The 141298-nt window shown below is 49.0% G+C and overlaps 3 protein-coding genes and 1 pseudogene across 5 annotated transcripts; 2 read left to right on the top strand and 2 right to left on the bottom strand.

Moving 5' to 3' along the window:
• Positions 1 to 9436: 9436 nt before the first annotated feature.
• On the bottom strand, positions 9437 to 30886 carry PXMP4 (peroxisomal membrane protein 4). Of its 2 annotated transcripts, none has more exons than XM_066234793.1 (4): positions 30661 to 30883; positions 24970 to 25032; positions 23073 to 23271; positions 9437 to 12322 (listed from the first exon to the last, which is right to left on the bottom strand). In XM_066234793.1, the coding sequence occupies exons 1-4, from the start codon at positions 30771 to 30773 to the stop codon at positions 12059 to 12061; spliced, it is 639 nt and encodes a 212-aa protein (XP_066090890.1). In that variant the 5' UTR covers positions 30774 to 30883; the 3' UTR covers positions 9437 to 12058. The 2 variants fall into 2 exon arrangements, with proteins under 2 accessions (XP_066090890.1, XP_066090891.1); XM_066234794.1 differs by lacking the exon at positions 9437 to 12322 and adding an exon at positions 12608 to 12867 and having other exon boundaries at positions 30661 to 30886.
• A 10057-nt stretch (positions 30887 to 40943) lies between these two features.
• Positions 40944 to 85713, top strand: ZNF341 (zinc finger protein 341). Of its 2 annotated transcripts, XM_066236508.1 has the most exons (15): positions 40944 to 41000; positions 47626 to 47736; positions 49505 to 49701; positions 51698 to 51847; positions 53290 to 53538; positions 57266 to 57461; positions 59172 to 59262; positions 61281 to 61474; positions 65449 to 65639; positions 71414 to 71622; positions 75604 to 75700; positions 78467 to 78599; positions 82051 to 82162; positions 82419 to 82489; positions 84105 to 85713. In XM_066236508.1, exons 1-15 carry the CDS (start codon positions 40970 to 40972, stop codon positions 84635 to 84637), a joined length of 2565 nt encoding a protein of 854 aa, XP_066092605.1. In that variant the 5' UTR covers positions 40944 to 40969; the 3' UTR covers positions 84638 to 85713. The 2 variants fall into 2 exon arrangements, with proteins under 2 accessions (XP_066092605.1, XP_066092606.1); XM_066236509.1 differs by lacking the exon at positions 49505 to 49701.
• On the bottom strand, positions 68414 to 71424 carry LOC136308407 (large ribosomal subunit protein eL8-like; annotated as a pseudogene).
• A 12088-nt stretch (positions 85714 to 97801) lies between the features above and the next one.
• Positions 97802 to 135426, top strand: CHMP4B (charged multivesicular body protein 4B). Its single transcript, XM_066236592.1, has 5 exons — positions 97802 to 98076; positions 130417 to 130594; positions 132457 to 132571; positions 133600 to 133726; positions 135189 to 135426. The coding sequence occupies exons 1-5, from the start codon at positions 97887 to 97889 to the stop codon at positions 135251 to 135253; spliced, it is 675 nt and encodes a 224-aa protein (XP_066092689.1). The 5' UTR covers positions 97802 to 97886; the 3' UTR covers positions 135254 to 135426.
• Positions 135427 to 141298: the final 5872 nt, after the last annotated feature.

The following is a 141298-nucleotide window of genomic DNA, read 5'->3' as shown; positions in this document are numbered from 1 at the left end:
TATAATGCGTGATTTTCAAAAGGTATTAATGCTAGATAACAGCTTAATAAGTAGGTGCTTACCCCCATCAACACTTCCACCGCCTCCTTATTCTGCAGGAGTCCAAAGCAGTGGAAGCTCCTGGACCCATGATTCTTGGCCTGAAGACATCTCTCCCGTGATTCTTTTCAAGAGGGAGGATGGTGGAGAAGTGATAGCATGAGCTTCTAAATCAGGGGAGCGTAAAATAGGAACCTTGGTCTCTATGACCGTGACGAGTCAATCCACTTCCTCTGAGCCTCGCTCATTTAGTCTACAGATATTTATTAAACAACTACTGTGTGTCAGACGTTGTGCAAGGTGCTGAGGAGACAGCTGCAAGCAAAATAGATTCATCTCTGATACCTGGAGCTCATAGTCAGTGGGAGAGTCAGAATTATTTCTATGGACTTGTTAAAAAGTTTGACAAATGACACAAATAAGTCAAAGCTATTTATTCCACATACAGCACCTCCCCTAAACATACATTCTTAGCTTAAAAAAAAAAAAAAAAAAGCCCATGGCCCTGGCCGGTTGGCTCAGCGGTAGAGCGTCGGCCTGGCGTGCAGGAGTCCCGGGTTCGATTCCCGGCCAGGGCACACAGGAGAGGCACCCATTTGCTTCTCCACTCCTTCCCCTCTCCTTCCTCTCTGTCTCTCTCTTCCCCTCCCGCAGTGAGGCTCCATTGGAGCAAGGATGGCGCGGGTGCTGGGGATGGCTCTGTGGCCTCTGCCTCAGGCGCTAGAATGGCTCTGGATGCAACAGAGCGATGCCCCAGAGGGGCAAAGCATCGCCCCCTGGTGGGCATGCCAGGTGGATCCCGGTCGGGCGCATGCGGGAGTCTGTCTGACTGCCTCCCCGTTTCCAGCTTCGGAAAAATGAAAAAAAAAAAAAAAAAAAAAGCCACCCAGCCTCGACTCAATGGCTCGGTTGGTTAGGACTTCGACCTGAAGTATGGAGGTGGGCAGTTCAATCCCTGGTCAGGGCACATACAGGAACAGATGTTCCTGTTTCTCTCCCTTTCTTTCTCTAATACCAATAAAATAAGCATTAAAAAAAAGAAGCCCTCCAGTCTGACCTGTGGTGGTGCAGTGGATAAAGCGTCGACCTGGAAATGCTGAGGTCGCCAGTTCGAAACCCTGGGCTTGCCTGGTCAAGGCACATATGGGAGTTGATGCTTCCAGCTCCTCCCCACCCTTCTCTCTCTCTGTCTCTCCCTCTCCTCTCTAAAAAAATTAATTAATTAATTAATTAATTAACAAAAAAAAGAAGCCCTCCAAACATGAACACCCATCCCATCATTATAAGGAGTACATAATTGGGAGAAATGATTCTGCAGGGACTTAACTTTATTAAGGGCACAGAGACATCCATTGTTGAGTTCTGGCAGAGGGAGGGGGGAGTCTTATGTCTGCAACATCACATTTGTCCTGAATGATCCCTTGTTGCTCCACTGAGTTCTCTGTTTGACTGACAGTTTACTGTCTCTGGACATGTTCTGTCACGGTGCCAGTTCGGGCTGTGTCTGAACACAAACCACTTTCTCTACCAAGAGGCCGTCTATCATAGGATCAAACCTTGGGAGTCATATAGATCCCAACTGTGTGGCTTGGCTAAATGACCTTGAGTAAGTGAATGAACCTCTTGAAGAGCTTAGCTTGCTCCATCAGCAGAACAAGGTTCAAAGTCTCTTTTATAGGCTAAGTGTCAGGGTTAAATGCGAAAACGACAAGCAGAGCTTGCAAACTGGTGAACAGGTGTGATTTAATTTGCCTACAAAGTACTTATTCTGAATTAGTTTAAAAATTTTAAATTATTTTGTTATTGATTTTAGAGAGAGAGAGGAAGGGGGAGAGAGAGAGACAGAGAAACATCAATTCGTTGTCGCATCTATCCATGCATTTATTGGTTGATTCTTGTATGTGCCCAGACCAGGGATCAAACCCAAAACCTTTGCACATCAGGACGATGCTCTAACCCACTGAACTACCTAGCCAGGGTTCGTTTAAAATTTTTAAAAATTGGGAAATGCTATATGAAAATGCAAACAGCTGGCTTTCTTTGAAAACAATAGGATCTGGGAATACTAGCCAGGCCATCATGGTACTGAGCAGTTGCTGTCCCCTATTGAACCAGAGCCTTGACCCTCCAGACCACCATAGTCCCTGCCTGGCTTGCCTCACTCAGTTACCTTCCTTGCCATTCCAGCTATCTGAATTTGCCTGGGCCTGGCATAGAGTAAACACCCAATAAATGTTAACCATTGTTACTGCCACGGAATTGACCGCCACCAGCACAGCTCCTCTGCCTTGCAAGTAACTAAAGAGATGTGGGCATGAAGAGTAGGAAAAGTGGCCATTCAGGGTGAAACAGGAGAGGTGGGGCTTAGCGCCAGCTGACAGCTGCCCAGCTGTGTGGCCTTGGGCAAGCGCTTGGACATTAGTTCGGTCCACATGTTCAGTGGGGTGTAGGCCAGAGGGCCCAAGGTCCAGTGGAAGCACATAGGTCGTATGTCCTTAAGCAAGCCTACCTTCCCCAAACTCTCATTAATCCCCGAGCTCACGCTCTGGGGACCTCTCTCCTCTCCAAGGCTCACCCAGTGTCACTTCCTTTCTTTGCATCACCCCAGCTTGTGAGGAGGGGTAGTGCTTTTCCCAGGAGAGGGGGGAAAGCAGACATAGTAGCTGCTCCTGCCCCAATCAGGGGTGCAGGAACTCGGTAGGGGGCCCTCCGGGCCGAGGCGCTCTGCTTTTTCATCTATAAAATGAGGATGATAATAAGTGTCTGGTTAGCTTTGATAGGGGTGTTGGAACATTAAAGTGCTTAGGACAGGACCTGGCACATAGAGAGTACTCAATAAATGTCAGCTGTTATTAAGAATGAAAGACAAGCCTGACCTGTGGTGGAGCAGTGGATAAAGCGTTGACCTGGAAATGCTGAGGTCGCCGGTTTGAAACCCTGGGCTTGCCTGGTCAAGGCACATATGGGAGTTGATGCTTCCGGCTCCTCCCCTCTTCTCTCTCTCTCTCTGTCTCTTCCTCTCCTCTCTAAAAAAAAATGAATAAATTAAAAATAATAATAATAAAAAAAAAGAATGAAAGACAAGGCGCTGGCTGGGTGGCTCCGTGGACAGAGCACTGGCATTGTCCCCACACGCCGAGGGTGCAGTTCCATCTCTAGTCAGGGCACATAGGAGAAGCAACCAGTGAGCGCAAAACTAAGTGGAATAATGAATTGATACTTCCCTCTCCTCTCTCTCTCTCTCTCAAATCAATGGAAAAAAAACCAAACAAACGTTTTTTAATGATTGAAAGGCAAATAACTGAAGCAGCTGGCCTACATCTGTTGGTTTTTCCAAAGCAGACATGGCCAAACGGTTCCTGTCAGGCTGCAGCACAGGAGAGCTCTCCTGCAGCCGTTCTGCGCTGCCTCCCAAACTCCGCCAGGCAGAGACAAGGAACCAAATCCCCCGAAGAGCAAGGACGTGGGCAGGTGACACAATCCCACGTCCCACTGATTCTAAGACTTTCTTTCCGCATTTGAACATCTCTGATTTGAGGTGCCTCATGCAATCAAGGGCATGCTCATTTTTGCTCAGTAGCTCTTTTCTTTCTTAGGGTTTCAAAATAATGTCATGCCTCATCTTTTCTTTTTGGACCTCACCTTTGATGGTCTCTTAGAAGTAACGAGATAATGGTGTACAAGAGGTTGCTGGGCACAGTGCCTGCCCTGTCACAGCCGCGGGATTATTCTCATGATCTTCAGCACCGCCAGCACGTTCGCGGTTGGCCGTGGCGGAGCGAGCGGCTTTTCTTTCTTTTCCTCATTTTCTCCCTGACACCTGCTGACCAGCATTTAGTCCCTGGGTTGACAGGCACATGGCAAATGCGGTCAGGAAGGGGCCCAGGGAGGGCTCAAGATGGGAACAGAAAGCCTTTTTATAATATATTAAGATTCAGAAAGGAGGAGGCAGAGATTTTTTTTTTTTAACAACAACAAAAAAAATCGCTGCTGCAAGCCAGAGTTCTATATATGCCAAGCAGGCCAGGAAACCCTGCAGGCCTCATGGAGCTGGCAATGAACCGAAACAGGGGCCTTGTGTCCAGGCCACTGGCTGGCTGAGGGGGCATTGTTAGGGCCTGGCCGTGTCTGGGGAGAAGGGGGTGGAGGGGGCAGGGGGAGTGTATTCCCATGGCTCCCTGCAGAGTGACAACAATCAGGGCCAGCTGGGCAGCCCGAATGCCCGGGCCTGGTGGGCGGGTGGCAGGCCCCGGGGGGCCATTAAGGGCTGCAGGGGGCTGAGGAGGTAAGGCAGGGACAAGGTGGGGGGGCAGGCCTCAGGAGGGGGAACATGAGGATCATTCACTACACCCCCCCCTCCCTCAGCCCCATAGCTCTGAGCGGCTGAGTGTCTCTACATTATACCCCAGCTCTGCCCACTTCTCTCCACCTCGTGGCCCCATCCTGGTCCCGGCTGCCACGGTCTCTCACCTGGACCCCTGCGTGGCTTCCTCAGTAGGGCTTTGCGGCCAGCCTACACTCTTCTGCACACAGAGCTAGAAGGGTCTTTCTAAAATGTAAATCACTCCCCCGCTTAAACCTGCCAAAGGCACACTTAGAAGGAAAACCCAAACCCCTTACTCTGGCCCACAAAGCCTGCCTGTGGGCCCTCCAGCCCCTTGTCTCCGAGGCTCCAACGAGCCCCACCCTGCACTGTGTCCCAGCCCCGCCAGCCTCCTGCCAGGCCCTGGAACGCTCTCGACTCCTTCAGGCCTGTGCACTTCGCACATCCTATACTGTAAACGACTCTGGGTGCTTTCACTGTAGCATATTTGTGGCAAGCATTTCTGCCACAAACATTTTTGATGCATAACTCATTGACCATAAAGCAATTTTGCTGTAAAAAAATTAATAAATAAAGCCGTGACAAATAAGAGGAACATTAAAAAGTACATAATGAGCCCTGGCCGGTTGGCTCAGTGGTAGAGCGTCGGTCTGGCGTGTAGAGGTCCCGGGTTCGATTCCCGGCCAGGGCACACAGGAGAAGCGCCCATCTGCTTCTCCACCCCTCTCCCTCTCCTTCCTCTCTGTCTCTCTCTTCCCCTCCCGCAGCCAAGGCTCCATTGGAGCAAAGATGGCCCGGGCGCTGGGGATGGCTCCTTGGCCTCTGCCCCTGGCGCTAGAGTGGCTCTGGTCTCGACAGAGCGACGCCCGGGAGGGGCAGAGCATCGCCCCTGGTGGGCGTGCCAGGTGGATCCCGGTCGGGCGCATGCGGGAGTCTGTCTGACTGTCTCTCCCCGTTTTCAGCTTCAGAAAAATACAAAAAAAAAAAAAAAAAAAAAAAAAAAAAGGACATAATAGGACATAATGAGCCCGACCTGTGGTGGTGCAGTGGATAAAGCATCAACCTGGAATGCTACGGTCCGCAGTTCGAAACCCAGGGCTTGCCCAGTCAAGGTAAGTGAAGCAACTATAGTCTCAGTCTCCCTAAAATCAATCAAAATCTTAAGCCTGGCCTGTGGCGGCGCAGTGGATAAAGCATCGACCTGGAATGCCGAGGCTGTTGGTTTGAATCCCCCGGCTTTTCCGGTCAAGGCACAGACGAGAAGCAACTACAACAAGTTGATGCTTCCTAGGCCTCCCCTAGGCCTTTCTCTCTCTCTGTCTCTCTAAAATAAAGAAATAAAATCTTTAAAAAATAAAATAAAAAGGACATAATGAAACATGAAGAAACGAGCAACAATATTAAAAGGACTTTATTTAAAATGTGTGTAGACACAGAGGTGGGATATACAACTGAGACTCACAGACCGAGACAAAGCTGATGTCGGACACGCTCTCTCCCTAAGAATCTGGAACTAGACAAGGGGAGGGGGAAGTAATGACATTTCTTTTAATAAATACTCTCTCATTCGTTTAAGAAAGCCACCTCTCTGAAGTCACAGACAGGGGCTATAAGTCACAGAGTGTGTTCCAGGAGGAGGAGCACAGCACAGTGTTCCGGTTTAGGATTAAACCTGATTCTTTTTTTTTTTTTTTTTAATTTATTCATTTTAGAGAGGAGATAGAGAGTGAGAGAGAGAGAGAAAGGGGGGAGGAGCAGGAAGCTTCAACTCCCATATGTGCCTTAGACCAGGCAAGTGCAGGGTATTGAACCGGGAACCTCAGCATTCCAGATAGATGCTTTATCCACTGCGCCACCACAGGTCAGGCTAAACCTGATTCTTATTGTTGTTGTTGTTATGTTTTTCTTTACTGATTTCATTGGGGCACAGGTTCAGGCGTGCAACTCAGTTAAGCATCATCTATCTGCACACTGCATCGTGCGCCCATTGCCTCCGGCAGCCTCCTGCACCCCCACCCCCACCCCGCTTCTCCCTGGCTCTCACCACCGTGTTGTCTGTGTCTATGTGTTTTATATATGTATATGTATGTATATATATTTTCTAAATCCCTTCATCTTCTATCCAGTCCCTCAACACCCTGACAGCTGTCAGTCTGTTCCATTTTCTTTTTTTTTTATTTATTTTTATTTTTTTATTTATTTTTTCTTCTTTATTCATTTTTAGAGAGGAGAGAGAGAGGGAGAGAGAGAGAGAGAGACAGAGAGAGAGAAGGGGGGAGGAGCTGGAAGCATCAACTCCCATATGTGCCTTGACCAGGCAAGCCCAGGGTTTTGAACCAGCACCCTCAGTGTTCCAGGTCGACGCTTTACCCACTGCGCCACCACAGGTCAGGCCAACCTAATTCTTATAAGCCCACAATGTACTCACGGGGGAGAAGTGACCAATGTAGAAAGAAACCCCACCCTCAGGGTCCCCTCTGGAGCCAGCAGAAGGCAGGAGCCGCGGGGATCAGGAGGGCTTTCTTGGCATCTCAGCCTGGGAATCATTGCTCTCACGTGGGCTCACTGAACAGTCTCTAATTTGGAAGCAATGCAGCAGAAGGGTCCCAAAGTCACTTCGGTTTTGTCCTTCCCCGTTCCCTTGGATTCCCATGGGCCTGGGTGTTGGGCATCTTCTGTGATAAGGCTCAGGATATCCAGGGTGGTGGTTCATCTTCACGTTCATCACAAGAATCTGCCCAACATGTTTGGGGGGCAGGGGGTGCAATTAGGGGAGCCAGCTCAAAGAAAGGACTCATATATCAGATTATTTTTATTAATTTCAGAGAGAAGCATCAACTCGTTGTTCCACCTAGTTGTGCCACTGATTGCTTCTCATATATATATGCCTTGACCGGGGCTGGAACCAGCAAGGGTTGAGCCCTGACCTTGGGATCGGCGACCCTGAGCTCTAGCTGGTGACCCTGGATTTAAGCTGGCGGGCCTAGCCTCAAGCCAGCGACCTCACAATAGAGCCAGAGACCCTGGGCTCAAACTGGCACCCTCTGAGCTCCAGGGTGGTTCTCTATCCACTACACTATCGGCCAGGGCTACATACCAGATTATTAATCAAAGAGAAACTAAATATGCTGAGGACAGAGAGAAAATGCCAGAGCTGTTGAGATGCCAGTGTAATGTAAAAGGTTCTTCTAAGATAGCACCTGACTTGCCTGACCATGCGGTGGCGCAGTGGATAGAGCGTCGGACTGGGATGCGGAGGACCCAGGTTCGAGACCCCGAGGTTGCCAGCTTGAGCGCGGGCTCATCTGGCTTGAGCAAAAAAAAAAGCTCACCAGCTTGGACTCAAGGTTGCTGGCTCGAGCAAGGGGTTACTCGGTCTGCTGAAGGCCCACAGTCAAGGCACATATGAGAAAGCAATCAATGAACAACTAAGGTGTTGCAACGAAAAACTAATGATTGACACTTCTCATCTCTCTTTGTTCCTGTCTATCCCTCTCTCTGACTCTCTGTCTCTGTAAAGAAAAAAGAAAAAAAAAAAAGATCTTAAGATAGTACCTGACTGGTGGTGGTGCACTGGATAAAGTGTTGACCTGGTTCCAGATTGAAAACCCTGAGGTCCCCAGCCTGAGTGCAGGGTTGCTGGCTTGAAGCCCAAGGTCGCTGGCTTGAGCAAGGGGTCACTGGCTTGGCTAGAGCCCCCCGGTCAAGGCACATATGAGAAGCAATCAATGAACAACTAAAGTGCTGCAACTATGAGTTGATGCATCTCATCTCTCCCTTCCTGTCTCCGTCTCTGTCTAAAAAAAAGACAAAGATAGGTGCATAGAACAGCTCTGGAAGCCTGTATTATTGAAAAGTGCATATAGCGAGTGTCCCTGGCTAGGGAGGGGTCAGAGGTAGAGCTTGGGTGTAAGAGGAGTTCTGTACTATGTGTACGCATTATTAATTTAAAAGTTATTGTTCACAGCCTGACCTGTGGTGGCACGGTGGATAAAGTGTTGACCTAGAAAGTTGAGGTCACTGGTCCAAAACCCTGGGTTTGCCCAGTCAAGGCATATATGAGAAGTAACTATGAGTTGATGCTTCCTACTGCCCCCCACTACCGCCTTCCCCCCCCCTAAAATCAATAAACTCTTAAAAAAAAGGTTCTTGTTTACAGTCTTGCATGTCAGAAGGCTTTGTAGGAATGTAGCAGGTGCTTAATAAACAAACGTATTAAACCACTGTGCTATTTAAGGAACTAGCATTTATGGACTGCCTACTGTGTGCCAAGGGTCCTTTGGCAATGCCTGTTTCACTGATCTTAGAAAACGGAGGCTCATCAGCGGTAGAGCGTCGCCCTAGCGTGCGGAGGACCAGGGTTCGATTCCCGGCCAGGGCACATAGGAGAAGCGCCCATTTGCTTCTCCACCCCTCCGCCGCGCTTTCCTCTCTGTCTCTCTCTTCCCCTCCCGCAGCTAAGGCTCCATTGGAGCAAAGATGGCCCGGGCGCTGGGGATGGCTCTGTGGCCTCTGCCTCAGGCGCTAGAGTGGCTCTGGTCGCAACATGGCGACGCCCCGGAGGGGCAGAGCATCGCCCCCTGGTGGGCAGAGCGTCGGGTGGATCCCGGTCGGGCGCATGCAGGAGTCTGTCTGACTGTCTCTTCCTGTTTCCAGCTTCAGAAAAATGAAAAAAAAAAAAAGAAAGAAAGAATAGAAAACGGAGGCTCAGCCGAGTGGGGACTCCTTCCCGGTCTGCTGGAGGCCAGCACTCTGCTCCTCGGCAGACCACACTGCCTTCCTCCCTGGGGTGAGCAGTTGGAGGCACCAGATGCTCTGGCAGGATCCAGAGAGATGCCATCTGCAGGGAAACCTATTCTTAGAGAGCAGAGACAGTCGGTGGTAGAGCTGGCCAACCCACAGCGGCAGTGCGGCCGGGAGGCGGGGAGGCGAGGGGGAGGGGGGGGGCCGGCAGCCAAGGCTTTACCTTCAGCTGGGGGAGGGCGGGGAGGGCAGACTGAAAGCAAGGTATACTCACTTCTCAGGACCACGCTTTCTTCTACATTCGGACGCTATTAGAAATAACAGCGAACATTTACTGAGTGCTCACTTCACGTGTCTTATCATTTAATCCTCCAAACCAACCGCAGAGAAGGCCTACTTTACAGAAGATGAAACAGAGGCATAGCATGGTTAAGTCACTAGTCCTAGGAAACAGCAGCACCAGAGCTGAGCCCCGACACCGGCTACAAAGCCTGTGTCCCCAACCACCGCGTTATACTGTCTCTCAACCTGCTATACAGCAGAGGCCACCTTCAGTCTGGGTTTTCCCATCAGCAGACGCCCCCCAGACCAGGATGAGTTCCAGGGGGTTTACACAGGAAGTGGTCCCAGGAAGCACGGGCAGGGGCATGAGGAAGGGTCACAAGGAAGCGGGTATTATCAAGCAAGTGATCACTGTGGGCAATCAGAGCTCAGTCCTGCTGGGGCCCCGTGGGAGCCGGAGTGGAGTGGAGCAGCCACAGGGCAAAGAGTCCGCGAGTGGGGTTCTTCATCAGTCACTGGTTGAGAGCTGCTCCCTGGATGTGTTAGTCCTCCAGCACGGCAGGTCAGCTACAGGGTGGCAAAGCTGGTGTGTGTGTGTGTGGGGGGGGAACGGGACGACAAGGGAGAGCCCCCGGGCAGAAAGACACAGAGGTGGCAGTTGGAAAAGTTGGCTGGCGTCCGCTATCGTGGTCAGCTAGAGGGGATCTGGGTAGGGCACCCCCGGCATCTGCTATAAAAGCCGCTTGCTGCTGGCCACCTCCTCTCCCCACAACCTTGGGATCTAATGCCCTCATTCAGCCTCCACTGAGTGAACTAAGGGACCTTCCAGATCTCTTTCTCCAAGTCTGCAGTACAACAGCGTGGCTAAGAACACAGCTGTTAGAATCAGAACTAACCCCTCCTCTGTTGCCTAACAGCTCTGTTTAATTCAGCTTCCTCATTCGTCACATGGGATACCGGTTGGCCCCACATCATCCCCTACCACCTTGTTATTCAAGAGATGGCTCAGGCCACCAGCAGCAGCAGCAGCAGCAGGGCGTCTGTGAGACATGCAGAATACTCAGGCCACACCTCAAACCCACTCAGTCAGAATCTGCATTTTAATAAGCTCTCCAGTGACTCATATGCACCTTTCTACTATTGACTTCTGCCATATAAGAAGAGACTGAAACATTCCTATTAGGTTAAGGGACTCCAATTGGTGAACCATGGACCAAATCTTCCTGGAGACCTGATTGATTTGTCCAGCTTGGTTTTAAAAAATCAGACTGGCACAGGCGTCTCCAGTTCGCCAGACGCCATCAGTCACTACTGCATAGCACCCGGAACATGACCATTTATGCCCCGGCCCGGCCCCTGCAGGCAGTTGAGCTTGTGCCCCCACCCCGGGAACAGACCCTATAACTAGCTAACATTGGCATAGCTTAACTTAGGTCTCTAAATTTAAAAGGAAGGCACTGAAAAACACAGTCTTTGAAGTCAGAGAGATCTGGGTTCAAACCCTGATAGGGCCACCATACGAGCTGTCTGTATACCTTGGGCAAGTCACTTCCTTTCTCTGAGTCTCAGTCTCCCGTCTGTAGAACGAAAGTAAAAATACAGACCTGCGAGGAGCTTGTGTGGATGAAAAATAATACATGCAAAGCACCCAAGAGGAAGCAGGGGCTCACGAGGTGGAAGGGATCAGCTGTAGTTACACAACTTCAAATCCAACTATTACAATTATCCTCATTTGATAAGACACGGAGGCGCTGGGAGGTCGAGAACCTCCCCCCAAATTACACAGTGGTAGAATGGGAACTCAAACCCACATCTTCAAGCTCTCTACGTGCACTGTCCACTAGAATTTTCTGTGATGACAGATGTGTTCTATATCTGTATATTCTAATATGGTCACCACGAGCCACACATGGCTACTTACTAAACCCCTGAAATGGGACGGGTCCAAATTGAGCCAGCTGTAAGTGTAAGACACACACCTGATTTTGAAGACCCAGTATAAGAAAAAGGAATGTGAAAGGTTGCCTTTTCATACTAATTCCATGTTGAAATGATAATACTTTAGAAACGTGGGCTAACGTATAGAATTAAGGTTAATCTCATCTGTTTCTTTCCACCTTTTTTTTTTTAATGTGGCTACCAAAATTTTCAATTACATAAATGAGTGTCATTGTGTTTCTACTGGACAGTGGAATTCCAGAGCGTCTCCAATAGAACATCGGAGACAAGGGATTTAGTACTTTGTAAAGAACGTATTTACAACCCCACTCACTGCCTGCCAGCATAAGAACAGTCCAAGGACCTACCCACCAGAAAGAGATTTCAGGGCTGTCCTTAGAGTTCCATGCCCCTTGAGGCCTGGGGCGAGGGGGGGACTTTCCCTGATCTCATAGAAGTGAGCAGCACAGCTGGGACCGTGCTCACGGCTCCTCAGCCTGATTTGGCCACTTGTCCCATCATTCAAGAGTACCTAATGGGACCCGACTATTGGTGTTTTTGCTTTGGGCAGTGCAACCCTGGGATAATAAAAGCTGGAGCCTGAAGGCCACGGTCACGAGAAAGCAGGATCCAGCAGGAGGTTTCACGGGTGGAGCCAATCTCACGCCCCAGCTGGGTCCCGCCTAGAGCAGCCCACTCAGGCAGAAGCTCCCCGAGCACCTCCAGGCCGTGTTACTCCGCGGGACGCCTCTTGTTGTAGAGGAGGAAGTCTGAGACGTCGTGCCACACGTTGCTGTCCTCGTACAGGTAGGTCATGGAGGACTGCAGCGAGGGCTGCAGCGTGGGCCGGTGGTGCTCAAAGAGCCACAGCACCAGGCCCCACACGAGCGCGGTGAACAGCGGGAACGGGTCCCACGTGGGTTTGGGGATGTAGCCCTTCTCCACGCCCAGGCGGCAAAGGGCGAACAGGACACGCGACAGCAGGTACATGTTGATCTGCAGGGAGGGAGGGACAGGGGTCACGGACGTGCGCAGCCCCTGGGAACCTTCCGCCCACACCCACGCACGGAGCAGTGTTTTTCACATTGGTGTGCAGGATGACTTGAAGTGGTGTCAGACATTTGAATATTACTATTTTGCATCTTCATTATTTTTTATTAAAATATTTTTTAGGCCCTGGCCGGTTGGCTCAGCGGTAGAGCGTCGGCCTGGCGTGCGGGGGACCGGGTTCGATTCCCAGCCAGGGCACATAGGAGAAGCGCCCATTTGCTTCTCCACCCCCCCCCCCCTCCTTCCTCTCTGCCTCTCTCTTCCCCTTCTGCAGCCAAGGCTCCATTGGAGCAAAGATGGCCCGGGCGCTGGGGATGGCTCCTTGGCCTCTGCCCCAGGCGCTAGAGTGGCTCTGGTCTCGGCAGAGCGACGCCCCAGAGGGGCAGAGCATTGCCCCCTGGTGGGCAGAGCGTCGCCCCTGGTGGGCGTGCTGGGTGGATCCCGGTCGGGCGCATGCGGGAGTCTGTCTGACTGTCTCTCCCGGTTTCCAGCTTCAGAAAAAAAATACAAAAAAATATATATATATTTAAATTAATCTAGTTAATGGTTCAAAGCGATAAAGTAACTTGACACACACACAAAAATCCGTAGGAAGAAATTATTATAAACTGGATCTACTCAAAAATTAAAATTCAAAATTTTAAATTTATCTTCTATTTAAAATTTTTTCCCATTGATTTAAAGGGGTGGGGAAAGGAGAGACAGAAAGAGAGAGGGAAATGGAGAGAGAGAGAGAAGCATCAACTTATTGTTTCACTTAGTTGTTCCATTTATTGTGTACTCATTGATGGCTTCTCATATGTGCCCTGACTTGGGATCTAACTGGTGACCTTGGTGTGCCACCTGAGCAGGGCCTATTTTTATTTTATTTTATTTTTAAAAACTGTATTTTAATAAAAAATTTTTGGTTGTGAAAGCTCATATAAAAAGGCTGAAAATGCCGGACCAGGAGGTAGCGCAGTGGATGGAGCGTCGGACTGGGATGTGGAGGACCCAGGTTTGAGACCCCGAGGTCGCCAGCTTGAGCTCGGGCTCATCTGGTTTGAGCAAAGCTCACCAGCTTGGACCCCCAAGGTCGCTGGCTTGAGCAAGGGGTTACTTGGTCTGCTGAAGGCCCATGGTCAAGGCACATATGAGAAAACAGACGGTGAACAACTAAGGTGTCGCAATGAAAAATTGATGATTGATGCTTCTCATCTCTCTCTGTTCTTATCTGTCTGTCCTTATCTGTCCCTCTCTCTGACTCTCTCTCTGTCTCTGTAAAAAGAAAAAAGAAAAAAAAAGCTGCACACTGGGAGAAATATTTACAAAAATAATCTGACGAAGACTAGTATCTGGAATATATATATATATATATTATTTTGAACATTTATTTATTGATTTTTAGCAAGAGAGGACAGGGGAGAGAGAGAGAGAAGAACATCGATCTATTCCTATATGTACCCTGATCAGGGATCGAACCAGCAATCTTTGTGCTTCGGGACGATAGTATACTACCTGAGCTATCAGGCCAGGCATTTAAAAAAAACTCAAAGCTCACCTGACCTGTGGTGGCTGGCGCAGTGGACAGAGCTTCAACCTGGAATGCTGAGGTCACAGGTTCGAAACCCTGGGCTTGCCCAGTCAAGGCACACATGAGAAACAGCTACAAGTTGATGCTTCCCACTCATACTCCCTTTCTCTGTCACCCCTCTCTAAAAATCAATAAATAAAATCTTTAAAAAAACCCTCAAACTGCCAAACCAGACGATGGCGCAGTGGATAGACCGTTGGACTGAGGACCCAGGTTTGAAACCCCGAGGTCTCTGGCTTGAGTGTGGAATCATAAACATGACCCCATGGTTGCTGGCCTGAAGCCCAAGGTCACTGGCTTGGCTGGAGCCCCCTGGTCAAGGCAGATATGAGAAAGCAATCAATAAACAACTAAGATGCTGCAACTATGAGTTGGTGCTTCTCATCTCTCTCCCTTCCTGTCTGTCTTGTCTCTCTCTCTCTCTAAAAAAACCAAAAAAACCAAAAACCTCAAAACTAGGCCATGGCTGGGTAGTTCAGTGGATAGAACACTGTCTCTGAGCACCAAGGTTGTGGGTTTGTGTTGGGGACCGAATAAATAAACACGGTATTTTTGCAATCTGGACAGAGGTGCTGGGCCCAAACCCCACCTAAACTGCCTAGTTAACAAAGAGCTACACCTGATTCTCATTTGTCTCACCCATGTTCTCCGGAGGAGGCTGGAAGCTAGTTTCTTATTAGTGTAAAGTAGATTTGGATGGTATGGTGGGGGTTGTCTTTGAGTTGCCTTGGAAACTTAATTGAATTGCTGATGGACCACATTTTTTCTGTGGTTTTTTTTATTTTTATAGGGACAGAGAGAGAGTCAGATAGAGGGATAGAAAGGGAAAGGGACAGACAGACAGGAATGGAGAGAGATGAGAAGCATCAATCATCAGTTTTTCATTGCGACACCCTAGTTGTTCATTGATTGCTTTCTCATATCTTTCTCATATGTGCCATGACCGCAGGCCTTCAGCAGGCTGAGTAACCCCCCACTCGAGCCAGTGACCTTGGGTCCAAGCTGGTGAGCTTTTTGCTCAAACCAGATAAGCCCACGCTCAAGCTGGTGACCTCGGGGTCTCGAACCTGGGTCCTTTCGCATCCCAGTCTGACATTCTATCCACTGCGCCACCGCCTGGTCAGGCCACATTTTTTCTATGAATAAAAGTGGATGTGGCCTGACCTGTGGTGGCGCAGTGGATAAAGCTTCGACCTGGAAATGCTGAGGTCGCCAGTTCGAAACCCTGGGCTTGCCTGGTCAAGGCACATATGGGAGTTGATGCTTCCTGCTCCTCCCCCCTTCTCTCTCTCTGTCTCTCCTCTCTCTCCCTCTCTGTCTCTCTCTCCTCTCTAAAAATAAATAAATAAAATAAAATAAATAATAAAAAAGTGGATGTGTTTCTAGGAGCAGGCACGTTACAGCTAAGGAACAGTATAGACTGTTTGCTGTGGCGTCCTCCTGAACCCATCTGTGTGTGTGTGTGTGTGTGTGTGTGTGTGTATATGATATATCATATATCATATCATATATATATATATCATATATATAAGGTCTACCGGAAAGTTCTGTCTGTTTCTATCACAACAAGTTTCGACACATAAGCACGTTTATTTGGCGCATGTGTGCCTCTCTATTTTTATCACTTAATGTATACATACTGATGTAGCAAATTAACTAAAAGAAAGTTGATTCATATTAGTCTTATGTGTGAAGCAATAGTGTACCCATGGCTACTGATAAAGTTCATTTACGGCGCTACTGTAATTTTTACGAATTTCAACAAGGAAGAAATGCTACAGAAGCATGTCTGTCACATCCACCATATTCCCCGGACTTAGCACCCTCTGACTATCACTTATTTTTGTCCTTACAAAATTTTTTGAAGGGCTAAAAATTCAAAAATGAAGAAGATATCAAACAAGCACTGGTTCAATTTTTCGCATCAAAAGATAAAACATTTTTCAAAAATGGGATATACAAATTGCCCTCATGCTGGCAAGAAATTATTAATAATAATGGCAATTATATTATTTAATAAAGATTATTGACAGTAAGAAAAATTTGTATTTTGTTTTATCCCCAAAACGAACAGAACTTTCTGGTAGACCTTATATATCTTTAAGTCCCTGTCTATCATTTATTTCAATTCCATATCTTTTCCTGTTCGAGACCCCGTAATAGACTCGTCGTGGCTGGACCAGGACAGGTTTGACCCACGGTCAGGGCGGTATGAGAAGCAATCAATGAGTACACAACTAAATGGAACAACTAAATGGAATGATGAGTTGATGCCTCTTTCTCTGTCTCTCTCTCCCCCTCTCTTTCCTCTCTCTCTCTCTCAAATCAATGGGGGAAAAAAACCCGCCTCAAAAGTAAAAAAAAAAAAATCCAATTAGAAAATGGCAAAAGACATGAACAGATATTTCACTAAAGAGGTTTATACAGATGGAAAATAAGCTGTTCAACATCATTAGCCATCAGGAAAATGCAAATTTAAAACCACAGTGAGATGGCACAACACACCTATAAAATGGCTAAAGTAAAATTTAGCCCTGGCCGGTTGGCTCAGCGGTAGAGCGTCGGCCTGGCGTGCGGGAGACCCGGGTTCAATTCCCGGCCAGGGCACATAGAAGAAGCGCCCATCTGCTTCTCCACCCCCACCCCCCCCTCCTTCCTCTCTGTCTCTCTCTTCCCCTCCCGCAGCCAAGGCTCCATTGGAGCAAAGATGGCCTGGGCGCTGGGGATGGCTCCTTGGCCTCTGCCCCAGGCGCTAGAGTGGCTCTGGTCGCGGCAGAGCGACGCCCCGGAGGGGCAGAGCATCGCCCCCTGGTGGGCGTGCCGGGTGGATCCCGGTCGGGCGCATGCGGGAGTCTGTCTGACTGTCTCTCCCCGTTTCCAGCTTCAGAAAAATACAAAAAAAAAAAAAAAAAAGTAAAATTTAAAGAAGGTGCCCTGGCCGGTTGTCTCAGTGGTAGAGCGTCGGCCTGGCGTGCAGAAGTCCCGGGTTTGATTCCTGGCCAGGGCACACGGGAGAGGCGCCCATCTGCTTCTCCACCTCTCCCCCTCTCTTTCCTCTCTGTCTCTCTCTTCCCCTCCCGCAGCCGAGGCTCCATTGGAGCAAAGATGGCCCAGCCTGACCTGTGGTGGCGCAGTGGATAAAGCGTTGACCTGGAAATGCTGAGGTTGCCGGTTCGAAACCCTGGGCTTGCCTGGTCAAGGCACATATGGGAGTTGATGCTTCCAGCTCCTCCCCCCTGTCTCTCTCTCCCCCTCTCTCTCCTCTCTAAAATGAATAAATAAAATTAAAAAAAAATTAAAAAAAAAAAAAAAAGATGGCCCAGGCGCTGGGGATGGCTCCTTGGCCTCTGCCCCAGGCGCTAGAGTGGCTCTGGTCGCGGCAGAGCGACGCCCCGGAGGGGCAGAGCATCGCCCCCTGGTGGGCAGAGCGTCACCCCCTGGTGGGCGTGCTGGGTGGATCCCGGTCAGGCGCATGCGGGAGTCTGTCTGTCTCTCCCCGTTTCCAGTTTCAGAAAAATACAAAAAATAATAATAATAATAAATAAATAAAATAAAAAATTTAAAGAAGGTGATGAAGCAAACACCGGCTAGCACGTGGAAGAACTGGCTCACCTATGCATACCCCGATGGGAATGGAAAAGAGTGCTGTCAATGTGGAAAACAGTTTGCCAGCTTCTTCAGAAACTAAACATGGCCCTGGCCAGGCAGCTCAGTTGGTTAGAGCATTGTCCCAACACGCCAAGGTTGCGGCTTTGATCCCGGGTCAGGGCACACACAAGAATCAACCAATTGCCTGACCAGGCGGTGGTGCAGTGGATAGAGTATCAGACTGGGACATAGAGGACCCAGGTTTGAAACACCAATGCTGCCATCTTGAGCGCGGGCTCACCAGCTTGAGCACGCGGTTGCTGGCTTGAGTTTGGGATCATAGTCATGACCCCATGGTGGCTGGCCTGGGCCTAAGGTCACTGGCTTGAGCAAGGGGTCACTCGCTCTGCTGCAGCCCCCCCCCATCAAGGCACATATGAGAAAGCAATCAATGAACAACTAAGGTGCCGCAATGAAGAATTGATGTTTCTCATCTCTCTCCCTTCCTGTCTGCCTGTCCCTCTCTCTGTCTCTTTTTCTGCCTCTGTCACCAAAAAATAAAATAAAATAAACCAATGAATGCATAAATACGTGGAACAACAAATTGATGTTTCTCTCTGTCTATTTCTTTCTCCCTTCCTCTCTCTCTCTAAAAATTCAATAAAGAAAATTTTAAATTATAAAATAAAACTAAACATGCATGTTCCATTTGACCCAGCAATTGCACTTGGGCATTTAGCCCAGAGAAATAAGAACTAATGTTCACTCAATGTACAAGAATGTTCTTAGCAATTGTATTCCTAATAGCCAAAATCTGGAAATCACTCAGATGTCCTCCCAGGGGTGAATGTTTAAATAAACTGGCCCATCCATGCAATGGAATGCCACTCAGCAATAAAAAGAAATGAATTATTGACCAATGCAACAACTTGGATGAATCTCTAGCAAATTATGCTGAGTGAAAAAAAGCCAGTCCCCAAAGGTTACAAACTGTAATGACTCCACTTGTATAACATTGTTAAAAAGACAAAGTTTTAGAAAGAGAGGCCAGAATAGTTGTTGCTAGGAGTCCAAGAGAGGAGGGGAGAGGGAGGAAGCGGTGCAACCAGGATTCCTAGCCTTTGAAAGTGAAATTTCTAACAAATATAAAACTGAGGAAAATTTCTCAAAATACAAAGTGCTCATATCCACAGACTGACTGCACAATCCCATACCTAGGACCTTTCAGACAGACTGACACACGTGTAAGAAGACAGCCAAACAGAGATGTAGACTGCATGTGCGTACTGGCAAAAGGCTACAGACCTCCTAAATGTCCATGCAGAGGAGACTGGTGAAATCAAGGCTGGTCCATGCACTTAGCAGTGGAGAGCTCTGACATGAAAAAGGATGAAGGACCGACAAAGGTCTCCAAGATACATTGTTCCATTAAAAAGGAAAAGTGCAGGCCCTGGCCGGTTGGCTCAGCGGTAGAGCGTCGGCCTGGTGTGCGGGGGACCCGGGTTCGATTCCCGGCCAGGGCACACAGGAGAAGCGCCCATTTGCTTCTCCACCCCCCCACCTCCTTCCTCTCTGTCTCTCTCCTCCCCTCCCGCAGCCAAGGCTCCATTGGAGCAAAGATGGCCCGGGCCCTGGGGATGGCTCCTTGGCCTCGCCCCAGGCGCTAGAGTGGCTCTGGTCGAGGCAGAGCGACACGCCCCAGAGGGGCAGAGCATCGCCTCCTGGTGGGCAGAGCTTCACCCCTGGTGGGCGTGCCGGGTGGATCCCGGTCGGGCACATGCGGGAGTCTGTCTGACTGTCTCTCCCCATTTCCAGCTTCAGAAAAATACAAAAAAAAAAAAGAAAAGAAAAGAAAAGTGCAGCCTGACCAGGCAGTGGCGCAGTGGATAGAGCGTCGAATTGGGACACAGAGGACCCAGGTTCCAGACTCTGAGGTTGCCAGCTTGAGCGCAGGCTCATCTGGTTTGAGCAAAGCTCACCAGCATGGACCCAAGGTCGCTGGCTTGAGCAAGGGGTTACTCGGTCTGCTGAAGGCCCACGGTCAAGGTACATATGAGAAAGCAATCAATGGACAACTAAGGTGTCGCAACGAAAAACTGATGATTGATACTTCTCATCTCTCTCCATTCCTGTCTGTCCCTATCTATCCCTCTCTCTGACTCTCGCTCTGTCTCTGTAAACAAAACAAAACAAAATGATGAAGGACTGACAAGAAAGGTCTCCAAGATACATTGTTCCATTAAAAAAGAAAAGTGCAGCCTGACCAGGTGGTGGCGCAGTGGATAGAGCGTTGGACTGGGATGCAGAAGGACCCAGGTTCGAGACCCTGAGGTCGCCAGCTTGAGCACGGGCTCATCTGGCTTGAGCAAAGAGCTCACCAGCTTAGACCCAAGGTCGCTGGCTCCAGCAGGGGGTTACTCGGTCTGCTGAAGGCCCACGGTCAAGGCACATGTGAGAAAGCAATCAATGAACAACTAAGAAGTCGCAACGCGCACAACGAGAAACTGATGATTGATGCTTCTCATCTCTCTCCGTTCCTGTCTGTCTGTCCCTGTCTATCTCTGCCTCTGTAAAAAAAAAAAAAAAAGAAAAAAAGAAAAGTGCAGCCTGACCAGGCAGTGGCGCAGTGGATAGAGTATCTAATTGGGACACAGAGGACCCAGGTTCGAAACCTTAAAGTTGCTGGCTTGAGCACGAGCTCACCAGCTTGAGCGTGGGATCACAGCCATGACCCCATGTTCACTGGCTTGAGTCCAAAAGTTTCTGGCTTGAAGCCCAAGGTCACTGACCTTGGGCTTCAAGGGGTCACTCGCTCTGCTATAGCCCCCTATCCCGTCAAGGCACATATGAGAAGCAATCAATGAACAATTAAGGAGCTACAACAAAGAATTGATGCTTCTCATTTCTCTTCCTTCCTGTCTGTCTGTCCCTCTCTCTGTCTCTCTCTCTCTCTCTCTCTCACACACACACACACACACACACACACACACACACACAGTGCAGGATAAGTTCACTGGTGGAAAACTCCTGATATTGACATTGACACACTTGCAGAAATTTCCGAAGGGCTACCCAGACACAGTGAAAGGGACTGTTCCTGGAGAACGGCTGGGCAACTGGAAGGGACAGGACCTTCCTGTTTCTTTTCTACTTTTAGCATCATGTATCCCGAGCACCTAGAAGTCTGCCACCAGGCACATAGAAGCTGCTTAGTATGCATTTTTTAAAATGTGAAAATAAAACTATTCCTATAATTTAGAAATATTTAATAAACTTGAGGAAGGCAAATAGAGTGGCTGCCAACTTTTCATGTTGTACAAGAAAGATTTTAAAACAACAAGTAGCATTTAGTTTCTTTGAAAGAAAAAACAAAAGAACAGAATTTGTCCTGGCTAGGTGGCTCAATGGTTAAAACACTGTCCCCGCACACTGTGATCACGGGTTCAATCCATGGTCAGGGCACATACAAGAAGAAACCAATGAATGCACAATTAAATAGAACAACCGAGTGGAACATGGTCTCTCTCTCTCTCTCTCTTTCCCACAATTCCCTTCCCCTCCCTCAAATCAATGGAAAATTTTTAGAAATAATAAATGGAGAAAAATTTTAAAAAATTAGAAAACAGAACTTTAGTCCACAAAAGGGGCAAGCTGCAGAATAAAAGGTAATTCCTCTTTTTAAGTTCTATTTTTTTATTTTTAGAGAGGAGAAGGAGGTGGGGAGAGAGAAAGAGAAGAAGGGGAAGGAGAAGGAGGAAGCATCAACTTTCATATGTGCCTTGACCAGGTAAGCCTGGGGTTTTGTACCAGTGACCTCAGCGTTGCAGGTTGACGCTTTATCTACTGCGACACCAAAGGTCAGGCAAGACAATTCTTTTTTTTTTTTTTTTTTTTTTTTTTTACAGAGGCAGAGATAGACAGGGACAGACAGACAGGAACGGAGAGAGATGAGAAGCATCAATCATCAGTTTCTCGTTGTGCGCGTTGCGACTTCTTAGTTGTTCATTGATTGCTTTCTCACATGTGCCTTGACCGTGGGCCTTCAGCAGACCGAGTAACCCCCTGCTGGAGCCAGCGACCTTGGGTCCAAGCTGGTGAGCTCTTTTGCTCAAGCCAGATGAGCCCGCGCTCAAGCTGGCGACCTCGGGGTCTCGAACCTGGGTCCTTCCGCATCCCAGTCCCACGCTCTATCCACTGCGCCACCACCTGGTCAGGCAGGCAAGACAATTCTTAAATAAAGTTTGTTTTTGCTTGACCTGTGGTGGCGCAGTGGATCGAGTCAACCTGGAACCCTGAGGTGGCCAGTTCGAAATCCCGGGCTTGCCTGGTCAAGGTACATACGAGAAGAAGCAACTACTATGAGTTGATACTTCCTGCTTCTCCCCCACTTCTCTCTTTCTCTATTTGTCCCCCTCTAAATAAAATCAATACCTAAAATCATAAAAAGAAATAAATTTTGTTTTACGAAAATCATAGTCCAGGATTACTTTTCATTTCTATCATTCCACTGCAGAGTAGTTTTCTTTAAAAATTAAAAAAAAGGCCCTGGCAGGTTGGCTCAGCGGTAGAACGTCGGCCTGGTGTGCGGGGGACCCGGGTTCGATTCCCAGCCAGGGCACACAGGAGAAGCGCCCATTTGCTTCTCCACCCCCCCTCCTTCCTCTCTGTCTCTCTCTTCCCCTCCCGCAGCCAAGGCTCCATTGGAGCAAAGATGGCCCGGGCGCTGGGGATGGCTCCTTGGCCTCTACCCCAGGCGCTAGAGTGGCTCTGGTCGCGGCAGAGGGACGCCCCGGAGGGGCAGAGCATCGCCCCCTGGTTGGCAGAGCGTCGCCCCTGGTGGGCGTGCCAGGTGGATCCCGGTCGGGCGCATGCGGGAGTCTGTCTGACTGTCTCTCCCCATTTCCAGCTTCAGAAAAATACAAAAAATAAAAATAAAAATTTAAAATTAAAAAAAAAACCTTTGCCCCAGAGAGCAGTACACACATTGATTTTGGGAACCATAAAATTCCAACAAGCTGCCTGACTGGGCGGTGGCGCAGTGGACAGAGCATCGGACTGGGATGCGAGGACCCAGGTTTGAGACCCCGAGGTCGCCAGCTTGAGCGCGGGCTCATCTGGTTTGAGCAAAGCTCACCAGCTTGGACCCAAGGTCGCTGGCTCCAGCAAGGGGTTACTCGGTCTGCTGAAGGCCCACGGTCAAGGCACATATGAGAAAGAAATCAATGAACAACTAAGGTGTCACAACGAAAAACTAATGATTGATGCTTCGCATCTCTCTCCGTTCCCGTCTGCCTGTCCCTATGTATCCCTTTCTCTGACTCTGTCTCTGTAAAAAAAAAAAAAAAAAATTCCAACAAGCTGCCTGATTTACAGATGAGGAAACTATGAGGGAAGTGACCTTCCTAAGGTCACAGGGGGACTGGTGACCTTGGAAGGGAGCCAAGAGCTCATCTTCTTTGATCCCCACCCCCAATCATACCACATCCCTCCCCAGCCCAGTCAGTTCCCACACCCACCCCTGGGGAGGATCTTTACCTGACTGTTGATGTTATTGTTATCTCTAAACACCAGCCAGCCCCCGATGCAGGCAGCCAGGAATGAGTGCATCTGGTGGGACTCGCCCTGCACGTAGGACTGCAGGGCACAGAGCCCCTTGTAGGTGAACACAAAGCAGGCCAGGTTAGAAGAGTGGGTGTATGTGGCCTGCAGGATGGCCCGAAGCTTCTCGCGGAGGCTGTACAAAGACAGAGAGCCACCATGAGTCCAGGCCCAGCCATACCAAGGGCATTCACCCACTGAGCATGCAAAACTAAACTAGACAAGCCTGACCAGGTGATAGTGCAATAGATAGAGCATTGGACTGGGATGCAGAGGACCCAGGTTTGAAACCCCGAGGTCCCCAGCTTGAGCATGGGATCATAGAAATGACCCCATGGTTGCTAGCTTGAGCCCAAAGGTCGCTGGCTTGAGCCCAAGGTCACTGGCTTGAGCAAGGGGTCACTCACTTGCTGGCTTCCCCCAGTCAAGGCACATATGAGAAAGCAATCAATGAATTACTAAGGTGCTGCAGCAAATAACTGATGCTTCTCATCTCTCTTCCTTCCTGTCTGTCTGTCTCTATCTGTCCCTCTCTCTCTCTCTCTCTCTCTGTCACACACAAAAAATAAATAAATTAAATTAAATCACTCGGGGGCAATGAGGAAAACACAGAGAGAAGGGCAGCGTGTACTCTGGGAGATTAACCCAAGTGCCCTCAAGGCTAGATGAGGACCTTGGAGTGGTTCTACCAGGACGTGAGGAAATCTGTCAGGTGAGTGGGCATCGCCAGAAGTCAGCTGGTTCTTTTCCATGAGAACATGGGCCCAGTGTTGCCAGTTTTAAGACAAGTGAGATTTTCCAGTTTTTTGTTGTTTTTTTAGTGAGAGAGAGAGAGACAGACAGACAGGAAGGAAGGGAGATGAGAAACATTAATGCTTTGTTATGGCACCTGAGTTGTTCATTGATTGCTTTCTCACATGCGCCTTGACAGAAGGGGGGGCTCCAGCCAAGCCAGTGACCCCTTGCTTAAACCAGCGACCTTGGGCTTCAAGCCAGTGACTTCTGGGCTGAAACCAGTGACCATGGGTCATGTCTATGATCCCACGCTCAAGCCAGCGACCCTGCGCTCAAGCCAGATGAGCCTTCCAAACTCAAGCCGGCGACCTCGGGGTTTGGAACCTGGGTCCTCTGCATCCCAGTCTGACACTCCATCCACTGCGCCTCCGCTTGGATCAGGCTTTTTCTTTTTAAGGTGGTAACTGCACCTTGGATTATTGGCTACAATACTGCCACTGTGCAAAGCTCGTGTGTTTATCTTCTAAGCTCCGGAAGAAACCACATACAGTAAAAACTAGAGCACAAGGTGGTTTCTGAGAATGCCTTGAAGAAAGACTTATGAGAGATCAGAGGAAGGCCAAGAAGTGTGAGCAAAGACAGGAGGCCGTGGACAGTTTTACGAGAATGTGATCCTCTGAGAACTGGTATGGGTTGCCAAAAAGGCAATAAAGGTGGGGGTAGAAGAGGAGAGGGCACTCCTGGCAGGATGTCCTGCAGGAGCAAGTGTCTGGAGGTAGAACCACACGTGGCATGTGCTTGGAATGACAGGAAGTCTTGTGTGCCGAAGGCACCCAGGGTTGAACATGGGGGAAGAGGCTGGGGATGCAGGAGGCCCGACTGCAGAGGGCCTTGAAGGCCACACCTGGAAGCTGGGCTTCTTTGGAGGGTGTGGGGTCAAGAGGACTTTTCCAGCAGGGATAACAGAATCCGAGTTGTACTTTAGGAGGTGGTGGTGGGGGCAGGCTAGAGCCAGCTAAGGAGCTGCTGCACCAGCCCTGGCACTGAGGGTGGACCACATTCTCTCCCAGTCTGAGGGGTGTGCCGAGGGGGTGGGTACCTGCCGCTCCGGAAGAGAAAGGTCATGACCAGTGCGTGAGGGGCCCGGATTTTGGCTCCATAGCTGTAGAAACAAAAGAAAAATTACTAACAGCATCAATGTATCCGTTTTTCCCCCTGGCTATCATTTTGACTCCTTGTCCCCTCTCCCTATACCTAATCCTAACATCATTTTGGGAGGAAAATAAGGCTAGTTTTTGAGGTAGGTCCAGGTTCAAAGTGGGTTGTAGAACCCTGGCCAGGTAGCTCAGCTGGTTAGAGCATCATCCTGATATGCCAAGGTTACGTGTTTGATCCCCAGTCAGGGCACATACGAGAATGAATGAATAAGCAAGTGGAACAACAAATCAATGTTTCTTTTTCTCTCCCTTCCTATAATTATAATCAATTAATAAAATTATAATCAATAAATAAAAATTTAAAAAAGTGGGTCATGAAAAGGAAATAGTATTTGGTGTCAAAGTCCAGCCAAGTTTGCTGAATAAACTTGGATAAATCACTTCACCTCTATAAGCCACGCTTTTCCCATCATTAAAAAGTATTCTCCATTTCAGAGCTGCTGCTGGTAGATAAGGACATAGCACATGTGGAAGTTCCTAGTTCAACCAATGTTAATGTCTCTCATTTTCTTCTTTTTTTTTAATATGTTTATATTTATTTATTTATTTATTTACTTTTTCTGACAGAGAGGGACAGATAGACAGGAAGTGAGAGAGATGAGAAGCATCAATTCTTCACTGCAGCACCTTAGGTGTTCACTGCTTTCTCATATGTGCCTTGATGGGGGGTGGGGAGGGGTACAGCAGAGCGAGTGACCCCTTGCTCAAGCCAGCGACCTTGGGCTCCAAGCCAGTGACTTTTGGGCTCAAGCCAGTGACCACAGGATCATGTTTATGATCCCACACTCAAGCTAGTGACCCTGTGCTCAAGCTGGAGGAGCCCGTGCTCAAGCCGGTGAGCTCGGGATTTCGAATCTGGGTCCCCTGAATAGAGGGCTAGAAACCTTGATATGTTGTTCTACTTATTTATGCATTCACTGGCTGATGAATGTTCATACAATGTCCTGTATGTGTCCTGACCGGGAATCAAACCGCAACCTTGGCACGTCAGGACAACTCTAACCAACTGAACTACCTGGCCAGATCTTGTTCCTCTTTATTGGATCCCCTTCTCCCTGCCAGGCGCTGATCTAACCAGACTACAAGGTCTAAAAATCCATGGCCGCCTCCTGGAAACGATCGTCATGAGCCATATATAGCTGTCACCTGAATATCTGTGAATGCTCACTGTACACTTGCTCGAAAGAGCAAAAGACAAAGCAAACCGGTGTCTATCTGCAGGGGGTTACTGGGTAAATAAACCATGGCCCCTCCACTCAGCAGAATACTAAACAGCAGTAAAAGAATGAGGTGGCTCTATGGCACTGCAGGGTTTTCTAGAGCAAGGTGTGCAAAATGAAAAATTGTGCAAAACAAGGAAATTCTTCTATAAATCTAAAAGTGTTTCAAAAGAAATTCATGTTTATTTTTTTTATTTTTTCTGTATTTTTCTTGAAGCTGGAAACGGGGAGAGACAGACAGACTCCCGCATGCACCCCACCGGGATCCACCCGGCATGCCCACCAGGGGGCAACGCTCTGCCCACCAGGGGGCGATGCTCTGCCCCTCCGGGGCGTTGCTCCGTTGCGACCAGAGCCACTCCAGCGCCTGGGGCAGAGGCCAAGGAGCCATCCCCAGTGCCCGGGCCATCTTTGCTCCAGTGGAGCCTCGGCTGCAGGAGGGGAAGAGAGAGACAGAGAGGAAGGAGAGGGGGAGGGGTGGAGAAGCAGATGGACGCCTCTCCTGTGTGCCCTGGCCGGGAATCGAACCCGGGACCTCTGCACGCCAGGCCGACGCTCTACCACTGAGCCAACCGGCCAGGGCCCCGATGTTTTATTTTTAAAAAATGACCAAGAAATTCTTGTTTAAAAGGTGTAGGAGGAGACTTTATGTTTGTTTTTTTTACAGAGACAGAGAGAGAGTCTGAGAGAGGGATAGACAAGGACAGACAGACATGAACGGAGAGATGAGAAGCATCAATCATTAGTTTTTCGTTGTGACACCTTAGTTGTTCATTGATTGCTTTCTCATATGTGACTTGACCGTGGGCCTTCAGCAGACCGAGTAACCCCTTGCTCGAGCCAGCGACCTTGGGTCCAAGCTGGTGAGCTTTTGTTCAAACCAGACGAGCCCGTGCTCAAGCTGGTGACCTCGGGGTCTCGAACCTGGGTCCTCCGCATCCCAGTCCGATGCTCTATCCACTGTGCCGCCGCTGGTCAGGCTTTATGTATTTTTTTATGCAGACAATATTTCTGGAGGGAGACATAAGACTGGATAAAGTGGTCACCGCCAGGGATGGGGATTACATGACAGAAGGATACAGTGGGTAGAACTTTCTAGCATTTAACTTTTTATGCCTAACTAAGAAAATATACTAACAAAATAAAAATGTGAACAAGCTAAAACTGTTGTTATTGTTGCGGTGGCCATGCTGATCTCCCTGCCTGGCAATGGGGCGGACACCCCACCTGGCCCCCGAAAGCTCTTTGCCCCACCTCCTCCAAAGTCATCTTTCTCTTCTGAACAAAGAAGCCCTCAGCCTCTTCCAGGTGACCAGGGTCAAAGGACCCTTCCTTATGCCCCAGACACAAGCAGAACAGTGTCCCCAACTCCTTACATCTGCCAGGCCCCCTTCCCAGTCTTCAAACTCGGGGGGATCTGATTACTACCGTTTGCAGGACTATCCTGTGTTCTGAAGAAAGGGAAGCCCTGGATTTAAAAGGACTTAAAAGACATGACGACAGATGCAGTGTCATGTCCTGAAGGATGACATTTGGGAGACAACTGGGACAATTGGAGTAGTGACTGGACAGGACTCAATATTATAGGATTAATATTAACTTATTAAATGTAATCATGATGCTGTGGGCAGACAGCTCAGCTGGTTAGAGCATCGTCCAGAAGCACAGAGGTTGCCAGTTTGATCCCTGGGCAGGGCCCATACAGGAACAGGTCAATGTTTCTGTCTCTCTCTCTCAAATCAATATTTTAAAATTTTAATGTAATCATGATAAGTTAGCCATATAAGAAAATGCTCTTATTTGTTGAGCTGCACACTGCTCTATTTAGGAGTGGAACATCAAAATGAGTTCAATTTGACAAAGTTCACACGTCTCCGTCATCCAGGTGCCTCCCTAAAAGGATGTCCTTTCTTCAAAAACAGCATATTCCTCCCCACCTGCAGGCCGTTGTTCAAACCATTCCTTCTACCTAGGATGCCCTTTTCTCCCTGGCACGCTCCAACTCAGCCTTCAAAATATCACCACCACCCACCTCTTCCGTACAGTTCTCCTGATTACCTGGTACTGCCACGACAGTTTAACGATCGGTCCGCACCTTGGACTCCAGATCCATAGAGATGGACATGGCGTCTCAGCACTAACCAGTCAAGGGGTCAGTGCTTAGAGAACGCCTGTATAGGTAAGTTGGTTTCGATTTTACAGAGGAGGAAACTGAGGCCAGAGGAGATGAGGGTCACTCAGCTTTCAAATGAAGGAACTGGGATGTGGACCCCAAGGGCCTGACCATATAGCAAGTACCTGCCCTGGCTGGGAAGGTTCCTGAGGTCACAGGAGGAGCTGAGAGGGAGCAGGTTTACAAAGCCAGCATTGGGCAATGCCCGCTGGCACTGGGGCCTGTCCATTCCTATTCCCTCCTGCTTCGTCTTGAGAATGACTCGGCAAAGGAAAACTGATGTTATCTCAGGGTCCACCTAGTCACACCAAGGCATGGCTGGTATGGTCTGGCTACACTTAGCAGGAATCCGCTTCTACCTGAAACTCTGGGTGCCCAGGGAAGCCAAGAGCCTGGTGTTGGGGGTCAGGCATCCTTAGGTTTAAACCTTGGCTTGGAACCTGACCAAGTAATGTAATCATGAGCAATGAGCTTACCTCTCTGAGCCACAGTCCTCTCCTCTTGGAAAATGGGGACAACGGCAATTCTTAACCTTGTACACTTATTGTTTCATTCAATACATACTATTTGAAAGCTTACTAAGTACCAGGTACTAGGAATACAGCAAAGAACAAAGCAGATAAAAAGTTCTGTTCCCATGAAGCTCACTTTCTAGTGAATGACAGTATCAAGTATAAAAACAGGATAGATGAAGGGGTGGGGGGAGGTGGAGGAGGCTATGGGGGGGACATGGGGGGGTACATGCTGATGGAAGGAGACTTGACTTGGGGTGCTGAGCACAACATTCAGTGTACAGATGGTGATGTTTTGTGGAATTGTGCGCCTGAAATCTGTATAATTTTGTTAACCAGTGTCACCCCAATAAAGTCAATAAAAAGGACAAAAAGTAGGATACATGAGTGAACTACTCAGTGTCAGGTGGTGACAAGAACTATGGAGAAAAATTAAGTAGGGAAGAAGGTGGGGAGGTCAGGGATGGCCTCACTGAGGAGGTGACACAAATAGAGGTCTGAAAAAGGTGAGGAAAGTGAGCCAGACGGAATTCACACGAATATAACAGCTAAACACATGCATCAGGCACTGTGCTAAGCATTACACGCGTACAGACTCAGTCCTCTGACAGTGTAAGTACTATTATCATCCACATTTTATAGAAATCGAGGCTCAGGGAGGCTAAACGACTTGCTCAAGATCACACAGGTAGATGGGAGCAGATTCAAACTGAGGCAGTCCACATCCTTATCACCTTGCCAGGCTGCCACTAAGATGCCAAGGCCAGGGGGACAGAGGTCTTTCTTCCAGTTGTTCCCTGCTGCCTTCCCAGTTCTGCAACAGTAGGCTCTCAATAAATGTTAGCTGTTTCCCAAGAGTTTTAAAGGAGGCTGAGCACCAGGCTCCAGGCTCCAGGCACCAGGCTGGGGAAATAACCCCAAGACCTTCTCTTCTACAGGTCTGATGGCTGGGGTGGAATCAATTTGCCCAGTAAGTACTGTATTTGCAGCTTTTTTTTTTTTAAGCATGTATTTATTTAGAGCGAGAGAGATTGAAACATCAATCTGTTTCTTATGTGCCCTGACCAGGGATCCAACTGGCAATCTGTGCATATCAGCACGACACTAACCAATGGAGCTATCCGGCCAAGGCTGTATTTGCAGCTTTTTAGAACATTCGCTATCACTCCTGAGGCTTATGCCCCTGGAGTCCCCTGTGCCACGTGAACACTTAGCGTTAGAGAGATGGGGAGTGAGAAATGGGATGCGAGCCCAAGGGCAACTTACTGGGGGGAGCACTGGCAGAGGTCTGCTAGAGGCCAGAGGCCAGCGGCCAGCTTCCTGCTGTGCAGATGGGGCCACTGGAGTCAGAGAGGGCCAAGGGCACACAGCGGAGGGGGAAGGGAAAGAAAAACTGAACCCAAAGGAGAGGATACAGAGACTAGTATGGGAGGTGGTCCAAGCTGCAAAGCACGAAGGACCCAGAAAAAGTGTAGTGGGGACCCGGTCTCAGAAGGCCCTTGGGACCCAAAATCCAGCGTCCACTGCGCAGACGGTGGACACTGAGACTTCGAGACACACTTTGGCTGAAGGGCACACAGCGCAGTGGCGCCAGGCCGGGAACCCGCGCCGCTGAACCCCAGACAGTCCCGTCACTCAGCCCCCGCCGGCCCTGACGGCCCCACTCACACTGCCCCGTTCCGGAAGCCTTTAAGCACGGCCAGCGCAGCGTGGTAGCGGCGCTTGCGCAACAGTGCGTTGACAGCCAGAAGCAGACCCCGCAGCTGCGGCGGGGCGGCCATCGCGAGGGTACCGCGGGGAGCAGGAACACCGATTCCGACCTACACTGACAGCCCGGGGTTCCGCCTGCCCAGCCCTGAGGGCCAGGCAGCAACAAGCCTCACGACCGCACCTTTGAGACCATAGGCTGTGACTTCTGTCACCCAGACACGAAACACCAATCACAGGACATATCCGCCTGACAAGAGGAATGCGACGCACTCACGCGCTCGAGGAGAGTTCTCATTGGACGAGAAGGAGAGTCTGTAGCCAATCACAGTGGGCTCCGCGCAACTCTACCTAAGTAAAGTTAAAAACTCACACCTGGATTTGTCCATTTGGGTTTGGAAGGAGGTAGTTTCCAAAGTTTTCTGAAAAAGGGGCTGAGCTATCTAGAGTTGGGGCGGTGACACCGGAGGAACACCTGACAGTTCTGATTGGGTAACGGTCATGGCGATCCTCTCTGAGCATAAGTCACTTGGCAGCATCAGTGTTTTCCTTTCTTTTTTTTTTTTGGACTTTATCGACTTGAGAGAGAGAGAGAGAGAGAGAGAGAGAGAGAGAGAGAGAGAGAGAGAGAGATGGGAGTGTGTAGGGGGGAAGTGTCAACTCCTAGTAGTAGTTGCTTCTGGTATGTGCCTTGACCACGTAAGCATGGAGTTTTGAACTGGCGACCTCAGCATTCTGGGTAGAGGCTTTATCCACTGTGCCACCACAGATCAAGCTGTTTTTCATTTATTCTTTTTTTTTCCTCTCTTTTTTTTTTTTGTATTTTTCCGAAGTGAGAAGCGGGAGTGGGGGGGAGGGTGCGAGGGCGGCAGACAGACTCCTGCATGCGCCCAACTCGGTATCCACCCAGCTTGCCCACTGAGGGGTGATGCTCGGCCCTTCTGGGGCCTTGCTCCGCTGCAATTGGAGCCATAATAGCGCCTGAGGCGGAGGTCATGGAGCCATCCTCAGTGCCCGGGCTAACTTTGTTCCAATGGAGCCTCGGCTGCGGGAGGGGAAGAGAGAGACAGAGAAGAAGGAGAGGGGGAGGGGTGGAGAAGCAGATGGGCGCTTCTCCTGTGTGCCCTGGTCGGGAATCGAACTTGGAACTTCCACACGCCCGGCCGACGCTCTACTGCTGAGTCAATTGGCCAGGGCTCCATTTATTCTTAAAATCCAAACTCCTCCCCACAGTCCACAAGATTCTGTATAATCTGGCTCTTACTCCCTACTTCCCTATCTAAACTCATGTCGAGTCACTTGCCCATCCACCCCCCTTTCATTTCTCTCCAGCGAAACTGGCCTCCTTGCTGTTCCTTGAGCATTCCAAGAATGCTCCAGCCTCAGAACCTTTGCACTTGCTATTTCCCTGCCTGTAATGCATTGCTCCCAGTTCTCCCCATGGCTAGCTCTTTGTAAACCTTCAGGATTCGGGTCAACTGCCACCTCCTCAAAGAGGTCTTCCAAAAGGCAGGCTCTCTCTCTCTCTCTCTTGTTCTCTCTCTCAAACTAAGTAAGTATATAAATAAATAAGTAAACTATCCTCTGAGCCCTGGCTGGATAGCTCGGTTGGTTAGCATCATCCCCGGTCAGGGTACATGCCGGAGCAGATCAATGTTCCTGTCTATCTCCCCTCAGGTGTTGTAATTCACAGACACAGGTTTTTAAAAATTGTGCACACACGATTTAAAGCTAGAAAATAGCTACAGGGAACAACAAAAAAAAATATAAAAATATGGAAAAGTTAAAAAGGAACCACACAGAACCTCTGGAAATGTCACTTAATACTCCCATGAAAAAGCACTCACCAAGCCCTGACAAATGGCCCAGTATCAGGAGAGGGTGTTTGGAAACTGTTTGGATCAGCAAGTTCTTCCAGGATGCTATCTTTGCTAAGCTATTTCTCATGGAGATAAGGTTCTGCCCTGAAGGAGCTGAGGGTAAAGAGTTGCCACATGGGAACACTAATCCCCTGAGGACCCTTTTTAATTGTACCTAACTGAATTCTTCAGGGCAGAGCTTTTTTATTAACCTTACACAAGTAATCAAATTTTCTTATTTAACAAACACCTATAGAGTACTGGCTGTATTCCAGAAACTGTTTGCTAAGTACTTTCTTTTTTTTCTTTTTTTTTTTTTTGTATTTTTCTGAAGTTGGAAAGGGGAAGGCAGTCAGACAGACTCCTGCATGCGCCCTACCGGGATCCACCCGGCATGCCCACCAGGGGGTGATGCTCTGCCCATCTGGGACGTTGCTCTGTTGCAACCGGAGCCATTCTAGTGCCTGAGGCAGAGGACATGGAGCCATTGTAGAGCCAGGAGCCACGGCCAGGGCCACTATCACAGCAGCCCAGCCCATGCAGGTTTGCATTGGATTCAGACAGTCGGTAAAGAAACAACGGAGCCAAGAACTGATGGGCCTTCATCTTTAATTCTAGCTTGCACCCGGCGGGCAAGTAAAAACACACACTGGGCTCCAAAACCTACTCACATTCAGTGCTCACAAAGCCACTGAATTATCCGAGTTTCCTAGAATCAAAGGTTTCTAGCTCACCAGCCTTATTCTCCTCAGTTCCCCATCTCCTTCCTTATCCCAGATACAAACTCTACACAAACTGGCATCTCACTCAGCACTCTGCCATCTTGGCTGCTTTTCCTGGCCTACTCCACATGGCCTCCTTCTGCTCTCTGCTCTGCTCTCTCCTCTAATGATAATCTCAGGAACCAAGAGCACAAGCTCCCGCTCCATCCCCACTTTATAGTGTAGATTCAAACCCTTTAATCCAATATACAAAATAGGGAAGTCTCTAATACAAAGTCACTTCTCTGGGGCATGATTGGATTGTACCACCCCACATCAAGACGGGTGGGAGAGGCTTAATCCCAAAACCAAGCCCCAGGCTACAATGATCCTGCCTACCCCCAACACACATTAATATCACCTGGGCAACGGCATCTTTAACAAAGTGAGCATAATACATTTTATCCGCCCAACAGCCATCCTCAGTGCCGAGCCAACTTTTTGCTCCAATGGAGCCTGGAATGCAAGAGGGGAAGAGAGAGACAGAGAGGAAGGAGAGGGGGAGGGGTGGAGAAGCAGATGAGTGCTTCTCCTGTGTGCCCTGTCCAGGAATTGAACCCAGGACTCCTGCACGCCAGGCCGATGCTCTACCACTGAGCCAACTGGCCAGGGCCAACTTTCTTAAACATTTCATTCTTGCAGCAACCCTATGAGGTAGGAACTATAATCATGCCTACTTAATGATTGGAGAACTGAGATGCAGAGATGCAAAGTCACTTGTCCAACATGACATAGTTAATAAGTCATAGTCAGAATCCAGATTCCTGGTTCCAGAGTCTTTTTTTAAAGATTGATTTCAGAGAGAAGAAGAGATAGGGGGAGTGGGAAGCATCAGCTCACAGTAGTTGTTTCTCATATGTGCCTTGACCGGGCAAGCCCAGGGTTTTGAACCGGCGACCTCCGCATTCCAGATCTGTGCTTGATCCACTGCGCCACCACAGGTCAGCCTCTAGAGTCTTTGATCTTTATCATTGTATTAGTTTGCTAGGGCTTCCATAACAGAGTACCATGGACTGGGTGGCATAAACAACAGAAATTTATTTTCTCACAATAAAGCTAGACACCCAAGATCAGAGTGTCTGTAGGTTTGATTTCTTTTGAGGCCTCTCTTCTTCACTTTCAGATGGTCAGCTTCTCACCATGTCTTCACATGGTCGCCGCTCTGTCTATGCAGTCAAATCTCCTCTTCTTAAAAGGACACCAGTCACATTGGATTAGGGCCCACCTATATGACCTCATTTAATTTTTTTAAATTTTTATTGATTTTAGAGTGAGGAGAGAGAAAGGGGGAGAGGGGAGCAGGAAGCATCAACTTGTAGTAGTTGCTTCTGGGGTGTGCCTTGACTGGGCAAGCTAGGGGTTTGAACCAGTGACCTCAGCATTCCAGGTTGATGCTCTATCCCAGTGGTCCCCAGCCCCTGGGCCGCGGACTGGTACCGTTCTGTGGGCCATTTGGTACCAGTCCGCAGAGAAAGAATAAATAAATTACATTATTTCTGTTTTATTTACATATATTTAAGTCTGAACGATGTTTTATTATATTTTATTTATTTTTTTAAAGACTTTATTCAATTTTCGGAGAGGAGAGAGAGGGAAAGAAGGAGAGAAAGAGAGAAGGGGGAGGAGCAGGAAGCATCAACTCCCATAATGTGCCTTGACCAGGTAAGCCTGGGGTTTCGAACCGGCAACCTCAGTCTATGCTTTATCCCACTGCGCCACCACAGGTCAGGCGATGTTTTATTTTTAAAAAATGACCAGATTCCCTGTTATATCCGTCTAAGACTCACTCTTGACGCTTGTCTTGGTCACATGACACATTTATCCGTCCCACCCTAAAGGCCAGTCCGTGAAAATATTTTCTGACATTAAACCGGTCCGTGGCCCAAAAAAGGTTGGGGACCACTGCTCTATCCACTGTGCCATCACAGGTCAGGTACCTCGTTTAATATTAAGTATGTCTTTAAAGGCCTATCACCAAATACAGTCACATTCTGAGGTGCTAGGGTGTCGACATATACGATGTCAATGTATGAATTCTGGGGGACATTTCATTCCATAGGAGGCTTTGCTGCCTCCTATCAGTACCAACGAATCTAACATGATGTCAGGGCCCAGCACTGCTGTGTGTATCCTTACTTTCTCCCCCTTGCAGCTGGGAATCTAGTTTAAGCTGCTCAGATTTCCCCTTTCCCCTCAGGGAAGTTTACTTTTCTGAAGTGGCCGGCGCTTCTTGTGGAGTGGGACACTGAAAGTTTCTCAAATGTCCCCTCCTTCCTGCTTGGCTCTATGCCTAATTACTACATTACTTACTCCAACAGTCTCTCAGCTGTGATTGGATTTGCTTCAGTGCCAACCAGCTGGCCCTGAGAGAATGAGACATAGGACTGCTAGATTTTGGTGGAGGAAGAAATGGTGGCAAGGAGTCGAAAGTTTAAAGCAGGAGAAGCCTGACTGAGGAACCTTCTGGAAAACCTCCCTGAAAGCTTATTCAGTTGTTCCATCAGTCATTTAGTCAGTCAGCAAGCATTTCCCAGGTACTTCAACGCCAGGTCCTGAGTTCCAACCAGCAGGGATGAAGCACCTCCCCTGCTCAGAGGGCTCCCTATTGAAGGAGTAGAGAAAAGGCAACCTTCCAAAGGCTAAAGATGATCACATGATAAGGGTAGGGTTACATTCAGGTTTCCAAGTCCCCTTACTGAAAAACCTCTACTAAGCCAGGTTAAATTTTAAGTAATCCAGAGCCAGGGCAGTTCCTGTAACTCTCCACTTGTGCAAACCTGACTGACACCTCACATCCCCTCACCCCACCCCAGAATTTCACACCAAAACTAATCTCCTGGCTAAGCCTTGCTCACTAACCCTATAAAAGCTTAAATCTTCAGACAACTCAGGGCTGACGCCACTAAGGTCACAGCCCATCTGTTCGTAGATGCATAAACAAATTTCTTATAAAACTCATCAGGCCTTCTGTGTCCCCCGCTTTGGCAATCTAACAGGTAGTAAAAGAAACTGGAATAGCTAGGGAAGGATGGGATCTCATCCAGAGAAATCAGGGAAAGCTTCTTAGAGGAGGCAAGAAGGCAAACTTCTATTGTTCCAACAAGGGTGGAAGGCTGGCATTTTGATAAAAGAGCACAGCAAGTGCAAAGGCCTGAAGGGCAGATAAAAATCAACTATTTGTGTATGTACCTGGATATATAAAAATGGGAAGCAGTCAAAGCTTGCATTGGTAGAATCTTTTACTGTCCAGTGCCCCCCCCCCCCCGTCACCCTCAGAACTAAACCCAAGCCCTGACTGGCCCAGCTCACTTCTCCGTCCTCATGACCCTGTACCCATACCGCACTCATTACTCTATTACTCCTTTCATGGTCCTTGGATTCCTGTCATTTTGACCGTAGGGCCTTTGCACTTGCCTGAGATGTTATAACTAATAAGCTCTGCCTTTCTGTTCCCTTTTTCCCATCTGATTCATTCTCATTTCTCAGGTCCACCTCCTCATAGAGGCCATCCCTAAAGCCAGCCTGTCTAAAGTCATGGAATATTTCTCTTTTTCTTGTTTACAGCCCATCTCGCCCACTGAACTATGCCTCCATGAAGCAAAGGTTTTGTTTTTTGTTTTGTTTTGTTTTGTTTTTCATTTTTCTGAAGCTGGAAACAGGGAGAGACAGTCAGACAGACTCCCGCATGCGCCCGACCGGGATCCACCCGGCACGCCCACCAGGGGCGAAGCTCTGCCCACCAGGGGGTGATGCTCTGCCTATCCTGGGCATCGCCATGTTGCGACCAGAGCCACTCTAGCGCCTGGGGCAGAGGCCACAGAGCCATCCCCAGCGCCCGGGCCATCTTTGCTCCAATGGAGCCTTGGCTGCGGGAGAGGAAGAGAGAGACAGAGAGGGAAAGCGCGGCGGAGGGGTGGAGAAGCAAATGGGCGCTTCTCCTATGTGCCCTGGCCGGGAATCGAACCCGGGTCCTCCGCACGCTAGGCTGACGCTCTACCTCTGAGCCAACCGGCCAGGGCATGAAGCAAAGGTTTTAATCTTTTTGTTCGTGGACGTGTTCCCAGCATCTAGAATAGTATCTAGCACACAATAGGTATCCAATAAATACAGTGTGTCCGTAAAGTCATGGTGCACTTTTGACCGGTCACAGGAAAGCAACAAAAGATGATAGAAATGTGAAATCTGCACCAAATAAAAGGAAAACTCTCCCAGTTTCATACCTATTCAATGAAGTTCGATGTGGGCTCACGCACAGATTTTTTAGGGCCCCTTAGGTAGCTATCCCATATAGCCTCTAGAGACTCGTCACTGACTGATGGCCCACCAGAACGGGGTTTCTCCACCAAACTGCTGGTTTCCTTCAACTGCTTATCCCACCGAGTAATGTTATTCCTATGTGGTGGCGCTTCGTTATAAACGTGCCAATATTCACGTTGCATTTTGGTCATGGATTTGAATTTAGTGAGTCACAGAACACACTGAACTTTCCTCTGTGCCGTCCACATCTCGACTGGCATGGCCATGGGCTGCTCCACTGTATACACGGTGTTACATCATCATCTGCGCATGCACACATGCCGCTACATCATCCTACAGAAACTGGGAGGGTTTTCCTTTTATTTGGTACAGATTTCACATTTCTATCGTCTTTTGATGCTTTCCTGTGACCGGTCAAAAGTGCACCATGACTTTACGGACACACTGTATTTCAACAATTAATTAAGTGAATATGAATGTGCTAATATATTACTTGAATCATTTTTTATTAAGTTTTTAAATGTACTGATTTTAGAGAGAGAGGAAGGGAAAGGAGAGAGAAAGAAACAGATTTGTTGTTCCACTTTTTTAAAAATTATTTTTATTTATTTATTCATTTTAGAGGAGAGAGAGAGAGATTGAGAGAGAGAGAGAGAGAGAAGGGGGGAGGAGCAGGAAGCTTCAACTCCCATATGTGCCTTGACCGGGCAAGCCCAGGGTTTTGAACCGACAACCTCAGCATTCCAGGTCAACGCTTTATCCACTGCACCACCACAAGTCAGGCTGTTGTTCCACTTTTTATGCATTCATTGGTCGATTCTTGCATGTACCCTGACCAAGGATCAAACTCACAACCTTGGCGAATGGCAGCAATGCTCTATCCAAATGAGCTACCTGGCCAGGGCCAATAATTTTTTTTTTTCCTGAAGTTGGAAACCGGGAGGCAGTCAGACAGACTCCCTGCTCCGTCCATCTGGGGCGTTGCTCTGTTGCAAACAGAGCCATTCTAGCACCTGAAGCAGAGGCCACAGAGCCATCCTCAGTGCCCGGGCCAACTTTGCTCTAATGGAGCCTCGGCTGTGGGAGGGGAAGAGAGAGATAGAGAGGAAGGAGAGGGGGAGGGGTGGAGAAGCAGGTGGGCGCTTCTCCTGTGTGCCCTGGCCAGGAATCGAACCCAGGACTCCTGCATGCCAGGCTGACGCTCTACCACTGAGCCAACAGGCCAGGGCCCCAATAATTAAAAAATATATATATTTTATTTATTGATTTTCAGAGAGAGGGGAGAGAGAAAGGTGGAGGGAAGGAACAGGAAGCATCAACTCATAGTTGCTTTTTGTATTTGCCTTGACTGGGCGAGCCTGGAGTCTCAACTCCAGGTCAACACCTTATCCACTGTGTCACCACAGGTCAGTCAATACTTTTTTTTTTTTTTAAAGAAAAGTTATATGTTGAAACTCTTGCAGGGGAGAGATGATGAGAGTCTGAGGCCATTGGAGCAATGGGCTGTTAAAGGAATGACAGGGAGAGGGAACACTGGCCTTACTCCTGCTAGAAAGGCAGTGGTAAAGGGGGTTCAGGGCTTGAGATGGGGCCTAGGCATCCAGGGTTCCTAAGAAAGAGGGTGGGCATGGAGTCTGGGAGGAGGGTAGGTTTTCTGTGGGGATGTTTGCTCAGGGCTCACGGTGCAGGGGGAAGGGAAAGGAGGTAGCAGTGGGGGGCACAGGGTAGTGTCAGCTCAGGATGGGGAGTTTACTGGTGGGAATAAGCCTACAGGCATGTGTACTCAGAGGGGCTGAAAGGCAACTTATCAGGAACAGTGGCTGGTCGTGTTCCAGGACAGAGAAACTTTGAACAAATATATATACTTTTTACTTTTAGGAGTTATACATTTACTTAGTGACTGTAAGAAAATAAAAATTGTGATTTTTATTATTGCTTTGAATGAGGCTAAAATACAATGAAAACATTTATAGTCAACTTCCTGGTAGCCTAGTTTTAGGAGGATTTGGCTTCTAGGAGAAATTATGATTGATGGCACCTCCCTGTTTCCCTCCCCAACACTTCCTTGTCGTCCAAGTGTACTTCTTTGAAATCACTATCACACCTTGTAATTAAATAATTCTAAAGATTCAACGTTTGTCTACTCCCACCACCCCTAACTCCTCGGGGAAGCACCACTGCAATGTAGTCCTGGAGCTATGACGAGACTTGGTGTGTAGCAAGCCCGTAGGAGCAGCTGATGAAACGGGGTCACAGATGGGTGTGTTTGACCTGGGTCTGAAGGATCTGGGCTGGGAGGATCTGCGAGAGCTGAGTAGGTTCTATGAGGCAGGCTGGAGGTTGCTGAGACCAGTATTGGGGGTTTATGTAACCGAAATGGGGTCCCTGAGAGGCAGGGATGGAGGTTTGTGTGAAGAGGTAGTGGAGATCCCCAAAAGGTGTTAAGTGGGGTGTTAAGCAATAGCCACTGGTGAATCTGAGATGATGGATTAAGGCCAGGCTGAGATGGGAGTCACAGGCGGCACCCAATAGGCAGATGGGGCTCACTGTGGGAGGGGAGAATGAGAAGTCTGTGACAAGGGACAGTACAGAGCTATTGTTGCACAGTTGGGGCGGGAGTCCTGTGCTACTGTATTTCCCCATGTATAAGACGCATTTATTTTCCCCGAAAAATTTGGGGTCTATAAACTGGGTACATCTTATACAGTGGTTGTGGCATCTCTAATGCCATAGATGGAACTGAGGACGAGGCAATATATGAAGACAGTGATTTGTCATCAGACACAGGCTAATGAATGGGAGTTTATGACAGTGATGAGGAGTTGTATGAATTTTATGATGAATAAAACTTGAGTTCAGTAATTTTATGTAATACATTTTTTTTTTCAAAGTTCGGGCCCCCAAATTAAGGTGCATCTTATACATGGGAACATCTTATACATGGGGAAATACGGTAATTGGAGGCCCTTGTGACAGAATTGGGTGGTCCAGGTGAGGTGGGAAGAGGGGTTGCAAATGTGGGGGATACTGTGTGCATTGGTAATAAGGTCCTGGTTGCAGAGTTGGGGGGTCTCACATGCAGTGGAGACGTGTGTGACAGAGTTGGGGAGTCAGGTCCAGTGTGACAGCGATAGGACGGTGTGCAAAGTTGGGGGTTCAAATGAGGGGGGAAAGGGGGCCACATAAGCTGGTGACTGTACCATAGAGGCGGATCTGGGGGGAGCCCGCTCGGGAATGCTGGGGTTCCTGCAGGCCACTGCGGGGCTTCTAGGACTGAGGGTCGGCGGCGGCTCTCGGGCGCCCCCTGGCGGCCCCGACATCGCCGCCGCCGTCGCGGCTCCCACAATGCTCGCGTAGCCCCGCTTTGGCTCCCGTGGCGGCGGCGTCTCCAAGATGGCGCAGACGATCTTCGAGGCCCTTGAGGGTGAGCGGCGGCGGTGCCGAGGGAAGCGGCTGTTCCGCGTTGCGCCCCCTCCCGCCGCGCCCTCGCAGCGCGGGGCCCAGGGCGCCCGGCGGCCGCGGGGCGGGCGGAGGACACCGGGGCTGGAACAGCCCGGGGGGAGGGGCGCGCGCGGGAACAGCCGCGGGAGCCGAGGCCTGGCGGCGGGGTGGGGGCAGCGAGACCGAACAGCGGGCTCGGGCACCGGAGCAGCAGGGACAGAGCCCTGGGAGGGAGGGAGCGGCGGGACCGGAACAGCCGGGGAGGCCGGGCCCGGTGGGAGGGGGGCCTCGGGCCGGAACAGCGCCAGCTGCGGGCGGGCGCGGGCGGGCTTTCCTGGAGGGAACAGCCGGCGAGGGTGGGCCGGCCGGGCCCGGACCGCGCAGGATGGAGGCTGGCAGTGCTGTGGGCGCTTCTGCGGCCCGGGCGGGCCCTGGCGGCCTGCGCGCTTGTCTCGAGCGCCGACTGTGTGCCCTGTGCTGTGACCCAGTCTCAAATTCACACCGAGAAAGGCGTGCAAGGCCAGGACGTGGTGCCCACAAGGCTGCACACGCTGGCGCCTATTCTGTGCATCCTCCTCCAGCGTTTTATAAACTAAGACCAAGAAGGGAAGGGTACCAAAGGTGTGCCTGGCTGGGACGGGATGCTCCCAGACCCAAACCAGCAACCACTGGGCACGGGCTGATGGTTCGGTGCTCTGCAAGACCCTGGAGTGGGAGTAGGCCTCGAGCCCAGGGGATTGCAGGGTTTGGAGACAGCGGACCCCGAGGGCCTGCTGGAAGTCGTGGAGGAAGCCTCAGCGACTTCAGGGTTAGGGCATGATGTTGGGGACATGCAGGCCCACAGACGTTTTTGGAAGGATAACATCTGTGATAGGATGAGCACACACACAGTAATTCGAGTGCAGACTGAAAGGAAGACAGACGAATGGTTTGTGGCTGGGGCCGTGAGTGCTGCAGCCCCCCAGAAGATCTCCGTCTGCCACGTGCCTTCACTTCTTAGAGAATCAGAGTCTTCACCCTGAAGTAGGGTGTACCCTTCCCCCCCATTAGAAAGGTTCTGTTTCAGGAATACTCACTGAACCAACAGTCTCTGCCCCACAGTCCGGTGGGCAACAGATAGAAATGATAGAACGAGCAGTTGCAGAATTACAGAAAAGGCAAACAAGGCAAATCACCTCAACTGCGGCATTCACTGCGATGATGGTGATAGAAGTGGAGGGCCAGGGTGGGTGGTGGGACCCTCTGGGAGGCCGATAGGATGCCGCGAGGTTTTTCTTTAAGTTACACGGGCTTCCTCAGTGTTTGAATTTTTACTGCAAGAGTGTGTCTGTGCCTGACCAGGCGGTGGCGCAGTGGATAGAGCGTCGGTCTGGGATGCCGAGAACCCAGGTTCGAGACCCCAAGGTCGCCAGCTTTTGCGCCTGCAGCTTGGACCCAAGGTCGCTGGCTCGAGCAAGGGGTTACTCGGTCTGCTGAAGGCCCGTGGTCAAGGCACGTATGAGGAAGCAAGCAATGAACAACTAAGGTGTTGCAATGTGCAACGAAAAACTAATGATTGATGCTTCTCATCTCTCTGTTCCAGTCTGTCTGTCCCTGTCCATCCCTCTCTCTGACTCTCTCTCTGTCTCTGTAAAAAAAAAAAAGAATGTGTCTGTGTATTGAGTGATGAGGAGATGAAAGGAAAAGCCCGTTCTTGGGGTAGTGTGATGCATGCTGGGGGAGGAGGAGGGCAGCAGAACAGTGGGGTCTATCTAGAGATGGCCCAGGTGGCGGGTACTATGTCTGCAAAGCAGAGAGGTCTTCTAGGGTTCACAGAGGTTCATGTGGGTGAGCAGCTAGAGATGAGGCTTCTGAACTTGATCTTGGATTCAGTGTGGAGCTAGGAAAAGGTTTTCAGCAGGGGAGCAAAACAATGTGATGTATATTTCATAAAGTTCACCCCGGCTGCTCTGAGAACACACCGGAGGAGGCCAGAGTGGCAGCAGGAAGGTGAGTGAGGTGACAGCGCTTGTCTTGCTGAGAACTGACGGTGGCATGGGCCAGGGGGGCAGCTGTGAGGATGGAGAGAAAAGGGATCTGAATGCTATTTGGGAAGCAGAATAGGCGAGATTTGCTGAAGGACTGGAAATGGAGGGAGTGAGGGGAGATAGGGTGAGGGAAGAAGCAAGGGGTGCCCCAGGGGCTGTGCTGGGTGGCCAGTGGTGCCCTGTCCTTACTGACGAGGATACTGGAAGAGGAACAAACTTAGGGTGACACATTTAGTTTAGCTCAGTTTAGATAGGCAGCATTTTTTTTTTAAGATTTTATTTTATTTTTTTTATTTTTTATTTTTTTATTTATTGATTTTTTTTTAGAGAGAGAGGAGTGAGAGAGAGAGACAGAGAGAGAGAGAAGGGGGAGGAGCAGGAAGCATCAACTCCCATATGTGCCTTGACCAGGCAAGCCCAAGGTTTCGAACCGGCGACCTCAGTGTTCCAGGTCGACGCTTTATCCCACTGCGCCACCACAGGTCAGGACAGATTTTATTTTTTTTAGAGCAGTTTTAGGTTCCTAACGGAGTTGAAAGGTAGGTGTACAGATTTACTGGATACCTCCTGACCCCACACAGGTGTAGCCTCCCCACTACTGACCCAACTCACCAGAGGTGAGCCTGTATTGACGCGTAATCACCCCAAGTTCATGCTTTACCTCAGGGTTCACTCTTGGTGTTGTGCATTCTAGTGGACAAATGTGTAATGACATGTGGCCACTATAATACCACAGACCATTTTCTGCCCTAAAACCCTCTATCTTTTTATTGTTTCCATACTTTTGACAGGCAGTATTTTTTTAAAATTAAAATATTTATTTTGAAATAATTTTTTCCTAAGGATTCACATGCACTTATAAGAAATAATAGAGTTCCCATTTACACCTTATCTATATTATATTATCAAGGTAATATCTTGAAAAACTATCCTGTCATATACAAGCTGTCAACACACAACGGTTCTTTCACAACAAGATGTTGCCCTTTTATAGCCACACCCACCTCCTTCCCTGATGCCTGCCAACCACTAGTCTGCTCTCCATTTCTAAGATTTTGTCATTTTTAGAATATGATGTAGCCCTGGTGGGTTGGCTCAGTGGTAGAGTGTTGGCCCAGCGTGTGGAAGTCCTGGGTGCGATTCTGGCCAGGGCACACAGGAGGAGCGCCCATCTGCTTCTCCACTCCTTCCCCTTCAACTTTATTTCTCTCTTCCCCTCCCGCAGCCAAGGCTCCATTGGAGCAAAGTTGGCCCGGGCGCTGAGGATGGCTCTCTGGCCTCTGCCTCAGGCGCTAGAATGGCTCTGGCTGTAACAGAGCAACACCCCAGATGGGCAGAGCATCGCCCCCTGGTGGGCATGCCGGTATATCCCGTGCGGTCTTGTGTGGGAGTATGTCTCTGCCTCCCTGCTTCTCACTTCAGAAAAATACAAAAAAAAAAAAAAAAAAAAAAGAAAGAATGTGATGTAAATGGAATCACAGTATATAACCTTTGAGATTGGCCTTTTTAAACTTACCATAATTCCATGCAGATTCATATATGTTTGTGTATATCAATAGTTTTGTTCCTTTTTATGGCTGAGTAGTATTCCCTGGGATATAAACAGTTTTTTATTTTTAAAATTGATTGGTTTAGAGAGACAGAGAGAGGAAGGGGGTTGCAGAGAGGAGAGAGAAACATTCATTTGTTATTCTACTTATTTGTGCGTTCAGTGGTCACTTCCCATATGTGCCCTGACCAGGGATGAACCTGCAGCCTTGGTGTTTTCTGGACAGTGCTCTAACTGACTGAGCTAACTGGTCAGGGCCTTTTTTTTTTTTTTTTGAGAGTATGTTGATTAAAGCTGGGGACAGCCTGACCTGTGGTGGCGAAGTGGATAAAGTGTCGACCTGGAATGCTGAGGTTGCTGGTTCAAAACCCCGGGCTTGCCTGGTCAAGGCACATATGGGAATGATGCTTCCTGCTCCTCCCTCTGTTCTCTTTATCTCTTTCCTCTCTTTCTCTCTCTCTCTCTCTCTCTCCCTCCCTCTACAATGAAAATGGATAAATAAAATCTTTTTTAAAAAAAGAGCTGGGGACAGTGAAATAAGGAAAGGCTTAGGATTGAAGCAGCAACAGGAGTGAGCAAGACGGGGCTGCTTTGGCTCCTAGAAATGTGACGGGAAAGAAGTGAACCAAGGTGGGGCTGCTGTCGCTCACTGGAGAGTCAGAGAAAAGGGGGCCTTGGGGACAGGTTCATGGTTAGCCCAGGAGGAGCTGCCACTGCCCATTGCTCCCCTGGCTGCAAGTTTCCTGGGGTCCCTTAGAGTTTAGGAGAGGCCCGCTGTGAGGGAAGAAGAGGGTGAAGGAAAAGGGGAGGCGTGTTCCTGGGAGGGACAGTGTACCTGGATATTACCAGTTTAACCATTCCTTGTTGAAGGACTTGTGAGTGGGTTCCATTCTTTTTTACTATTATAAATAATACTGCTATGAATGTTCATGTACAGAGTTGCACACAAACGCTAACATACAGTTTTGCATAAAACAGTAGATGATTTACTGAAACTCAGGAAAGCATGAACTGCGATATTAGGGAGAACTGATCTAGGGGTGAATGAGGCTGCCCAGGGAGTATAAGAGGGAAAGGAGAGAGAGTCCAGATGGAAGGAACCCTTCAAAATAGAAATATTTAGGGATGCCTGACCTGTGGTGGCGCCGTGGATAAAGCATCAACCTGGAAACGCTGAGGTCGCCGGTTCGAAACCCTGGGCTTGCCTGGTCAAGGCACATATGGGAGTTGATGCTTCCTGCTCCTCCCTCCCCCTTCTCTCTATCTCTCTCTCTCTCACACTCTCTAAAAATTAATAAAAAAATTAAATTAAATTAAATTAAAAGTAGAAATATTTAGGGGATGGACAGGAGAACCAGAGAGCAAAGGAGGCCGGGAAGGAGCGAACAGAAAGGCGGGAGAAGGCCTGGCCTGGGAAAGCCCTGGCTGAGTAGCTCAGTTGGTTAGAGCGTTGTCCCTGTTCACCAAGGCTGTGGGTTGCATCCCCGGTCAGGGCGCATACCAGAATCACCCAGTGAATGCATAAATAAGTGGAAGCAAAGAGATGTTTCTCTCTCTCTCTCTCCTTCTTCCTTTCTCGCAAATCAAATAAAAAAAGAAAAAAGTTGACCCAAGAAGGGTGGTGTCCTAGAGCCAAAGAAGGGGTGTTTCTGGAAGAAATGTCCGGTGCTGCCAGGTGGTCTTTGGTGATATTGGAGGAATGGTGGGGCTTGAGCCCCCCTGGAGTGAGTGAAGGAGGATGGGCAGGGGGAGGGTGTGAGACAGCTCTCATCAGATGCTTGATGTGTTGAGAAGAGGAGAGATGGGAACATGGGTTTGGGGGAGGGCATTCTAGAGAGACCTGAGCATGTGTCACAGCTCAGCGGGAAGTAGTGGCCCAATGTCAGCGGAGGGGCTAGCTAGTGGCGAGTGGTTTCTGAGGGAGCAGGAGGAGAGCCAGGGGAGAGCTGGCCTCAGGGGGGATACAGCCTGCATTGTGACAGGGAAAACTCTGGGTTCACTTGGGCTGCAGGAGCTATTGGCTGTAACTTGCATTGCAGTTAGATGCCCAGGGTGGGCACCTAGGTGAGAGGTGAGAGGTGGGAGGCAGAGCATTGGCTGTGGAGACAGAGAGAAGGAGGCACTCCCTGGTTCATTTGGGAGGTAGCAGTGGGCCGTGGTTCCATTTAGGTGTGACTAAGCCTGTCCTCCAGCTAGTGACGTGGCTAGAAAAGTGTACTACTCTGCACCTCAACAGTGACAACTAATTGGAAAACACGGAAGTAGTGTGCTTCTCAAGAATCCTCTGAGTACAAATCAAAACGATGCTATTTACTGAGGAACAGAAAAGACACGCGCGCCTTGGAAAACAAGGGAGGCAAGGACCCCAGAGTGCAGACGGGTTTGTGGGATTTGTGGGTGTGGATGGGGAAGACTTGGTAACGTGACTTTCAGAGGGGCTGTGTCACTTAGAATTAGATTCAGCCATGATTAAGAGAGCAGGCAGCACAACCTATCAGTGGCTTAAATAGGCTTAGACATTCACTTGTCTCCTATCGGAGTTAGGGGGAAGACAGTCCAGAGCTGTGAGCGTGACTGTGTTCCACAAGAATCTCAGAGGCTCGGGATTTTCCCACTTGTTCACCCTGTAATCTCTAGAGTATGTCCCTAGTCCTCGTGATCTGGGATGGTGGCTAGAATTACCACCATCATATTGTTGTTTTTGGAAGCAGGATGGAGGATGGGACAAAGAACAGGTCACGTGCCAGGCAGCTCTTAAGAAAACTTCCCAGAAACTGCCATGTACATCCCATTGGCTGGACCTTAGATGTTTCCTGGCTGCAGGAGTGGCTGGGAAGTGCAATCTTTCTTCTGGAACCATGTTTTCAGCCGAAGTCTTGGGTTCCATTGCAGTGGAAACAGGAAAGCATGTGTATCGGGGCATAGCCAGCTGTCATTGCCCTCGGGACCTTGCAGTGGGTCTGGCTTGTAAGGGTGAGGTCAGAGCAGGATGCTGGGCCCACCTTCCAAAGAGGCTGCATTTCTCTCCTCAGGAATGGACAATCAGACCGTCCTGGCCGTCCAGTCGTTGTTGGATGGCCAGGGAGCTGTCCCTGACCCAACGGGCCAGAGTGTCAATGCACCCCCTGCTATCCAGCCACTGGGTGAGTATCTGCTCAGGTTCACCAGTGGGAAGGGTGAGTGGCTGCTCATGAAGAATGAGCGGTACTCGTGCGGGGATGTGGGAGTGGACTGCCCACTGTGGTCCCCAGGGTGTCCTCCGGTGTCTGAACCTTCGCGCCTTCCTCCTAGCCTGGAGCCTCAGGCTAGTGCCTTTCTCTGCTTACCTCTGAAGACACCCTCTCTCAATCACTTACCGAATGTGGGGATCATGGCCCCGGGAATGGCTAGGAGCCCTGATGCTGGGCAATGCTTGTACCTTTGACCCAGAAGTCATTGCTTAGCCTTTCCTCTGTGGAAAGAACAGGCTGAGCGTGAATCTCTCCAAGCTATAGGCCGAGCCCCTGAGACACAGAGAGGGCGACGAACCTCCTTTAGAGCCCTGTGTGAGTCTTTGTGTTCAGTTCTTTATTCCGCAAACGTATCTGACTACTTTGGGAACCACGCTGGGGACAGAGGGATACACACCTAAGTTTGAATCGTTGTTTCTATAGTTCCTGGCTCTGTGATTTTTGGCCAAGTGAGTTAACCTCCCTGTGTCTTGAGTTTTCACCTCTGTAAAATGGGGACAGTTGTCCTACCTCATAGGAATCTTGTGAGGATACTCAGGAATACGTTTTTAGCTATTATAAATAAGAAATGTACGTTTCTTGTGGTTTGTACAAGATTAAAGTTTATTTTCCCTTTACAGGAAGTACTGGTGGGCATTTGGGGTGGGAATGGCGAGACTCAGACCCCTCTCTGCGGCTGTGCTGCCTTCACCACGCGGTCTCAGGTGGCTGCTCCAGCCTTTCGTTTCTGTTCCCTCATTCCAGCCAACGTGCAGGGAAGGAAGCAGTAGAAGTCCTACTCCTTCCCTTTAAGAGAAAGTTGCATAGTAGACTTCCGTCCCTTGTCCTGTTGGTTAGAGTTCAGGCACACGGCATGTCTAGCTGCAAAGAAGGCAGAGACGTAGAGTCGTTAACTAGACAGCCATGTTTCCCACTAAAATTTGTGCTGAGAGTGAATATTGAATGAGACGATTAGACGTTTCTGCCAAGTGCTTAGTACAGTGGATGGCCTGGGATAGGCCCTCAGTAATGTGGTGTTTACTGTAGCTAATCATTCATTTAGTTTTTCATTCATTCAACAAACATCCACTGAGGGCCTTCTGTGTGCCCAGGAAATACTGCAGTTATGGTAAAAAAAAAAGTAAGACATATTTCTTCCTTTAGGAGATTCACCGTCTGGTGGTGATGGGAAATGCGTCATACGAGAGGCATGCCTAGAGGAAGGAACTGTGACCACTGCTTTAGGAAGGCTTCCTGGAGGAGATGACATCTGAGCTGAACTTTGTAGAATGAGTTGGTCTGAGTAAGGCAGCGTGACGGGGAAATGGGATGCAAAGTCACAGAGGAGTGTGATCATATGGCCTATTTGGCGACTAATAAGTACATTCAGGCAGGATAAAGATTCTGAAGTTCTCAATTTTGAAGCAAACTCACGTGGCTGTTTCCTGATTCTAATTTTTGTAGACCTTCATGCACATGACTGGAAACTCCCGCATGTCCCTATGTGGTTTTGGAAGCTCCTAGGAAGCACAGAGTTGGCGCTTGACCCATGCACATAGAGTCTCAGATCCAGAAAATACTGGTAGATCTGCTGTTCTCCTTGTCCAGATGCAGGTCTCCCATTTCTCACTGTAATGCCCCCTCCTTTATTCTTGCTTTTTTTCTGTTCCCTCCTTCTGCTACTCTGCGTTGTGACCCTGAGATGATGAGGATGTCTTTCTCTGCGGGAAGTGTAAGAAGCAGTTCAACTCACTGCCGGCATTTATGACCCACAAGCGGGAACAGTGCCAGGTGAATGCCCCCCCCCTGGCCACAGTCTCACTGGCCACCAACAGTATCTATACGCCTTCAGCAGCTCCCACAGCCGTCCAGCAGGCCCCACCTCCTGCAAATCGCCAGGTATTCATTCAATTTATTAATTCACCCACTCATCAAGTCTCTTTTGAGCACTCACTTTGTGTCAGGCACTAGGGGTACAGAGATGGACACACAGACCAAGTCACTGCCCTCATGAGTTGAGCGAGGTAGTATCCAAAAAATTTGTAGATACACTTTTTTCAAAATGTTAAATGCAGAGAGATAGGGGATGCCAAGACAGGGGTGGGCGTTTTTGCCATTTTCATAAGATTCGGGGAGTGTCAGGAGTTCAGCTAGACATGTTGGATTTGAGGTGCCCATCGGACCTCTAAGTGGAGAAGGTGAGGATGCTGACAGGTACACACAGTTGGAGGTCGGGGGAGAGCACCAGGCTGGAGGTTGTCTGGAGAAGCTTCCAGATTCCTCAGTCAGGAACACAGTTCTGGAGCAAAGACACCCAGGGTAGGGTCTCTTAGGGGGAATAAAGAATCCTTATAAAGGGAGCTGGGCATGTCTCAGGATGTCAGGTCAAGGAGTCAAATTTACCTCTCACTTCCTCTTGTCTTTTTATTTTTTTATTTTTATTTTTCTGAAGTTGGAAACGGGGAGGCAGTCAGACAGACTCCCGCATGTGCCCGACCGGGATCCACCCGGCATGCCCACCAGGGGGCGATGCTCTGCCCATCTGGGGTGTTGCTCTGTTACAACCAGAGCCATTCTAGCGCCTGAGGCAGAGGCCATAGAGCCATCCTCAGTGCCCGGGCCAACTTTGCTCCAATGGAGCCTTGGCTGCAGGAGGGGAAGAGAGAGACAGAGAGGAAGGAGAGGGGGAGGGATGGAGAAGCAGATGGGCGCTTCTCCTGTGTGCCCTGGCCGGGAATCGAACCCAGGACTCTTGCACGCCAGGCCGATGCTCTACCACTGAGCCAACTGGCCAGGGCCGTCTTTTTATTTCTTTAAAACATGATCTTCATCTATTGTGTAGACATAGTCCTGTCATCATAATAAAAGAGACCCTGGCTGGGTAGCTCAGTTGATTAGAGCGTTTTCCCAACATGGCGTGGTTGCCGGTTTGATCCCAAGTCAGGGCACATACAGTAATCAACCACTGAATACATAAATAAGTGGAGCAAGAAATTGATGTCTCTCTTTTTCTTCCTTCTTCTCTCTTTAAAATCACTTAATAATAATAATAATAAAAGCAACAGGTAAACAGAACACCCTTTCCATCTACTGAGAGGAGCAGTCACTGCATATTTGACACTCTCTTGTAAGGTCTGCCTTTCATCCTCACTATTAACCTGAGAGTGTATTATTTTTATTATCCATTTGTATGTCTGCAGTGTTTGCAAGTAATACATGTTTCTCTTCTCCTTTGCAAAAGAACGTTACAAATCAAGGCCCCTTTAGCACTATTCCTCTACTGACATTAACTACTGATGGACATTCTCCTCAACCGCTTAAGATATGTCCACCTATTTAAGTAGCCACAGGAATTATACAGTAGTATTGTTTTAGATTTTTAAAGAGTATATATAATGCACATGTTATTATATAATTTGATGTTTCATTGCAATACCATTTACTTGCTAGATAGTATCTTATCCATGACTATTCAATATATTATATTTTCTAATTCGTCCCCTTATTTATGGACATCGAGGCTATAAGGAACAACACTGTGCAGAATACTCTTGTTCATGAGCTCCCTGTGAGCATGTGTGTTTCTCTGGGATAGATGTCAGGAAGTATTATTGCTGGATCATTAAATATGTGCCTTACAGGGAGGTGTGACTTATTCTTCTCATTTGATAGATGGGAAAATGGAGGTTCAGAGAGGTGGAGTGACTTGCCCAGGGTCACACAGCAGCAGGGAGCATCAGAGGTGGAAATGAAATTCAGGTCTGTGGGACTTCGGAACCCAGATCTTTTGCATCATGCCCTCTTCTTCTTTCCAGAGCCTCACACATCATTTTTTTTCCTTTCTCTCTTTCCCCCACCCTTTCTTCCTTTCCCCACCCCCACTTTTCCTCTCCAGATCTCCACATATATCACAGTGCCCCCGTCCCCGCTGATCCAGACTCTGGTGCAGGGGAACATCCTGGTGAGCGATGACGTGCTCATGTCTGCCATGTCGGCTTTCACATCCCTGGACCAGCCCATGGCCCAGGGACCCCCGCCTGTGCAGGTAAGGAGGAGACTGGCTTCCCGTGAGATCTTGACTCGAGGCCCACATGTTGACTCCTGCAGATTCAGAGTCTCGTAGAAAGCGGGCAGCTTGGCCCAGCTCTTCCCGCACAGAGGAGATGGTGAGCCTCCCTGGCCCAGCCGTGCTGTGGACGGGAAAGCTGCCGTAGGCGTGGGGACCCGGATCATGACTCCGGAGTTTCATTGTTTGTGCAGACAATCTAGACAAGTTGATAGCGTATGGTCAGTGCCCCAGGTTGGCAACAGAGCCTCATCAACACAGGGAACCTTCTACAGGGTGGGTTCACAGATGCCAATCAAGAACCAGTCCCGCCCTGGCCAGGTAGCTCAGTTGGTTGGACATTGCTCCAGTATGCCAAGGTAACGGGTTTGATCCCTCGTCAGGGCACATATGAGAATCAGCTGGTGAGTGCAGCTGATAAGTGGAACAGCAAACTGATGTCTCTTTCTCTTAAATCAATTACAATAAAAAGAAAAAAGCCTGACTAGGCAGTAGTGTAGCGGATAGAGCTTCGCCCTGGGACATTGAGGACCCAGGTTCCAAACCCCGAGGTCACCGCTTGAGCGCAGGTTCATCCAGCTTGAGTGTGGGCTCACCAGCTTGAGCGCAGGGTCGCTGGCTTGAGCGTGGGATCATAGACATGACCCCATGGTTGTGGGCTTGAGCCCAAAGGTCACTGGCTTGAAGCCCAAGGTTGCTGGCTTGAGCCCAAGGTCGCTGGCTTGAGCTAAGGGTCATTGGCTTGGCTGGAGCCCCCGGTCAAGGCACATGTGAGAAAGCAATCAATGGACAACTAAGGTGCCGCAACTATGAGTTGATGCTTCTCACCTCTCTCTCCCTGTCTGTCTGTCCCTCTCTCCCTCTGTCTCTCTCTTGTGTATGCACTAAAAAACACCCCCCAAAAACAAAGAAACCAGTCCTACAGCCAGGCCTTTCTACAGACAGCTACATTAGGCCTGCTATATGAACTTGATCCTGTGCAAACTGGGTCATTGCCGACTTTCACAGAGAAAAGGAATAGCAGCCTGACCTGTGGTGGCGCAGTGGATAAAGCGTCGACCTGGAAATGCTGAGGTCGCCGGTTCGAAACCCCGGGCTTGCCTGGTCACGGCACATATGGGAGTTGATGCCCTTCTGTCTCTCCTCTCTCTCTGTCTCTCCCTCTCCTCTCCAAAATGAATAAATAAAAAATAAAAAATTTTAAATTAAAAAAAAAAAAAAGGAATAGCAGCACCTGGCTGATGACTCCTCTAAATTCTTCCATAATTTTGTTTCAATGCCCCATCTCAGCATCGTCCTCTGAGCTGCCTTGAGAGTAGCTGTTTTCCCCAAATAGCAAAGGCAAATGTCCTTCCTCACTGATAAACAAGACAGCTGGTGTTAAGAGTCTATGACACTGTAATTTTCTCTTCTGATTTCAGAGCAGCCTGAACATGCATTCTGCGCCCAGCTACCTCCCCCAGCCTCCGCCACCCCCTCCACCCCCTCCCCCACTGCCGCCCCCCCCGCCCCCCCAACCCGCACCGCCCCCACCTCAGAGCCTGGGTCCGCTGGGGCGTCCCAGCCCCGGGAGTGGCGTGGTGGAGGTGTACAGTGCCGCGGCACCCCTGGCCGGCAGTGGGACGGTGGAGATCCAGGCGTTGGGGATGCAGCCCTACGCTCCCCTGGAGGTGAGCAGAGGCTGGGAGTTGGGTGGTGGGGGAGTAAGAATGGTCGCATCATGGGTAAGCTGGACTTTTCCTGGGCACCAACTCTGTGCCAGGCACTGTGCTGGCGATACCACGGCGGGGGGTTGCAGAATCAGGTCATGAAGTGTACCGTGTCAGCGGAGAGAGGGACTTTAACCACGCCACCGCAGCTATCATATAAGTGTAAAATGCAAACCATGTGACGTAGAGGGTGCAGCATAAATACAAGCTGCCGTGGGGAGTGCTCAGAACAGAGAACACCTGTGTTTTGGGGAGAAAATTCCAAAAATTATCTAGACATCTCATATTTATTTATCAAGGTAGGTCTAGTTGTTGGCTATGGCTCTGTAAGAAATATACACAACACTTCAGTGGTATGTAGCAAGAACTATTTCTTGTTCTCACATCTGTGGTGATTGCTGTGGCCCCTCTGCTGATCCCGGCGGGGCTCCCCCTGTCTGGAGGTTGGGGGCTGTCGGCCGCTCTAGCATGGCCCCGGGGTGGGATGAGTAGGGTGGCCCAGTTCTGCTCCACACACCTCTCATCCTCCCGCAGGCTGGCCGGGCGGGTCCTCACGGCGCTGGTGGTGGAGATGCAGAAACACAGGCGGAAGCAAACGCTCACGGCTTCTGGAGGCTTAGCTTGGAAGTGACACAGTGTCACTTGGTTAGAGCAGGTCCAAGGCTAGCTTAGGTTTAAGAAGTAAGGAAATCGGTGCCATCTCTTAATGGGAAAAGCTGCAAAGTCACACTGCAGAGGGGATGGGTGCAGGGAGAGGCAGAGGACTGAGGCTGTTATCCAGTCAGTGCACCGTACGTACCAGGCTAACTCCCTGCTGAGGAGCTGAGCTGTAAGTCGTCTCAAGCCCCGGGGTAAGAGTTCAGAATATTCCTAGACACAAGTGCTAAGGGCATGGTTGTGACCGAAAGAGCCTATGTGCATTTGAGGTCATTTTATCCCAGAATCGCCGGACATATTTCTGGCAGAGGAATTGAATGCAGTAAGTTTGGTGCTTACGAAGCTGGTGGAAGAGCTAGAGAAGCAGAAGTCAGGGTTGCTGGGCATCCCTGATGTTCAGGTTTATGGTTAATGCTTGGCTTCACCCAAAGGTGAGGACACTGTGGGGTTCTGTGCTGATGTCCCCGCTGCCCTGCATCCTTGGGGCTGGTTGTCAGGAAGGAGATGGACAGTTCAGCCAGCTGCTCCAAACTCATGACCAAATCCACCCCTCTCTCACCACGGCTGCCGGAGAACGGTTCCTACCTCCCTTCTGCCTTCCGCATCTCATGCTTCTTGTGAACAGACCCTAATCTGTGTTCAGAACCATGCTGGCAAGATAGCTGGGAATGTGATTCCAAGCCCCCCTGTGTTTCAGGGGGGAGCACAGAGGGATGTGGGAGTGGTGTCAACAGCTACTGTTGATTGAGTGTTTACTATGTGCTAGGCGCTGTTCTAAGCCCTTGTTAGCTCGTTTAATCACACAACAGCCCGATAAGAGGGTTGCTATGATTAGCCTCGTTTTACAGATGTAGGAACTGAGAGAAGTTTAAAGACTTGCCCAAAAAACTCTTAGATTTTTTTTTTTTTAACCAATGGCAGAGTCAGGATTTGAACCTAGGCAACCTGGCTCCATAGCTGCTTCTATAGCCTGTGGGGGTCAATGCAGAACATGACCTTTCCTCTTCCTAAGACACTGGATGGACGGCTTCTGGCCAGCAGCCATAAGGAGGGAGAAACACCGCATGGCCCCGGGGAAGTTCTTCCTGAAGTGTGTGTACCAAGGGAAAGGTCAGACTTTCCTGTATACAAGCCTGAGCGGTTTTGGGGTTTTTTTTTTTGCTGTTTTTCGTATTGCTTGCTCCTCCCTCCTTTGGGGTATAAGTAGGAGAGATGGAGCTGCTTAGGTGGGGTTCTTATTGGCCCGTCAGGGCTTCCTGTGTAACGTGAGTAACGGTTAAGTCCTCTGCCTCTAGTCCTTCTGGTGGTTTTTCCAGAATATCCAATTACCGGGTTGACATCTCTGGCCTGGAACCCCTGCACTACAGTTGGCGTAGTCGGCTGCTGACGTGCCGTCTGGGGGTCTGGGGGATCGCTGGGGTGGGAGGGCATGTGTTACAAGGTGGCAAACCTCTTGGACCTGTGGGTTCTACCGCAGGACTGGGAGGACGGCCCCCAAAACACTCTCAGGTATGCTGCAGACCGTGCAAAGGGTTAGCAAATTGTGGATTTGACCTAAAGAGGAAGATCTGTGCCTTGTTGCCGCAGCTGGTGGCTGGCCGTTCTGTCAGGCGCTGGCGACAGTCACTGCCAAGCAGGATGCCCTGGAAGTGTGCGCCACCAAGCCGGAGGGCACTTTGCAGTCAGAGCAGGACGGCAGGTTAACGCGTGGAGACAAGGATGTTTTCTTCAATGGCAGTTAGAGCAGAGGAGTGGACAGTTACGGAATTTAGCATGCTGCTTTGCATTTATATTTTTCTCCCTGCGTGATCCCTCCAAAACCTGGCAACTCTTTTTTTTTTTTTTTTTTTTTTTACAGAGGCAGAGATAGACAGGGACAGACAGGAACAGAGAGAGATGAGAAGCATCAATCATCAGTTTCTCGTTGCGCATTGCGACTTCCTAGTTGTTCATTGATTGCTTTCTCACATGTGCCTTGACCGTGGGCCTTCAGCAGACCGAGCAACCCCTTGCTGGAGCCAGCGACCTTGGGTCCAAGCTGGCGAGCTCTTTGCTCAAGCCAGATGAGCCCGCGCGCAACCTCGGAGTCTCGAACCTGGGTACTTCCGCATCCCAGTCCGACGCTCTATCCACTGCGCCACCGCCTGGTCAGGCCTGGCAACTCTTAATAAGTAAATATTATTGTGATGGTGATATATTTGTTTATGTAAATCAAATAAAAATCTGTTCTTTTTATAAGACACAAAACCAGTTGTTATTAACTAAGACTTTGACTGGAATGTCATGTCTAAAAAGGACGTGCCTGGACTCGGGATGTCACCAAAAAGCTTTAAGAAATTAAGACTAATTTTAAAGCCGATAAGAGTCAATAAAGCCTGACCAGGTGGTGGCGCAGTGAATAGAGCATCAAACTGGGATGCGGAGGACCCAGGTTTGAGACCCTGCGGTCGCCACCTTGGACGCGCTCATCTGGTTTGAGCAAAGCTCACACCAGCTTGGACCCAAGGTCGCTGGCTTGAGCACGGGGTTACTCGGTCTGCTGAAGGCCCGCGGTCAAGGCACATATGAGAAAGCAATCAATGAACAACTAAGGTGTCGCAACGAAAAACTGATGATTGATGCTTCTCATCTCTCTCCGTTCCTGTCTGTCTGTCCCTATCTATCCCTCTCTCTGACTCTCTCTCTGTCTCTGTAAAAAAATAAAAGTCAATAAAAAAAAGAAGGCCTCGTCCCTTGTTTACACATGGTTCATGACATTTCCAGGTAAGGAACAAAGGAGGTCCCGGTTGGGTATTTCAGAATAACCAGGTATTGGGTTGACATCCTGGCTTAGAACGGTGTTACTCCTGACTTCATGAAGTCCAGGGGGGTCATGGGAGTGAGTGGGGTGACTGAGCTATGTGGAGGAGTTAGGACGGCGCTGTAGGTGAGAGTGGTGAGACCAGCCAAGGCCGCTGTGAGGGTCCTCCTGGCTGACACGGGTTTCCCCCTCCTTCTCGGAGCTGTCTCCCTGACTCTGCTGTCCTTCTAGGTGTCAAACCAGTGTGTGGAGGCTCCAGTGTACCCCGCGCCCCCGGTGTACAGCCCCGGCAAACAGGGATTCAAACCAAAAGGGCCCAACCCCACGGCCCCCATGACCGGCACCACGGGGGGCACGGTGGCAGCCTTTGACTCCCCGCCGACGCTGAAGACCCGACGGACCAAGGGGACCAGTGGACTCCCGGAAGGTGGGCCTGCAGCCTGAGCATCTTCCCTCAGCCTCGGCCTGTCCACAGGCTGCGTATTTCTAGTCCTCCCTTTTATGAGGGTTGGGATTAGGTTTGGTTGCGTGTAATGAAAAATTCAAAATAGGAGTGACCAAAATGATAGAATTCTGTTTTTATTCCTGTGCAGAACAAGGCCAGAGGTAGGTGATCAGGAGATCGTGTGCCTACACGGTCCCCAGGAACCCACATTGTATCTGTCTTTCTGCTCTGCCATCCCTGGTGCCTGGCTGCTGTGATCAGGGTGCTTCATTGTGTAAGATGGCCACTGGGGCTCCGGCCATCGATTTCATATTCCAGGTGGCAAAGTGGATTAAAAGGGGCATCTCCCAGCATCTCATAGTTCTTTTTTTCTAATTTATTTATTGATTTTAGAGAGGAAAGTGGGGGGGGGGGAGAGAGAAAGAGTGACAGAAACATCGATCTGTTTCTGTATGTTTCCTGACTAGGGGATCAAACCTGCAACCTTTGTGTTTGGGACAGTTCTCTAACCAACCAAGCTATCCGCCCGGGCTCTAGCAGTTCCGCGTGTTGCTGTTGCTTATATCTCATTGGTTAAAACATAGTCACACAAGCATATATAGCAGCAAAGGAAGCAGGAAAGGTCTCTCTTTTTTAAATTTATTGATTTTTTTTAAAGAGAGAGAGAGAGAGAGCGAGGGAGGAGAGACAGACAGACAGTAACATCAATCTGTTCCTGTATCTGCCCTGACTGGGGATCGAACCAGCAACGTCTGGGGTTTGGGACGATGCTCTAGCCAAGCGAACTCTCTGGCCAGGACTGGGAGATTCTCCCTTAGCCAGGAATATCGATGCTCCCCTTAGGTAGAGCACTTGTGAGGAAGGAAGGGAAAATGGGTATTAGGCAGGCAAGCAGCAGGGTCTGCCGCGGCTCTGCAGATGCTATGTATGGGGTTGGGCAGGGTCAGAAAGTGCTGTGGGGGGTGGGGGGCAGAGAAATGGAGACTTTTTCAGAACCTTCTAGTCAACAACTTCCACACTGACTTTCTTCCGCAAATACGTGTCGAGTTTGGTGTCAGGCACTGGGGACCTAGCATCTTGGTCCAGGATTTCCCTGTCCTCAGTTATCATAGTTTAATGGGAAAGACAGACAGGGAATAACTATTTATGGGTTACTCTGGGGGAGGAGATGAACAGGGACCACGACGGAGAAAACTGGGGAGAGGCTGGAAAATGACGCTGTCTTTATCTGGGGACGAGAAGGAAAGAGCCTGGTGGCTATGTGAGGGACAAGCCTCCCAGCCAAGAGCAGGGTCAAGGATCTTGAGGCGGGACCGTGTCTGAAGTCCTTGAAGGTCGGCAGGGAGTCTGCTGTAGCTAGGAGAGAAGGCTGAGGCCGGCAGGAAGCGGAGAAGGCAGAGCTCTGCAGGCCACCGCACAGAGGCTGGGTTTTATCCCAGGGCAGAGGGGACACTTGGAGGGGTTCGTCCTGCTCTCCCAGCCAGAGCATGTCCCGGGCTCCCCCCCAACCCCCAGCACTGCGACAGGCTCAGCTGTGCCTCTTCCCCTGCCTGCCTGTCCGTGCGTGTAGACTCCCGGGGCCGGAGACTTCTGGCCTGAGGTCCAGGGAGTCGAGTGGCTGGAGGCTGCCCGTGGCATCCGCAGTTGTACCCCCAGCTTCACCCTCCCAACTCCTCCCACTTTGTCTTTCAGTTGCAGGGAAGCCAAAGGCTCAGAAACTCAAGTGCTCATACTGTGACAAGTCATTCACCAAAAACTTCGACCTGCAGCAGCACATCCGAAGGTACCTAGGAAATGGTGGGGCGGGGGGCTCCCGGGAAGCCCCCTGGCCTGGGTGGTGGCCAGGGCCCCGTCTGTCCTGTTGTGGTTCTTAGGACTTCAGTCCACGTCGGGATGGCTTGCCCTCCTCTCTTCCAGGATCAATGGGAGGGATCTGTGAAAGCTTTCGGGCCTGCACACTATTGTGGAGAAGGTCCGCATGGGGTGAGGGAGGGGGAGAAATGTACTTGAATCAGCGGGGGCTTTGCACGCACGAGGGGCGCCTCAGCCCTCACCCCTGCAGAAAGGGCTGGGCTCCAGGGCTGCCGTGCTCTGCTCACTCAGGACTAACCACAGCACTTCTTGTCCCAAGGACATGCAGGGAACCCCTCTGACCCTCAGGTTCTTCTTCTGTGGAGTGGAGCGGTGGGCTTGTTCATTGTTTCTCAGAGTGGGGTAGTTGGTACATGAGATGATATTTGGTGGCTTGTGGATGTGGTTTTGAAAAGTTCTGAAAGACACAGTGAGGAAATTATCCTCTTTTCAGTTTCTTTCAGTCCTTGGAGACTCAAAGGAGAAAGCTTCCATTTGGCGCTGGTCTGTCCTAATGCCTCTCACAAGCTTGCTCCCGTTTTATGAGAGAGAGAGAACACGTGCACATATCCCAGACTCCAACCCCGGCAGGCCGTCTTTCCTTTAGAGCGGGGTTTCTCCGCCTTGGCCCTATTGACGATTTAGATCACGTCATTCTCCTCCGTGGGGGTCTGACCTGTGCCTGGTGGAATGTTTTAGCAGCATTCCTGAACTGTAACCATGAAATGCCAGTGGCACTCCTCATTCCTCAGCTGTGACAACCAAAAATGTATTGTAGTACTGCCAGGTGTTCCCTGGAGGGCAAAATCAATCACAGTGGAGACGCACTGGTCTGCACTGGTGCTGTCCAGGGAACTTTGCAAAGATGGAAATACTCAAATGGCACTGTCTAGTAGTGTACCATGGCCATATACAACTACTGAGCCCTTGAAATGTGGCTAATATGATTGAGAAATTGAAAATTTTAATTTTAACGAATTAAAATTTAAATAGTCCATGTGCTCTAGATCTTAATAATATTGTTTTATACATTATTGCATTTTTGGTTACTTCATATGTATGACAAGTGGTTTTTTGTATACATAGCAAAAGGAAGCTTCATTTTAAAATATGTATATATATATATATATTTTTTTTTTGTCAGAGACAGAGAGAGTCAGAGAGAGAGACAGATAGGGACAGACAGACAGGAAAGGAGAGAGATGAGAAGCATCAATTCTTTGTTGCGGCACCTTAGTTATTCATTGATTGTGTTCTCATATGTGCCTTGACTGGGGGGCTACGGCAGAGCGAGTGACCCCTTGCTCAAGCTAGCGACCTTGGGCTCAAGCCAGTGATCTTGAGCTTTAAGCCAGCAACCTTTGGGCCCAAGCCAGTGACCATGGGGTCATCACTATGATCCTTCACTCAAGCCGGTGACCCCGCACTCAAGCCAGATGAGCCCGGGCTCAGGTCGACGACCTAGGGATCTCAAACCTGGGTCCTCCATGTCCCGGCCCGACACTCTGTCCACTGGGCCACTGCCTGGTCAGGCTCATTTTAAAATATTTTAAGTTTTAAAACACAGAATTGATGTGAAGGAAAAGGTTAAATAATGATACAAGTGCTGTGCTAGGACAGCTAGGATTTTTTTCTCCTTCAGGTAACAGAAATCCCCATTGAAATGGGCTTGCGCAGTTAGGGAATGTTTCGTCTCACACTATGAGATGGCCACAGGGAGGGTCAGCTCCAGGGCAGCCTGCTTCAGCAGCCCAGGACTGTCACCAAGTGTTTCTGTCTCAGATTTGCCTGCCTCAGTGAGAGGGCTTGTCCCTATGGTGTTAGAATGGCGGCCAGCAGCATCTGGTGGCCAGCAACATCTACATGTTCGGTGCAGCGGCCGTGAGCTCCAGGGCTGAGGCCACATCTCCGTGCCTGCACGAGGGTGCTGACGAGCCTTGTTTCCCGCAGCCACACCGGTGAGAAGCCCTTCCAGTGCATTGCGTGTGGCCGTGCCTTTGCCCAGAAGTCTAACGTCAAGAAACACATGCAGACTCACAAGGTGTGGCCTCCAGGGCGTAGTGGTGGCACCGTCTCTCGCAACTCTGTGACCGTACAGGTCATGGCCCTGAACCCCACCAGGCAGGAGGACGAGGAAAGCACAGGTGGGTCGAAGGGGGCAGTGCCACTCTCCCCACACCTCTCCTCTGCGGCTTCATGGGTTTGTTGCTTTATGACCTTGAGCAACCTCCTTGACCTCTTTGGGCTTTAATCTACTTCATTTATAGATAGAATGAGGCATAAGATAAAAGGAGGGATGCCATATATACAATATGTATGGTGTTACTCTAATGCTGTACCCATGACAGACATCACTAATCAATAGCCTATCCTTTTTTTTTAAATTTTAATTTTATTTATTCATTTTTAAAGAGGAGAGAGAGACAGAGAGGGAGAGAGAGGAGAGAGAGACAGAGAGAGAGAAGGGGGGAGGAGCCGGAAGCATCAACTCCCATATGTGCCTTGACCAGGCAAGCCCAGGGTTTCAAACTGGCGACCTCACCATTTCCAGGTCGACACTTTATCCACTGCGCCACCACAGGTCAATAGCCTATCCTTTTTGCTGAGCTTGGATGCTACCTCAGAATATATTTTCAATATATTGCTGTAGGCAGTCACTCTCAGTTAGTTGATCAGAAATTTAAATCTGTTTGGCTTCTATGAACGGATGATTTCCAGAGCTCGTTATAGTTTGTAAAATTGTCATCAAAGCCATCACTTGTCTCTGAACTAATGACCTTTTCCCTGATATTGGTTTAATTCAGTGGTTCTCAAACTTTTTGAAGTCGGGGCACATTTAAAATCTTACAAATAATTGTAGGCGCACTATATACAAATTTCTGAGAAATATGTTATAATAATTAAGTCAAATATTAAAGAAAAACATAAAGTCCAAGCATGTTTTTTTTTTTTTTTTTTTTTTTTTTCATTTTTCTGAAGCTGGAAACAGGGAGAGACAGTCAGACAGACTTCCGCATGCGCCCGACCGGGATCCACCCGGCACGCCCACCAGGGGCGGTGCTCTGCCCCCCCCAGGGGGCGATGCTCTGCCCATCCTGGACGTCGCCATATTGCGACCAGAGCCACTCTAGCGCCTGAGGCAGAGGCCACAGAGCCATGCCCAGCGCCCGGGCCATCTTTGCTCCAATGGAGCCTTGGCTGCGGGAGGGGAAGAGAGAGACAGAGAGGAAAGCGCGGCGGAGGGGTGGAGAAGCAAATGGGCGCTTCTCCTATGTGCCCTGGCCGGGAATCGAACCCGGGTCCTCCGCACGCTAGGCCGACGCTCTACCGCTGAGCCAACCGGCCAGGGCTATGGTAATTAAATGAAATAAATATGATAAAATTCTATTTATTCTGACATTAAAAAAAATTTTTTTAAGCAAAGTTTTTTTTTTAATTTTTTATTTATTCATTTTAGAGAGGAGAGAGAGAGACAGAGAGGAGAGACAGAGAGAGAAGGGAGGGAGGAGCTGGAAGCATCAACTCCCATATGTGCCTTGACCAGGCAAGCCCAGGGTTTCAAACCGGTGACCTCAGCATTTCCAGGTTGACACTTTATCCACTGCGCCACCACAGGTCAAGCTAAAAAAAAAAAAAAAAAAAAAAAAAAAAAAAAAATTTTATGTTACATTTTTTGTTATGCTTTTTAGAATTCGTAAAAAAGAGGGGTTAAAAAATTTAAAAAACGACAAAAAAGTTATCTTTTTATATATATAGATACATTCTTAGTAAAATTTAGTAAATTCAGCAGGTCCTGGTGAGAATGTATTAAGTATTTTCATTCGTACATATCGTCTTAACTTGACACCAAACAAAGGATAGAAGAAACTTGCCTCCAGTCTTTCTGGGGAACATGGGGGGTAGTGTAAACAATCCAGCTTAACAGCCTTTAGCAACCTAATCAGTCAAATGAGGTGGGGGGTTGGGCAGACTGTCAGCTTACAGCCAATTCCCCACACCTCTGTCCCCCCAAAATCTAAACTCCAAAAATCCTATTGGTTTTTGGTCCCCAACAGGCACATTTTTCTCTGGAATACTATAGGGCGCACCTGGAAGTCTTCTAGGGCGCACCAGTGCACCCTGGCGCACACTTTGAGAGCCACTGGTTTAATTGGAGCAGCACTATCCAGCAAAAATATAACATGAGCAACATATGCCACTTAATTTTTTTTTTTTTTGTTAAGTGAGAGGTGAGGAGGTGGGGAGGCAGGGAGGCAGAGAAACAGACTCCCGCATGCACCCTGATCATTAGCCACCTGGCCCTTCTGGGGCCACTGCTCTGTTGCTAGGCAACCAGCACCTGAGGCAAGTCCATGGAGCTATCCTTAGTACCCGGGCCAACTTGCTTGAACCCTTTGAACCATTCGAGCCATGGCTGTGGGAGAGGAAAAGAGAGAGAAAGGGGGAGGGAGTAGTTGGAGAAGCAGATGGTCGCTTCTCTTGTGTGCCTTGATAGAATTGAACTCAGAACTTCCACATGCTGGCCTGACACTCGACCTCTGAGCCAACCAGCCAGGGCTAAAATTTTTTAATAGCTACATAGAAATAGTAAAAAAAGAAGGTGAAGTTAATGTTAATGATATATTTTATTTAATCAATAATGTTATCATTTTAGCATGTAATAGTAAGAAAAATACTTTAACTTTTTTTATGATTTCATTTATTTATTTTAGAGAGAAGGGAGAGAGACACACACACGTACACACACAGACAGGAGAGAGAGAAGGAGGATTGGAACGGGAAGCATCAACTCGTAGTAGTTGCTTCTCGTATGTGCCTTGACCAGGCAAGCCCAAAGTTTTGAACTGGCAACCTCAGCATTCCAGATCCACGCTTTAGCCATTGCGCCACCACAGGCCAGGCATAAAGAAATTATTAATGAAATACATTCTTTTTTTATGTTAATTTTCTAAAATCCAGGATGTGTTTACATTTGTAGCACAACTGGATTTGGACCGGCCACATTTCGAATTCTCAGTTGCCACATGTGGCTCTTGGCTACGGTACTGGACAGTGTAAGGCCGGGGCTTTCCTCTGCAGCCCCCTGGATGAGCAACACCGGCCACATGCCAGCTACTGAACAGGGTGTTTTACTGCACAAACAACATGACCACTTTTATACGACCTCTACTGGAACTAGCCCTACTGTGTATTTAACCATTCTGTGTGTGCACGCTGAGTCCTTGTGAGTTTCTTGGAGAAGAAACCAGTTTTTATTTCTTTTGAAACTCTTGCAGTGCCTAGAATTAAGTGTTCAACGAACATTTAGCAGACGTTTATGGAGACCTACTACAGACCAAGCCCCTGTTCTCAGGGAATGTGAAGGACGGGCAACTAAACAAATGAGTGTAATTAGAACAAAGATGAGGGCCCTGGCTGGTGGCTCAGTGGATAGAGTGTCGGTCTGGCGTATGGACGTCCTGGGTTCGATTCCTGGTCAGGGCACACAGGAGAAACAACCATCTGCTTTAACCCCCTCACTCTCTTTCTACTCTTCTTTCTCTTTCTCTTCCCCTCCCACAGCCAGTGGCTCAATTGGTTCGAGTGTGGCCCTGGGTGCTGAGGATAGCTCTGTTGGAGTGTATCAGCCTCAAGTGCTAAGAGAAATAGCTCAGTACTGGAGCATCGGTCCCAGATGGGGTTGCCAGGTGGATCCTGGTTGGGGCGCATACGGAAGTCTATCTCCCCTCCTCTCACTAAAAAAAAAAAAAAAAAAAAAAAAAAAGAACAAGGATGAGTAGAGCTAGGAGCAGAGTTCAGGGTTTTTAGCAACCATGGAGAGGTCTGGGGTGTCTGAGGTGAAGACCAGGGAGGGGAGACTTGAGGCAATAACAATTCATCAATCAGAATGTAACTATTTCAGTATATTAGCAGCTGAAAGGGAGGTATCAGTGCACACCAGCTCAGTGTGAGTGCGGTGCCCTGAGTACAGTGTCTGACACCAAGCATGTGGCAGGTGGTGGCGTGTGCCCAGCGGAGCACACAGAAGTGTCCCATGAATCCTTCCTGAATGGGGTGGCTCTCTGTCCTGACTCTTTCTGCCTTTCACGGTGACTCCTCACTCTGACTTTCTCCATAGGGTTGGGCCAGACCCTGTCAAGTGCACCCCAGCCCCAGCCCTTGCCCACAGCAGGCGAGGACGAGGGGGACAAGCTGGAGGCCAGTCAGGTGGTGCTCATCGATAGCTCCTACCTGTGCCAGTTCTGCCCCAGCAAGTTCAGCACTTACTTCCAGCTCAAGTCCCACATGACCCAGCACAAGAATGAGCAGGTGAGTGCCTAGTGGGCAGTGGTGCGGCATTTCTGGCTCAGTCGTGAGCCTTGGCTGGTGCTGGGGCCTTGAACATGACTAGACAGGGACAGGAGTGGGCCTCCTTTGGTCTGAGCTACTGTCTAACCACTCGTGAGTGGCCAGGCTTCCCCTTGTATTCTGTCTGGGTGGGTCCAGCTGAGTGGGCTATTATGGTGCTGAGGGAGGACATTTGGATTATTTCTATTTTTTGGCTTTTGTGGGTAATGTGTTATGGACATTCACGTACAAGTTTTTGTATCATATGTTTTCAATTCTCCTGGGTATAAACCTAGAAACAAAATTGCTGGGTTATGTGGTAACACTATTCCAGTGTTTATTTTTTATAATAACCTTTTTTCTCCTTATAAAAGTATCATGTGCCCACTATAGATTTAGAAAATTCAGAAAGTCTAAAGATAGGTTGATGTGTGCCATTTATTATATGTTGGGTATCGTGCTAAATGCTTTACATTCAATATTTTATTTACTCCTCATAGAAACCTTAGAAATAGGCATTTTCAGTTTATCCAGAGGCTCAAGGGGGTGAAGTGACCCATCCAGAGTCACGCTACCAGTAAGTGACTGAGTCAGGGTTCAAAGCCAAGTTCATTTGACCCCAAACCCTATATCATTAGCCCAAGAATTCAGTACACTCTCCCAAGAATAGAGCACAAAATCAAGTATATTTTGTGGAGTTTCTGTAATTTAAAAAAGTTATAATTGGGATCTATATACATATATAATTTGTTATTGTGCTTTTTAAAAATATTTATTTTATTGATTTTAGAGAGAGGATGGGAGAGACAGGGAGAGACAGGAACATCACTCTGTTCCTATGTGTCCTGACGGGGGACCCAACCAGCAACCTCTGTGCTTTGTGATGATGCTCTAACCAACTGAGCCATCTGGCCAGGGCTGAATTGTACTTTTTTTTAAGATAGTTTTTTTTTTCCTTTAATTTTCTATTTTTTAAAAAAATACATAATCACGTGAAGCTGCAAAGATAGTGCCTTATACCTTTCAGTGAGTTTCCTCAGTGGTTATATCTCACATAACTACAGCATAATATCAGAATTAGGGAACTGACATTGGTATCAAGTGTCCCTGTAGTTCTGTGTCATGTTGCCACCCATGCAGGTTTGTGTGGCCAGCAGTGCGATCACAGTGCAGGACTGCTTTGTCAGCGTAGAGGTCTCCCTTGTGCTGCCGTTATTAGACACACCCATTCTTCTCCCTAACACACTTAGCCTCTGAGACCACTGATCAGTGCTCTATCTTTATAAATTTATCATTTTGAGAATGTTTTTTAATTTTTATTTAATTTATTTTTTTTTAAAAAAGATTTTATTTATTCATTTGAGAGAGGAGAGAGAGAGAGAGAGAGAGAGAGAGAGAGAAAGGAGGGAGGAGCAGGAAGCTTCAACTCCCATATGTGCCTTGACTGGACAAGCCCAGGGTTTTGAACCAGCAATCTCAGCGTTCCAGGTCAATGCTTTATCCACTGCACCACTGCAGGTCAGGCGAGAATGTTTTATAAATAGTTACCAGGTATGTGGCCTTTTGAGATTGTTTTTGTTTTTTGGGGGTTTTTTTGTATTTTTTCTGAAGCTGGAAACGGGGAGAGACAGTCAGACAGACTCCCGCATGCGCCCGACCGGGATCCACCCGGCACGCCCACCAAGGGGTGACGCTCTGCCCCTCCAGGGCGTCGCTGTGTTGCGACCAGAGCCACTCTAGCGCCTGGGGCAGAGGCCAAGGAGCCATCCCCAGCGCCTGGGCCATCTTTGCTCCAATGGAGCCTCGTTGCAGGAGGGGAAGAGAGAGACAGAGAGGAAGGAGAGGGGGAGGGGTGGAGAAGCAGATGGGCGTTTCTCCTGTGTGCCCTGGCCGGGAATCGAACCTGGGACTTCTGCACGCCAGGCCGACGCTCTACCACTGAGCCAACCAGCCAGGGCCGAGATTGGTTTTTTGATTCAGCATAAATTCTCTTGAGACTTGTGCTTTCTATTTTTTTTTTTTAAGATTTTATTTATTGCCTGACCTGTGGTGGTGCAGTGGATAAAGTGTTGATCTGGAAATGCTGAGGTCGCCAGTTCGAGACCCTGGGCTTGCCTGGTCAAGGCACATATGGGAGTTGATGCTTCCAGCTCCTCCCCCGTCTCTCTCTCCTCTCTCTCTCTCTCTCTCTCTCCTCTCTAAAATGAATAAATAAAATAAAATAAAAGTTAAAAAAAAAGATTTTATTTATTGATTTTAGAGAGAGGAGAGAATGAGAAAGGTAGGGGGGAGGAGCGGGAAGCAGCTCGTAGTTGCTTCCTGTATGTGGTGTGACCGGGAGAGCCCGGGGCTTCGAACCAGCGACCTCAGCATTTCAGGTCGACGCCTTATCCACTGCGCCACCACAGGTCAGGCTGTGCTTCCTATTTTTTTACCCTAATTTTATATTCTGAGTATTTTCTCATGTCACTATTTTTTTTTAAAGGCAATTTTTATTATTTTTATGTACAGAAAACTCAACAGTGCACACTCAGCCAGTTTGGTGGCCAGTTCTTTTTTTCTTTTTTTTTTTATTTATTTATTTATTTTTAGAGAGGAGAGAGAGACAGAGAGAGAGAAGGGGGGAGGAGCTGGAAGCATCAACTCCCATATGTGCCTTGACCAGGCAAGCCCAGGGCTTTGAACCGGCAACCTCAGCGTTTCCAGGTTGACGCTTTACCCGCTGCGCCACCACAGGTCAGGCGGTGGCCAGTTCTTTAGCCTTTGTCACTTCCAGCTTGGCAGTGTGAGCTACTGACTTGGATGCAGGACATGGCCTCCCCATGGTGACGGGTCTCATCCTGTCTGCCGCTGTAACTGGTACAGATAGATTCCACATGCTCAGCCAGACTTCGTCTTCCAAGTTATCGACCTGCGTGCAGGCGATGGCGGTGCCGGTCCTCCTGTGACTAGACGCCCCAGCCTGGTCTTCCCCTGGATAATGTCGCGGGAAGCCCCCACCTAACAGCCCAGGGCAGGCGGGGAGACAGTCAGCTCGACGGGGTCCACCTCTGTGCAGTCTCCACCAGCCGAGCCCTCTTGTCCTGTTGTTCTCCACCAAGGTGGTGACAGGGTTAACCTCTGCTCAAAGGACAGGCAGCCTCTTGGTGGGGACATCCTCTTGGCCGGCAGCTTTTTTCTCAGCCCGGGCCACCATTCTCTGCTTCTTCTCTTGCTCTGTCTCTGGTCTGTGCTGTGGGCCCGCTTGAGCAGTTGAGTAGCTGTCTGGTGATCCTAGGCCTGGGTGAGCTGGTTAATGGCAGGAGGCTCTTTCCGACACTTACAGAGAGGAGCCCGTTGCCACTGCAGCTGGCTGTAGGGGGCGGTTGGACAAAGCGGGTGAGTCCCTTCTGAGCTGGATGTCCTGTCCAATGCCCGAATTCTTGGGCCTTTTCTCACATGGGATTTGCCACCTTCTTGGTCTCCACTCCTTCGTGACAGCAGGGACTGACGCCATCTTCTTCCCTTTAGCTCTTCTTTCTTTTGGCATCTTGGGCAGCAGGAGGAGGAAGAAAGAAAGGAGAATTATGGGAAATCTATATCTCACATTACTATTTTAATTTAATTTTATTTTTTTCCCATTGATTTGAGAGAGAGAGAGAGAGAGAGAGAGAGAGGAAGGTGGGGAATGGGGAGAGAGAAGTAGCCACTTAGTATTCCACTTAGTTGTTCCATTTAGTTGTGCACTCATTGATTGCTTCTCCTATGTGCCCTGACCAGGGATCGAACCTGCTATCCCTGAGTGCTGGGACAATGCTCCATCCACTGAGCCACCTGGCCAGGGCTCACATCACTATTTTTAAAAACAGTTTTAATGGCTATGTTTTTTTTTAAATCTCCTATTGTTGAACATTTAGATTATTTCCTGAGTTTTACTGTTATAAACAAAACCATGATAAGATCATTGTAATCAAATCTTTGTTCACATCTCTGGTATTTTCCTTATGATAGATTCCTAGTAGGGGGTTGATGGAAGTTCATTAGCATATCCTTGGGGAAAATTACAGAAATCTTTGACTCACACTGGCTTAAACAGAAAGTTTGTCATCTCACATAACAAGAAAACCCAAGATAGGGTAGTTGCAGGCCTGAAATAGTCAGTTGACTCAACCTAGCATCAAGGACCCTGTGTCTTTCCAGCTCATCTCTACCATCTCTGCCATGTGGCCTTGTTCTCTAGTGACAGCTCACATGTGGTCCTGGGATACTTGGTACTATTTGGGTCCAGACATAGTCTTGTCCATGAGCAAAAAAGGGCTGTGTTATCTGTCTTTTTTAGGTAAACCTTTCCTTGAAGACCTCTCATTGGTGAGAGCCAGTGCGTGTGCTCTGTCCTTTAGGAACGTGTTATTCTGCTGCAGATAATGGAAGACTGGCTTACTTGTTAGGGTGTTGTTTCTCTCACATCACAGGGAGACCATGAGTAGGCAGTGTTGGGCTTGTATAACAGGTCCAGTGCATCCTCACCACGGACTCAGGAGGCTTTTTCTGGCATTCTGTTCTGCTAGCCTTCATTCTGCTAGTTCTTGGGGCTTTCATTATCAAAGTTGCAAGATGATTGCTTTAGCTCCAGCCATCACATGTGTATTCCAGGCAGGACAAATACAAAATGCAGAGATTTCTCTTAGGAAGCTTTTGCCTTTTTGTTCTGGGAATCATGCCTTCTTGAAAGACTACCACCTACCGTACATACCCTTGCTAAGAAAGGGGTCACATGGCTGACACTAGATCCAAGGGAGCCAGGGAGGGGGGATCAGATGTTTTAACTGGGCATGTTGCCACCCTGAGCAAATCGTGCTTCACTTTGTTAGGAGGAAGGAGTGTGTGGAATTGTGTGGGAAGAAGGAGTGTGTACCACTTGTCAAAGAGTAATTTTCAAAATGTTAAAAACGTAATTCTCACGTAAATAACATAGTGAACATGAGTCAGAATTTTACGTGACTCATTCATGAGGGAGCTGGAAGGTTGACAGAGTTCAAAAGAGGATGTGAGACACTCTTTATACTTACATATACCTGTTAGGGAAGAAAGGAATACTGAAATAAGATTGCTAAGTTAGATACAGACCTGGTTAATGTCCTACAGGGCAACAAAACCCATGACCTTTGGGATTATCTTTCTAACTCACAAAAATAACTTATATCAGGTCATATACTAGTTAATGTTTAACTTCAGAGTCTGGATCCTAACCAGTGGTAAACAGTCACAACCGGTGCGTATGTCCCCGACAGCGAGACGAGCCTAGGCGGGCTTGTCAGACAGCAGTCCTCAAAGTCAAGTCCCTAAGCCAGCATCACCTGGGTGCTTGTTCGGCTGCACGTGTTCAGGCCACCAGACCTGCCAGATCAGATACTCTGGGGGTTGGTGCCCAGCAATCTGTTACAGTTACGTGCACTCAAGTTGGAGAGCCACTCCTCTTAAGTATGACATTGGAAGGACACAATGTCATCTTTTCACTGTATTTTCAGATATTGGATAATTTTTCTAAAGATGCCCAGGCCACTCAGAGCCTGGGGAAAAGGTAGTGGGGTCATTGTGACTGGCCAAGAGGAGAGGACCCTCCATTCAAAATAACACCAGGGCACCAGCAGCAGGGAAGCAGGGAAACAGAGGCAGGGCCACTCCCGGGCAGTGTGCCAGGCAGAGGCCACAGGGTGGGGGGCAGCGGGGAGGCAGCTCCCCTGCCCCCCCTTACCTGCCCCACGTCTGCCATCAAGGTGTACAAGTGTGTGGTCAAAAGCTGCGCGCAGACCTTCCCAAAGCTCGACGCGTTTCTGGAGCACATCAAGAGCCACCAGGAAGAGCTGAGCTACCGCTGCCACCTCTGCGGCAAGGACTTCCCGTCGCTGTACGACCTGGGCGTGCACCAGTACTCCCACAGCCTCCTGCCGCAGCACAGCCCCAAGAAGGACAGCACGGTCTACAAGTACGTGTCCTCCCGCTGCCTGTCCCGCTGGGCGCCCGGGCTCCACAGCCGGGCTGCTTCTCGTGGCTCAGGGCCAGTGAGCCACCCCAGAGGAGAAATGTGTCTCCAGACTGGGGTCCACCCTGGGCCAGTGTGTTCTGGGCCTTGGCACTGGCGGGGGAGAAGATGCTGGCTGGCCCTCCTTATAGCATTCTTCAACTTGGCAGACATTTATCCTAAAAAAGAGTCCTAAAAAAGGGAAACCGGTCTTTCCCATTATAATGGAAATAGATTTGATTTTTTTCTATACTAAATACACCATATACTATATATTTACTTTTTCCTTTTAAAAATAAGATTTTCCCTGGCCGGTTGCCTCAGTGGTAGAGCGTCAGCCTGATGTGCAGGAGTCCCGGGTTCGATTCCTAGCCAGGGCACACAGGAGAAGCGCCCATCTGCTTCTCCACCCCTCCCCCTCTCCTTCCTCTCTGTCTCTCTCTTCCCCTCCCACAGCCAAGGCTCCATTGGAGCAAAGTTGGCCTGGGCGCTGAGGATAGCTCCATGGCCTCTGTCTCAGGCACTAGAATGGCTCTGGTTGCAACAGAGCGACACCCCAGATGGGCAGAGCATGGCCCCCTGGTGGGCATGCCGGGTGGATCCCGGTCGGGCGCATGCGGGAGTCTGTCTGACTGCCTCCCGTTTCCAGCTTCGGAAAAATACAAAAATAAATAAATAAATAAATAAAATAAAAATAAGATTCATTGATTGGTAAGTGGTGATGGACAAAGACTTGACTTGGAGTGTGAACACGCAATACAATGTACAGAGATGTGTTGTAGACTTGGACATCTGAAACCTTTATAATTAATTTTAACCAATGTCACCCCAATAAAATTCAATTAAAAAATTTTAAGCAGGTACTTAGTATTCCATTGTATGTGGATGTGTTGTAATTTATGGAACCTGTTTTTTATTGTGGGATAGTTGAATTATTTCCAGTTTGTCATTATTACAAACAACGCTACAGGGAACAGCTTTTGACGTATGTACATCTTCATGCATTTGTGAGTAGGTTTCTGACTGCGATTTTGCAGGTCAAAGAGCAAAAGGGAGTTTAAAAAGATGAATTACCTACTGCAAAAAATAATTGTTATAGGCATACAATGCAATATGTAAAAACTACAGAAGGTGCAGGGCGAAAGGGATTCCCTGTCCACCCTGACCCCCTTCCCCATTGCACACCCAGCTGCTTTCGGGAAGTGTTCTTTTGAAACTTATTTTGACATCATGTCAGATTTCCAGAGAGGTTATAAGAATAGTACAGAGAATTCCCACAGATACTCTTCACCCCCACTTCCTGAGTGGTAACTTTTTATGACATTTGCTTTATCCTCTTCTGAGCCTTTGAGAAAAATCTGCCGATATGCTGCCGCTTTACCTTTCTCCTCAGGGTGTATTTTCTGAAAACAAGGATAACCTCTTACGTAAGCATGGTGTAGTTATCAAAATTGGGAAGTTAATTTAATACGCTTCTGTAATCTATTCTGTGGACCTTACTTGAAAATTTCTGATTGTTCCAATAACATCCTTTACAGACAAAGAAAACAGTGAGGTGTTTTTTTCCCCCCTGGCCCACAATCCAATCCAGGATCACACATTTCATTCAGTTGTCATGTCTCTTGAGTCTTCCTGGAGCTGGAACAGGTCTTTGTCTACATGACCTTGTTATTTCTGAAGCGCTTTGGCCACTTATTTTGTAGAATGTTCTCAGTTTGGATTTGTCTACATCCGAGATTGGCACTTTGGGACAGGAACATGACAAAGTGACGCTGTGTCCCCAGTGCTGTGTATCAGGAGGCATATGACGTTGGCTTACCCTGTTGTTGGGGATATCATCGTGGATGACTTCATTAGGGTGGCGTGTTTAATTTTAGTGGTGATTGCTAAACTACCTCCCACACAAACCTGTGTCTCCTCGCTGCTGAAGCTGGTGCGATTCTTGTCCTCTCCCTCCCCCCAGCTTGCGAAGGTCCTGCCGTCCTGGTGGCTCTCTTCCCACCCCACCTCCTCTTCCTTCTGCCCCCTTTTTTCTGGCTTGCTGTGGAAGCAGGTAGCCTGTCTTCAGTGTGTGGTCCGAGGGCTCCCCTGGGCCCTGCCCAGGTACAGCCTGCCTGCGGCTTTTTTTTGTCATGAATCACCTACTTTCCTCACTGGTACTACACCACGCATGGATATATTTGCTGGCAAATGTTCTCATGGTGGGAAGACAATGGGGACTATTTTAGGTTTGTGGCCTGAAACTATTTCTTTTTTAATTGATTGATTTTAGAGAGATGGAGGAAGGGAGAGAGAGAGAAAAGCTTTCATTTTGTTGTTTCACTTAGTTGCGTATTCACTGGTTGCTTCCTGTTTGTGCCCTGACTGGGGATCGCACCTACAACCTTGGTGTTTCGGAGCGACACTTGAACCCACTGAAACTGCTGTTTGAAGGCATGTGAGCCACAGTGATGCAAAGGTGGTTACAGTAGAGGCCGTGTCTGCAGTGCTTGCTGTTTGTGGACTGTTTAACACAGTTGTGTCCTTTGACTCTCATGACAATCTTCAGAATGAACAAGGGACAGATCCATTTGGGATTACCCGTTTTATGGATGAGGAAATTGAGGGTTATAGATTGGAAAGAACCAGACCTGGACTCTTTTCTTTCTGACTCTTTCCTGTAACGAGTTGTCCCTGGTACTGAGAGCAGTTTGTGAAAAGAACAGATATGGTCCCTGCCTCCAGAACCCTCTTGCTGGTATAATAATAAGCAAACAAATAAAATCACTCCAGGTACTAAGTGCTGAGAAGAAAAGAAGCCTAGGTGAGATAATAGGAAGAGGGGGGGGCGGGCACATGGTGGACAGCTTGAGACAGGGTGGTCAGGGAGGGCCCCTCTGAGGAGGAGACGTTTGAGCTGAGACGTGAAAGATGAGAAGGTGCTGCCCATGGGAGGACTTGGGGAAGAGTGTTCCAGATCAGAGACACAACAAGTACAAAGGCCCTGCAGTGAGACCAGGCTGGTGTGTCTGAGGTGCATTCAGGAGGCTAGTGTGGCCCAAGGAGAGGGCAGTAGAGAAAGTCAGAGGTGGAAATAGAGCAGGCCAGAAGGGCTTTTAGACCAAGACCAAGGTGGGGACTTTTTTTTTTTTTTCCAGAGACAGAGAGAGAGTCAGAGAGAGGGATAGACAGGGACAAACAGGAACAGAGAGATGAGAAGCATCAATCATTAGTTTTTCGTCACGACACCTTAGTTGTTCATTGATTGCTTTCTCATATGTGCCTGACCGCGGGCCTTGCTCGAGCCAGCGACCTTGGGTCCAAGCTGGTGAGCTTTGCTCAAACCAGATGAGTCTATGCTCAAGCTGGTGACCTCGGGATCTTGAACCTGGGTCCTTCCGCATCCCAGTCTGACGCTGTATCCACTGCACCACCGCCCGGTCAGGCCCAAGGTGGGGACTTTTAAGCAAAGGTATGACCTGGTCTGATTTTGATTTTTCAAGGCACTGCTGGCTCCCCTGTGGGCAACAGACTTGACAGAGGGCGGGGTAGGGCAGGGAGGCCAGTGAGGAGGCCACTGCGCATGTCCTAGTGAGAGAGAACGGCAGCTGGGACTAGGATGGAGGCAGTGGCCAGCAGGAAGAATAGACTGCCTTGAGAATGAATTAAATCTAGGATCTTGCCTCCTAATGTTGGCCCTGGTGGAGGGGAGGGGCTGATCCCCGGGGCTGCTGGGCAGTTTGTGAAAAGAACAGATATGGTCCCTGCCTCCAGAACCCTCTTGCTGGTATAATAATAAGCAAACAAATAAAATCACTCCAGGTACTAAGTGCTGAGAAGAAAAGAAGCCTAGGTGAGATAATAGGAAGAGATGGGGGGGGGCACATGGTAGGCAGCTTGAGACAGGGTGGTCAGGAAGGGCCCTGACACACAGTACTCTCACTTTTCCTGCTCCTTCCCCTGTAGATGCCTGAAATGTGTCAACAAATACTCTACCCCTGAGGCCCTGGAGCACCACCTGCAGACTGCCACTCACAACTTCCCCTGCCCGCACTGCCAGAAGGTGGGTACCCTGCGACAATGGGGCTCCGAAGGTGGTGGCGTGAAAACCTCACTCTTTCCTTCTCCCCTCCTCCCCTCCTAACCCCGTGCAGGCAAAGCTTGGGGTTGTCTCCACGCTTCATCTTTGGGGAGTAAGAGCTCCACCGGGCCTTTCCCACCGGACACCGCACATGCCCGTCTGGGCTGACCCGGGCTGAAGCGTCGCCGAGGCCCAGGCCCAGCATCTCAACTGCGGCCTCCAGTCTTGATACATTCTTATGTTTATTACTGGTTCTTCTTTTTAGCAAATCTGGAAAGCGTCATTGAAGCCTGTCCCTTCATATCATCAAATATCCAGGCCGTATTCCAATTTTTAATTGCCTCAAAGACAGCATAACTTTTGTAAAGTCAACTTGTTTGAATCAGGTCTGCATGTTGCAGTTGGTTGATATGACCAAAGTTTCTTTTAATACATAGGTTCCCCACACCATTGGTCCTTTCTTCCCCTTTCCATTTATTTGTTGAAGAAACTGGGCCAATGGCCCTGTGGAGTTTCCTGACGCCTGAATTTTGCTGATTGCACCCCCCTGGTGTGTTTGACTTCTTTCTCTGGTCTACTCATTTTCTTACAACCTTGCCTGGCGGATTCTCCAGACAGCCCTGGTTTTGCTTTAGCCTCGCTGTAGGTGTTTCTAATTACATAGTCTAATTTGGAGCTTTGGAAGTTGTGGTCCGAGTAAAAGGTATCACGAATTGAGCAAGAACCTTGTGCCAGATGTTGTGCTGAGCATATTCCCTGACTCATTTAACCCTAGGAGGCAGGCACATTATTACTCTTCCATTTTACAGATGAAAGAAACCAAGGCACAGAAAGGGCACCCAGTTAGGAAATGATAGAGCTAGTGAGTAGTGTGGAAATTGAGTCTCTGCCTTTGACCACTTTGGGGTTTTTTTGTTTTTTGTTTTTTGTGACAGAGAGACAGACAGACTGGAAGGGAGAGAGATGAGAAGCATCAATTCTTTGTTGCGGCTCCTTAGTTTCTCAGTGATTCTCATATGTGCCTTGATGGGGGGGGGGCTACAGCAGACCGGGTGACCCCTTGCTCAAGCCAGCGACCTTGGGCTCAAGCTGGTGAGCTTTGCTCAAACCAGATGAGCCCATGCTCAAGCTGGAGACCTCGGGGTTTCGAACCTGAGTCCTCTTTGTCCCAATTTGTTGCTCTATCCACTGCGCCACCGCCTAGTTAGGCCCCGTTGACCACTTCTTTATACCAAATAAATGGAAAAGAAAATGAATGAATGCCTGTCTCTATCTGGCAGGAAGGAGGTTTTGGTTTCTGTGTTTTCTGGCTCTTTGTTATATTCTCTCATTTCCTTAGTTGTTTGTTCATTTTTTCATGTATTCTTTACCTTGTCCATTACTTGACTCAGGCCCTGAACTGGGGAGTGAAAGCCCCTTTCTGTCCTTGTGGAGCTCCCATGCAAGCAGAGAGTTGCAATTTGGTGCATTAAATGATGACTTTATACATTTTTAAAATTTATTTATTCATTTTAGAGAAGAGAGAAGGGGGGAGAGAGAGAGAGAGAGAGAAGGGGGAGGAGCAGGAAGCATCAACTCCCATATGTGCCTTGACCAGGCAAGCCAGGGTTTTGAACCGGCAACCTCAGTGTTTCCAGGTTGACGCTTTATCCACTGCGCCACCACAGGTCAGGCAAATGATGACTTTAAAAACATACATGGAGACCTGTGGTGGCGCAGTGGATAAAGTGTCGACCTGGAACACTGAAGTCGCCAGTTCGAAACCTTGGGCTTGCCTGGTCAAGGCACATATGGGAGTTGATGCTTCCAGCTCCTCCCCCCTTCTCTCTCTCTCTCTGTCTCTCTCTCTCACTCCTCTCTCTCTAAAAAATCAATAAATAAAATATTTTTTAAAAAAAGAAAAAACGTACATGGATATTTAAAGGCGGAATTTGCTTTGTCTGTTGTGGCACTGTGGATGGAGTCAGAGAGGGCTTCACAGAAGCAGTGACACCTGAACTGGGTCTTACAGGATAAGTAGGAGTTTGTCCGGCTAAGAGGGAAAGGCCACTGGGTAGGAAAAACAACCTGGGCAGGAGCTCACAGCAGGCTTGTTTTGACCGGGCTTATGCGTGAGTAGTGGGAGCCATGATGTTCCAAACCAGGGGTCGGGAACCTTTTTGGCTGAGAGAGCCATGAACACCACATATTTTAAAATGTAATTCCGTGAGAGCCATACAACAACCCATGTACAATACGCATTATCCGATAAAAATCTGGTGTTGTCCCAGAGGACAGCTGTGATTGGCTCCAGCCACCCTCAACCATGAACATGAGCGGTAGGAAATGAATGGATTGTAATACATGGGAATGTTTTATATTTTTAATGTTATTACTTTTTTATTAAAGATTTGTCTGCAAGCCAGATACAGCCATCAAAAGAGCCACATCTGGCTCGCGAGCCATAGGTTCCCGACCCCTGTTCTAAGGGCTATGCATGACATTATGGGTTCTCTAGCCTAGCAGTTCTCAACCTGTGGGTCAAGACCCCGACAGGGGTCGAATAAATATGTATTTTCCGATGGCTTTAGGCGACCCCTGTGTTTTGGTCGTTCGACCCCCGCCGGGGTTGTGACCCACAGGTTGAGAACCGCTGCTCTAGCCCCTGGTGAATGGGAAGGAAGTTGTTTCTATGAATAAAAGCTGGAAATGTGGGGTGCCTTGAGGGCTGGTTAGTCAGACCCGAAACCAACTTCTTTCTTCTCCCAGGTGTTTCCTTGTGAACGCTACCTGCGGCGTCACCTGCCCACGCATGGCAGTGGGGGCAGGTTCAAGTGCCAGGTGTGTAAGAAGTTCTTCCGGCGGGAACACTACCTCAAACTGCACGCTCACATTCACTCAGGTGGGTACCCAGCTCCCCTCCACCCCCAGCCTCCTCTTCCTCCTCCTTCCCATCCCGCTCTGGCTTTCCCCCCGTCTCCCTTTAGCCCCCTTCCCCATCCCCCTCCCGTCCCCTTTTCTTCCATCTCTTCCTTGGCCCCCTACTCACCTGCCCTCTCACGTGAACAGAGAGTCCCAGCAGCCCTGGAGCAGAGATCAGCCCCTGGAAGCCGGTGGGGCTTCTCTTGTCTCTGCCCCTTGGGAGTCAGTCCCCTCAGACCATTGTGAGTGCCTGGAGTTTGGGTGTGTTTCTCACCTTAAAGTTAGCACCCAGGCCTGACTTGTGGTGGCGCAGTGGATAAAGTGCATTGACCTAGTATGCTGAGGTCGCCGGTTCGAAACCCTGGGCTTGCCTGGTCAAGGCACATATGGGAGTTGATGCTTCCTCCTTCTCCCCCCTTCTCTCTCTCTCTCTCTCTCTCTCAAATGAATAAATAAAGTCTGAAAAATATTTTTAAAAAAATTATCACCCAAACCTGGACAAAACCTCTTTTTATTGGTTCCCCAGTCAAGATACATTGGCTTTTTTATTTTCATCTCTAAAATGTTTTTGTTTTTGTTTTGTTTGTTTTTTACAGAGACAGAGAGAGAGTCAGAGAGAGGGATAGACAGGGACAGACAGACAGGAACAGAGGGATGAGAACCATCAATCATTAGTTTTTCATTGCACATTGCAACTCCTTAGTTGTTCATTGATTGCTTTCTCATATGTGACTTGACCGTGGGCCTTCAGCAGACTGAGTGACCCCTTGCTCGTGCCAGCAACCTTGGGTCCAAGCTGGTGAGCTTTTGCTCAAACCAGATAAGCCCGCGCTCAAGCTGGTGACCTCAGGGTCTCGAACTTGGGTCCTTGGCATCCCAGTCTGATGCTCTATCCACTGCGCCACCACCTGGTCAGGCTAAAATGTTTTATTAGTTGAAAATTTCTGGTTTTCTTTTTTATTGAAAAGGATTAAAAGATTGAGAAAACATTAGGAGAAAATCTTTGAAAATGCAAAAGCCTGTGGCCTGACCTGTGGTGGCGCAGTGGATAAAGCGTCGACCTGGAAATGCTGGGGTCGCCGGTTCAAAACCCTGGGCTTGCCTGGTCAAGGCACATATGAGAGTTGATGCTTCCAGCTCCTCCCCCCTGTCTCTCTTCTGTCTCTCTCTCTCCCTTCTGTCTCTCTCTCTCTCTCCCTTCTGTCTCTCTCTCACTCCCTCTCTCTCCTCTCTAAATTGAAAAAAAAAAAAAAAGAAAATGCAAAAGCCTGTCTAATGCCTTGATGAGGGAGGGGCCCCAGCGGAGCCAGTGACCCCCTTGCTCAAACCAGCGACTTTGGGCTTCAAGCCAGTGAACCACGGGATCATGTTGATGATCCCACGCTCAAGCCAGTGACCCCGCACTCAAGCTGGTGAGCCCATGTTCATGCCAATGACCTCGGGGTTTTGAACCTGGGACCTCAGCGTCTCAGGTCAACGCTCTATCCACTGCGCCATGGCTGGTCATGCAGATCTTAATCTATTTAATGACTACAGAGCATTTTATTGTAAGGATTAGAATTTCCTTAATTGCTGGGTGTGTGTGTGTGTGTGGCATTTTTCAAAAGTACTTTATTCATACCAGAGGGAGAACAAGGAGGAAATAATGGCAGGAAGGTAAAACAGCCTAGTAACAACCTTTTCCTGAGAGCAGGTTGCGACCCCCTGACCCCTGTCCGGTGAGAGTGTCCCCCCCCCATGGTTCTGCAGCAGCACAGTCTGGGACTACTAAGGTGGACTCCAGATCACACTGCTGGACTAGAACCTTAACTCCCCCGAGTACTCGGTATAGACCATGAACTTCAGTTTTCTCATCTATAAAATGGGATAATAGTACTTACCTCATGGTTTGTTGCAGGAATTTAATCGGATAAGGTATAATTCCGCCTTCCCCCATGGCAGGCCTCATGTCAGTAAATGCCAGGACCACCCACCCTCTTACCTGGCCCACCTTAGTTTCATCCTGGTCTCTCTCCTTCTTCTTACGCCCCACAGCCAGCCCATTGGTAAGGGCTACCAATTCTGCATTCCAGGTGCAGACTGCGTGTGACCTCTTCCCATTTCGTATACCAGCTTCCTTCCTTTCCCCACCCTCACACCCCCTCAGCCTGTTCTCTACAGCCAGCCGGAGGGAGCGTGTGAAACTCTTCAGTCGGATGCTGTCCACCCCCTGCGCAGCTCCTCTGGTGGCTTCTCTGGCCCGTACTAAAGCCAGAGTGCTTCCTTGGCCTTCTGGGCCCTCCCCGTGGGGCCAGGAAGCCCCGCTGACCTGACCTCTTCTGCCTCGTTCTCCACCTCTCCGTTCAGTTCCAGCCACAGCGGCGTCCCTGTTGTTCCTCAGACACCCTGAGCACCCCCTCCTTTCCTTCTGTCTGGGACCCTCACTCCCTGATTGCCACCTGGCTCGCTCCTTGCTCCCTCAGGTCTCACCTCCATGTTGCCTGCCTGAGAGGCTTTCCTGACCACCCTATCTAGAATGGCTCCTTCTTGGCAAAACAGTCCTGAGGAATGGGAGTGGCTGTCCCCTCCCAGGTCCCCTCCCTAGAGGAGCTGCGGCCCTTTAGTGGAGACGCCCGTGCACCGTGTTCAGCCTCTGTCTCATGGTATCCTCATCCTCACACCGTGTTCAGCCTCTGTCTCATGGTATCCTCATCCTCACACCGTGTTCAGCCTCTGTCTCATGGTATCCTCATCCTCACACTGTGTTCAGCCTCTGTCTCATGGTATCCTCATCCTCACACTGTGTTCAGCCTCTGTCTCATGGTATCCTCATCCTCACACCGTGTTCAGCCTCTGTCTCATGGTATCCTCATCCTCACACCGTGTTCAGCCTCTGTCTCATGGTATCCTCATCCTCACACCGTGTTCAGCCTCTGTCTCATGGTATCCTCATCCTCACACCGTGTTCAGCCTCTGTCTCATGGTATCCTCATCCTCACACTGTGTTCAGCCTCTGTCTCATGGTATCCTCATCCTCACACTGTGTTCAGCCTCTGTCTCATGGTATCCTCATCCTCACACCGTGTTCAGCCTCTGTCTCATGGTATCCTCATCCTCACACCGTGTTCAGCCTCTGTCTCATGGTATCCTCATCCTCACACTGTGTTCAGCCTCTGTCTCATGGTATCCTCATCCTCACACTGTGTTCAGCCTCTGTCTCATGGTATCCTCATCCTCACACTGTGTTCAGCCTCTGTCTCATGGTATCCTCATCCTCACACCGTGTTCAGCCTCTGTCTCATGGTATCCTCATCCTCACACCGTGTTCAGCCTCTGTCTCATGGTATCCTCATCCTCACACCGTGTTCAGCCTCTGTCTCATGGTATCCTCATCCTCACACTGTGTTCAGCCTCTGTCTCATGGTATCCTCATCCTCGTTGTCCGCCTGCAGGTGAGAAACCCTACAAGTGCTCAGTGTGTGACTCCGCATTCAACCGCAAAGACAAACTGAAGAGACACCTGTTGATCCATGAGCCATTCAAGAAATACAAATGCCCCTTCTCGTGAGTAGAGACTGGCATGGAGGGGGCGCAGGCTTACCCTGTGGCGGAACAGAGGGTTTCCGGTCTGAGGACTGATGGCCTTCTCTCCTTTTATCCTGTCCTGAGCCCCACCTGCCAGTTTCATTCCTTATCTCCTTCCTCTTTGCCCAGCTGTTAGGATAGACGAGAGGGTCCTCATGCCTAGGGCTAGCAGAGGGGCCAGGAGGAGGGTCCTGACCTTGGTGAGCACCCCCTGACCTGTGGTTTGGGTTTCTAGGACACACACAGGCTGCAGTAAGGAGTTCAACCGGCCAGATAAGCTGAAGGCTCACATCCTTTCCCACTCTGGTAAGTGGCTCTTAGATCCACCCAGAAGGGTCTGGTCCAGGAGGGTCTGGTACATTCCAGCCAACAGACTATCACTTATGTGAGTCGTGAGCCAGGCCTGTGTTAGGGTCCTCAGGGTGCACAGAGGTGAGTCCGACACAGTTCCTGTCCCCTGAGGGGGACGCTGACCTGAGAGGAGATAACTGTAAGTCCGAGCGGTCCCCAGTGTGACAGTGTGGATCAGGTGTGGAGGGAGATCACATTCTGACAGGGCCCCAGATAAAGCCAGGAAGGTTCTTTGGTGCCCCTGGCAGAGCCAGGCTGCGGGGATATGGCTCAGGGGTCGCCATACCACCCCTCTGTTCCCCGGGGCTTCACAGAGCCTCCCCAGAGCAGCTTGGCTGGCTTCCCACCTACTGACTGGTCTAGAACAGGGTTTCTCGACCTTGGCACTATGGAGTTTTTGAGCCAGATAATTCATTGCCATGGGGGCAGCCCTGTGCACTGTCGGGTGTTGAGCAGCATCCCTGGCCTCTACCCGTGAGATGCCGGTGGCATCTCCCCCACATTTATGGAAACCAGAAACGTCTCTAGGAGACAAGCCAAAAGTCTACTGGGGGAAATTGCCCCTGGTTAAGAGCCACTGATTTACAGAAAGGATTTAGGGGCTGAAGAAAGTTTGAAAACTCCAGGTTGATCAGGGGCCTGGAGACAGACGGCCTGTGCTGGAGTTTGGCACTGCCACTTGCCTCAGGCACGCCACTGCCTCTCTGTAAGCCAGGGGGGCCGAGGGGGCTCTGGCTGAGGCTGAGCGAGGGTTGGAGGTGACTTCCCGTGTACCTGATGTATTCAGTGAGCCACTGTTGAGAACCCAGCCTGTGGGAGGCCCTGGGGGAATTAGACGGGCAGGACCTCACTCTGCCCTCCTGGGGAAGCGGAGATTTGGTAGCAGAGATAGAAAATGAACTTCAAACAAGTATGCAGCTGCAAAGTATACGGAGTGCAAAGGCAGAGATCAACGCGGTGACCGGGCAGAGCATGAAGAGAGGAGGTGACAGGAAGAGGCCTTCCAGGGTGAGGGAGCAGCAATGCAGTGCCTTGAGGGCAGAGACTGGGGGGACAGGGGAGGTCAGGGGAGGCCTGCAGCTCAGAGAACAGGTATGGGGAGGCGGAGACGGTGCGAGAGGCGAAGGGGGTCAGACTGCACGGGCTTCGAGGGACACTTGGGGAATCATTACAGGGTGTGGAGCGGGACTAGCATGACCCTTTATGTGTTTTACTGAGATGTCCTAGCGGCCCTGTGGGAAGTGGTCTTCAGGGGTCAGGGTGAGGCCGGCCGGCCGGAGAAGAGAGTGACGGTGGGCCGGGAAAGTTGGCTGAGGTTAGGGGCTGAACAGGGTTCCAGGCAGACAAACCAGCACGTGTGCAGCCCCAGGAGCAGAGCCAGCTTGCTGCACCGAGGAGAGAGCGTGGCTGCCCCGAGAGGCAGGGAGGGCAGGAGTGAGACGGGGCGGCGGGGCCGGGTCACACGGCGGGCGCTTGCAGGTAACGACAGACGGGGTTCCACTCCGAGTGCAGGGGCACGGTGGCAGGGTCGTGGGTCTGGGGACCTCTCTCTGACTCTCCTTCCCGCCAGGCATGAAGCTGCACAAGTGCACCCTGTGCAGCAAGTCCTTCAGCCGCCGCGCCCACCTCGCCGAGCACCAGCGCGCCCACACGGGCAACTACAAGTTCCACTGCGCCGGCTGTGCCAAGGGCTTTTCCCGCCACAAATACCTCAAGGATCACCGCTGCCGCCTCGGGCCCCAGAAGGACAAGGACCTGCAAGCCCGGCGACCCTCCCGGAGGAGGGCGGCCCCCCGCAGCAGCAGCAGCAGTGCTGGGCACAAGGGGGTGACCCCCCTGCCCGACCCCCTGGGGCTGGAGGGCTTGAAGGACACAGGGGCTGGGCCAGTGCCCGAGGCTGCCCCAGGCAAGCCGCCCTTCTCTGAGCCAGATGCTGTGCTGTCCATCGTAGTGGGTGGCACGGTGGGCAGCGAGCCTGAGCTGGTAGTGCCCGGGCATGCTGAGGGCCTGGGCCCCAACCTCGCGCTGGCAGAGCTGCAGGCAGGAGCCGATGGCCCGTGTGCCATGCTCGCTGTGCCTGTCTACATCCAGGCCTCGGAGTGATGGACCCGTGGTATTTGCTCTCATGGTCCAGCCTGATGCACCCCTTTGGGTCCACGGTCTCTGGGGACAGTCTCGAGACCCTTCCTGATGGAGCGAGCTGTCAGGGAAGAAGCTTTTGGAATGTTAATTATGAACACTGGCCCTGTGGTGGCCTCTCCTTCTGTCCCCTCTTCTTCTGGAAAGCTCTGCAGTGTCTGGGACCTGGGGCATGGCTGCCTATGGCTTCCAGACAGGGTAGGTGAGATGGCAGGCGAGATGGGTGGCCCAGGGTCTGGCTGGTCCAGGCTTGTGGTTGGGCTGCCTAACCGAGAGGGCAGACCAGCCCTGCTCACCCACTCCGGGGTCTTCGGGGGCGCTTGCTGGCGTGGTCAGAGCCCTCGTCTGCCATACCTTTTCACACGTGGCTCCTGACAGCATCCCCAGATGACTGTGGTGTAGGCAGTTAGGAGGCACTCGAGTGCTGTGGTCAGAGTACAGCTATTGGCCAGATCTGCCTTCAGATCCAAGCGCTGCCACTCACTGGCTGTGTCACCTTGGGTAAGTCACTTTACCTCTCTGAGTCCCATGGTCCTCATCTGTACAATGAGGCTTATGACCATGCTACCTCATAGGGCTGTCGCGAGAATCTGGTATGATCAAATATGCAAAGGGTTCACATAGTGAGCAGCACTTGGAAAGTGCTCAATAAAATGTTTTTTTATCAAAATATGTGTCCACATGCCTCAGGCCCTAGCTTTGGCAGTTTGCTTCTTAGTCCCTACGTGGTAGCATTCTCCCCTCCAAGGGGGTAAGAGGTCCATGGCCCCTCACGTAGGGTTGTGCTGCCCCAGGAGTCAGGAAGAGGTTTTGTGCTCCTAGAATGGCTATTTCAAAACGTAGCCCTTGGAAACATCAAGAAGAAGGAGTTTCTACTCACTTTTGAAAATGCAGGATCCTGAGCCTTGTCCCCAAGTCCTTTGGAATCAGAAACTGACTGGAGGCAGAGGTTCATCTTGAGCAGGCCTTTGGATGGCCATAGGTGCCCCTGCACCCAGCATTCCCTCCCCCTTCCCCATCCCATTCCCTTTCCCATCCCTAACCCCTTCCCCATCCCCTTTCCCGTCCCTAACCCCTTCCCCATCCCCATCTCATCCCCTTCCCCATCCCCATCCCATCCCCTTCCCCATCCCCATCCCCATCCCCATCCCATCCCCTTCCCCATCCCCTTCCCATCCCCTTCCCATCCCCTTCCCATCCCCTTCCCCATTCCCTTCCCATCCCCTTCCCCATCCCCTTCCCTATCCCCATCCCATATCCTTCCCCATCCTCTTCCCATCCCCTTCCCCTTCCCTTTCTCCATCCCTATCCCATACCTATCCCCATCCCCATCCCTACCCCCTTACCCTTACCCAACCCCTTCCCCATCCCCATCCCTTTCCCCATCCCCTTCCCATCCCCATCCCCATCCCCATCCCCTTCCTCATCCCCATTCCCTTCCCCAACCCCTTCCCCATCCCCATCCCCTTCTCATCCCCTTCCCCGTCCCCATCCCCATCCCCTTCTCATCCCCTTCTCATCCCCTTCCCCATCCCCATCCCCATAGCCTTCTCTTTCCCTGTCCCAGTCCCCATACCCTTCCACATCCCCATCCTCTTCCCCAACCCCTTCCCCATCTTCATCCTCATCCCCTTCCCCATCCCTATCCCCCCCCCCAATCCTCATCCCCAGCTAGTCCAGGGGGAAGCAGACCAGGCTCATTGGCAGGCAGAGAGAGAGAAAAGGGGCCTCAGCTGAGTTTTCTCGTTTATTGTCATAAACACCCTGCTGGGCCACATTGCCCACGTTACAGGAGAGAAAACTGAAGCTCAAGAAGGGACAGGGCCTGACCTGTGGTGGCGCAGTGGATAAAGCGTCGACCTGGAAATGCTGAGGTCGCTGGTTCGAAACCCTGGGCTTGCCTGGTCAAGGCACATATGGGAGTTGATGCTTCCAGCTCCTCCCCACCTTCTCTCTCTGTCTCTCTCTCCTCTCTCTCTCCTTCTCTGTCTCTCTCTCTTCCTTTCTCTCTCCTCTCTAAAATGAATAAATAAAATAAAATAAAAAATAAATAAAAAAATTTTAAAAAAAATACTGGTTTAAAAAAAAAAAAAAAAAAAGAAGGGACAGGGCAGGATGTAGCAAAACTGGTGGACTCAGTTTGTTAACTTAGTTTTCTTGAGGACTGGCACATCCCTCAGACATCTGTGCTGGCGCTCAGGACAAGCCCAGCATCCCCCATGTCCTCAGGAAGGTAGGACGCGGTGGGAGGGACATACGAGGCAGAGGCAGTAGAGCCCAGCTGAGGGGTGAGGGCTATACGTGTACTCAGTCCTCATAAAAGCCAGGAGAGGGACTAGTGGAGATAGGAGGTCTCTTTGGAGGGAGTAACATTTGAGCTGGGCCTTGATGCAGAGTATTTTGATGAGTGGATAGTTACAGGAAAGCAAGGTATGAGCAAAGACTTCCAGGTATGACAGTACAAGGCCTATTGTACTCCGGTGCCGGTGAGTGATCCCGGGTGACCAGCGATCTGGAGGTAGATCCTGCTAATCACTAATATGTTCAAGCCTCCACATGGACATATTATGGATACTATACTAAGCCTTCTATTTCACATCACCTCAGCCCCATTTGGTGAGAACTGTTACTGTCCTTATTTAACAGATGAGAAAACAAAGACACAGAGAGGCCAAGTTCCTTCCGTAAGCTCATACAGCTAGTAAGTGACAGAGCTGGTACTCAGGCTGGGCTGGCCTGTCTCCACGTGCTGTTGGCCACTTTGCTATATTGAAATATGGGTTGATACTGAATCAGAGATCTTGGATGTTTGGTTAAGGAATTTGAACTTTATTCTCTACATAATGGATGAATCATGGGAACCATTAAATATTTTTAAAAAATGACATTAAAGGAAATGTTAAAAATCACATTTTCATCCCAATACAACTATTTAAGTTATATTTCTGCCTCTTGTCAGTGTATACGTGTATGCACACTTATCAGAATCGTGACGATTAACGTTGACTAGGCACGTATGCTGTGCTTGGCGTCTACTGAGCACTTCGAGGTAGGTGCTGTGTTTAATCCTGTTTTATAGCTGAGACAAGGCAACAAGCATAGCGAGGTTAAGCAACCCCAAGTTATGCAGCAGTAAGTGGCAGAGCCAGGTCACAGAACTTATAAAGACCAGGTCTGCTATTTAATAGATGCAGAGTTGGACAACAGAGGAGGAAGCTATGGCAATTTTGGAATCCATCTGTGTAGGTTGGCAAATGGGGATACTGAAGCCCAAGAGGGAAAGGCCTTTAGTCAGGGGTGACTCAGGACCTCAGGGTTCCTTAGAGAGCCCTAAGGTACTGGACAGAGTATAGTGTCAAGTGGCTGTCCTGGGCATTCAGGGTCCCACAGATTTTGACATCAGGAAGAGCTGGGTTTAAATCCTGGCTCTGTCCTTTACTAGCTGTGTGACTGTGGCAAGGCATTTCACTCTCTGAATCTCCCTGTCCTCATATGTCAAATGGGGAGAACAAATAGTACCTACCCAATGAAGTTGTCACAATTCAGAGAGAGAATTTAGCTAAAGTAAAGATTACAAATTGGCAAACCATGGTTGATTCTAGCCTACAGAGAAAACTTTGCTTGGTTTTCACAGTGTTTGAAAAAATAAACCAATATTTAAAAATAATGAAATTTAAAACCTACTGCAGTGGTGAAAAGTGAGATGCATTTCCTCTGTTAGGATCAAGACAAGGATCACTTCTATCATGATACTAACATTATGTTGGAGGCCTAGCCAAAGCAATAAGGCAAGAAAAAGAAAGAAATGGTATAAGGATCAGAAAGGGTGAAATAATAGCATGGTTGCTGAAATAATAATAAGATCAATATATAAAAATGTATTGTGTTCCCATATCCAGAAGCAATTAGAAAATTTAATTAAAATTGGGAGATTTCACCTAAAAATCTGGATTTCTGACTTCTAAAACTAAAATTAGGGTACGTCACAGTGGGGCAGCAGTCAGGTGAAGCTGCTAGCCAGCCCCTTTCAGTGGGCACCCGCACTCCATATGGCCATAGCGTCCATTCTTTACTGTCGTCTTGCTGACATTGCAACTGATTAATGATAGCGATTTACTGTGCTTATGCTGATTTATCTTAGAGCAGAGAAATATTTCTAAATTTCCAGGTCTCTCAAAAGTGGGAAAATAAGATGGCTAGAGAGGATCGCATGGATTTTCATGCTCTGGGACCACTTTACTCATCCATCTATCCATCTTACTGCCTGAACTCTGTGTATATGTAACGCCAGGAGGTCTAGACCTGGAAAATCAGTCTGGTGTTGTTGCAGAATTCTGAGGAAACCACAAGGAGGACCAGATGGAGCGGACATAGCCTTTATTCTTTACATACAGGGGCAGCACTGATGGCCGCGGGTCAGGTTGATCAAAGTTCGGTGCCCCACTGAGAGGGGCCATAGTATATATTTACAGCTAAGCCCCAGGCAATTGCTTAAGAGAAACTCTGTCTACAGGCAAGCAGGGGGTAAGGGGCAAGTGTATGCACCCTTCTGTGCTTTTTCTCCTTGATAATATCTGGTGACTCAGAACTGTTGTGTTTTTTTTTGTTTTTGTTTTTAATAAATAAATTTTTATTAATTTTAATGGGGTGACATCAATAAATCAGGGTACATATATTCAAAGAAAACATGTCCAGGTTATCTTGTCATTCAATTCTGTTGCATACCCATCACCCAAAGTTAGATTGTCCTCCGTCACCTTCTTTCTAGTTTTCTTTGTGCCCCTCCCCCCTTCCCCTCTCCCTCCTTCCCTCCCCCCACCCCCCGCAACCACCACACTCTTGTCCATGTCTCTTAGTCCCATTTTTATGTCCCACCAATGTGTGGAATCCTGCAGTTCTTGTTTTTTTCTGATTTACTTATTTCACTCCATACAATGCTATCAAGATCCCACCATTTTGTTGCAAGTGATCCGATGTCATCATTTCTTATGGCTGAATAGTATACCATGATGTATATGTGCCACATCTTCTTTATCCAGTCTTCTATTTTATTTTTTTTTACAGTGATTAAAGCCTTTAAGCAATCTCTTGGCCAATACAGCAAGAAGCCATAAAAGAGTAGTGTCCTTAACAAGTTCACCAAGTCCAAGTTGGCCCCAACACTATGCCAAGTCCCTGATAAATGCAACCCAACCCCAGTTCAGTCTGTTAGGAGCTGTCCCAAGGAGCAGGAGTCCAGGAAAAGTCCACATCCAGGAAAAGTCCGCATGGCACTGGAATTGTCACCATCCTATACTTTGCAGCTCACGTCCAAGTCCCAATGACCGCTGCTTCTAGCTGGTAATGATTCAGGTAGACTGGAAAAGCCATCTGCAGCATGTGTGGAGATGGAGCATCTGTTCTCCTCTGCCTGGAGAGTTGAGACCAGGTTGCTTTTCCCTGGAGCTCTGCGACTGTGGCTTGGTAAAGAGAACCTTGGGATACACTAAGCTGGGTGGCAAAGGTAGATTCATAATAGAAGTTGGCAAAAGGGGGAAAGAGAGCTCTAAATTAGGAGTAGGTCCCAGCCTGAGATATAAGTGGGGCATTGAGGTAGGAGGGATAAAGGAAACACTACATATTAAACAAAGCAGCAGAAAATAGGACTATCAACACCCACAACAGAGATCTTCGAGGGAAGAATAAAAAACCTAACTATTAAGGCAAGACATAGTTAAGTGGCCCTTGTGCAAATGAGATCAGTTTACCTGCTTCTTGGAAGAAATACCCTAGGCTCATCCACAGTGTCGTAGATGGGGTGGGGCCGACGGCCCTAGGCACCTTCAGCCTTCAGTGGCAAATCCCAGCATTCTGGGCAAGGTTAGGTCATAGGTGGCTGGAGCAGGGCTGGAAAAGACTGAACCCTCCCTTAGAGGAGCGAGGGGGAAGCCTACCTTCCAGTGCCCCTGCTTCCTCACAGCAGAGGCATGTAAGTCTGGCAGGCTTTAGCTCAGTGACCTTCCTTTCCACTATTGAAGCAGGACCCAGATGGCATCCTATGAGACCCCTTTGGGGTGTTGGAGCCTTTAAGGGCATATCCTAAAAGCTGGTAGTTCCCCTGATCTCTATTGGGCTTTTTCTGCCTCTTGGTATCTTAAAAGCCATGCTCAGAAGATCTTGCTGAGGGGTTTGAGGATCCCCAACTGCCTATATAAATCTTTTCCATATATCTGGGGCTATTTGGAAAAAGACAAAACAGTGTTATTAGCTGGATCAAATAAAGAAGGTAGTAGTGGCCCTGGCCGGTCGGCTCAGCGGTAGAGCGTCGGCCTGGCATGTGGGGAACCCGGGTTCAATTCCCGGCCAGGGCACATAGGAGAAGCACCCATTTGCTTCTCCACCCCCCATCCCCTTCTTCCTCTCTGTCTCTCTCTTCCCCTCCCGCAGCCAAGGCTCCATTGGAGCAAAGATGGCCCAGGCGCTGGGGATGGCTCCTTGGCCTCTGCCTCAGGCGCTAGAGTGGCTCTGGTCGTGGCAGAGCGACGCCCTGGAGGGGCAGAGCATCGCCCCCTGGTGGGCAGAGCGTTGCCCCTGGTGGGCATGCCGGGTGGATCCCGGTCGGGCGCATGCGGGAGTCTGTCTAACTGTCTCTCCCTGTTTCCAGCTTCAGAAAAATACAAAAAAAAAAAGGAAAAAAAGGTAGTAGTTGGCTCAGCGGTAGAGAGTCGGCCTGGCGTGCGGGGGACCCGGGTTCGATTCCCGGCCAGGGCACATAGGAGAAGCGCCCATTTGCTTCTCCACCCCCGTCCCCCCCCCTTCCTCTCTGTCTCTCTATTCCCCTCCCGCAGCCAAGGCTCCATTGGAGCAAAGATGGCCCGGGCGCTGGGGATGGCTCCTTGGCCTCTGCCCCAGGCGCTAGAGTGGCTCTGGTCGCAGCACAGCGACACCCCGGAGGGACAGAGCATCGCCCCCTGGTGGGCAGAGCGTCGCCCCTGGTGGGAGTGCCAGGTGGATCCCGGTCGGGCGCATGCGGGAGTCTGTCTGACTGTCTCTCCCCGTTTCCAGCTTCAGAAAAATACAAAAATACAAAAAAAAAAAAAAAAAAGGTAGTAGTTTGCAGGAGAAAAAGATTTGGTGTCTCCTGTTCATCAGCATTCAAAAGAAATTTTAAAAAATTTAAGTAAAAAGTTGGCTCAGCGGTAGAGCGTCGGCCTAGCGTGCGGAGGACCCGGGTTCGATTCCCGGCCAGGGCACACAGGAGAAGCGCCCATTTGCTTCTCCACCCCTCCGCCGCGCTTTCCTCTCTGTCTCTCTCTTCCCCTCCCGCAGCCAAGGCTCCATTGGAGCAGAGATGGCCCGGGCGCTGGGCATGGCTCTGTGGCCTCTGCCTCAGGCGCTAGAGTGGCTCTGGTCGCAATATGGCGACGCCCAGGATGGGCAGAGCATCGCCCCCTCGCCCCTGGTGGGCGTGCCGGGTGGATCCCGGTCGGGCGCATGCGGGAGTCTGTCTGACTGTCTCTCCCTGTTTCCAGCTTCAGAAAAAAAAAAAAAAAAAAAAAAAAAAAAAAATTTAAGTAAAAAGCATGGTATGGTAGACCCATAAGAGTTCCAGAATATGACTCCCCCCTTTTAAGTTGACCTTAAAATATTTGCTAGGTACACTTTAATAATACCTTTAATAATACCTTGACTTTAAAGATTGTAAGAAATAGCCTGACCAGGTGGTGGTGCAGTGGATAGAGCGTCGGACTGGGATGCGGAAGGACCCAGGTTCGAGACCCCGAGGTCGCCAGCTTGAGCACTGGCTCATCTGGTTTGAGCAAAGCTCACCAGCTTGGACCCAAGGTCGCTGGCTCCAGCGAGGGGTTACTCCGTCTGCTGAAGGCCTGTGGTCAAGGCACATATGAGAAAGCAATCAATGAACAACTAAGAAGTTGCAACGAAAAACTGATGATTGATGCTTCTCATCTCTCTCCATTCCTGTCTGTCCCTGTCTATCTCTGCCTCTGTAAAAATAAATAAATAAAAATTTAAAGATTTTAAGAAATACACATAATTTGAAAGGTTTGACAAAATACAGTAAATGCTTTTGCTCCATATGCAGGAGCATTGTCAGTTTAACCAGTTTAGGAAATCCAATAATAGAACAATGCATACAGACAATGAGCCATGCTTAGCAGCCTCTCCTGTTCTGACAGAGGTTACTATAAATCCAGAATAGGTATCCACTGTAACATGGACATAGGACTGTTTGCCAAATGAAGGTATATGAGTAACATCCATTTGCCAAAGTTATCCTGGTAGGGGTCCTTGAGGGTTAACTCCAAATTAAGGGACAGATTATAGTATAGGACCCCTTGGACAGGATTTCCCAATCTGCTGTGCTGCTTCCCGAGAAAGTTGAAACTTTACACAGGGCTGCAGCGTTCTGGTGATGAATAGTATGAGACTGAATTGCTCGATCTGTCATGGTTGCTCCAGATAATTTTCTTTTGGGTAGCTTGATCAACAAGGGCATTCCCTTGTGCTAAAACTCCAGGGAGCATGGAGTGAGCTCGAGTATGTCCTATAAAACATGGAGCTCTATGTTGACATACAAGTCTTTGAAGAAGAAGGAAGTGCTGAAATATTTCATCAGCATTTGTCCCTAAGACCGCAGTCTTTATAGTGGAAACACCATAAGTAAATATTTGCTGTCTATATATAAAGGGTAATATTGCAAATGCTGAAAAGCCATGATAATGGCATATAATTCTAGACTTTGAGCTGATTTTAAGTTGACAGTTTTAGTATAAAGTTGTCCATTGATTTGCAAGAGCGATTTGCCATTTAGTGGAAGTTTCCCAGAGCCACTGTTGTTGATCCTTTGAAAAAAGGAACAACAATAATTTTGAGGCTCAAAACCTATAAGCTGTAAGGGTCGCCTATGCCCCTTGATAATCCAGGAGGCAACAAGATCAAAATATGGAAGTGTATTCCATGGGCTATTAGATGGTTCATTGTGCCCAAGCTGTAGCTGCTCTTGTACCAATTGAGCAGGTGCCTCCTGAGAAAGGGGCCATTGGTCTACCCATACAGGATTATCTGATTTCCAAGTAATTGGGTCTGCACAGTGCATTATTGAGGTAGCAGGAGCTATCAAGGCCCCTATGCTAAATTTTGATATCCTAATCCACACCTTCTGGTATTGGGTGCCACTTCTATGGGGGTGAGACTTCCTGGCTGTTCTTTCCCTAGTCCCTTGGTGGGCAAAAATCCCCGATCAAGCATCTGAGCACTGACCAAACCATCAGGACTGACAAGCAATGCTTCCATATCTTTCAAAACATCTCCACCCCACAAATTAACTGGCCATCCAGGGAGCACATAAGGCTTAAAAAATCCAGAATGACCTTCTTAATCTTCCCAATTTAGAAAACTAAAACTTTGTTGAGGGGATTTACTCTGCCCTATACCTTGTAATTCTGTGGCTGCTGCATGAGTGGGCCAGGAAGGAGGTCAATGTAGCTTAGTAATAACAGATACATCAGCTCCAGTATCTAAAAGTCCTTTAAATTTATGCTCATGTATTGTTAGTTCCATTTCAGGGCGTTCCTGACCAGTCTGGTGTGGCTTCTTCAGTGTTCCTTGGTTGAAGAGCCCTCTTAGTTTAGTCCAAAGTTGGTTTTTCCAGATGATAGTTCTTAAAATTAGTTTGTAATCCACTTTGGTTCTGGGAGGTGGATGTTGGTACGTCCGCCTACTCCAGCGCCATCTTGTCTTCCTCAGAACTGTTGTTCTTAATAAAAGGTTACATGTAGTTTTATTACTCTTTCTTCCATAGCTCGCAGCCAGGATCCATGACGGTGGTGCCAGCGAGTGGAGAGGGGGAAGGGCCATGTCCAACATCGACCCTACAGAATATATGACTTGAGGAACCCTGTTAATCCTGCTTCCTTTTCTTCCTTCCCCTTCCAGTCCTCTGTCTGCCTATAAGCTAGCTGGCCTCAGTTTCTTTATCAATAAACGTGGGCACTTGAGTTGTGGCTAACCTGACTACCTACTAAGCACCAACCCCTGCATTCTGTGCCTTATTTATCTGTCAGTGAGTCCTCAAGGCACCCCTGGAAAACAAGGCTTGGTTGTAGCAACCTGCCTAAGAACTCACTCACAGTCAGAATGTGTGAATGTGTGCACCTGGGCTTCAAACCCAGTGAGATCCGCCGTGTATGCTGAGAAATGCTGACTCAAGGCCCTGGAAGGTAATGTCTGATGGAAAGAACACTTCCATTTTAAGGGGTAGCTGAAAATATCTGGGACAAATGACAGAGGTGGTGGCTTGGAAGTCTCAGTTGACAGAGCAGGTATCCTGTGTGGGCCAGAAAAACTGGTTGGGCCAGTTTTGTCTCCTGAGGAGGAAGGCGAGGAGATGGCAACCACAGATGCTCCCAAACCCCAAGGCTGCCAGCAGATGACCCTCACGGATTCTCAAGGACCTGAAGGGTGGCAGGGAGGTTGGCAGTGAACACCACTGGATCATGATATATATAGAACCTATCAGGAAGCTCACAAACTCATTTCGCCAGGGCTATCCCCTCAGAGGTAACCGCTAATCTGACTCCTATCACCACAGATTAGTCTTGCCTGGTTTTGAATTTTGCATAAATGAAATGGTACAAGCTTCTGCGTCTGATTTCTTTCATTCAGCTAATATATGAGTTATCCAAGTTGTTGCATGTAATGCTCATTCTTTTCCCATAGCTTTTTTTTTTTTCTTTTCCCAAAGCTTTTAATGAGCTAATACCAGCCAGTCACAGTTTGAAAAGGCTGTGTATTTGTCCAACAGACCAGTAAATTGAAGGCCAGGGAAACCCAGAGCTCTCCAATATGGAGCCAGTTCATCCTGTGAATCTCTACAAAGGCAGCTGGATCCTTAGCCAGGATGGCGGCTATATTGCCCAAATGTCACCATTTCCAATCCCTAGGCAGACATCTCAGATGTATCTCAGCACATTATTACAAGGAATCCTGATGTAGCCTCTACCCAGCAATCCAAGTGGGCCCAGACCAATTGATTGGAGTTGGTAATTAAGATTAAATCTGAGTGTTCATCCCTGGCTGGATAGCTTGGTTGGTTAGAGCACCATATGGAAGCATAGAGTTTGCCGGTTCGATCCCTGGTCAGGGCACATACAGGAACAAATTGAGGTTTCTCTCTTTCTCTCCTTCTCCTTCTAAATCAATAAATTAAAAAAAATGTTTTTTTAATCTGAGTGGTCAGCCCTGGCCAGATAAGTTGGTTGGTTAGAGCATTGTCTTGAAGCACAGATGTTGTGGGTTCAATCCCTGGTCAGGACACACATACAGGAAGGAACAGACTGCCTCCCTCTTTCTCCTTTTCTCTTTCTCTAAAATAAAGGAAGATAAATAAATAAATAAAATCTGAGTGTTCTGCTATCATATCCTCAAGATGTTTTTCTGGGCTCCCAAATTTATGACAAGGGACTCTACTATCATCCTTACTCCTCGCCACGCCCCCTGCCCCCAATATAAAATTGATGGTGACAAGGCCTACAGGGTCTGCCTATTCATATATTCTTTGGGTCATGGCTCAAGCCCAGCAAGTGTTTCGTTACCTGGGTGCCTGGTTGCAGCATGACTTAGATAAGAGGGGCAGGAGCAGATTGCTTTGATGTGGGGGGGGTACCCTTAATGTGGCTTGATTGAAGTCTCCTTGTTTTTATATTTTGATAAAAACATTGCTATGTCTCAATTACAAAACAAACACAAACTAGATTTATGTTTTACAATTTATGCTGCTGTGAATTCTTGACAGTTCTAGCATGTCTCTCACATCTTGCAAAGTTGGGTGAAAGAAAGTCTCCCATTCTCTGAGAGTGGCTACCTGCCTATATATGCATGCTGGAGTTGTAGCAGATTACAACAAGAACAACAGCACCCAAGGCATGTATTCACCTATAGATCAGAGTGTAGGGAGGAGACAAGCTCATGTGTGAAATAATAGAGGAAAAGCTCAGGTCGGTGGTCATTTATCAAACTCTGTTCCCAAGCAACTTCACATATTTGAAAGATTCAGGAATGAATAAAGAAGGCCTTTGAGAAGTTAGGGTTTTGTTCATTGGCGATTGGGAGCAGCAAGTTAGAAAGGTGGGCTTGGGGAGAAAGTATTGGCTACTACTCAGAGCCTCACTGCTAATGAATGATGAAGTGATTCTCGACAGTAAAGGAGTAGGGGAAACAATTAAATGTGGACCCACATCCAGCTGGGCCTGTGTAAATGCAGGGAGAAATCCTCAATACTTCTGCTACTTTTGAAAGTTCTGGGTATCTTTCTGGTTTAATTATTGTGCATAATGATGACCCAGAATTTGTAGGGATCAATACACATTTTTGAGCACCTACTTTGGTAGGCCTATGTCAAGTAAGGAGTTTACATTCCCTAGCTTACATAATTTTAAGGTGGTCCTGTCATCGTTTCTGGTCTACAGTTTCTGCAAGGGAGATACACTGAGTAGGGGAAGCAACTTACCCAAGCAAGTATTCAGAGTGGGTTTTGAACTTTTGTAATCTAACTCCAGTCCCAAGGCTGTTATCTTCTACTAGGTTTTGAAGAACCTATTAGGTGAGTAAAAAGTAGAAAGGCACTCCAGGTAGAAAGAACAGCAAATGCAAAAACACGACTAGTAAGTCACTGGGATTTCTCCGTGATGGTTACTTACCAACAAAATGGGGACAGTATCATTTTTCATAGGCTTGTGAGAATTAAATGTGATAATGCATAAAGAACTTTTCACGATGCCTAGACCACAGCATGTACATAATGTTAATTACTGTTTTTTCCATATACTCTTAGTTCTCTCTCTGTCCTTGTTCTTCTACAGAGCGAGTTCCCAAGAACACTACATTTCCCAGCATGCCACCACGCCGTTTGACCCTAGACAGACCAAAAACTACGCACCGTCCAGCGCCTCAAGCCGGAAGACTATAGCCTCCCGGCATGCCGCGCGCCTCTTTCCAGTAGATTTAAGGCACAGTCGGCGCGTTGCGCACCGGGAGTTGTAGTAGGCGGCGCGTTGCCCTGACGCCGGCCCGGCCGGGCGTGGGGGCCTGTGGGAGGTGGCGCGGCCGGGCCCAGCTGCGGGGCGGAGGCGGCGGAGAGGCCTGCGGCGGCTGGGAGCGGGCGCCGAAGCCGAGCCGGAACCGACGGCGCAGGCCGGCGCGGCGAGCAGCAACCATGTCGGTGTTCGGGAAGCTGTTTGGGGCGGGAGGGGGAAAGTCTGGCAAGGGCGGCCCGACCCCCCAGGAGGCCATCCAGCGGCTGCGGGACACGGAGGAGATGCTAAGTAAGAAACAAGAATTCCTGGAGAAGAAGATCGAGCAGGAGCTGACGGCCGCCAAGAAGCACGGCACCAAAAACAAGCGCGGTGAGTCGGCCCGGCCTCCTCCGACGCCCCTCGCCTCCCGGGAGGCCCGGACTCCGCCTTCGGCCGCCACGCGCCAGGGTGTGCTCGGTTCCTGGGACTCTCCTCTGTCTGCCCCCCGTTCGTGCCTCTCCGGGGCCGGGGCTCCCCCCAGCCGGACTCCCTCGGTGCCTCCGCGAGCCCTGGGCTCCTCCACCATCAGACTCTCACCCCCCAGCCCTCGCCCCGGCCTGCCCCCACCCTGTTTTTACAACACACCCCCAATCTATTTTCACTTCCGCCTTTCCCTCCTCCCCCTGGCCTGCCCCCTCCCACCTTCACAGGTCCTGCCGCCTCCTCCTCCTCGAGTCCTTTCTGTCCCCCATCCTAACGCTGGTCCCACTCCTGCCCCTCTGAGGGGTCCCTGAGCTGGCCCTGGCCTCCTTCCACTCCCTGACCCAGGATTTTCCTTGAGAAGCCTCCTTGACGGAGAGAAAAGGGGGCAGGGGGAGAGGAGACCCCTGGTTCCGGCGCTGTCCACTTGCTGAGTGAACTTGAGCAAGTTACTTTTTCTCTCGTCCCGTGGTTGTCCTGTTCCCCCCCCCCCCCCCCGCCCCGCCCCGTCCACCAGCAGGTTTGACCTCCGTAAGGCCTACAGCGCCTTCGAGGCTTGATTCACTTCTTGTTGTTTCGGAGCCAGGGCTTATCGGAGTTTCCACAGGGTTTAAGCCTTCCCCCCTGTGACTCACAGCTTCCCCATCTCTCTGAACCAGAAATGAGGATTCCATCCCTCCATTGGCCCGACGCCTCCCCCTTCCCCACTGCTGTGTATTAGGGGCGGGGATATTGAACCTTGACGCGCTGTACTTTTTGTTGTTGTGTGGCTTTCTGGGTGAGGTGAATGGGAAAATACAGTAATAACTTTGAAGCAATTTAGACAAATCTGCTTTATTTATGTCAGTATGAGAGTGAACCATACATAGCATGAGACCTTCCCCATAAGAGGGGCGAAGGTGAGAGGGGTTAGGGAGCTGTACAGATAAGTTATTTGACTCAGAAGGCCGCGTAGTCCCTAGTTCTGTGACCTTGAACTGGTTAATTTACCTCTGCGAAAGGAAGATCATGCTATTACAGGGTCCAGCACAAAGTAGGGGCTAGCCCGTCTTGAGGATGCCCCTCTGTCGCTAGTCAACCAGTCCTTTGGAAATTATTTGTGCTTATTGCATGCAATGTATTCATAGGTAAACAAAACAGCTTCCACCCTAATGAGGGAGAAGACAGAGACAGGAAAACAATGAAGGAAATAGAGTCTAGTTGTGGTGTGCTGGGGAAAAAAATTCTGATGGGCAGTGATGAGGTAGGAAGGGGTGCCACTTTAGACAGAGTAGCCAGGGAAGTCCTCTTTGGAAAGGTAAGTTTATTCCTTGAGAAGAAACCAGCTCTGTAAAAATCCAGGGAAGGGGCCTTGGACTAGCATAGGAAAAGGCCCAGAGGTTGGCTTGTTTTAAGAAACAGAAGACGTCTGTTTGTGGAATGTAGTGATTGAAGTGGAGAGTGGTATGAAATAAGGGGGTAGGGAGTGGACCTTGAACTTCCTGGTAAAGAGTTTTGATTTTATTTCAAGTGGATGGGGAGCTGTTGGAGGGTGTTATCCAGGAGTGTGTTTTAATCATTGATAATAGTTTTAAAAACACCATCTGGCTGCTTTTTGTAAAATAGACCTGTGGAGAGGGGAGGACGGGAGCAGGGAGACCAGAGAGACCAGAGAGACGGCGGATGCAGTCATCTGTTTGTGGCCTGGACTCCAATTGAATGAAGCTCTGGAGATGGAGAACAGGGTCAAATTTTGCTGTCTCTGGCTTTTTCCTTGGATGACTCTTAGTCAGGATCCTCTGTTGTTCATGGTCATTACAGTCATTGTTTTCACCAGTCTGCATTTGGGAATGCTTTCCCCGTTGCAGGATGGTAGAGGAGGGCATCAGTTTACTTTATCTCCCATCGGAGGCCAATTCTCCTGTGGTCTTCTGGTCTGGAGCTAGTTGAGTTTCTGCAGTTTTAGAGGTGATTGAATGGGCTTTCAAGAGGCTTAGAGAGGGTGGTGCAGTGGATAAGGCATCAACCTGGAGTGCTGAGGATGCCGGTTTGAAACCCTAGGCTTGCAGGGTCAAGGCACATATGACAAGCAACAAGCAAGCAATGAACAACTAAACTGAAGCAACTATGACTTGACACTTCTTGTGCCCCCCCCCCAATCAATTAAAAAATGCTTTAAAATAAGAGTCTTGGAGAGAGGCTTCCGGCAGACTAGGTAGGACCAGTCTCAGTTGTAATAACTGCCGGAAGCAGTCTAACTTCGTGAGTTGGCCTAAGGGGACAGGAGCTTCTGCCGTTTTTAGCATCCTCTGGGGAAAAGGGTTTTATCTGCTTGTTGGAATGGTGCTGCAAAGTGTTATCACCACGACATGCCACTCAGGCACTTACTGACTTGATACTGTGCTGAGACCGACCCCCCAGGGACTCAGGATTGGAAGTATGTAGTTTTGTTTTATTTTGAGTTTGTGTATGTGTTTGTGTGTGTGTGTGTGTGTGTGTGAGAGAGAGAGAGAGAGAGAGGGAGAGAGAGAAGGAGGAGAAGGAGGGCAGAAGGATGGAAACACACCAGTCAGTGCTGAAACTTGAGTGTGTACTTGGAGCCAAGGCTAAAGAGAAGCTTCCTGTCGGGAGGGGAAGGACGGAGGAGGCAGCTGTGAGTTGAGGAGGCAGATGTGAGGTGAGTCAGCGTGGAGTCTGGGGAGCTGTGAGAGTGGCAGGACAGCAGAGGGTAACACAGGACTGGCCTGTAGCTGTTAGACCTTGACCTGGACATAGTGAGGAGCCACTGGCTATCTTACAGCAGAAGAGACAGATCAGCTTGAACGTTTGGAAGGACACTCCAGCAGCAGCAGAAAGGCAGTGCAGACCGACCAGGAGGGGACTGGGGCAGGGATCCAGTAGCAGATGGGGGTGGAGTCTCAGGGATGTGGGTGTGTGCTGAGCTGTCTCACTAGCGGTGTGCGCCTCGGGAGGTCACTCTGCACCTCAGACTCCTCCCCTGGAAATAGGGGTACTGGTATCTAATTTATTGGATTAAATTATGTTATGCATGCAAAACTGTTAACAGTGCCTGTCCTATGGTAAGTGATCAGCAAAGGCTTGCCATTATCATTATTTTAAGGAAACTTGTGATTATTCAAGTAGGAACAAAGTGCCTAGTGTAGAAGCATGGCAGAGTAGGTGAGAAGTGATACGTGTCAGACTTTTCTAACCCTTTGGTTAGTACGAACATTCATGTACGTCCTTGTGCCTCCTGACCGTCCAGAGTACAATCGATTTGTTTTAAAAATGTGTAAGGCAACATTAAAAAAAGGCAAATGTATGTTCTTCTTGTTTCCATAAATTGGTTATCAAACAAACATGATTTTAGGTTAATAAAACTGGAACTGGAACTAATTACTAATTTTATTTTTAAAAAAACCTTACTACTCGAAGGGCTAAAGGAGACTCAGAAGATGCTTGGTGGCAGATTAGAACTGTGGGCAGGTTGAGGGAGAGGGAGGAGTTGAGAACAATTCTTAAGTTTATAGCTTGGACAGTGGTTGGAAGGTGATGCCATTAACCAAGTTAGGGAACACTGAAGGGGAGCAATACTTCCTAGTGGTATAAGTTCTTTGAAGTTTGCAAAAGTCTTTTTTTCATATGAGTCTCACAGCATCCACTGAGGATGTTAAGTTCCATGGGGCATAATGTGATCATCGTGTTCATCACTGTCTCTAGCACCTAGCACAGTGGCTGACATGTGGTTAGTGCTTAGTAAGTATTTATTAAATGAGTGAAAACAATTTTTTTTTTTTTTTGTATTTTTCTGAAGCTGGAAACGGGGAGAGACAGTCAGACAGACTCCCGCATGCGCCCAACCGGGATCCACCCGGCACGCCCACCAGGGGCGATGCTCTGCTCATCAGGGGGCGATGCTCTGCCTCTCCGGGGGCGTTGCTTTGCTGCGACCAGAGCCACTTTAGCGCCTGGGGCAGAGGCCAAGGAGCCATCCCCAGCGCCCGGGCCATCTTTGCTCCAGTGGAGCCTTGGCTGCGGGAGGGGAAGAGAGAGGAAGGAGGAGGGGGTGGAGAAGCAAATGGGCGCTTCTCCTATGTGCCCTGGCCGGGAATCGAACCCGGGTCCCCCGTACGCCAGGCCGACGCTCTACCGCTGAGCCAACCGGCCAGGGCCTAAATGAGTGAAAACAATTTTGTCTGTTCTGTTGTTATTCCCATTGGATAGAGAGAAAACGCGGTTGGAGAGAGGACGTAATGACTCTGACCAGTTCTTCTGGTGGCTGTGGGCATCTTGTGTTCTGTTTACTCGCACGCAAGCTGAAGGCATTATCATGACCTTTGTCATTGCTCAGCTCATTAAATGCTCACCTGTGCAAGATGTGGTGATTAGCAGGAGAAAAGAAAGTAACATAGGATGCCCTGGCCGGATAGTTTGGTTGGTTAGAGTGTCATCCCGAAGCTCACAGGTGGCTGGTTTGATCCCCAGTCGGGGCACACACAGGAACAGATTGATGTTCCTTTCCCCCCCACCCCCACCTTCCTCTCTCTAAAATTAATTAAAAAAAAAAAGTGAAATAGGACCAGGCTCTACCCTGTGGAGTGGTTGGCCAAATGTTGATGCTATCGTGTGGCATACACATTGGAAAGATAAATTGTCCTTGGAAACAAACCTCCAAAACTCAAGTAGATTTGCAGTATGCAAGTGTGTTCCAGGCGTGGTTTCATTTAGGGCCTTAGAGCAAAGCTCAGAGTACATATTTTTTCCAAATTTCTTTTTCTTTCCCTTTGTCATACATTCATTCTTTTTTTTTTTTTTTTAAAGCGAGACAGAGACAGGAAAGGAGAGAGATGAGAAGCATCAACACGTAGCTTCGGCACTTTAGTTGTTCACTGATTGCTTCTCATACGTACCTTGACGCAGGTGGGGGTGGGGGTGTACTCCAGCTGAGCCAGTGATCCCTTGCTCAAGCCAGTGACCTTTGGACTCAAGTCAGCGACCAGGGGATCATTTCCATGAGCCCATGCTCAAGTTGGCGACTTCAGGGTTTTGGACCTGGGACCTCGTGTCCCAGGTCAGTGCTCCATCCACTGCACCACCACCGGTCAGGTTGTTATGCATTCATTCTTAAGCAAGTGGTAGACTCTTAAACTGTGTCTTAGGCCGCATGCTCAGTGCTAGGAGCTCAGTGCTCGGAACATAGAGACCCCACCAGACATGGTCTCTGCCACCAAGGAGACTTAACTATCACCACATCTCTATAAAGTGGAAATTCTATTCATTTCACGTGACTATATGGTAAGGATTAACTAAGATAATATATGAAAGAGTGTGGCACATTGTAGGTATTGAATAAGTATACTTTTCTGATAAAGTTATTATTGATTAGACTTCTTTGGTTTGATTGTCAAAAAGGGAAAGTTCTTTCACTGAGAACCAGATGGAACCCTGGATTGCATTATAGATAAATGACAAAAATCACCCAGATGGAGGTCTTTTATTTGTTCTTTTCTAAACAGTGTCCTATTGGTTTTCCTCCTAAGAAAGATGATCAGGTATCAGGGTTCTTTTCACCTGAAGGCACTGTAACTAGTTAGGAAATACCTACCTAGATGGTTTAGCTTTCCCTTTTGTCCTGTTGTAATAAAGATGAAAACAGTTTGTAGAAAGGACCATAATATAATTTAACAAGAGAGTTGTACGAAATTGGGAAATGGAGCCTGGGTTTCTCAAACACTCTATCTACACCGGCACATTTCTTTTGGATTTATGGGTGCAAATCAGTTCACATACAGGTTAATTTAGGTTTGGCTGAAAATGTCTGATTGATGCAGAGGCCAGGAGCTCATGGGAAATACGTCTTCATTAAGTTCTGCTTGTTGCTGTAGCCATGTGGCTCTCTCATGTTTAATAAATTTGCTGTAAAACATTAACATGTAGGAAGACATCTTTTTTTTTTAATCAATTTTATTTTTTATTTTATTTTATTTTTTACAGGGACAGAGAGAGAGAGTCAGAGAGAGGGATAGATAGGGACAGACAGGAATGGAGAGAGATGAGAAGCATCAATCATCAGCCTCTCGTTGCGACACCTTAGTTCTCCACTGATTGCTTTCTCATATGTGCCTTGACCATGGGCCTTCAGTAGACCGAGCAACCCCCTGCTCGAGCCAGCGACCTTGGGTCCAAGTTGGCGAGCTTTTTGCTCAAGCCAGATGAGCCCGCGCTCAAGCTGCGACCTCGGGGTCTCGAACCTGGGTCCTTCTGCATCCCAGTCCGACGCTCTATCCACTGCGTACCGCCTGGTCAGGCGGAAGCCATCTTAATAAGTTAAATTTATAGTGAACATGGCTTTTTGGTTCTCTGTAGTCAAGATATCTGGTTGAAAATCACATCTTAATGGTGCATATGGCAGCAGGATCTGGTCTCCCAGGGACCCTGGCATGGCAAACCTGAAACCCACCCAGGGAACTGAGCAGTGGGAATTTCTGTTGGTGGCACTTAAGTTTCTCGTTTGAAGAAATGGTGGCTAGATTGGTTTTGGTTTACATCTTAGACAGATGGAATGTCAGAGAGGCCTTATGTGTTGGCTGTCCAAACAGGCTGGCGTCTCTGATTCAAATGACAAAATCTTTTTTTTTGCCCCATTTGGCAGGGAGAGTAAATATTTTTTAGTGCTTGCCAGTAGGTTTATAATGTGATTTGAAATTGAAGATAGATTTTGTTTGGAAGTTGAGCTAAATGTGAGGATCTCTGAGCTGGACTAGTTAGCCAGGGAGATTTTGAGTTGTCCTGAGTCGGGTCTGAGTGTGGAGAATGAGGCCTGAGGATGTGTGCAGCGGACATCTCTGAGGCAGAAAGCCAGGAGCTGCTTTGTTTACAACTGGTCCGAAGCCCTGGGATGGAGCCAGGGCTGACTGGAGGAGGGGCAGAGCTCTTGGGGCCCTGAGGAGGTCCTTCGGGTAGGAAAGGTTTATGAAAGCCTGGTCCTCTTGCTCAGGATTGCCCTGTGCTGTGCCACTCACTGTCTTTTAAAAAGTGAGAGAGCCTGACCTGTGGTGGCGCAGTGGATAAAGCGTCGACCTGGAATGCTGAGGTTGCCGGTTCAAAACCCTGGGCCTGCCCGGTCAAGGCATATATGGGAGTTGATGCTTCCTGCTCCTCCCCCCTTTCTCTCTCTCTCTCTCTCTCTCCTCTAAAATGAATAAATAAAAAATTTTAAAAAAAAGTGAGAGAAAGGATATTAAAAAATAACTTTAGACTGGTCATTCTGAGGGGGGATGGCTATATTTAGAAGGAAATGGAAGCATAGTAACAGGAAAAAGCTACAGACCTAGCTGGATATAGTACTGCCCTGTTTTTAAGGTACTTGTATTTGTCTCAAGTCAGCAGGTGTTTTCTTCCAGGTGGTGTAGGCAAAGATTTCTCGATTTGAATGCTAGCTTAACCCCCCCCTCAGCAGTTCCTTGGCAGTTACTTATCCACTCTGAGTCTCAATTTTCCCGTCGATAAAAAGGGAATAACAATAATTCTTAGGGTTTTTGTGAGGCTATGGAATGAGGTAATCTATGTAAAGTGCCTATCAGAGTGTCTGGCACAGAAGAGGAACATAAATATTTCCTTGGTCTCCCATGTATAGTCTGAGGCACACTGATATAAAGTTGGCTTAAGACACTACCTTTTCTCTACGGGGGCTCACAATTCAGTGAGGATAGTAACTGATAAAAGGCAAATTGGGGTAAGTGTACAAGTGAAGTGTTGGAGGAAATTGTAGCAGGAAGAGAGTAATTCATATCGGAGGGTTGCCATGTTCACCGCACCCAGCCATTCAGCCAATGCCCAAACTCCCTTTGCAGTATTCCTCCTGCCAAGCAATTAACCTCTGATTGAACCTCTCTGCTGGCGGGATTTATATGAGGTGCTCTATCCTCCCACAGTACAGCATAGTCTGTCTTTGGACAGCTCTGCTAGAAAGTGACCTTTCTTACTTGGAGCTAAGATCTGTCTTCCTGTAGTGCTCACCTCCAGTACAGATTGGGTGGTAGCTCCTTAGGGAAGCAGCTTGGGTTGGTATAGAGAAGGTGGGATTTGGAGTTAAAAGGCATGACAGCAATCTGAGCTCTGACACAGGCAGTAAACTGTGTTTCTTCCCTTGGGAAAAGAGGGTGCTCATTCTGCTTCTGGGGGGCCTCAGAACAGGTCTAATACTCCTTCAACAAGACAGATCAAGGAAGATGGTGCTTATGTCTCAAGTCTGCGCTTTAAGACAGATCTTCTCTATTCCATGGACTGTTCTGTTGCCTGGTGTTTCTGTTCTTTCCTTGTTACCCGGGTGTGGAGTGGACAGTGGAATACGCTGAATATTCCAGCCAAGCTCTGAGTAGCACAGCCCCAGAACATTCGGGACTAGCCATTTGTTTAGATTTATTTTGGTTCTGTGTGCAGTATGGCCCTGGTAATTCCCATACCCTGGGAATTTGTTTTCTGGAAAAGTAGTTATACTTTGCTGTGGTCTTTTCTTAGTAAATAAAGGGATGAGCATCTAGCAACCCCTAAAGTTTGTTAATGGTTCTTCAAGATTCTTAGCTGAAGGATTGAAGGATTTAAGTTCTTAACAAGAGCATCTGGCTGGCTTGATTCTCCCGTAGCTGATATTTCTAGCTCAATCTCCTCCCTCTTCCCTACAGGGCAAAGCGGGCTGGAAGGCTTATTATTATTTTTTTGTATTTTTCTGAAGCTGGAAACGGGTAGAGACAGTCAGACAGACTCCCGCATGCGCCCGACCGGGATCCACCTGGCACGCCCACCAGGGGCGAAGCTCTGCCCACCAGGGGGCGATGCTCTGCCCCTCCAGGGCGTCGCTCTGTGGAGAGAGAGCCACTCTAGCGCCTGGGGCAGAGGCCAAGGAGCCATCCCCAGCGCCCCAGCCATCTTTGCTCCAATGGAGCCTTGGCTGCGGGAGGGGAAGAGAGACACAGAGAGGAAGGAGGGGGGGTGGTGGAGAAGCAAATGGGCACTTCTCCTATGTGCCCTGGCCGGGAATCAAACCCGGGTCCCCCGCACGCCAGGCCGACGCTCCTTTTTTTTTTTTTACAGTGTCAGAGGGAGGGATAGACAGGGACAGACAGACAGGAACAGAGAGAGATGAGAAGCATCAATCATCAGTTTTTCATTGCGACACCTTAGTTGTTCACTGATTGCTTTCTCGTATGTGCCTTGACCGTGGGGCTACAGCAGACCAAGTAACCCCTTGCTGGAGCCAGCGACCTTGGGTCCAAGCTGGTGAGCTTTGCTCAAACCAGATGAGCCCGTGCTCAAGCTAGCAACCTCGGGGTCTCGAACCTGGGTCCTCTGCATCTCAGTCTGATGCTCTATCCACTGCACCACCACCTGGTCAGGCAGGAAATGCTTTTTTTAAAGTTACATCTTTTTCCATCAGAAATGATTTTTTGTGTGTGTGACAGACAGAGACAGGGAGAGGGACAGATAGGGACAGACAGATAGGAAGGGAGAGAGATGAGAAACATCAATTCTTTGTTGCGGTTTCTTAGTTGTTCATTTATTGCTTTTTCATATGTGCCTTGATGGGGGAGGGAGGCTATAGCCAAGCTAGTGACCCCTTGCTCAAGCCAGCGAATTTGGGCTCAAGCCACTGACCTTGGGCTTCAAGCTAGTGACCTTTGGGTTCAAGTCAGTGACCATGGAGTCATGTCTGCGATTCTACACTCAGGCCAGTGAGCCCGCCCTCAAGCTGGTAACCTCAGGGTTTTGAACCTGGGTCCTCTGTGTCCCAGTCCGATGCTCTATCCACTGCACCACTGCCTGGTCAGGTCAGAAATGAGTTTTTTTATTTTATTTTTTTTAATTTTTAAAATTTTATTTTTTTATTTATTCATTTTTAGAGAGGAGAGAGACAGAGAGGGAGAGAGGAGAGAGAGAAGGGGGGAGGAGCTGGAAGCATCAATTCCCATATGTGCCTTGATCAGGCAAGCCCAGGGTTTCGAACCGGCGACCTCAGCATTTCCAGGTCGATGCTTTATCCACTGTGCCACCACAGGTCAGGCCAGAAATGAGTTTTTGATGAGTTCTGATTTCCTTGTTCAGTGGTTTTGTGGCTGGTTCCTATTCTGTTTATATGATATTGATGCTGTTCTGATGCAACAGTTTTTTGCATCAGGAGGGCCAGGTGTTCTCTTGATTGCCTGTTCTGTGTTAGGAGCCATCTGAGACGCCATGTGGATTTCCAGGCAGGGCAAAAACACAGCCTGGCCCAGTGGATCTTTTATATATAGTTGAACTGATCTGTGACTCTCAGAGACACAAGTTAGCACTGCTACAGAACCCACGTGTTTTCTTACTGTAGTCTTACAGTCATCGAAGTGTTTCTTCCAGGAGCTCAGGGAGCAAGTAAAACTAGGACATGCAAGTAGCTTCTCAGATAGGGGACTGGAGTTAGGTGGATGATGGAGTTAGGTGAGTGACATTCTGTCATCAGCTTTGCCCTGTTTGATTCTATAAGATGACATTTTTTCTGGATTTTGGGCTGATAGTGATTTTTTAAGCAGGTATTCCTAATTGGGTTAAAACCCAGCAAAGAGTATTGTCTTCTTTTCAGCCTTAAAGCAACTGAAACAGACAAACCCAAAACAGGTATCAAGTACCAGGTTGCTCAGGGGACGGCCTGGGCTTGGCACAGACTGCTAAGGAAATGTCCTCCCATTGACCACTCTGCGCAGTTGAATTTGCTCAGAACGAGGAGCCTCTGAGTCCCAAAGCAGGCCGAAGAATGAGGCCCTGCATACAGCCCTCTCAGGAGGCCCATACGTTTGGCTGTGTGTGTGTGTGTGTGTGTGTGTGGGGGGGGGATGCAGATAAACCTGGGATAGGAGTAGTTAAAGTTCAAAATTGGCTGTAAGAGCCACCCACAGGAGCACCCTAAATGGAGCTTGGTGGAGATTTGAAGAAGGGAGCTATTGCCACAGTTTGGGGGTAGGGTGGCAATGTGACCCTTCCTATTAGTCCTTAATGGAGTAGGCAGCTGTGGGTGGGTTGGGGGTTGGATGACATCATCTCAGATCAAGAATTACAACTGAAGTTTCAGAAGAACATTTGCTTTCATCTAGTTGTGTTGCGTAAAGAGTAGTGTATTTGAGAAAAGGAAACTAGGTGTTTTGAAACATTTGGATATTGTACATTGTTTAGGGATTGTAATGCTGAGATCCCAATATTTTTGGTCTTAGAGTTGCATAGATAGATGTTTACATTTTATTTCAGGTGGTCCATTTTAAAGAAGGTAGCTAGAAACTTGCTTCATTCACAAGTTGATTGATAAGTATACATTAACGTGAACTGTGTGTCAGATGCTGTCCTGATTTACCGGGTAAATGCAGATAAAGGCGGGTCATTGCCTCTGGGATGCTCACAGTCTAGCTAGAGGGGCAGACAAGTAAACAGACATCATCAGGATATAATGTGGTCTGTTCTAGAGGCATATTCAGAATTCAGAGTAGAGGGTGTACAGTGGAGTGTGTCTTATGGGTATTGCTTGAATCTATGTTTATTAAACAGTTATTTTGGAGAGTACTAGAATATTAGAGCAGAAGGGGACTCGGAATGCACGAGTGCTTGAAACTGAATTAATAGGAAGAATTTTTGAGAAAGAAAAATCAAGAACATTGAAATACATGCAGGACTTTTTTTTATTATTTTAGAGAGAGGAGAGAGAGAGAAAGGTGAGAGAAAGGGAAAGGAGAGGGAAGCATCAACTTCATAGTTACTTCTTGTGAATGCCCTGACCAGGCAAGCCCAGGGTTTCGAACTGGTGCAGCGCTCTAGGTCGATGCTCTATCCATTGCACTACCACAGACCAGGCAGAAATCACTTTTTTTTTTTTTTCTTTAATTTTCTGAAGCTGGAAACGGGGAGAGACAGTCAGACAGACTCCCGCATGCACCCGACCGGGATCCACCCGGCACGCCCACCAGGGGTGACGCTCTGCCCACCAGGGGCTATGCTCTGCCCACCAGGGGGCGATGCTCTGCCCCTCCAGGGTATCGCTCTGCCGCAACCAGAGCCACTCTAGCGCCTGGGGCAGAAGCCAAGGAGCCATCCCCAGCGCCCGGGCCATCTTTGCTCCAATGGAGCCTTGGCTGCGGGAGGGGAAGAGAGAGACAGAGAGGAAGGAGGGGGGTGGGTGGAGAAGCAAATGGGCGCTTCTCCTATGTGCCCTGGCTGGGAATCGAACCCGGGTCCCCCGCACGCCAGGCCGACTCTCTACCACTGAGCCAACCGGCCAGGGCCGAAATCACTTTTTCTAATACTTCTTTCGCAGTATGAACACTAGTTATTCCATAAGGAAATTCTTCACATTTGTACAGGGTTTTATGACTTCCAAAGCATTTTCACCTATATGATCTTACAGATATTGATCGACTTACAACCTATGCAACCTACAACCATTCGACTTTAGGACCACAGACCACAATCGCTAGCCACGACTGCTCTGTGTCTGGCAGCGCAAGCATTGCCCAGCTGGGTGTATGACAGTGCAGACCAGCTTCTGGCAGCACTACCATCTCCGCGTGCACCATTTCAACTGTTATCCCAGACTCGGTACAATAATGAAAGAAAATTGTGATAAAATATGACTTAAAGATTTTTATAATGTCATTTCACAGTACTGTACATATAGCTTACTCAACTTACAACCAAATTGTGTTACAAGACCCAATTGTGGCCGTAAGTCGAGCACTAGCTGTATTTTGAAACTCAGAGAAGCTTTATAAGGTTGGTAGGGCAGGGTGTGATTTTAACCCCATTTTTCAGGGAAGAAACTAAGGCTCAAAGCAACGAAGTGGTTTACTAGGGATTGTGTCAAAGCTAGAACCCTTCTTTAGGCTCCCCAGTCTAGAGCTCTCCTGCACTGTTCTGCCTCCCTCTTACTAATGCCCAATCTCAGATTCTTTTGCCAGTTTCAGTGACACTATATGGGTGTGGGTCAGATTAAGGTGGACAAGGTTGGGGGTCCTAAGGTGACTTGCTTCACCTTTTTTTTTTCAGAGATGGGGAGACAGAGACAAACAGACAGGAAGGGAGAGAGGTTGAGAAGCATCAACTCATAGTTGGTGGCACCTTAGTTGTTCATTGACTGCTTTCTCATATGTGCCTTGACCGGGGGGCAGGGGCTCCAGCCAAGCCAGTGACCCCTTGCTCAAGCCAGCGACTTTGGGTTTTAAACCAGTGACCTTTGGGCTCAAGCCAGCAATCATGGAGTCATGTCTATGATCCCATGCCCAAGCTGACGAGCCTGCACTCAAGCCAACGACCTTGGAGTTTTGAACCTGGCTCCTCAGCATCCCAGGGCTATGCTCTATCTACTGCGCCACCGTCTGCCTGGTCAGGCATGAAGGACCTTTTTCTAATTCCAAAAAATATCAGAGATGACCATGTGATAATATATAGTTGTACTTTTAGTACCCATTAGTTGAGAAGAGAAATAATTCCTTTCAACCAGTATTTATTGAATACTCACTATTTGTGTCTATATCCTAGGACTGTGTCTGACACGAATGGTAGTAGGTGGTCATGTGGAAGTTGTTTTTATTATTGTGCGATAAATATATGTCATGTAGTGCTCCGACAGTGTGCTGGGTGGCCACATTCACAGAGCAGTTGAGTGGTAACTGTGAACCTAATGGGCTAACAGCCAATAGATTGGGAACCAGTTGCCTGACCAGGTGGTGGCATAGTGGATAAAGTGTTGAACTGGGACACGGAGGACCCAGGTTCAAGACCCCGAGGTTGCCAGCTCATCTGGTTTGAGCAAGGCTCACCAGCTTGAGCCTAAGGTCGCTGGCTCAAGCAAGGGGTCACTTGTTCTGCTGTAGCCTCCTGGTCAAGGCATTTATGAGGAAGCAATCAATGAACAACTAAGATTGGGAACCAATTGATGCATTATACTATGAGATTTCAGAGAACAGCAGGCCTGAAACTCTAGGCTTTTCTTGAAACCATGAACTATCTCTACACTTGAGATGGAAGTCTCCACACTCTGTGGATATAAAAAGCCAACAGGTTACCCACAGTCCTCAGTGTAACTCTCTCAACAGCTATACACTAGGGCACTTGTAATAAAAGAAGAAGTATTTGGGCCTGACCAGGTGGTGGTGCAGTGGATAGAGCGTCGGACTGGGATGCGGAAGGACCCAGGTTCGAGACCCCGAGGTCGCCAGCTTGATTGAGCGCCGGCTCATCTGGCTTGAGCAAAGAGCTCACCAGCTTGGACCCAAGGTCGCTGGCTCCAGCAGGGGGTTACTCGGTCTGCTGAAGGCCCATGGTCAAGGCACATGTGAGAAAGCAATCAATGAACAACTAAGAAGTCGCAACGCGCAACGAGAAACTGATGATTGATGCTTCTCATCTCTCTCCGTTCCTGTCTGTCTGTCCCTGTCTATCCCTCTCTCTGACTTACTCTCTGTCTCTGTAAAATAAATAAATAAATAAAAAATACAACACAATTTAAAAAAAAAAAAAAAAAGAAGAAGTATTTGGCTAGAAACAAGCTTTACGTTCCTAGCATTAGTTGGTAAATGGTGCGTGGGTCTAAAGGGAGCTTAAAATAATGGCCTTGAACCTGAGAATTTGTGTTTCCCAAGCCTCTCATCTCAAAGCACTCAGCTTCTCTGACAAATATTATTATTCTTATTTCAGGGATAAGAGGTGGAGAAGTCAGGCCACACGAATTATCCCCAGAAGAGTGCCAGCTACTGTCAGGTTTATGAGCTGGGACTCTGGTTGGCATCCCAGGATGGGGCTGTTTGTTTCTGTCGGACGATGGTGGGAAAAAGGAAAAGGTTGTTAGATTAAGCTCCACCTGATCCAGCCAACATTTTGAGTGCCCACTGTGAAAGACCCCACGTGAAGGGACTGTATGGGGGATAGATGGTGGGACGCAGATGAGCAGGATTTGGGACAGGAAGGGGTGGGCTACTTCAGATGGGGGGCTTGTAGGAGCAAGGTTAGCATATGCTGCCTGACCAGGCGGTGGTGCAGTGGATAGAGTGTCGGACTGGGATGCAGAGGACCCAGGTTCGAGACTCCGAGCTCGCCAGCTTGAGCCCAAGGTCACTGGCTTGAGCAAGGGGTTACTCGGTCTGCTGAAAGCCCACCCACAGTCAAGGCACATATGAGAAAGCAATCAATGAACAACTAAGATGTTGCAACGCGCAATGAAAAACTAATGATTGATGCTTCTCATCTCTCTCCGTTTCTGTCCCTGTCTATCCCTCTCTCTGACTCTCTCTCTGTCTCTGTAAAAAAAAAAAATTTTTTTAAATTAAAAAAAAAAAAAGGTTAGCATATGCTGTGTGTATATGTGGGTGAGGCGTCGGGGGGGTGGATTGTGGGGTGTATGTGGGGATTGTGGGGTGTGTGTGGGGATTGTGGGGTATGGGGGGGATTGTGGGGTGTGGGGGGATTGTGGGGTGTGGGGGGGATTGTGGGGTGTGGGGGGGATTGTGGGGTGTGTGTGGGGATTGGGTGTGTGGGGGATTGTGGGGTGTATGGGGGGATTGTGGGGTGTGGGGGGGAGTGGTGGCTCAGGTGGAGTGAGCTTTGGAACGGCAGGCTGTAGCTTCTCTGAGGAGGCCCTGGATGCCAAGCTGAGGAGTCTGTGTTAGGTTGAATTTAGTGAGGCGCAGACTCAGTGGACACCTTCTGTCCCCATAGTGCAGTTTGCTGGGGTCCAGCAGCCATCTTCCTGCGCACCCTGGTGAAGTTCTCCGTTAGAAGGTTTTCTGCCCATTGCTGCCTGAGCGAATGAGGTGGGTAGAGGGGCTGCTCCCTTACCAGGAAGGACCCATGGGGTCACCGCCCTTTCTCAGTTGCTTTCTCCTGGTTCCCCTTCTGCTTGTCTGAAGCCTGAAGCCAGCACATTCTGGGCTGCTGGCTAGGGGCAGAAGAGCAGCTTTTCTCCACCTGGCAGCATCTCGGGTCACGTGCTGAGGTAAGGAGGACGTCTTCCCTGTGTAAGTTAGCTTGACCCGCCTCATTTATCAGCCAGGTTCTTGGCTGCCTCGTGTGCGCTTCACTGCCAGCGCCCGGCTGGCTCACTCGGTTAGTTGTGATCTTTGAGATGATTTCATCTTTCCTTCAGTTTATCTTTGATCTGAGAGGGAGAGCTACTTACTTCCCTTGGCTGATGACACAAAGACCTATGTTTCCGAGACAATACAGTAAGTCTGGCCTGGATTCTACCTGCAATCTTAATCATGAAAACCTGAAAATGAGCCCTTTCTTGAGATCCCAGTTTCCTGTGAGCTCTCCTATCCTCTGGGTGCCCCTGCATCACCCAGGTGGTCAGGCCGAGCTCTAGGACCTAGAGACACTGCGCCCTGCTCTGGTTCTGACTCTGTCCACCCACGTCTGTGGGCAAGTGTCTTCCCAACTCTAGGCTTTGTTTATTTGACGGTAAAATGAGAAGTATGGATTAAATGAGTGCTAAGATTCATTTCTGCTCTGACATTCTCTGAGTCAGCAAGTACCCACTGTATAGTAACCCTCCCAGAGCCAGGTGTTACTCCAGGCAGTTTTGCTGCATAAAAAAGATGGAGCACCTCAATATTTACTCTGTCTGTTAACAGCTTGGGTATATCCTTGCTCTCTGTAAAAGCTGAGAGCAGCCACAGACTTTTTTTTTTTTTTTTTGTATTTTTCTGAAGCTGGAAATGGGGAGAGACAGTCAGACAGACTCCCGCATGCGCCCGACCGGGATCCACCCGGCACGCCCACCTGGGGCAACGCTCTGCCCACCAGGGGGCGATGCTCTGCCCCTCCGGGGCGTCGCTCTGCCGCGACCAGAGCCACTCTGGCGCCTGGGGCAGAGGCCAAGGAGCCATCCCCAGCGCCCGGGCCATCTTTGTTCCAATGGAGCCTTGGCTGCGGGAGGGGAAGAGAGAGACAGAGAGGAAGGAGGGGGTGGGGGTGGAGAAGCAAATGGGCGCTTCTCCTATGTGCCCTGGTCGGGAATCGAACCCGGGACCACTTGCATGCCAGGCTGACGCTCTACTGCTGAACCAACTGGCCAGGGCCTAGCCACAGACTTTTGTAGATGGTGCTGGACATTTTCTATTTTGATTCCCCAGTTCAGAGGCCAGGGCTGAAGAAGGGTTTCTGGCTGCTCCCCTGAGCCTTTGTCTGGGCGAGCAACGCAGATGCTGGAGGGCATCTGTCCTGGCATCCGAGCCTTGTTTGGGTCAGTAGCCTGCCTCTCACTTGACTGCTGGACTTTGGCAAATCAGAGCTACAGATTTCTGCTGAGACTGAGCCGGCTCAAGCTGTGCTGGACAAACACCCAGTGACCAGTTAAGCGTACAGGGGGTACTTCCTTGTGGCAGTACTTGACTTCCTCATCAATCCACCTGTGGGCCACAGGATGCAGGTGATTTGTCTCCTGTGTGAGGGGAGAGGAGGAAGGAACCAACTGCTAAGGGCTGGTCTGACTTGAGTCATTGTAATTAAGTCTATTCATTAAGATGGCGATTGAAGATGATGCTGGGAATCTTGGGGTGAGCAGTGGGCTTCTCTGGAAGGCTTCTTGTGCTTAGTGTGAATCCTGGGCCACCCTGAGCAGCTAAGCTTCTTAGGAACATGGAAGACATTTTATTTTTTTATTTTACTTACTTATTTTTTTATTCCTTTTTACTTAGAGGCAGAGAGACAGACTCCCGCATGCACCCCAACTGGGTTCCACCTAGCAAGTCCCCTACGGTGCAGTGCTCTGCCTATCTGGGGCAGCTGTTCCATTGCTCAGCAACCAAGCTATTTCAGCACCTGAGACAAGGCCATGGAGCCATCCTCAGCACCCAGGGCCAATATATTCGAACCATTTGAGCCATGGCTACAGGAGGTGAAGAGAGGGAAAGAGAGAAGGGGGATGGGTAGAGAAGGAGATGGTAGCTTCCCTTGTGTTCCCTGACCGGGAATCGAACCTGAGGAGGGGAGAGAGAAAGAGACATCAATCTGTTGTTCCACTTATTTTTGCATTCATTGGTTGTTTCTTTTTTTTTTTACAGGGACAGAGAAAGAGTCAGAGAGAGGGACAAATAGGGACAGACAGACAGGAACGGAGAAAGATGAGAAACATCAATCATCAGCTTTTCGTTGCATCACCTTAGTTGTTCATTGATTGCTTTCTCATCTGTGCCTTGACCATGGGCCTTCAGCAGACCAAGTAACCTCTTGCTCGAGCCAGCGACCTTGGGTCCAAGCTGGTGAGCTTTTTGCTCGAGCCAGATGAGCCCGCACTCAAGCTGGCACCTCGAGATCTCGAACCTGGGTCCTCCGCATCCCAGTCCGACACTCTATCCACTGCGCCACCGCCTGGTCAGGCCATTGGTTGATTCTTTAAAAATATTTTTTAAATTGGTTTTAGAAAGCAGGGAAAGGGCCTGACCTGTGGTGGCGCAGTGGATAAAGCGTTAACCTAGAAACGTTGAGGTTGCCGGTTCAAAGCCCTGGGCTTGCCTGGTCAAGGCACATATGGGAGTTGATGCTTCCAGCTCCTCCCCCCTTCTCTCTCTCTCTCTCCCCTCTCTCTATAATGAATAAATAAAATCTTAAAAAAAAAAAAAAAAAAAAAGCAGGGAAAGGAGAGGGGGGGAGAGAGGAACATAAATCTGCTCCTGTATGTGCCCTGACCAGTAATTGAACCTGCAACCTCTGCTTTGGGATGATGCTCTAACTAATCATGTGATCCGGCCAGGGCCACCTGGTTCTAAGTTAAGGTCTTTAAAACCTGAAGTCCCTACTAGTGCCCATTAAAATAGCTTTCTCCTTTTTATTAACTTTCACAGTACATTCCTATTTCCTAAGCAGCTCTGGAAATCTCAACTTTAGAGCTCATGTTGCTTATACAGAGGGAAAGCCCAGGCCCAGAAAGGTTAGGGGGCCTGTTAGAAATGACACAGTTCATGAAGGCAAACTTGGAACAAGACCTATGGTTTCTACCTCCTCATTCCAGTGTGTTCTGCTGCCTCATTGCTTCTTAGTAGACACTGGTGGCGTGTTCCCAGTCCTGCCAGAATGGTTTTGAAAATAAAATTAAAAGTGCCATGCAAAAAGCCAGCTGACAGGAGAGATGGAACAAACAGTTGCTATTTTAGGGGGCTGTTTTCTTTTGAGTTATAACTGGCTGTTGGTGGTTTGGTGGACTGGCCCAGTCTAGGTGCAGAATCATAAACTCCAGGGTCTTGTTGTTGCTACATTCCTGACTCTCTGTGTAACCAGACTGTATTTTTCTGTGCCCCAGGGCCTCCTGTACAAGGGTTCAATAATTCCCACTTTTAACCCTTTTTATAGGACTCTGGAGGATTAGGAAGTCTATAAAGAGACCTAGGAAAGAGTTAGTATATAAACAGCAATTTTTGGTGCTTGATTTTTTTTTTTAGTTGAGGTGTAAGTAAGTTATTTATAGTAAAGCAGACAAGTCTTAAATGTACAGCTCAGTGAATTTTATAAATGTATATACCTGTGTAATCACCACTCAGATCAGAATATACAGCACTCCAGCAGTCTTGATGATTTTTATAGTAGCTCAGGACTTAAGAAGAGAGCAGTTTTTTGTTTTTTTTAATGTATTTTTTTTCTTTTTTTTTTTCTTTTTTTTTTTTACAGGGACAGAGAGAGTCAGAGAGAGGGATAGATAGGGACAGACAGACAGGAATGGAGAGAGATGAGAAGCATCAATCATCAGTTTTTCGTTGGGACTCCTTAGTTGTTCATTGATTGCTTTCTCATATGTGCCTTGACCGCGGGCCTTTAGCAGACCAGGTAACCCCTTGCTTGAACCAGCGACTTTGGGTCCAATCTGGTAAGCTTTTTTTTTTTTTTGCTCAAGCCAGATGAGCCCGCGCTCAAGTTGGCAACCTCGGGGTCTCGAACCTGGGTCCTTCCTCATCCCAATCCAACGCTCTGTCCACTGGCCACCACCTGGTCAGGCGAGAAGAGAGTAGTTTTGTTTACTGTGGCCCCTTTAAGAATCTCAGGGGCCATTATATTACTCTTGTTACTCATTCAACATGTTTCCCAAACACCCAGCAGTGCAGGGCTCTGTGCTAGGTATTACCAGGAGTATAGAAACTGGAACTGTTGGCCTCTGTCTCGGTCTCACAGCCCGTCGGGGATTCTGACTAGCTTCCAAGGGAGAACGTGAGAAGGGCTGTGAGAGGCAGCTAGGAGGGGTTGACTGCCTCTGGCAAGGAGAAGTGAGGCTGTGTATATTTGTGTAGACACAGAATTTTCCTGTCCTTTCACTGTCTATAAATACGGGAAGGGAGCCGATTATGGGTTTTCAGTCCCTTCTCAGCCAGTCTTTGCATTCTCAGACCACACTGGATGTTTGGAGAGGTGCAAACGCGCTGAAAAGCCACATCTGCGGTATTGACTAGGTCTTGCCTTCCCTTTGGGGAAGAGGAGAGAACACAGGCCGTGTGGAGGAGAGCAAAAACAAGAGGCACTTTCCTCCTGTTCTTTGGCTTTTAGGAGCTGACTTCCTTCTCTCCTGGGCTTTAAGACTCGTAACACCTATAAGACCACAAGTCAGTCTACTATGAGTTAATTTTGGCCTGAATTTCCCTGCGCCCTTTGATCCAGTAGTTTAAAACAATTTTCTGTATCTTAAGTGAAAACTGACTCAAAAAGGACTCTTTTGATCTCTTTCATGTATGAGAAACAAGTTTTTGTTCGGTTTTGTTTTAATTGCTAATAAAGGCATTCGGCTCTGTGGTTGGTAGGAGGGAGGGGGAAAGGCCATGTCCAGAGGAGATGCAGAATGATCCCTTTCTTTAAAGAATAGTCTCCAAGGCAGCGAAGACCAGTGCCTGAGATGGTCAGCATGGCAACACGCAGGGAATCGTGAGCATTACAGAGCCGTATCTTGCTACATGTATGAACAGTAGACGGGAAAGAAAGAAGGGTGGACGCTCAGGCTCGCTGACCTTTCTCAGGTTCTGTGAGTTACTGTGTCTTGGAAACATAAGAGACTTGGATCATCTGGGTCCGTTCCCCACCCCTATTTTACAGATAAGGAAATGAAGACTTTAATTTGACCAGAGAGCAAGAACCAGAACCGCATCTCCTGTCTGGGAGGGCACAGAAATGGTCTGGATGAAGGCTCAGTGGGATTTGAAAGGAGGCTTGGCGGCGAGACAGAAGGCAGAGGGTGAATGGGGTGGCGGGAGCATTGGATGGTTTCCCTCGAAGTTTGGAGCCAGAACCCAAGTGCCAGGAGAGGTGGGGAGGTGAGAGGAGAGACGCTGTCTGTCATCTGTGGGGAGGGCTTTGGGAGCCTCCCAGCAAGGGGGCTACTGAGGCCACGATAAAAGATTTTATTTTTATTTATTTATTTTATTTATTGATTTTTAGATTTATTGGGGGGAGAGAGAGAGAAAGGGGAGGAGCAGGAAGCATCAACTCCCATATGTGCCTTGACCAGGCAAGTCCAGGGTTTTGTACCGGCGACCTCAGTGTTCCAGGTCGCTTTATCCCACTGCGCCACCACAGGTCAGGCAGGATAAAAGATTTTAATTGGCTGGAAAATTTTTCAGCATTTATCTTCCTTATCTTTTGTTTTTTAATTGACTACATGGGGACCCCTGAGGCTTTGGTAGGAAGCGTGCTTTCTAACATTCCTTTCTTTATGTTCTTGTCAAACAGATTGTAATCTAGCACTGTCGGGTATTGTTTGAGGGAGTAGAAATTGTTTCCGGCCCATTACTTTGGTGTCTGCAGTTAGTCCTCCAGTTTTTTTATTCTCACATGTATGGTTATAAACTACCTTGTTCAGCAGGGTAGAGCAGATAGCAAATTCATGAACTGATCTGTCTGTGTGGTAAAATATATACAACAAAGTTAACCAACCATTTTAACTATTTTTATTTTTTAATTTTTTTTTATAGGGACAGAGAGAGAGTCAGATAGAGGGATAGATAGGGACAGACAGACAGGAACGGAGAGAGATGAGAAGCATCAATCATCAGTTTTTCGTTGCAACACTGTAGTTGTTCATTGATTGCTTTCTCATATGTGCCATGACCGTGGGCCTTCAGCAGACTGAGTAACCCCTCGCTCAAGCCAGTGACCTTGGGTCCAAGCTGGTGAGCTTTTTGCTCAAGCCAGATGAGCCTGCACTCAAACTGGCAACCCCGGGATCTCAAACCTGGGTCCTTCTGCATCCCAGTCCGACGCTCTATCCACTGCGCCACCGCCTGGTCAGGCTTAACTATTTTTAAGTACACAGTTTTGTGGCATTAAGAACATTCATATTGTTGTGCTCAATCTATTTTTTTTTTTTTTTTTACAGAGACAGAGATTCAGAGGGAGGGATAGACAGGGACAGACAGACAGGAACGGAGAGATGAGAAGCATCAATCATTACTTTTTCGTTGCACGTTATGACACCGTAGTTGTTCATTGCTTGCTTTCTCATATGTATGCCTTGACCGTGGGGCTACAGCAGACCGAGTAACCCCTTGCTTGAGCCAGTGACCTTGGGTCCAAGCTTGTGAGCTTTGCTCAAACCAGATGAGCTCGCGCTCAAGCTGGCGACCTCGGGGTCTTGAACCTGGGTCCTCTGCATCCCAGTCCGATGCTCTATCCACTGCGCCACCGCCTGGTCAGGCTCAGTCTATTTTTAAGCTTTGTATTTTTTCTACCAAGATTAATCATTGAGTAGAAGAGTGCTTAAATTTGATGGCTGCCCTTAAAATGAGCTATTTGGTCTCTTTGAATCTGTGTACTCATTTGTAAAATGAGAATAATAAGAAGAAGAACTGTAGAGTCTGACAAACTGAGTTTAAATTTAGGCTTCTTCAATTACTAACTGCAGTCTTAGGGAAGTTACTTAACTTTTAAGCCTCAATTTTTGCTCTTTTGACATACTGAAGGGAAAGGAATGAAGAGTTATTGAGTGTCTACTTTCAGGTATTGTGCTATGAGCAAATGCCTTGTGTATGTTGCCGAGTTCCTCACAATGGTCCAGTGAGATACAGATATTAGTGTTATTGGCCTAATTTTACACATGTGGACAGTGAACCTCAGAGAGGTTAAGTGACTTGCCCACGGTCATCCAATTAGTAAGTCTGGGAAGGAGCCTTTTAGGGGTGATTATTATGGAATTTAAATATTTATATATATAAATATTTAAGTATTTATATATATATTTATATAAATATATTTATATCCGATTCAGTTACTGTTTGTTAAACCTTTCCTAGGTGATAGATGTTGTAGTTCTGGCTAGGATTATTTTACTGTCTCATTACCATTTTATAAATGAGGAAATTAAAGCTCAAGTGTCACCCACGATCACCCAGATTGTAAATGAAAACAGCCAGGATATGGACCCGGGTCTGCCTGGCTCCCACCTTGTAGTACCTCAGTATTATCTGACTGTGACCCAGTTGTTTCAAGCATTTGATAAAAATGAATTTCATTTCAGCATTAGAATTTGGCTAGTCCCAGGAAATTAACTGCAATGAGATTTGACCTAAATCACAAAATAATAAAAAGTATGGTGATAGATGTAAGGAAGGGGTTTTCCCAGCCATTAGCATGTCTTCTGAAAATCTTTGCAAAGAACAGAAATAGAGAACTGCCATCACGTTTGCTATTATATTTCCAGGAGTTGGAGCCAGGAAGAGAGTCCTTATTTCTTCTCTCCTGACCCCTGGAAGTAGGCCACTGGGGTCTTATCATTTCATAACCAGAGTAAGGATCATCAAGGACGAAAATCTCATTAGAGCTCTTTCCCAAAGTTATGAGAATCTCAGGCTGTTTTGGGGGTTTTAGTGGAGCTAGTTTTTTTTTTGTTTTGTATTTTTCTAAAGTTGGAAATGGGGAGGCAGTCAGACAGACTCCTGCATGCGCCCAACTGGGATCCACCCGGCACGCCCACCAGGAGGCGATGCTCTGCCCACCAGGAGGCGATGCTCTGCCCACCAGGGCGTCGCTCTGTTGTAACCAGAGCCACTCTAGTGCCTGAGGCAGAGGCCATGGAGCTATCCTCAGCACCTAGGCCATCTTTGCTCCAATGGAGCCTTGGCTGTGGGAGGGGAAGAGAGAGACAGAGAGGAAGGAGAGGGGGAGGGGTGGAGAAGCAGATGGACGCTTCTCCTGTGTGCTCTGGCCGGGAATCAAACCCGGGACTTCCACACGCCAGGCCGACGCTCTACCACTGAACCAACCGGCCAGGACCTTAGTGGAGCTAGTTTTAATGGCCAGATGTGGTTCAAATAAACGCCTTTGTGGAGAAGCAGCGATGGGGTTTTTGGGCAGTTTGAACCCTTCCGTCTTGGTAAGATATGATATGCTTAATTGTCTGAGGAACCTCTAAAACGTTTTCCTCAAGCTCAGGGGTCCTTGAGACCCGCCGGCTGAGGGAGAGCGATGGACGGACTGTAGGCATTGGCTCCTCCTCATTCATTCAGATCTGGGCTTGAACACCTTGGCTGTGCCAGGGAGTGTCCCCAGGATGCTCCCTGCACTGTAGGGATGTCAGTAATACAACAGCATTAGTGCTTTAAGACATCCTTTAGCCAGGGTAGTGCAGGAGCATGCAGAAGGGTCTTGGCCCAGCCTGAGGGAGTAGGGTGAGTGCAAGACCAGTGGGAGCTAGCCAGGCAGAGAGGCATTTGGGAAAAACTAGGAGCATGAGGGAGCTTAGAGAATGAAAGCCAGTACAGAATTTTCTAGGCAGGGGAGTGGAACATTAGATCTATGTTCAGAATAACCACTGGTGCCTGACCAGGTGGTGGTGCAGTGGATAGAAGGTCAGATTGGGATGCAGAGGACCCAGGTTCGAAACCCCAAGGTCTCCAGCTTGAACATGGACTCACCAGCTTGAGCGCGTGGTCACTGGCTTGAGTGTGGGATCATAGACATGAACCCAAAGGTTGTGACTTGAGCAAGGGGTCGCTGGTTCAGCTACAACCCCCCCCCCCCGCCCCTGGTCAAGGCACATAAGAGATAGCAATCAATGAACAATTAAGGTGCCACAATGAAGAATTGATGCTTCTCATCTTTCTCCTTTTCTGCCTGTCTGTCCCTATCTGTCCCCTCTCTCTCTCTCTGTCTCTGTCGTGCACACACACACACACACACACACAAAGGAGGGAGGGAGGGAGAAAGAAAAGAAAAGACAGACAAACCACATGTAAAAAAAGGACCAGAGAAGGTAGTCCCCCCTCTGAATCCACATACTCTCTCCTCTCTCCTTCCTGACCCACAACCTTGTGGCAGGCACCGGGCATAATCCCCTTGCCCCCAAGAACGCATTCCCAGTTGAGTCCACATAAGGCTCTACCTTGGACCTAGTCCTCTTGCTCCTGGGCTCGGATAGCTCCAGCTGCCAGAGGGGCCCTCCCTCCGCATGCTGAGAAGCCGAGAGCCGCTGCTTAGGCTGGAGGTCTGTGGGAGGAGGCTGTCCCAGTCCTTGAGAAGGGAGAGGCGGAAGCTGCCCTCCGTGTTCCAGCCTCAGTCTGGCCTGCCATAATTAGGAGGGGTGGCAAAGGCTGTTGGAGAGGAAGGAATTGTTAGCCAGCTGGCTTCTCAGCCAGGTAGGGTAAGTGTAGAAATAAGAGGGAAGTTGCCCCAAAGATATGTGTGTGTGTGTGTGTGTGTGTGTGTGTGTGAGAGAGAGAGAGAGAGAGAGAGAGAGAAAGAACAGGATTTTAGCCATATTCCCACCTTACCACCTCTTACCTAGGTAGACTGGCAGGGTACTTTTTAAAAACACTATTAACAGTCTGAATTTTAAACAGATTCTTGGACTGGACCAGGGAGCGGCGGGTGGGGGCTCGTATCCATCAGCACATTCAATTGTAGCACCTGTCTCATCCCCCATACCATTTCTAGAACTGCTTCCTTCATCATGAAGTTCCGTAAGTTTTCCCAATTCAAACTTCAGCTTCTCATTAAAAAAAAAAAAAGTTAAAAGAAAAAACTTTGGCTTCTTCAGCATTTTAACTTTTCTAGCAAAGACATGGAGCAAATAAGAGTGGCAAGCCTTTTCTATGTCGTTTCCAGTGCCACCTGGAATCAGTTTATTAACTGTTTCTTTTGTCATTTCTCTGCACCTCGTGGGTCATAACTTCCATCATCTTTTTCCAGATTTGGCGGACTTGTTGAATGCTACACATAAGAGGTCTTCCCAATGTGATGGTTTTTGTAAGACCAACACAGAATAGACAAAGCGAGTAACGGTTGGTAGTCTTGACATCAGCTTGAGCTTTAGTCATGCTCTGCCATATTTTCACACGGGAGCACATTTTGTCACAGGTGAGATCCATGCCATGGAACCTAGGCAGTTTTGCCCTTAACATCTCTAGTAATTAGTTTAATTTTCTAAATATCAATACAACTTCATCATTCTGCAAATCAGCTAGGCTCACTTCAAAAATATGAGCCTTGAGGGTACTCTGAACATCTGAGGTCTGTTCATGGGTGTGATGGTCAGAGTGAGTGTTCCCTCAGCCTCACTGAGCTCCCCGCCTGCCAGTGGCCCTGCCAGGACCAGGCTGCTGAGGGCTCTTCCGAGTTCTCAGGTGGCGTTTGTGTGTAGCTGTCTCCTGCGGTATGTTTGAGTTTGCTGGTAGTTATTGCTGAGAGTGAGAAAGAAGCAGCACTCGCTTCCTGCCCTCTCAGCCCTTGTACTTTCTGCTAGAGGAATTCAGATACAGAACCTTGGGTCTTCGAAAGAGCTGTAGACCCCACCATTCATTTACTGAGGGTACGGTATTACTGGACCTTCCTTCCTGCCGATGCCTGAATCTCTGTGTGGAAGTGATGAGTGTACAATTAGGACACCTAGCATCTGTTGAGATGCCTTGGGCTAATGGCCCTATGTTGAATGCTCCCAGATCTGGGCAAGCAAACTTGCAGTCCTCAGAAACTCTTCAAGGAGGAGCCAGGTTTGTCTTTGCCTGAAACAGCGGTTCTCAACCTGTGGGTCACAACCCCGGCGGGGGTCGTTCGAGAACCAGGTTGAGAACCGCTGGCCTAAAAGGAAGGAATGTCCTATTTAGTTGCATTGAACTGATGTGCTCCCTGAACATGGTTCTGTACAGTCACTAGCAGATACCTTGCAGGAGTGTCTGGTCCTGGGTGAACCTCTTTTCCACTGGTCTTTCTGCTTCTTACGCTATCTCTTCTGTATTTTTCCTCCAAATAGCTGTTTAGAGTGTCTAATGAAGCAACTGCCTGGAGACCAATGTTTATTTCAACATGGTTGGAGTTGTTTTTGCTTCAGCTTTCAGAGCCAATAAAGCTGGTTATTAGATTCTGTAATTGCTGCTGTAATTACTCTCTTGGAACCAGCACAGGCATAATTAAATATGGAGATTCCAAGGCCTATTTTTTCCCATCTAAAAGCAAACCTCTTCAACTTCTATTGGCCTGGGTTAGATTTCAGTTGTTAAAGCTATTATACTTATGAATGGCTCTGAAATTCAATGGCAGAAAAGAGATCTCTTTGTATGTCCCTTCTTTGAATATTTGGTTTAGATGAACTTCTTCTTAACCCAGTATTTCTTTTGTTTTCCATTTCCTTTAAGTTTTATTGAGATATATTTGACATATAATATTGTATTAGTTTTAGGTATATAACATTGATTCAATATACATATATAGTATTGCAACATGAATACCACAATAAGATAAAATTCATCACCTCACATAGTTATGAATATTTTTTTCTTTCTTTTTTAAGTCAGAGGAGGGGAGATGTGAGACAGACTCCTGCATGCACCCCAACTGGGATCCACCTGGCAATTCTGTCCTGGGGCCAATGCTCGAATAAATCAAGCCATTTTTAGTGCCTAAGGTTGATGTGCTTGGACCAGCCGAGCCATCCTCAGTGCCCAGGGCTAATGCTCAAACCAGTCAAGCCACTGGCTATGAGAGGGGAGGAGGGAGAGGGAGAGAAGCAGATGATTGCTTCTCCTGTGTGCCCTGACCAGGAATCGAACCCAGGATGTCCACACACTAGGCCAACGCTCTGTTCACTGAAGTAGCCAGCTAGGGCCATGAATATTTTCCTTATGAGAATTTAGTACTTGTTTTTTTAATCAACCATTTAAAAGTTTGGAGAAGTATAAGGCAAGACACTAAGAGCCAGCATCTATTTATGAAAAACATTGGGTTTGGCCCTTTAGACTCTGGCTACATATAGAAGCAGGTTTCGCTGGTCAGAAATAAGGTTGGGATAGAGGATGTTTTGCTTTAAGTGTAACAGTATGCAGGAAGAATTTTATTCGTTTAGTTTACCTGAAGTTATACTTCACCATGGTGCTGCATGTTTAATAAGGTACAGGCTAGTTCAAGTGCAATGACTGCGTTTGCAGCCCAATGCTGACCCCATGTCTAATTTTTAGGTTCCTTTACTCATGAACCATGTATGGAGGGAGAAAATTCATCATGTACCCTTTCTTTTTGGAGTTCTCAATAGAGAAACACACAGAGGAGTTAGATGAGGGCAAAGAAGTTAACTGCCCCTGCCAGCCACCACCCTGGAGAGAGTTCACCACACAGAGAAGAGGAAACCAAAAGAACTCTGTGGGTGGGAGGGGGACCCTGGAGGGCCACCCTGTGAGCTCGGGACCTCTTCCTCGTCTCAGAGAGGGCACGCCTTATGGAGAGGAGACAGGGAAGGGTGGGCACTTGCAGGAGTTTCTGTGTGATGGAACAGGCGGAATTCAGGGACAGAATCCTGCCAAGTGATGGTTTTAGCCAGTGTTTCAATGATACAGTTTTTCTCCTTTGAGTCAAAGGTGCACAGTAGATAAACTATGGATGCACCTCCATGAGGAACCCTGCATAGGATATATGAAAAACTCAAAGAACAGATGAAATTGGAGATTCAGCTTAATATATAATAAGCACTTACTATGGACTAGTCATTGTGCTAGATGTTGGTCTGTAAAAATGAATAATATAAACATTTTATTCTGAGGGGATATTCTCTTGTTTATCTCCCTGGTATGTTTGAGTATTTGCTTCCAGATCATTTATTGCTTGGGGGATTGTTAGAAGTAGGCTGGAGATCAGAGAAATGCACGATTGGTATACATGAAGTTGCTGCCAATTGGAAAGGTATTAGAAAGTTAAAGCCATTCTAAATCAGTGATGTTTTAGGGTTTAGGGAAGGAATACATTTGGTTCCTGCTATGCTCAGGACCCAGAAAGGGAAGACGGGAGTGTCATATTAGTTGTTTGTTCTGGAGAACTGTCCCAGAGTCACATGCCATCGTTCTGAGCCTGTGTGGGAAGAGCAGAGGTCTGGGAAGTACCTAGACCAGTGCTTGAATCTCCCCTCCACACCTGACAGCAGGGCCACTGGAACGAGCTGCCTCACCTTTCTAATCCCATCTCCTTGTTAGTGTGGCTCTAGAGTCTCTGCCCTGGGACCAGGTGGGAGATTAAATGGGGAGGGGGAGAGGGCTGCGCAGCCGCCTTGCTTGCTTACCGTGCAGAAAGCTCTCAGAACACCTTGTTGAGTCTTTTTTTTTTTTTTTTTTTTTTTGTACTTTTCTGAAACTGGAAATGGGGAGAGACAGTCAGACTCCCGCATGTGCCCGACCGGGATCCATCCGGCACGCCCACCAGGGGGCGACGCTCTGCCCCTCCGGGGCGTCGCTCTGTTGCGACCAGAGCCACTCTAGCGCCTGGGGCAGAGGCCAAGGAGCCATCCCCAGTGCCCGGGCCATCTTTGCTCCAATGGAGCCTCGGCTGCGGGAGGGGAAGAGAGAGACAGAGAGGAAGGAGAGGGGGAGGGGTGGAGAAGCAGATGGGCGCTTCTCCTGTGTGCCCTGGCCGGGAATCGAACCCGGGACTTCTGCACGCCAGGCCGACGCTCTACCACTGAGCCAACCGGCCAGGGCCCTTGTTGAGTCTTGACGAGCAGACAATTTGTTGTTGGCTGGGCTATGCCGTGGTGATGGGGATGGCTGAAGAGGACCTGGGAAGGGCGCCTGAGGGACATTGGCCTGACAAGGCTTGAGAATCACTTGTTCATTGGGATATGTTTGGGGTGGTTTCTGTGGAAAAGCAACATAGCACCAAGTCATGAGGAAGCAGCCCAGGCCCAGAGCACGTACGTGCCAGGACTCTCCTGGGATATCTTCCCGCTTCGTGATGAAGGGTTCCGACCTGATGCTGGGGCTCCCGGACTTGGCTGGTGGTGAGAATTTCAGTCCCTTGCCTCCTTGCGGGCCACGGTAACGGGCATGTGGCTTTGTCCTGTGGGCTGAGGGAGCTGTGGAGGGTTTTTAAGCACAGGAAAGACATGGTAGGATTTGCACTCCCTCTTCTGTCCCCCAACTTCCCCTGACCCTCCCTCCAGGGCAAGACCCTACTGTTTTCATTAAGTGAGAGGAATAACAGTTAGAAAGGCAAGACATGGACTTCGGTGGTCCAGAACCTGGACCACCCTGTGCACATGCTCCCCTTTCTGCTGCTCAGCACCTGGTGACCTTAGGTACGTGACCTTGCAATTTCTTCATCTGCTAAAGAGGGTGGGCGTTTCTACCTTAAAGGGTTGCTGTTGTGAGGTACTTATATACCATGTATGACTTAGTAGTAGCAGAAGTGAAGGTATTCAGTAAAGGGGTCTTGGGGACCCCTGGCTGTCACTTTAAGTTGGATTTCTTTAAGTCATAGGCCATTCATACCAGAATCAAGGCAGGTAACAAGTAGAATGGCTTTTTCAGCTTTGAATGAGGCACATTTCATTGCTCTTAGGATATTTTACAATTTCTGTTTAGCATGCTTTATCCTTTGGCTGGAGGACTTTTCCTGGTGGTTTTATCTGCTACTTTTGAAGGACCCATGGACTGCTTATGTGCAGGCCAAGCTTGTTGTCACTTGGCAGCTGGTTTTTAGGACACAATCCTAGACTAACAGGGAGTGTGAGTGGAAGGAGCATGGAGCCTGTTCATGTGACATATGGAGAAATCACAAACCTGGAGGGGAGGTGCTTGACTGTCCCCCACAGCCTGCAGGGGAAGGTTCTGGTCTGGAGCCTGGAGACATGGGGGGCGTGCATGCCTGGGTGCATGTATGTGTCTGTGTGTCCGAGACTAGAACTGTCCAGACCAAGGCAGGGCCGAGAGCTTCCCAGCCCAGCCCGTTTATTAAGCTTGAGTCTGTATTGAGCCTCCCCCAGCCTTGATGCCCACCTCAGATGTGGGCCAAACATCATTTTTAGTGTAAAGAGGGAACTGAGACAGCAAGGGGAGGAAGGCCTGGGTTTTGAGTAGAGAAATGTAGTTTTGGCCCGTGCTCTGCCACAGATCCACCATGGTCAAACTGCCTGCCCCGACCAGGCCGTAAAACAAGGTGATCTCTGCAGCTAGCATGCCAGGAGCCAGGATCGGTGCACTGACTTGACCAGTGGTCAGACTCTGGGTTTGTCCCTGGCAAACAGGGAACTCTGTCTTTGTGCTGTTGTGTTTTCTGTGGTAGAGAATGCTGTAGTAACCATCTTCGGGCACAGGGCTTCTTGCTCTGGTTGAATACATTTCCAGAAGGAAATGACTGGGTCAGAGGGCAGGAATGTCATTATGGCTGGTGCTGTGTTGCCACGTTACTTTTTTTTTTTTTTTTTTTTCATTTTTCTGAAGCTGGAAACAGGGAGAGACAGTCAGACAGACTCCCGCATACGCCCGACCGGGATCCACCCGGCACGCCCACCAGGGGCGGTGCTCTGCCCCCCAGGGGGTGATGCTCTGCCCATCCTGGGCGTCGCCATATTGCGACCAGAGCCACTCTAGCGCCTGAGGCAGAGGCCACAGAGCCATGCCCAGCGCCCGGGCCATCTTTGCTCCAATGGAGCCTTGGCTGCGGGAGGGGAAGAGAGAGACAGAGAGGAAAGCGCGGCAGAGGGGTGGAGAAGCAAATGGGCGCTTCTCCTATGTGCCCTGGCCGGGAATCGAACCCGGGTCCTCCGCACGCTAGGCACGTTACTTATTTTTATAATTTAGTTGGCATAAAATGATACCTTAAAATTCCTTTATCATAATTAGAACTGCTGTTTTCTGGGTGTCCACTGTTTAATGTTATGCTAGGCATTTACGTTTGTTATCTCATTTACTCCGCAGTGGACCTATCAGGGAAGTAAAGTAGCTCACCGTGGCCTGTGAGCTGGGTTTTGAAGCTAAGGCAGTTTGACCTGAAAGCGCATTCTTTCTCTGGGTGCCTCTGAAACCCCGTTTTCTCCCCCTGCAGCGGCCCTCCAGGCCCTGAAGCGCAAGAAGAGGTATGAGAAGCAGCTGGCGCAGATTGACGGCACCCTGTCGACCATCGAGTTCCAGCGTGAGGCCCTGGAGAATGCCAACACCAACACTGAGGTGCTCAAGAACATGGGCTATGCTGCCAAGGCTATGAAAGCTGCCCACGACAACATGTAGGTGGCCGCCCCGGTGGAGAGGGGCACCCAGGTGGCAGGGCAGTGCTGGCCCTCAAAGGAGTCGGGCCCAGGCCATGGGTTTGGGCAGTTCCTTTGACTTACCTACTCAAGCACCTGAGTTTGCTTTAATTTGCATTTTTAGGGAACTTCCTTCTTTTATTTATTTTTTGGTATTCTTCCGAAGTGAGAAGTGGGGAGACAGTCAGACAGACTCCTGCATGTGCTCGACCAGGATCCACCCAGCACGCCCACCAGGGGGCGACGCTCTGCCCATCTGGGGTGTTGCTCTGCTGCAACCAGAGCCATTCTAGAGCCTGAAGCAAAGGCCATGGAGCCATCCTCAGCGCCCGGGCCAACTTTGCTCCAATGGAGCCTTGGCTGCGGGAGGGGAAGAGAGAGACAGAGAGGAAGGAGAGGGGGAGGGATGGAAAAGCAGATGGGCGCTTCTCCTGTGTACCCTGGCTGGGAATCGAACCCGGGACTCTTGCACGCCAGGCCGACGCTGTACCACTGAGCCAACCAGCCAGGGCCTAGTACAGCTTTATTGAAACACAGTTGTGCCCATTAATTTAACATACTGTCTGTGGCTTACTATGCTACACAGCAGGGTTGAATATTGCAACAGAGACTGAATTGCCCACAAATTCTAAAATATTTACTCTCTGGCCCTTTATAGGAAAAGTTTGCTAATGATCTTTGTTCTAGAGATGGGTTACAGAAAAAATAGCCTTCAAATAAGTGAGGCGTAGCCTGAGAGTGGATGTTCACTGGACTGAGCCTCCTGTGTGTGGTCCTGTCGGATTCAGTTCTGTGTTCTCCAGGATGCTGAGCACAGCGCGCCTCAGCAAGTACTGTGCACACTGTGAAGTATATGTGTGCATACTATGTTAGTTATATGTTTGTATGATTGAGATTGACAGTGTATAGAAAATAATTCTGCATGTTTGCCTTTCCTTTGGGGTGTAATAGAGGAATCATAAGCAGATTTGAGTTGATGAGAAGGACCTGTCAAGGAGCTTGGCTACATTTTATGATTTGTGATTTTTTTTTTTTTTTTTTTTTGTATTTTTCTGAAGCTGGAATCGGGGAGAGACAGTCAGACAGACTCCTGCATGCGTCCGACCGGGATCCACCCGGCACGCCCACCAGGGGGCGACGCTCTGCCCACCAGGGGGTGACGCTCTGCCCTTCTGGGGCGTTGCCCTGCTGTGACCAGAGCCATTCTAGTGCCTGGGGCAAAGGCCAAGGAGCCATCCCCAGCGCCCGGGCCATCTTTGCTCCAATGGAGCCTTGGCTGCGGGAGGGGAAGAGAGAGACAGAGAGGAAGGAGTGGGGGGTGGAGAAGCAAATGGGCGCTTCTCCTATGTGCCCCGGCCGGGAATCGAACCCGGGTCCCCTGCACGCCAGGCTGACGCTCTACCGCTGAGCCAACCGGCCAGGGCCTGATTTGTGATTTTATAATTTATTGTTTCCATTATAACACAAAGAGCACATTCCCCCTGTACAGAGTTTCCCTTAAGTTTGAAGAAGAGTTATTGGCCCAGGAGTTAAAGTCCTGTGGTCTCATCTGCCATGTAGACTGGCTTGCCTAAGAGACCGTGACTTGGTTCAGCCTGTTTCCCTGGGGTGTTGGACTAGGTGATATCTAAGGACACTTCCATCTTGATTCTGTGGTTCTCTGTTTTAAAGGGGAAGATGAAGGGAATAAAGACAAAAAAGCAATAGCTCACAGGGAGTAATTAATTGTAGGGGGTGGCGATGGGGAACGGATTGTGTGGAGCAGGGTTTCTGCTCCAGTCTTACAGACTCTCTTTACACAGACTGATCATAAATATGACATCTTTCCGTTTCATCTAAAGGGACATCGATAAAGTGGATGAGTTAATGCAGGACATTGCTGACCAGCAAGAACTTGCAGAGGAGATTTCAACAGCTATTTCAAAACCTGTAGGGTTTGGAGAAGAGTTTGACGAGGTGAGTGTTTTCATGCGGATCACGCAGGCTTTCCAAATGACACCAGCTGCCCTTTGATGCTATTGAAGGCTCTCTGGCAGGCAGTGTGTGGTTTGGAAATCACAGTTCTCATCCCTCCAGAGATTTGCACGTACAGGGCATGGTATTAACCCTCCCTAATTCTCAAATTTGAGGGACACTTTGTTTGGGGTAGAAGGTTAGGTGGAGTAAAGGAACGTTTGTTTGGACAGCAGGTTTTAGGTCAATAATTGGTTTCAACAAGTCGTTTCCCTGCACCTTCCCATGGTGGGTCCTGGGCTCTGAGCTGGGGCAGCTGAGGTGACTGTGTCCTGGAGAGTTTACAGGATTGGCCTTCAGACAACTCTGACATGAGGTAAAGGTGAAGCCAGGGAAAGGCCATTTCCATCTGACTCCTAAGGAAATTGGTCTGGAACCCGGCCACCCACCCGTTTCTGCTGTAGCAAGTAGAACTCGGAGTCTCTTAGACTTTTAAAATACAGTAACAGACGCGTCTGAAGACACTTTATTCTGCCTTAGATCTGAGTCCACTGAAGGTCAGGCCCTCTCCGCTGAGCCTGATTCTTTGTGTTATCTGGTTCCCATGATGCACCTGTGAAGCAGCCGGCGGCTCTTACCCTCGGCTCCGGCGCCAGGGTTTCGTGTTTTCCGACTGGAGTCTAACGGAGGAGTCAGGTTCATTTCAATTCAGTAAACATTCCTGCACGTTCACTGAATGCACCCAGTTTTGCAATAAAGAAATGGGATGAAAAGATAAATCTGTTTTCTCAAGATGTGCACAGCCTAATGCAAGATGCGGACAGAGACATCAGTGTTGCTCAGTTGTGTGTTACGTTCACCAGTAGAAGCGAGTTTAGGGTATTTGAGTCACAGTGTGGACCTGGAGTTCATCTCCCCGCTGACCTTCTCAAAAGGGGGTGTGTGTCCCCTCAGCCATCAGGCAAGAGGTACTGCTGTGAGGGCTGGGGTTCCCAGGGTGTCTTTCTCATTCTTGCACTTCTTTTTACCAGGATGAGCTCATGGCAGAATTAGAAGAACTAGAACAGGAGGAACTAGACAAGAATTTGCTGGAAATCAGTGGACCTGAAACAGTCCCTCTACCAAATGTTCCCTCTATAGCTCTACCGTCAAAACCCAGTGAGTACTTCTTTTTTTTTTTTTTTTTGTATTTTTCTGAAGCTAGAAACGGGGAGGCAGTCAGACAGACTCCCTCTTGTGCCTGACCAGGATCCACCCGGCACGCCCACCAGGGGGCAATGCTCCGCCCATCCGGGGTGCCGCTCTGTTGCAACCAGAGCCATTCTAGTGCCTGAGGCAGAGGCCACAGAGCCGTCCTCAGCGCCCAGGCAAACTTTGCTCCAGTGGAGCCTCGGCTGCGGGAGGGGAAGAGAGAGACAGAGAGGAAGGAGAGGGGGAGGGGTGGAGAAGCAGATGGGCACTTCTCCTGTGTGCCCTGGCCGGGAATTGAACCCGGGACTCCTGCACGCCAGGTCGACGCTCTACCACTGAGCCAACTGGCCAGGGCCCAGTGAGTACTTCTTATCCAGAGTAGTGGCACACCGGGACACCACGTGCTGGGTGCTCTCGTGGTCAGTTGGCCTCTGTTTGGGTCCAGAGTTGAGAACTAGGTGGGATCCATTATAATGGCCCCAAGACATTGTCCCTTGCCCTTTCCTGGTTTCTCTCTAGAACAGGGTTTCTTAACCTGGACACTGAACACAGCCAGGTTATGGCTGGGCCAGTGCTTGGTGGAGGCCTGTCCTGCGCACGGTGGACGTCGCGCAGCACTCCTAGCCCTCTCCACCCACTGGATGCCAGCAGCACCCCCTTCTCAAGCGGAGACAGCCAAAAATGTCTCCAGATATCGCCACATGTCCCCTGGGGAGTGTGGGGGCGAGAGCCAGAACTCCAGAATGATTTTCCCTGTGTCACCAAACAAGAGGAAGTTCTGGGCACTGGGAGAAGGTGTGAGAGTTGGATTCCAGGACAGCTCTTGTTGCCTGTCTAGAACCCTGTGCTGTGCGCACTTGTAAAAGCCTGCAGCCTCAGAGGCAGTCACTGTGTGAGCGAGGGGCGTGGCCTTTTTGAAGACCTAGCTGTATAAAACCTTCATTTCCTCCTGCCTGCTTCTCCTTCGCCCCCCCCCCCCCCACTGGACGCTGGGCAGACAGTTCCACGGAGAACTAGAAAAGGCAAAGCACTTTGAGTTGGCATAGAGCGCGCCCAGGGGGTGGAGTGGGACCAGGCTGTAGTGACCTCACTCTCCTAGTTTCCAGTTTGCTTTGGGCCCCTCAGGTTGAGTCAGCTGCTTGTGTGGGGCCAGGATAAGGGCAAAAGAGGCCCCAATGTCCTGCTAGTTGCCTACAAGAGGTGGTTCAAATCTCTTGAGAGGGAGGATTTGATCTCTTCTGCTGTTTTTTCTTCTCTCCCCCACCTTGGATGCTCTGGGCCTAGCAGCCTGCTGGTGGCCTGGAAGAGAGGTGGCTGGAGGGCGGGGCAGTCGCTGCAGATGCCGGGCCACTCAGCCCTGGCTCCCAGCCCGAGTGGGTTCAGAGAACTGCACCCAGCCTTCCTAATTGCCCTTTCTCTAATCACACAGCCAAGAAGAAGGAAGAGGAAGACGAAGACATGAAGGAATTGGAGACCTGGGCTGGAACCATTTAACTGGCCCGGTGCAAGCTGGGCCCAGACAGACTCTGGTGGCCTGCGAGCGGCAGGCGTGTGCGTGTGCAGGGCAGGCAGGACCCGATGCGGGCAAGTTCATCGCTCTCGCTCTCTCCAAAGCAGTAGGGCCGCGTCACTGCTCACCCTGCATCGCATGGTCTGCACCCAGCAGGGCGGGCGGGTGGGGGGTGGGGGGCGGGGGGAGGTGCCTGCTGTTTATAATGTTGAATTTCTGTAAAATAAACTGTATTTGCAAATCCAACATTGAGCTTCTGGACTATGCTAACTCCACTGCTGAACCTCAATGGAAAGGGTTGGCCGTTTGCAGTTGAAATGATCTGAAAATGTAGCCTCTGTCCCTTGAAGTCAGTTGACTTGTCGCACATCTCTTTGTAAGACTTGTATGGTACTGGCAGAAAAGTCGTTTTTTAAAAGCCATAGGCTTTTTCTTGTCCTTAGCTGTAATAATGCATCTGATTCTGGTTTCCTCGAGAGCTGTGTTTCTGTCTCTCATCCGTGTGCCGACCCGTGTTTCCTGTCCCAGCCCACTCCTCGCGGCCACTCCCCTGGGCTTTTGCATTTGTGACACTGATTGGAAATGGATGGTGTTCTCTTGAGAGCAAGTGAGATTGTTAGTGAAGTCCCAGCTCTATGTTTTTCTAACATAGCTCTAAGGTCCTTGTTGCTGTTTGTGATAATTGATAGATAACTCATTGGAAACGTGCATACATTTATATTCAGATGAAATTATGGTTTGCACTGTCTATTAAATATCTCGATTAATTTTCATACTTTGCTGTTGTGTTCAATCAGTCTCTCATTTGCTTTGGGAGGTGACTCTTCCTAGGCTAACGTGGGCCAGTGGCGCCTGTGGAAACATGGAAGACTTGAGCATGACATAAATCAACAATTTGAACCAGAGAGCAGAGCGTGTCTTACTACAAGTGTGTTTAGGCTCTGAAAGCCATGGATCTGTGGCCTTCACCTTGCTGGAGGGCTTTCTGGGGACAGTTTAGGGGTGAGCTGGTTCTTTGTAGCTCTAGGGTCTTTTCTACTTCTCTATCCATGTCCATGGGCAATGCCAGAAGGACAACAGAGCCTCCGCCTGTTGGAAACCGTGGTGTTCCTGCTGACTAGGCCCACCAGGTGCAGTGAAGAAGACGGCTTTTCCCAGGAAGAGGAAGTGTAGGGCAGTGGCTGAGAACCTAGGACACAAGTGGTAGTCCCAGGTCTGCTATGACTTGTCTTCCACTCTCCTTTTCTTTAGTCTTGAACCCCCTTGAGAATCTTATAAATGCTATGGACCCTCTTCCTTATAAAAGTGGATCTGTGCATGTCTATCCTTAATTCTGCATGCAAATTGGCAGAATTGTAAGGAAACCAACCCAAGTTGACAAACACGACCACCCCTCACTGGGTGCCCTAGGGCAAGTTAGCCAGCCACCTGGGACCTCATTTTCCCACTGTGAAACAAGGGGGTGGGTGCTGTCCGGGAAGCTGGTCATGCCCCGCCCCTCCCCCTCATTACTCCTCCTCCCAGAGCCGCTGCACATAGAATTGGGACGAGGCCACAGTGGCTTGAAATTTCATGACTTCTGTGTGGAGGTTGGGTCTGGCTTTTCTCAGTTTTCATTCCACCTCAAGAAGAATCTCGTGGCAATGCTTGCTGCCAGCTTACACCTTAGCCTGCAGTTGGTGGTCCCTGGGTAATATTTGGTGTGGGAGTGGATATTAAGCCCTTCTCGTCAGTTGCCTCAGGGGCTTCTTAACCAGGTGTGGATGAGGGGAACTCCTAGACTAAACCATCCAGCTCTGGCAGGCTGAAGCCAGGCCTGGCGCAGTGTCTGGGCTCCTCTGAGAAGTAGCTGCTTGTTGATACTGGATTGGGGCTTTGTGCCAGGCCTGTGGGATGCGGTGTTCAGGAATGCCCAGTGACTTTCCTGCTCTCAGGAGTTCTCAGCTTGGGGACAGACTCTACCATGTCAGGATTCCCTGGCTACAAGCTACAGAAAACTCAGCTGACTGGTATAGGCACTCAAGATGTGCTTATCCATTCAAAACTTACTCCTTTCAAGCCACTGGGAGTGCACATAACAGACCAAGTTCCTACCCTCCAGGTGTTTACATTTTAATCTCAGGATAAGAAGCCTTGAGTTGGCAGGAAGGAGGTGGGGGCACCCCCTTCCCGCCAACTCGGTTTGTAGCAGTGGCTCAACCATGTCCTCAAGAAGCAGACTCTGCGTCCTTCTGCTCTGCCATCCTCCATTCATTAGCTTTCCCTCACTGCGCTTGTCACCTCTTGGTCTCAATCAAGATGGTCCATCAAACACCTGGGGACTAGAAGCAGGAGGATTAGCACTAGCAGCTTTGCTTTCACCTCTGCCCATGTTGACAGAAGACTCCACACAAATTATTCTTATGTCTCATGGGCTATGAATGCATCAGGGCCACTTCTTGCTGCTAAGGAGTCTGGAAAAGTGGGGATGGGAAAAGGTCCAATCAGGATTCTCCCCTGAGGCAGAGGGCGGGGCCTCCCTTCTCTGAGCCTGTAATCTCCCTCTGGATGCCAGGGCCAAATGGGTTTGTTAAGAGGAAGAGGTGGCTGAATAGGTGGCACCAAACATCCGCCCTGGAGGCAGACACCAAAATCAGACAGGTGGGACAACAGTGCTACCAGTTTCTTCTAAAAAGCGAGTCAGGTCATGATACGTACTCCTTTCAAACCCCTCTGATTCCATCCTCTCCTGTGGTTGGAAAAGTAAAGATGCGTTGGAATTACCCAGGGAACTTGCTAAAAATTCAGTCTCCGGGGCCCCATCCCCAGAGCTGCGTGAGGACCCATGATTTTCTATATATATTAGCAAACTCCTTGGGTGCCTGTGATGTAGATGAGCTGCGGTTACACTTTGGAACACTCAGGTGGACAGGATCAAGACCTCAGAATGGCTCACATGGACCTCCCGAACCTGGCTTTCCTTTTCACCTCCCGTGCCTCTCCTGCCACGACTCTTCTGCAGAATTCCCCACCCCGTGGAACAGGTGCTCTGGGCCTCCCAGCCACGGGCTCCAACCCCCTGGCCTTCCTCTCCTAGACACAGCCCGCCTCATCCTGCAGAGAGTTACTGCTCCCTCCTCTAGTCCCCACCTCCCCACAATTGTCACGATGTCCCACTTCCTTACCAGACAGTGAGGTCATAGCACTTTCTGGCTCCTAGATCTACTCAGCACAACCTAGGTACTTAAGGATGGTGGTGAGTGCATTGTGTGGTCAGAGGAAAGAGGTGTTGACCAGACGTTCCAGGAGGAGGTGGGATTTGAACTTGGGCTGCAGGACGGAGTGTTTTTGCATGTGCCTCTGAGAAATGAGGCATTCTAGACCAGTGGTTTTCAACCTGTGTGCTGTAAGAGTTTTTAAAACATGCAATACCTGACTTGTTTAGCTAGGGCATTGACATATTTTTCCTTAGATTGTCAAAAAAAATGACAACAGCCAACACAACAATCGCCATCTGGTGTGAATAAACTAAAATAATACCTATTTTGTTTTTAAAAACGGCAAAAAATACATTTTTTGGAGTGCTGCAGAATTTTAGTAACTAGTTTATGTGTGCCATGAGATGAAAATCACTGTTCTAGGCCAAGGGAACCTTGGGAGGGGGGACAAGGAGGCAGGGTGGGGAGGGGCTGTCTCAGGAGGATCTGACTGGGGAAAGCACTTACTTGGGAAGACGTGGGAGGTACAACCGGAGAAGCAGGTTGGGGACTAGACTGGGATCCTGAGCCTGAGACTAAGGAATCTACAGCATCATTAAGAATGAGGGCCTGGGCCCTGGCCGGTTGGCTCAGCGGTAGAGCGTCGGCCTAGCGTGCGGAGGACCCGGGTTCGATTCCCGGCCAGGGCACACAGGAGAAGCGCCCATTTGCTTCTCCACCCCTCCGCCGCGCTTTCCTCTCTGTCTCTCTCTTCCCTTCCCGCAGCCAAGGCTGCATTGGAGCAAAGATGGCCCGGGCGCTGGGGATGGCTCTGTGGCCTCTGCCTCAGGCGCTAGAGTGGCTCTGGTCGCAACATGGCGACGCCCAGGATGGGCAGAGCATCGTCCCCTGGTGGGCAGAGCATCGCCCCATGGTGGGCGTGCCGGGTGGATCCCGGTCGGGCGCATGCGGGAGTCTGTCTGACTGTCTCTCCCTGTTTCCAGCTTCAGAAAAATGCAAAAAAAAAAAAAGAATGAGGGCCTGACCTGTGGTGGCGCAGTGGATAAAGCATCAACCTGGAACACTGAGGTCGCCAGTTCAAAACCCTGGGCTTGCCAGGTTAAGGCACGTATGGAAGTTGATGCTTCCTGTTCCTCTCCCCTTTCTCTCTCTCTCTTTCTCTTTCCCTCTTTCACTGTCTCTCTCTCCCTCTTTTCCTCTCTCTCCTCTGAAAATTGAATAAAGTCTTAAAGAAAAAGAATGGGGAAGGATGGGACACAGGAAGGCACAAAGCAGTGTGTAGATGATGTCATATTGAACGAAACACTTGAAACCATATCAACACAAATTTAAAAATAAAAGAACGGGGAAGAGAGGGAAGGGAAGGAGAAAAGGGAAAGAAAATCAGTCACAGGCAATAATTTGGAGATTGGGGAGGATAGAGATGAAGATATCAGGCTGCCTCTCACTTCCCTCAGTGAGAGCGGCATTTTTAGAAGCAGTGGAGGCCCTGACTGGTTAGATCAGTTGGTTAGAGCATCGTCCTGCAACAGCTAGGATGCAGGTTCAATCCCTGGCCAGGGCACATGGGAAGCAACCAATGAATGCATGACTAAGTGGAACAACAAACGAATGCTTTCTCTCATATCAATCAAAAAGAAGAAGAGCCCTGGCCGGTTGGCTCAGTGGTAGAGCGTCGGCCTGGCGTGCAGAGGTCCCGGGTTCGATTCCCGGCCAGGGCACACAGGAGAAGCGCCCATCTGCTTCTCCACCCCTCCCCCTCTCCTTCTTCTCTGTCTCTCTCTTCCCCTCCCACAGCCGAGGCTCCATTGGAGCAGGGATGGCCTGGGCGCTGGGTATGGCTCCCTGGCCTCTGCCCCACGCGCTAGAGTGGCTCTGGTCGCAACAACAGAGCGTCGCCCCGGAGGGGCAGAGCGTTGCCCTCTGGTGGGCGTGCCAGGTGGATCCCGGTTGGGCGCATGCAGGAGTCTGTCTGACTGTCTCTCCTCGTTTCTAGCTTCAGAAAAATACAAAAAAAAAAAAAAGAAGAAGCAGTGGAATTGTGGAGTAAAATCCTGCTTGTTCCATTTGAGACTGGACAGTGGGGCAGGAATGTGGGCAGGCCACTGCAGCAGCAGCAGGCCAAGGTGAAATACCAAGAGCATAGGCTCTGGTCCTGACTGCAGCCCAGGGTTTGTATGAGCCTTGAGGAGGTGACTTCATTCCTCAGCCTCAATTTCTCATCTACCAAATACAGGTAATAAGACACCTGTCTGTATTCATTCAGTAGGGCTGTTGTACAAATACCCACACACTTGGTGCCTTAAAACAATAGGAATTTATTCTCACAGTTCAAGAGGTCAGGAGTCTAAAACTGAAGTGTCAGCAAACCATACTCCCTCCAGAGGCCTTGCCTCTTCGAGCTTCTGGTAGCTCCCAGCATTCCTTGGCTTGTAGCTGCATCACTCCAATCCCTGCTTCTGTCTTCACATGGCCCTGGGTTTCTGTGTGTGCTTTTCTGTCTCTTATATGGACACCTGTCCTTAGGGCCCACCCTAAATTAATATGATCTCATCTTTTTCTTCTTTTTCTTTTTTTTTTTTAGCAAGAGAGACAGGAAGGAAGAGAGATGAGAAGTATCAATTTGTAGTTGAGTCACTTGAGTTGCTCATTGATTGCTCTACATACGTGCCTTGACCAGGAGGCTCCAGCCGAGTTAGTGACCCGTTGCTCAAGCCAACAACCTTGGGCTTCAAGCCAGCGACTGTAAGATCATGTCTATGATCCTGCAACTCAAGCTGGCGAACTCGTGCTCAAGCCAGATGAGCCGGTGCTCAAGGGGCGACCTCAGGG

The sequence above is a fragment of the Saccopteryx bilineata genome, chromosome 6 (assembly GCF_036850765.1).
Source record: "Saccopteryx bilineata isolate mSacBil1 chromosome 6, mSacBil1_pri_phased_curated, whole genome shotgun sequence".
In the NCBI taxonomy this organism is placed as follows: domain Eukaryota; kingdom Metazoa; phylum Chordata; class Mammalia; order Chiroptera; family Emballonuridae; genus Saccopteryx; species Saccopteryx bilineata.
The sequence above is the reverse complement of the archived record's forward strand: the minus strand, read 5'-3'. Positions and strand labels throughout refer to the sequence as shown.

Bases quoted from the DNA above. Each gene is read 5' to 3' on its own strand.
- PXMP4 (XM_066234793.1), bottom strand. From the start codon at position 30,773: ATGGCCGCCCCGCCGCAGCTGCGGGGTCTGCTTCTGGCTGTCAACGCA. The intron at 25,033-30,660 runs GTGAGTGGGGCC...TTGTTTCTACAG, and splicing joins GGCTTCCGGAACGGGGCAGT to CTATGGAGCCAAAATCCGGG. The intron at 12,323-23,072 runs GTAAAGATCCTC...CCCTCCCTGCAG, and splicing joins ACAATAACATCAACAGTCAG to ATCAACATGTACCTGCTGTC.
- ZNF341 (XM_066236508.1), top strand. From the start codon at position 40,970: ATGGCGCAGACGATCTTCGAGGCCCTTGAGG. The intron at 61,475-65,448 runs GTGGGTCGAAGG...CTTTCTCCATAG, and splicing joins GGAGGACGAGGAAAGCACAG to GGTTGGGCCAGACCCTGTCA. The intron at 78,600-82,050 runs GTGGGTACCCAG...GTCCGCCTGCAG, and splicing joins GCACGCTCACATTCACTCAG to GTGAGAAACCCTACAAGTGC.
- CHMP4B (XM_066236592.1), top strand. From the start codon at position 97,887: ATGTCGGTGTTCGGGAAGCTGTTTGGGGCGGGAGGGGGAAAGTCTGGC. The intron at 98,077-130,416 runs GTGAGTCGGCCC...CTCCCCCTGCAG, and splicing joins CGGCACCAAAAACAAGCGCG to CGGCCCTCCAGGCCCTGAAG. The intron at 133,727-135,188 runs GTGAGTACTTCT...CTAATCACACAG, and splicing joins AGCTCTACCGTCAAAACCCA to CCAAGAAGAAGGAAGAGGAA.